General features: G+C 37.8%; 1 protein-coding gene across 2 annotated transcripts; it reads right to left on the bottom strand.

Moving 5' to 3' along the window:
• Positions 1–23,471: 23,471 nt before the first annotated feature.
• Positions 23,472–91,402, bottom strand: TyrRS (Tyrosyl-tRNA synthetase). 2 transcript variants are annotated; one of them, XM_083140546.1, is made up of 12 exons: positions 91,257–91,338; positions 62,162–62,457; positions 59,906–60,136; positions 51,458–51,633; positions 50,911–51,032; positions 43,121–43,261; positions 39,945–40,130; positions 38,092–38,313; positions 29,993–30,106; positions 27,747–27,897; positions 25,098–25,236; positions 23,472–23,602 (listed from the first exon to the last, which is right to left on the bottom strand). In XM_083140546.1, exons 2-12 carry the CDS (start codon positions 62,411–62,413, stop codon positions 23,492–23,494), a joined length of 1,845 nt encoding a protein of 614 aa, XP_082996672.1. In that variant the 5' UTR covers positions 62,414–62,457; positions 91,257–91,338; the 3' UTR covers positions 23,472–23,491. The 2 variants fall into 2 exon arrangements, with proteins under 2 accessions (XP_082996672.1, XP_082996673.1); XM_083140547.1 differs by lacking the exon at positions 62,162–62,457 and having other exon boundaries at positions 91,257–91,402.
• Between the last annotated feature and the right edge of the window lie 17,110 nt (positions 91,403–108,512).

Here is a 108,512-nt window from a genome sequence, read left to right as displayed (position 1 = left end):
CCTCAGACTGCCGCCCATGTTGCAGGACAGTTATCCTACATGTTGAAACTAAACCTTGAAATGTTATGACAATTTTCTTAAAAAAATGCCTTAAACCATATTCTTTATATGAAGGCTTCATGTATTAACATACAACTACAGAGTACCTGTTCAGAAAAAAATGTTCCTTAGAAACTTGCTCTCTTTATTTCAGCAAGGGCTGAAATGGTTGCTTGTTGAAGTTTCCTAGTGTTTGTGTTTGAATATCTCAGATGGGTCACATGGGAAAATCTAAAACTTGGTGTAAATAAAGTCACATAAGTACTTTTAGAATTTACTGCTTTACCCTCAGTAAATTGTCAAATAACACTAAAATCAAGCCTTTAGATTTATTCAAGCAATCTAATAATTAGTATTTTTGTGGATTACTTCGTCAATTATTTTATATCATCCTCGCAAATATGCATTCAACAAACAAACAACCTAACCTGTCTCAAATCATAATTGATATGTTTGACATTTTTAACAATAGATGTCAGGGGCTTTCAGTTTTGTTTTTATGCTTACTCTCAAACAAAGAGAGAGAGAGAGTGACGCTCAGTCAGATACGCGAGACAATATGGCCGAGTGTGTGCGGTGATTTCATTCCGTCCATCGCATCACATTGCATTGCAGCAAGTTTGTACATATATGTAATCTTTGTTTTAGTCAATATATCTTCGTTATTATCAGAGAGAGTCATTTGCAATCATCCGAGTCGTATCACCTTATGGAATACAATAAGGTCCTCCACTCGAGAGGCATGGGTTTGTGATAAAGCGACATGCAGTAAGTACTATCATTTTCCTTGGTGTGCATCGTACAAATTAGGCAGACCCATCTCGGCCCAACGTGCAAGCACATTTTGGTTCATCACTAGCCACACACAAAACATTCATTTTGATCCTTACCGGCACGGGTGTTTCAGCTACGTGATATTCTATTCAAGGTCAAGTGCTAGTGCAGTGCAGAAACAACAGTTTCTTACAGCAGCCTTATTGCCAACAATGCAGCTCCATTGTCGTTCGCAGCAAAGAAATGTAAACAGCTGGACAATTCTTTTCATTCATCAGTTTCTTCACGACAACAGCGCAGGAGGTCGGTAAGTATATTTTACTTGTCGGGCTCATTTCCTTGCATTTATTTCCTTTAACCTTTCATGTTAAAGTAATGCTGAGTAACAAATAAGTAATGTTATCAACAGTTAACTTGAAAATATGTTAACATGGTTACATTTCGTAACTGTTTAAACCTTTGTCTTCTGTGCTAAGGCGAATGAATTTTCAATTATACTGAAGAAAGTTCAACAAACTTGGTGTAAAAATTTGAAAAATAACTCACTTTTACCATAGATGTAAGTGATTTTTGGGTTGTGCAAGGTACAATGATTGAATGCTGGGAAATTAGTTTGTGAATACAAAATTTGCATGATTTTTTGCTCTAAACTACATCCCATAGTAGGGCTAAAACAGATCAAATTGCAGTTATTCACTGAAAGAAAGCTCTGCACTGTCCACAACCTGTGAAAAAGCAAAATGATTATGCATAATGTAGAGTGGAGCTATAAAGACACTAAAGGTAGGAATGAATGGGAAAATTGGAAAAAGAAATAAAAGGTATGGTGTATAAGTGTTGTGTGCTCAATTGCAGGGGCAATTATGATGAAAGGTAAGAGTAACGTTCACATTTCTTCAAGATGTTGCTGAAAATGAGAAATGTGTAGGGCAATTCCATGTGATAAAAATGAAAGTTAAGTAACAAAGGTTTCATAAATGAATAACAGAAATAGTTCATGATGTAAAGATTTCATGTGTCCGGAATAGGCATCTAATGCGAGTATACTCTTAGATTTGGTCAATTTTAATCTCTTGTCAACACGTTTTTTTAGAAATATCAAATAATTTATGTAAATCTGAATTGCAACGTTAAGATGCGTTGTTGCTTATGATTGCAAAATATTTTGTTTCAAGGTGCTACCAATCAATTGTTCACCATTACCAAAAGATTTGGTCAAGTTCTATTTGTTTGTCTTTCATAATCTTGTGTAGTAGTAGTTGTGTGTTTGTTTTTTTCTTGTGTGGTGGTTGTTATGTGTTTGTGTGTCTTGTGCAGTAGTTGTGCTGTGTAGTGTGTGAGTTTGTCTTGTGTAGTAGCTGTGGTGTCTAGTGTGTTTGTGTTTGTCTTGTGTAGTAGTTGTGGTGTGCTTGTATGTGGGTTTGTCTTGTGTATTAGGTGTGCTGTCTAGTGTGGTTGGGATTGTCTTGTGTAGTAGTTGTGCTGTGTAGTGTGTTTGTGTTTATCTTATGTAGTAGTTATGCTGTCTAATGTATTTCTGTTTGTCTTGTGTAGTATCGGTGATGTGTATGTATGTGTCTTGTGTTGTAGTTGTGCTGTCTAGTATGTTTGTGTAGTAGTTGTGCTGTCTAGTATGTGTGTTTATGTTTGTATTGTGTAGTAGTTGTGGTGTGTTTGTGTTTATATTGTGTTATAGTTGTGATGTGTTTGTGTGTGTCTTGTGTAGTAGTTGTGCTGTGTAATGTGTTTGTGTTCGTCTTGTGTAGTAATTGTGCTGTCTAATGTGTTTGTGTTTGTCTTGTGTAGTAGATCCTCCATTCATATTGGGGGTTAGGCGTAGAGCTGACAACTCTGCACTGTAAAAAAATGTCAAGAAACAGCAATATAAGGCCATGGATGTTCCCAAGGTAAAATATTCCGGAGGTAAAATAGTCCCCCGTTCGGATCTCCGGGTGGGGACTACTTTGGGAGGTCCCTGGACTAAGGATAAGATCTACGTTAGGAATAAGGATATTAAATTAGCCACCTGGAATGTTCTGAGCCTTTACCGGCCTGGGGCATTTCAGTGTACAGTTAATGAGATAGTTAAGTATAAATTAGATGTAGTAGCTGTCCAGGAAGTTAGGTGGCCAGGAGAAGGGAATTGTAAAACTAAAAATTATACTTTTTTCTATGGTGGTACTGAAAATCATAATTTTGGAACAGGCTTTTTCATAAATAATAGAATTATCTCGGCTCTTAAAACAGTAGAATTTATTAATGATAGGATATCATATGCAGTTTTACAGGGTAGGTGGTGTAAAATTATTTTAATAAACATACATGCACCAACGGAAGATAAAGATGATAATACTAAAGATGATTTTTATGCAGCGTTAGAACAGGTCTTTGATAAATTTTCTCAGTATGATATGAAAATTCTGTTAGGTGACTGTATTGCACAGATTGGCCAAGAAGAGACATTTAAACCCACGATTGGTAAAGAAAGTCTTCATGAATTAAGTAATGATAATGGTATAAGATTGATTACTTTTGCAACCTCAAAGAATTTAATTGTGAAAAGTACCACTTTTAAACATAAAGATATCCATAAATATACCTGGTCTTCTCCAGATGGTAAAACTCATAATCAGATAGATCATATTCTCATTGATAAGAGAAGGCATACTAGTATAATTGACGTTCGTACACATAGAGGTGCTGACTGTGCCAGCGACCATTATTTAGTAATTGCTAAATTAAGAGAAAGACTCTCAGTGATAAATCATAAGCAACAAAATCTAAAAGTTCTAAAATTTGATACAGGAAAGTTTACTGATGAAAGAATTAAGAAAGATTACCAAATTAAACTGTCAAATACATTTGATGTTTTGCAGGATTTAAATGATGATGAAAATATAAATGAAACAGACGTAAATAAGAATTGGGAGCACATACGTAATGCAATAGAATCAGCAGCTAAAGAAAGTATAGGATACCATAAACCGAGAGAAAGTAAGTCATGGTTTGATAACACTGGGCAACAAAAAAAAATATTTGGAAAATCGTCTAGGGTTTTTCAGCTGAATTAGACTAATTTTGATGCCCTGAGTCCGAAAATGACCTTGGTTTTGCTCAATCAGGTCAGGATTTTTTTCTACAGAAATTTCAAAAAAATCTGTTTTTCGTAAGAAAATCTAATTTCTGCTGATAAACCCCTGACAATTTTTTCCGTTTCCCTCAAGAAATAAAAGTCAACGTATCCAAATTAATTCATTATTTATTTACTACATTAAATTTGATAAGCATAATCATAATATAATAAGAATGAGCGTTACATGACACAAAAGTTCAGAGTTCAAGGCAGATATCGGCGTTTCTTCGATTTCCGTGTGTGAGCAGCTGCTGGGTTGTCTCTCTTCAGCGACCAGCAGTAGTCCGCCAGCATGACTGCGTCCCACCTCCCCTGGTACCTCTCCTCCATTTGGCGCATGTCCTGATGGAACCTTTCTCCCTGCTCGTCGCTCATCGCCCCAAGGTTTTCAGGAAACCAGTCCATGTGTGAGAACAGGAAGTGCATCTTTATACTCATCAAACACCCGAGTTTTTGGAAGGCCTCTATCATGCTGCTGATGAGTGTGGCGTGGTTTGGTGCCTTCGTGTTCCCCAGGAAGTTGTTCACCACCTGCACAAACGATTTCCAGGCGGCGCACTCAAGCGTGTTCATGGAGTTTTGGAACTCAGTGTCCTGTATGAGCTGCCGTATCTGTGGGCCATCAAAAATGCCGGCCTTGAGCTTCTCAATGGTCAGTCGAGGAAATGCTCGGCACATGTAGTTGAAGCACCTCCCATCCTTGTCCAGAGCGCGCGTGAACTGTTTCATTAACCCAAGCTTCATGTGTAGCGGTGGGATCAATATCTTCTCCCGGTCAACAAGAGGTTCCTTTATGATGTTTCTCGCCCCAGGTACTAACTTCTCTCGCGCCGGCCACTCTTTCTTTACATAGTGCTGGACTCTGTCTCGACTGTCCCACATACATATAAAGCATGGGTACTTCGTGAACCCGGACTGCTGACCTAGTAGAAAGTTCACCATCTTGAAGTCGACGCAGATCATCCATTGGTGCTGCTTATATTGGATTTTGTCAAGCACATACTTCACTGCTTCATATTTCTCTTTGAGAGTTGTGGAGTGCGCAAGAGGGATTGAGGCGAACTGGTTCCCGTTGTGGAGGAGCACACACTTCAAAGAGCGCTTGCAGCTGTCAATGAAGAGTCGCCAATCTGTCGGATCGTATGTAGGAGTGCCGAGTTTATGAAGAAGACCGGCGACATCTCGGCAGTACACGAGGTCTTCCTCCTGGCAGAAGTAGCCCATGTACTCCTCATGCCTTCTACGGAAGAAAGTGATACGCGCGTCCTCGCCAAGTAAATTTTTCTCTTTGAGTCTGGAGGCCAACAGCTCGGAGGAAGTCTTCGACAAGCTGAGATCCCGAACCAGATCATTCAGCTCACATTGTGAAAAGGGCTGCGGACCATCTTGTGTTTCATACTCCTGTTCTGTATCTCCTACGTCGTCTGAAGTGGTGGCCTCGTCGTCGGTGTGAGGAAGCTGTGGGAACGCTGGTACAGGTATTTCTTCGCAGTGAGCAACTGGACGGCGGGCAGATGGAAGGTCGGGGTACTGGAAGATGTGCCGATTCTTCCGGTTGATGCCAGTAGTATTGATGGCGCAGAAGTAACAATCCGATGCATGGTCAAGCGGCTCCCTCCAAACCATCGGAATCCCAAACTTCAGTGAAGTTTTGGCGCCCTTAGTCCACCGCCTGAGGTATTCCACGCACGTCTTGCACACCGTGTGCGGTGCCCAGGACTTATCTTGGTCACCTAGCTTGACTTTAAAGTACGCCTGGTATGCATGCTTCACGAATCTTGTGATGTTCTTCCTGTCCGCTGACAGCGTGTATTCTCCGCAGATGTAGCAGAAAACGTCAGGATTATTCCTGCATGAACGTCGCGCCGAAGCCATCTGAAAGTAATAAATAATATTATATTATTATAATATATATATATATATATAAATTAAGTGGTGTGAAAGTAATTAAAAAATATTATATTATAATATTATAAAATATATATATAAATTAAGTGGTGTGAAAGTAATTAAAAAATATAGGACACTTCGACCCCTGCTGTAGCTCAAAAGGTTGACCTGATTGAGCAAAACCAAGGTCATTTTCGGACTCGGGGCATCAAAATTAGTCTAATTCAGCTGAGAAACCCTGGACGATTTTTTGCCTGTTACCCAGTGTAATGAATGTCATAATCTAATAGAGATAAGAAATCAGGCTAGACTTAGGTGGTTAAATAACTCTGATGATACAAATCTAAACAATTATAATAGAATAAAGCGAGAAGTTAACCACACGTTTAGAAGTAAAAAAAGAGATTACTTGAAAAGCAAAATTAACGAAATTGAAACAAACAGCAAAAATAAAAATATCAGAGATTTATATAAAGGTGTAAATGAGTTTAGAAAGGGGTGGCAACCTAAAGTAAACTTGATAAAAGATAAAGACAGTGATTTTCTAGCTGACCCAAGCGATATTCTAAATAGATGGAAGAACTACTTTAATGACCTTTTAAATGTCCATGTAGGAGATAAATCAGAAGTAAATGAAGTCCACACAGCAGAACCTTTAGTTCCAGAACCTAACTTGACTGAAGTTAAGGATGCTATTAAAAGGCTAAAGAATAACAAAGCACCTGGCATTGATTTAATACCAGCTGAGTTAATTAAATATGGTGGAAATTCATTAATATGTCAAATTCATAAATTAATTTGTTTAATATGGAATAAAGAAGAAATCCCTCAACAGTGGAAAGAATCCATAATTGTTCCTGTGTTTAAAAAAGGTGATAAAATGAACTGCAATAATTACCGTGGAATTTCTCTACTCTCGACAACATATAAAATATTATCTAACATTCTTTTAACAAGACTAACCCCATATGCTAATGAAATTATAGGTGATTATCAATGTGGATTTAAACGTAACAGATCAACTACAGATCAAATTTTTCACATCAGACAGACAATTGAAAAAAAGTGGGAAAAAATCAAAATGTCCATCAGCTATTCATTGATTTCAAAAAAAGCACATGATTCGGTCAAAATAGATAAATTATATAATATATTAGTCGAGTTTGGAATACCTAAGAAGCTTGTTAGTATGATAAAAATATGCACCAGTGAAACAGAAAGTAAAATTCGTGTGGGTATTAATATGTCTGACAAATTTACAATTCATGATGGGTTAAAACAAGGAGATGCATTATCTCCATTGCTCTTTAATTTTGCCTTAGAATATGCTGTTAGGAAGGTAAAAGAAACTAAAGAAGGACTAAAATTAAATGGTGTGACTCAGTTGTTAGCATATGCAGATGATGTAGACTTACTGGGGGATGATGTGAATACAATTAAGAATAATGCTAAAATATTTTTCAAAACTGCTAAAGAGATAGGTTTGGAAGTTAACAAAGAGAAAACTAAATATATGCTTACAGGCAGAAACCAAGTGTTAGGTAATAATCAAAATCTAATTATTGATAACAACTCGTTTGAACACACTCGTTTCCAAATTCAAATACTTAGGAGTAATTCATGGTGGTTGCGGTAAACGCGGTTTAAAATTACTTACGTGAAATTTAAAAGATTTCGTAATTCCGCGTTGCACAATTTAATGGTTCAATCCTATTAATTTCGAAGATCCACTGTCTTCATTCACAAAAGGGTACGGCGTTTGAAGCGGAGATGGTACCGCGTCAGTACATTGTTTGTTCCCGGGCGGCGGTGGTTGCGATTTTTCCCGTTCGGCAGCACTGGCGCGCGCATCTTGGTTTTCGTCGTCTGCTTCCTGTTGTCCGGTGGCGTTGCCAGTTGGGGGTTGGGGGGCTGGGCCGTGTGCATTTGTAACTGATGAAATCTGCAACCTTCTACAAGCCTGCCTCACCCACAACTACTTCCAGTTCGAGGACAGTTTCTTCCACCAGACAGGGGGCCTAGCGATGGGCAACCCCCTTTCTGCACCCCTATCCAACATAGTGCTGCATGTGGCCGAGAAGTCAATTCTCACCCAACCAGAGTTTGCTCATATAAGATACAAAAGATATGCCGATGACACCATAGTCATTTACAAACAGGAAGAGGACCTAACCCTTCTCCTAACTGCCCTCAATAACATACATCCCAACATAAACTTCACCGTTGAAAGGGAACAAAATGGCCGCCTCAACTTTCTCGACCTCAGCATCCGACGACTCCAAGACAAGTTCGTCACATCCGTATACAGGAAACCAGGTTCGGGCACCCAGTATATCCATGCAAAATCCAACCACCCACCAAAACAGAAAGCTGGAGTATGGATGAACTTTTACAGAAGAGCCTTCACACACAGCTGCACAGAAGATGACCTGCAAGATGAAATAGCGTGCGTAACGGAAATAGGCCTAAACAACGGTTACACCGAGCGCCAACTATCCATGTGGTGCGCAAAAACAGAAACCCAGTTCAGACATCCAAAAAACAGAGATAACCCGAACCAAAATCCTAAACCCAAATGGATCGCCTTTCCATACCACCCCACCACATCTGGAAAATTTGCCAAGGCCCTCAAACCCTTCAACATCCGAGTAGCACACAAACCCATATCCCAAATCGGAAGGGCACTACCCAACTTCAAGAGATACTACCTACCCAAACTTGCATCCCCCGGTGTCTACAAGACCACATGCCAATGCCACAACACCTACATTGGCAGAACCATCCGCACCGTCCAAGAACGGATTAACGAACATGTAAAAGATTCCAAAAACGACACACCTAAATCAGGCCTCTCCCAACACCTCCACTCCACTAACCACACCATCTCCTCCATATCCATACTTCACCCAACCGGCTCTGTCATAGAAAACACCATCAAAGAAACCCATGCTATCATCCAGCAGAAACCAGCACTAAACCTGGACAATGGACAAGCACACCCAACTTGGCACCCTGTCCTCAGAAAGATCCCCGACCTGAAAAAGAAAAGATGCTATACACATACTCGACCCCCCTCCAGCCACGCGGGGAACAGGAACGGCACATTACCGAGCAACACGGCCCAGCCCCCCAACCCCCAACTGGCAACGCCACCGGACAACAGGAAGCAGACGACGCAAACCAAGATGCGCGTGCCAGTGCTGCCGAACGGGAAAAATCGCAACCACCGCCGCCCGGGAACAAACAATGTACTGACGCGGTACCATCTCCGCTTCAAACGCCGTACCCTTTTGTGAATGAAGACAGTGGATCTTCGAAATTAATAGGATTGAACCATTAAATTGTGCAACGCGGAATTACGAAATCTTTTAAATTTCACGTAAGTAACTTAGGAGTAATATTAAATTAAAATTATATTAAAGAGGAAATAAAAAGTAGGCTTAATTCAGGAAATGCATGTTACTTCTCTCTTCATAAACTTTTGTCTTCTCGTTTAATATCTAGGAAACTAAAAGTTAAAATATACATAACAGTAATTTTGCCTGTAGTATTATATGGATGTGAAACTTGGTCCCTTACATTGAAAGAGGAACATAAATTGAGAGTATTTGAAAATAAGATCCTTAGGAAAATCTTTGGACCTAAAAGGGATGAGGAGACAAGTGAGTGGAGAAGGTTACATAATTTAGAACTACATAATTTGTATTCATGTCCAGATATTATTAGAATAATTAAATCAAGAAGACTTAGATGGGCAGGCCATGTGGCACGAATAGGAGAGGAAAGAGGAGTTTACAGGATTCTTGTTGGGAAACCTGATGGTAAGAGACGTGTAGGAAGGCCAAGACGAAGATGGAGGGACAACATTGAGATGGACCTAAGGGAAATCGGTAGGGATGGAAAAGAGTATATAGAACTTGCTCAAGATAGGGAAAGATGGAAGGCCTGTGTTGCTGCAGCCATGAACCTTCGGGTTTAAGAAGGCTAGGGAGTTAGTTAGTTAGTTAGGAATATAGTGAAACAGATTTTGTCAGCATAGATGATTTCTTTTCGTTTTTAGAAAAATGATGTCATTCATCGCCGCGACTAACAAACAGAAGTATGATTATGTTAGAAGGAATAAACTCTGCACGAACTGCTTATCTCCAAATCACGTACTGTGTCTATGCAAGGCAGGCTTGTGTAAAAAATGTTTGCGCAAGCATAACACATTGTTGCATAATGATGCTCCATTAATAACATCATTTTCCAGCACAGAATCTACGGAAGCAGGCAAGAATGATAATTCCCAGGTAACGCAAAACGAGAGTCAAGATCAAACTCCACAAGCTTCTTATTGTGCACTCAAAGGGCAACATACATCATGTGTGTTACTTTCCACAGCAGTGGTAAAGGTCAAGAATCATGCAGGTCAATGGATATACTGTAGAGCCTTACTAGACAGTGGATCCCAGAGCCACTTTGCATCTGAAGAGTTGATTCAGCACGTCAAACTGAAGAAATATCCTCAGCATTTACCGATTCACAGCATAAACAATGTCGAGTCACAAGCAAATTTCAAGGTGGATATTCAGTTGCAATCCAGAATAAGTACATAGCGTTCCAACATTGAATGCTCAATATTGCCGCGGCTCACAACCAACTTACCTTCACATCGAGTCGACCGAGCATCAATCAAAATACCAAGACATGTAACATTGGCAGATCCAACATTTGATGTGCCAGCGAAGATAGATCTTTTAATAGGCACCCAGATCTTCTTTGAAATTCTCAAGCCTGATCGCATAACACGTTCAATTGATTTGCAGATTCTACAGAACACTGAATTCGGATGGATAGTCGCAGGACGCATTCCACAACATTGCAGTGGCAACAATTCATCGATATCATGCTTCCTTCGAACGGAAGAAAGTCTTCAACTACAGCTACAGCGATTTTGGGATCTGGAGGAGATATATAGCAGGCCTAGAACAAAGGAAGAAATCAGCTGTGAGTGTCACTATTGTGAAAACACGGTGAGAGACGAAACAGGTAAATTCATCGTTCGACTTCCAGTCAAAGAAAGCCGAGAAGTATTGGGCGATTCACTTCAACAGGCCACCAAGAGATTTCTCCAACTAGACAAAAAACTTGAGCATCAACTGGAACTAAGGATTCCTTACACAGAATTCATGAATGAATATGAAGAGCTAGGTCACATGGTACCTGTAGAACAATTACCGATGTCTCACGACCACAGGGTAGCCTACTATTTGCCACCTCACGCTGTAATCAAACCACAGAGTTCCACGACCAAGGTTTGTGTTGTTTTCGATGCATCAGCCAAAACCACAAGTGGCAAGAGTCTCAATGACATATTGATGGTCAGGCCCACCATATTATTCTCCATCCTGACAAGATTTCGCACACATCCTATAGCATTCACAGGAGATGTAGAGAAAATGTATAGAATGATTGAGGTGCAAAAAAATGACAACCCATTACAGTGAGTATTGTGAAGAAGCTCCAACAAACATCCAATTGAAGTTTTTGAGCTACGAACGCTTACATATGGTACAGCTTCGGCATCATTCTTAGCTGCTAGATGCTTACAGCGACTGGCAGACAACGAAATCAGGAAGCATCCTCACATCAGTAGTATCATCAAGGAAGACATGTTAGTTGATGACGTAGTGAGTGGAGCACAAGACGTAGCTGAAGCATTACTGATTCAGGCAGAATTAATTGACATTATGCAGCGTGGAGGATTTACTTTGCGTAAATGGTGTCTGAACAGCACGACAGTGCTAGAAGCAGTTCCACCAGCCATGCGTGAAATGAAGCTTCCAGTCGAATTTCGCGATTTAGAAGTGAAGACTTTAGGTTTATCTTGGGATCCTATTGCGGATAGATTACTGATCAACAGCAAAGCTTCTGAAGTAGCAAATAACGTCGAAATATCAAGCACTAAACGACAGGTAGCATCAGTCGTTGCATCAATTTTTGACCCTTTAGGTCTCATCACTCCAATTGTTATTACATACAAATCATTTCTTCAACAATTGTGGACACGCAATGTTCAGTGGGATGAAGAACTTCCACAAAACGTGAATCAGAAATGGTTGTGCAGACAACTCCCTGCAATTAAACACATTGAAGTCAATCGTTTTGTTCTAATTAATGGAACAGAAATATCCAGATACATGGATTTGCAGATGCATCTCAATATGCTTACGGTGCATGTTTGTATGTGCATTCAACTAACCACAAAGGTGAAACAGCAGTAAATCTACTTTGTGCTAAATCACTAGTAGCACCAATCAAGAAGGTGACATTACCTAGTCTTGAATTATGTGCAGCATTACTTCTAGCAAGATTAGTTGACAAGGTACTACTAGCTTTACGTCTGAAAGTAGACGAAATACATCTCTCATCAGACTCACAAATCGTATTAGCATGGTTAGTAGCACCATGCAACAGATGGAAAACCTTTGTAGCCAACCGGGTAGCAGAGATTCAAGACATTACGCAAAGCAGCGATTGGAAACATGTTCCTTCAGCACATAACCCGGCAGACATAATCTCAAGAGGTATTGAACCCACTTCAATACAACATAACCATTTATGGTGGCATGGGCCACATTGGTTAACAGATACAGAACAACATTGGCCAATTACGCAGCAGCCAAGGAAAGTAGAAATTCCGGAAGGAACAAGCGTAACAACAGTATCAGTTTGCCAGAATTCACTGGAGCAAACAATCGAAATGTTCTCCAAATTATCGAAATTAACTGGAGTTATAGCTTTCTGTCAGCGATTTATACATAACTGCAGAAAGTCCAACAACAAATTAAAGGGAAGTCTTTCAACAAAGGAAATGCAATCAGCATTGCATACATGCATCAAGACTGTTCAGCTATCAAGCTACAAGTCTGAAATTAGAGATCTTCAACGGCACCAACAAATTGCTGCCAACAGCACATTGAAGAGCCTGCATCCATTTTTGGACAGCAACAACCTGCTTTGCATTGGAGGAAGACTCAAGAATAGCAATTTGATTTATGAAACAAAACATCAAATTACTCTACCTTTGAAAGGTCACCTGACATAGCTCATAATAGAAGCGGAACATTTGAGACAGCTTCATGCAGGACCACAGTTATTGTTGTCATCACTCAGGCAACAATACTGGATTGTACGAGCAAGGTGTACAATCAAGCAAGTAATTCACAATTGCCTCGTATGTTACAAATTGAAGGCAACCACAGCCAAGCAACTCATGGGTCAACTTCCGTCACCTAGTCTCACACCGTCAAGACCATTTGTCAACTCTGGTGTAGACTATCGCGTACCTTTTCGATTGAAATCGCATTCGCCACGCAGCAAGGTTTATCGCAAATCATACATGGTTTTATTCATTTGTCTAGCCACCAAGGCTATACATTTAGAGCACATCTCCGATCTCACCACAGATGCATTTATCGCAGCCCTGTGAAGATTTACATCTCATAGAGGTAAATGTGCCAATCTGTACAGTGACAATGGCAAGAATTTCATCGGGGCAAGAAACGAACTGAGTATGTTAAATTTTCATCACAGGAATTCACACAAGATATTCATGACTACGCGAGTTCTGAATCCTTCCAGTGGCACTTCATTCCACCTAACTCACCACATTTCAGAGGAATATGGGAGAGTGGAATATGCTGCATTTAGTTAGAGTAGTAGGAAATTCCAACACTGAATTTTGAGGAATTTGCAACTTTGCTCACCCAAATAGAAGCATGCATAATTTCAAGGGCTTTGACTGTTTTATCCGACGATCCAGGAGATTTAAGTGCTCTCACTCCTGGACATTTTCTCATTGGTTCAGCCCTTACTTCCTTTCCCGAGCCAGACCTCACTGACCTCCAAGAAATCGTCTGCCCAGATGGCAGAGACTCCTGATAGATATAAATTATAATATGTCTCAAATCATAATTGATATGTTTGACATTTTTAACAATAGATGTCTGGGGCTTTCAGTTTTGTTTTTATGCTTAAACTCGAACACACAAACACACACACACCTACACACACTTACACGCTCAGTCAGTTCGCGAGACAATATGGCCGAGTGTGTGCGGTGATTTCATTCTGTCCATCATGTTGCTTTGCAGCAAGTTTGTACATGTATGTAATCTTTGTTTTAGTCAATATATCTTCGTTATTATTAGTGAGTGTCATTTGCAATCATCCGAGTCGAATCACCTTATGGAATACAATAAGGTCCTCCACTCGAGAGGCATGGGTTTGTGATAAAGCGACATGCAGTAAGTACTATCATTTTCCTTGGCATGCATCGTACAAATTAGGCAGACCCATCTTGGCCGAACAGGCAAGCACATTTTGGTTCATGAGTGGCCACACACAAACCATTCGCCTCCATTTGAATGGAAAAAATAGGTTTGTGGTAATTTGTTTCCTTAAAATTAAACAAAAATGGTGTGCAATATTAATACATTACCATCATGAGAGGTTTTTTTTCTCAAATCATGAATTGCACATTACATGTTTAAAGAGTGGATACAAGGTTTGAAGGAGAAAGACATTTTAAATGCAAGTGAGCGAGTGTACAGTTTTGCAGACTTGACAGAAAACTATTGCTTTTTCCAAGGTAATTTCACAGTAAATGCTAAATGTGTGAAAAAATAATAGCATGTGTTCTAACAGTTATAATTTAGATTGCAATATTTACCTCTTTCCAAAACTATTGTAATTCTTCACGTCAAACCTTTCTGTAAGCCAGTCATGTAGTTTAATAATGGAAACAGATGGTGGTTCAAAAAAAGAAAGAAAATTGAATTGACTTTATTGCTCACCAAGGCTCATGAAAGCTCAGCTAACCCCAAAAATATACAAATGAAAATAATGATAAAATTAAAGATTACAAAGAAATTAAAAGACAATACAATAGAGGAAAGCATATGAGAAGCCTGCTTACAGCGAGAAATTTGCGATAATCATACTTTCAATCACTTCGGCAAAAAATCACATGCGCAATGCTTACCTAGCATGTTTTCAATGTGGGATCCAATTTGTTTGCCCGGAAAATGGTGGCAGAGCATGATTTCGCGTGACTTGTGGGGCATGTTGTTGGCCGAATATCATCCATTAAGCTTGATCAAGGTAAAAGTAATATGCAAATAATTTCTGGCCATTTTCAATTTTTTCTGGTTATTCATATGCAAATTTATCTTGCTTCTGCTTGTTGATCAGTGATTCATGTGTAAATGTTTGATTTTCTTTCATTTTTGGGGAGTGCATTCCAGACCTTGGCTGTTGTGGAACTGAAAAAGAGGACTGATAAGTAGGGACGTGAAGTTTTAGTTTTATTTTCTCCTGAATTTGTGTTATTTTTCACAGTTAAGGGCAAAATTCAGTGTTATTACATGCATTTTTTTACTGTTTCTTCTATGCTTAAGATTTTTAAATTGCTTTAGTTCTGGAAAAATTGAGACAAATTTTAGCCTAAATGACAAATATAAATTTAAGGCGTACCTTTGTGAGAAATGATCTAATTTCTTGCATTTGTAAAACTATTTATCTCATCAGCCACTAAATATGAAATGTTCATTGACGGATATCACTAAAATCTTTGAACACAATCATATTTCCACTTTTCACTCTCGCAGAATAAAATTTTCAAAAATTGTTTTCTTAAATTACAGGTGGTGGACATTGAAACTGAAAACCTGGAATGCAGACACTAATCTTTATTAGTATGGTTTTCAGCCGCCAACCGAAAAAGGTCCTGCACAGTGGTGAAAGGGATTTGCAGACATTTCTCCTGAAGCACACCAATGAGTTCACGGCATGTTGTTGGTGTATTCTGGTGTTCATAACATGTATATTTTACTTGTGAATAGCTATTATCTATGCTAGAAATGTTCACATATTATCAACCCATAAAAAGCTAATTTTGTCATTAGAAAGTAAAAGCAATTAATAGAGGTATTGAAACAAAAAACAACTATACTTCTATGATTAAAAGCCGCTACTATGCCTAGGAGGCTCATTTTTATGCAGGGTATGATCAAGATTAGTTTAAGGTGAACTTGAGGACTGCAGCTCCAGGCCTTCACTGGGAAAGACTGCTTTGAAAAGTACCACATAATTAAAAAATTAGGTACTTCGGATGTTGTAAAAAAATAATAATAAAAAACCACACCATGTAACTTGGCGATAAGTTAACAGAAACTGTGTAGAGGCGATTGGAGCGAGGTCTTGTGTTGTAAGCTCCAGGCCTCCACATACGTATATAAATCCCGGCCTGGGTATGGTTAAAATCTCCAAATAAGCAAATAAAAACATCTTGGCGTTACTTCCTCCAGCACAATAAATTATTTCGACATTTTCATTATTATTATTATTAGAATAATTTAATCAAAAAGACTTAGATATGCAGGCCATGTGACACGAATGGCAGAGGAAAGAATAGTTTACAGGATTCTTGTTAGGAAACCTGATAGTAAGAGACCAGTGGGAAGGCCAAGACGAGGATGGAGGGATAACGTTGAGATGGACCTAAAATAAATCGGTAAGGATGGGAAAGATTAGATTGATCTTGCTCCGGATAGGGACAGATGGAAGGCTTGTGTTGCTGCAGCCATAAACCTTCGGGTTTATGTATTCTTCGCACTGTAGTATAGTTTTAATTAGCTCTGCAATGAAATTTCAGAAGTGTCCCTTTCTTTATTTCATTACGGTTTTTATATACCTGTCATCTTCAAATACCAATATGGTATGTGAAATATCAACTTTATATTCGTTCTACTAATAAGAAAGAATCACAATAATCACTACAATACCGTACAGAAGAAATTTTGATAAACCAGTTATGTATGGAAAAAGCTACAGAATTATTCAATTGCTAACGAGTGACTCATCATATTTAGAAATTTTCGTTCGACACATAAATTGTGCCACATGAATCAGCCGAAAATGTCGACAGAATCTGTATATGTAGCTGAAGTAAAGAAAAAAGTTATGTCACGAAGTATCCAGAAGACGTCTTTGTGAGTTTGTTTTTAAGCCCACTTTTATGCTCAAATAGGCTAATCGGGACTAACCCTACAGTTTAACGTGTAGTCCGAACCAGCGTGCAGTGTGCTTCCACCAGAGGAGGGGGGAGTCGAACTAAGGATCTCTTCATTATAATGCGACAGCGGTATGCCATTGGAGAAAAAATATACAGAAAGGACTCGCAACATTTTATGTCATTATGTCAACATGTCATTTTACCACCTCAGAAGATTCGTCCATTTTAAGAGGGTGTATTGCCTCAGACAAATATTTGAGACTTTTGGAAAACAACGTCATTGTTCACGGAAATATCTGCCTTGATCTACTAATGAACACTGTGCAATGTGTTTCATTAGTAGAAACTACCACCTAAACTTTCAAAGTGGTTATGTACTAATGAAACTACATTTTTGGAAGAGTAAGTTGTGGATGATTTGTCTTATTTTAAGTCATTTTTCTACTAATTTGGATAATGACGACGAAAAGGTTCAATGGTGATTAGATTAAAGTGACGAAGGGGCAAAACCAAACACACGCACACACACAAAAAAAAATCCCCCTAAATTATTTCTTCGACTGTGGTTCCAGGCACCAGGGACTCGTTGAGCTGCAAGAATAAAGTTTGCAGGGTATGCTGTACAGGACAGAGGTTGACATTATAGTGTGTTCAAAATGGTCATGCCAGACAACCCAAGTCATCTATGAAATATAGATGAATTATTCCTGGTTCGGTGATCAACTTCGATGAATTCCTTGTGTCCTAAATAATTTTGTTACCTCAAAAAAATATTCATGTAACCATACATGTATTGCTTCTCCCGCATGAGTAACATTGTTACAAATGAAACATCCTCTATCTATAGGAATTATACTAATTATACAAACTATTATTGCCTGCCTAACAATATCAACATTTATAAAATCTACATGACTTTCCTATGTATTATTTCCAGTATTTCTAGTTAAACATAAAAACAAAAATATAATAAACAATTCTTATATAAGGAAATATTATTGGGGGGGAATTTTCGTCATATTGTTCCTAATTATAATTTAATTTAATATAATTCATCTTATGTAATAATATGCACCTGTCTTTTTAATTTAAATTAAAGTTTTATTCTGGCTTAGTTCAGAAAACGAATATCAACTTAGCTAATAATCTCTTCAATTCTGAACAGATATTTCAATCTTAATTGTTTATTACTTATGAGTGATATTTTGTCAAAATAGCCTTTCATTAGCCTAGGAATACTTCCATGGACAATGAACAAAGAATTGGTTTTCAGTCTGTGTTTTAAATCATTCCTAATAAGACGTTAATTTTAATCCAAACATTCAGTAGCGGCGATTAGGGGGAGCGGGAGGTGGGGGACCAAAATAAAGTATATTGCCCTTGCCCCTCAAATGTTGGAACCCAATCGCCCCTACTGCAAACATTCAGATAGATTTGTCAGTTGTACAAACCTTATAAGCTAAGAAAAGTGACCCCCAAGGAGTAAGAAAATTCTTTCAGTCAAAAACTTATACGATGAAAATTTTATGCTCAGGAACATGCATTTAAATTACGAGAAACTTCACGATTGTCTACCATCGTACTTTCTATCACTGTCGCCGAATACTTAAAATCAACTACATGCTGTACTTTTTTTTCGAAGGGCAAAATATGATGCAACACAAGCTTAAAGCTAATTCACATTTATTTCATTACATTAACATGCATGAAAGAATGTGACTGAATGTATGGCTGCGCATGGATAAATACTTCGTTGAAATAATTGTGTCCATCATTTTTGGAACAAGTTGCGAGAATAGATTAGAAAAGAATAAAGAGGAAAACAAGGAAATGAAAGGGAAAAGAAGCAAGAAAAAAAATCGGGCGTGTAAGAGAGGGGGGGATACATATACTGTACATCTTACATGCACATATATATGGTCTTAAATTTATACTGCCCACCCTAATCTATCAATATGGAGCTTCTGCCCACCCAGTCGAAAATTTCTGGCGCCGCCCCTGTTGTCTACATCCATGATTTGTGCAGCTGGCACAGGTCAACATGCTTTTTGGTATTGGTGATAGTGGCCAAGGGTTTCGGTACAGCAACCCTGCAATTGATGTTGGCCCTATGAAGTTCTCAATGGATGATTTTGGTAGAAACAGGTTCAGTCAAGTGTGTATTCAATTCTGCAGTGACTTTTGCAGTGGTAGTTTTATGCTTTTTGGACACAATCCTCTCAATATCCTGACGTCTCTCGCAGACAGCTTCTGCTTCCCCTAAACAGTTACTCCTCCTGGATGTGGCTCATACTTCATTCTGGAATGCCATCATGAACCTTGATACTGTAGCTCTACAAATATTTGCATACTGTAGCTCTACAAATATTTGCAGTCTCCATTACTGATGCACCTGCGAGACGAGCACCAATAATTTGCACTTTTTGGAACTCTGATATGTCAGCCACTCTACTGCACGAAACCAAATATTCGACAAGCAGTCCAGCTACTACTGTGCCAATGTGACTGGCAGACATGCTCAAATGCCCACTACGTTGTGCATGAACAACAGGTGGCCCTCTAGCGACGTGTTCTATAATCACCAGTGCTTCAGTTTCATTATCCACCACCTGTACTTTTAAGTTTGCAATAACATCAATGGTATTCCACATATCGTAGTAAATGTTGACAGTATTCATTCACAACGCTTCCTACACAAAACACACTTCTAAATTACTTTCCCACTTCATGATAAATATTCCTGTCCACTGTACCATAACTTCTTCCTGCTGTTATCTTTCAGTTTCTTTGGACTTTTTTGTCTTTTGTTTACCTTGATTTACTTGCATGTCTTCAGTTTCGTCCACTGTTGATGCACATTTCCTTCACTGGCAGCCATTTTGCCTGGAGTTGTTCTCCTTTTGGTCAGTTGGGACTACACCTTGCCAACACAATTAGAGGTTTTAATGATCTGTTATATAGTCTGCTTCTTCCACTAAACGTTATGACCTTGCTCCCGAGGCATATTGCATTTTCTAAATACAGCAAAACTTCTCCTAATGGACACTTCTAAATTATAGACATTTTAAAATTCCCCAGCAGAAATACATTGGGTTTAATGGCAATATTACTTCTCAACAACGGAACACTGAAAACTTCCTCCCAAACGCAAATAAAACTTCTTAATAATGGACAGCCTAAAGAAAACGGTCGCAATTCCTGGAATTCGACACAACAATGGCCAGTATTTGAAACGAGCGTGCATTGTTTCATGTAACACCAAACATATTTCTTTTTTAAAGTGCAGAGAGTAGACAGTATTCTTTGTGGTTATCTTGAGAATGTGTGTCACTTCCGCTACGATGTTGCAGAAATGCAAACGACTGACTTTAAAGGAAAAAGTTGAAGTCATCAACATCTATGAAAAGACAATTGTGAAGAACTTAAGATTCACAAAAATATAGATGATTATTTTGGACAACCTGGGTCTGGCCAGGAATAGTTCGAGCCTATTGAAAATGAAAGAGCATTTTGAATGCAGTAATTTAACAAAGGTTCACACTACGTGTACTGTATTTTCTTTTTTGAAATTGTAATGTATGTAGGGATACTTTAGTAAATTTAAATTCACCGTATGTAGTACAGTAAGTATTTTGTTCCTTGAATGTAGGGAAAAAAATGTTCGTAAAGTACGTACTGTAATATGCTTATTCTATTGCACAACATCTACACTATTTTCTGAATAGTGGACACTTCTTATTAACGGACATTTATTTTTCCCCCAGGCCTGTCCGTTATTGAGAAGTTTTACTGTACGTGTATTTGGCTGATGCATAAGTTCACAGTATTTTTCCACTTTGGCAAAACTTTCTATTTGATACTTATTTGAGATGAACACAAGGCAGAAACTAATCAGTACTTCATGAGGCTTATTTTATGAGGCCTGTTTGCCAATAACTTATATCCCATGCAGGCATAGTACTGCACATGCTCACGGAGTCCTGGCATCTCTCGCACAGAAGCAGACACTATTTGGAGCCACGTTCCCATTGTGTGTGCTTTGTACTATGTGATTGCAATGATGATCAAGCAGCCTGCCAACTGTGAGATACGGTCAGTGATCCGGTTATTGGCAGCAGCAGAAATTCATCACCAGTTTTGTGAAGTGTATGGCTCCAATGCAAGAAGTGATAGCAAAGTACATAAATGGATCAGAATGTTCAGGGAAGAGCAGGAGAAGATGCATGATGAGCTGGCTCAGGTCGGCTATCTGTAATCAGTGACAATTTGGTGCATGCAATAGACATCAAAATCCATGAAAACAGACAATTCACTGTATCCATGCTGTCAGTGGAATTTCCGCAAGTGTCAAGGTCAGTGATGTACAAAATTGTGTCAATTCAGACTTCAGGAAATTGACTTTTGATGGGTTCCGAAGATGCTTTCAGAGGAACACAAAAAGAGCAGATTGGCCAATGCTCCGACATTTTTGACCCGATACCAGGAGGAAAGTGTACCACATCATCACGGGGGATGAGACATGGGAGTCCTACATGACTCCTGAATCCAAGCAGCAGTCCACGAGTGGCAACACACGTTATCTCCAGCTAAAGTGAAATTTAAACCGACAATCTCAATGTGCAAGATTATGGCAACCGTATTTTGGGACAGACGCGGTGTTTTGCTGGTGGGCTTTATTTCATGCTGCAAGGGACAATAAACTCAGCTTCATATTGTCTGACCTTGAAGAAACTGTGGTGTGCAATCAAGAATAAATGCCGCTGCCTGCTGTCAGCCAGGGTTTTGCTGCTTCATAACAATGAGAAGCCTCACATTGCTCATCAAACACAAGATCAGATGCATCGTTTGGCTGGGACCAATTGGCTCATTCTCCATACATCCTGGACCTTGCACCCAGTGACTAGCACCTCTTCCGGCAAGTGTTTTGGCAGCGACGAAATAGTGAAAATGGGAAATGGGAGTTGGGGAATGGTTTGCCTCGCAGGTGGCCGACTTTTATGGGGAGGGTCTACAAAAGCTCATCGTACATTATGACAAATGTTAAAATAACCACGGAAACTATGTGGAAAAATAGATCAAGTTATGGAGAACCTGATACAAAATAAATTTCACTAACAATTTGGCAGTGCAGTATTTTTCGGGGGGGCAAAACGAACCTTCCTTAAAATTAATATCCCTTGTATTCTTCCTCATTGCCTTTGACTGTCTGCCAATGTTGGGGGAGTTGTTTGATTTGATTTATTTTACTTTGCTTTTTGTGCTACTTTTGGCTAATTTGCGAAGATGGGGATGAGTGATGATATGATGAAATTGATGAATGGACACTCACAAATATCCATGCCCAGGCCAGGATTCGAACCCGGGACACCTGGCATTGGGGGAGTTGTTGAATTTATTCGCAGAGAGAGAAATCAGCCCTCTGCTTCCTCCTCTCCATCAACGTCTACCAGCCACAGTAATCATGTGGAAGCTTTTGAACCCAAACTACGCTTGATGATATAATCAGTTTAAAAATGGGAACTTCACACGCTTACCTGTTTTGTCACAAGTGGACTTTCAAAAAATTGAGAAGTATGCTGAAGCTGTCTCAGCATTAAGATCTGAATTCACCACAAGATTTCAAGACCTCAGGTCACAAGATGTTTAAGATATTATCAACCCATTTCAGTGTAGGTGTCAAAGATGTTCCAGGTAACATGCAAATGGAACTTATTGTATTGCATTGTAATACTGAATTAAGGTAGAAGTTTAACAATATGGACATGATGGAGTTTTACTCCAAATATGTGAGAGCATCAGAATTCTCTTTTCTGTATAATCATGCACTGCTCATGGCATCTCTATTCGGTACTACTATGTAGGCCAGCAAAGAAGCTCTTTTTCCAGAATGAAAAAATGTGAAATCGAATTTGAGAAATCGACTGACCGATACACATCTTGAAAACTGTCTGAGTAGCATCATGCAACTTCAAGCAAATATTGACATGCTAGTGAAGAAGAAACAATCATGGACCTCTCTGTGAAGGGGTAAATGACAATTCTTGTGCATGAATGGTTAGAATGCTTTTTTTATAAAGAAAATAACAGTTTTGTTTCATTATGCTTATTTGCTGTGTTGAAGTGAATTTAGAACTTGTCAGTGTTCCTTGCAATAGTTAAACTACCCATGTTGGTGTGTTGTTTTTATATGTAAAGAGAGTAGTAAATGAATGTATCTTGAACAACAGAAACCATGTGATTATTTGTAAAGCTACCACTGCCTTTGTAAACATGCCTGGAACAGTGCGGCCCGTCAGTCCCTTACAGAATGTGAAAATGGCCTACCATAGTAAAAACGTTGAGGTCCACTGACATACAGCATTTGTTGCAGTTCATATTTTTATTTGGCATCACTACTGATAATGTTACAGTAAGATTTTTTCCCATCATTCCTTCTCCTTCATACACATAACCTAACTGTCCAATTTATGGGATGCTCAAGCTACACAATATGCAACAGTCTTCAAGTTTCCATAACTTTTAATTTTAGTAAATGGGGGTGGAATAAAGAAAGAATGAGTAAACAAAACAGCAATATCAAATGTAGAAAATAATCATCATTTAATAGGAGCATTTTTTAATGATTTACAAACAATCTTCCCTTGCTTTGTCATAAGTGGATTCCCCTGCCACTGAGCTTCTCCACTTGCAGATGTCTTCAAGTCAACCTACAATGAAAGACAGCAATAATTTGTATGTTATGAATGCAACTGTACCTGCAGAAAGAATGATCAAGATGATAGTTAGAAATGATTTTTATTTCAAATAATGGTCATTTGTTACAAACTGTGCTACTTATAAGGTGGCTGCGGTGGCTCAGTTGGTAACGCGTCTGACTACCATGCTCAAGGTCCCGGGTTCGATCCCCGGCCGGTTCAAATCCAGGAACTTTTCTAACATTGGAAGCGGCCCCGGCGCCCACCCAGCGTCGAATAACATGGGCACCTGGGGGAAACCCTGGGGGGTAAAGGCGGTCAGGGGCGTGATGCTGATCACATCACCCCCACTCATGACCGGATCAAGAAAGTGTGGGGCGTTACCCCCTATACGCCTTTATGGCATGGTGCTAAGCACAGGGGAGCACTTTACCTTTTACTTTTTTTACCTTTATCTGTGCTACTTATAAATACAGTCGAACCTTGATTTTATGTTCCCAGATTTTACATTTTCCTGCATTTTAAGTTTTTTCACCTTGGCCCACTGAAAAATGTAAAATCGAGGTTCAACTGTATACATATAGTGAATAATAATTTAATTTGTTTCAATCTCTTTTCTTAATAGAAATTCAGTATATAAGTGAACTTATCCAAGAACTTTCCAATTATCCTAATATGTATTCTCACAGTAACCAACAGTTCTTGTAACCATAAAAAATATACATATAAACATTTGGATAGTTATTAATTACGCTTTCATCACATTTAACTTTTAATTCACAATAATATGACTTGTAATGATGCATACTTCTGTGAAATACTTGATTATAACTGTTTGATACAAGGGAAATAATTTAAAGAAACAAGAATGTGGCAAAAGGGTTACTAATAAATATTTCATGTTTATTTACATATAAATTTCAATTATGTTGCCACAAGGTGATGTAAGTTATATATAAATCATTCTATTAACTAACTGATGATACAAAAATCTTATTGCAAATGAATATAAATTTTATAAACAAGTATCAGGAGCCACGTTGGTCTAGTTGGTAGGGCATCTGACTGCCATGCGGAGCCCTGGGTTCAATTCCCAGGGTGGTCGAAATTCTTCTAGCCTTGTCCCTGCATAAATCGGCTCTGGGTCTGGGTGTCACCCAGCCTCAAATCAATGGGTACCTGGGGGAGGGGGGGTAATCACATCACCTCCAAAGTGGCCGAGATCAAGTATGTACCTGTACATCCCCTAATTGTGCCTTCATGGCACGGTGCTATATGCAAGGGGAACTTTTACCTTTTATTTTTAATAAACAAATATTAATTTTGTACTGTGGAGACATCTGGATAGATGTTAACTTTCAGTTAAAGAATTCCTATTAAAACATTTAAGTTTGAAGGGAAAATCGAACTATCATGATTTGAACAAGGAATGATGATAAAGAAAACTCGTAAATCCTAATAAAAAATGTAGTTTTTCCTTAAGTATGCATGCAAGAATACTCCTTACCTGCAATTTTTCCCAGATTTTCTTCTTTGGGTTCAAAACATCATCTGGTGTTCCTGTTTCGTAACCTTCTACATGTACTCTGTCTCCTGGAGTACTTCCTTCTGGAGGGATTAGTGGTTCCACTGCCCTTGGCGAGTCACTGGAGAAAGAAGAAGAGGTCATGAAAGCTTTTTGCAAGGTGAACCAAGTTTCTTTTGGTTGAGCAGTGAACAAAATGATGATAAATTAAGTAGCACATACAGGCAGTGGACAGATTTATGGAAATACACTGCCAAGGGAAGGGCAATTCGTTCTTGAGTTGGCAGCACTGAACCCTCATGCATTGCGATGTACATTTGTTATCACCATGTTTTGCATGTACTGATTGAATCAGTGCAGTACGAACTTGTGTGTGCAACGATTCCAAGGTAAAGCTATAAAATGGGAGATCTGTGAGATTTCCAAAAAGGGCAGATTATTGGAGTGCATTTATCTGGTGCATCAGTGATGAAGACTGCCACTTTATTTGGTGTAGCAAGGGGGGCAGCGTCGAAAGTTATGGTGGCATACATAAATTGTGGCAAGACAACATCAGTGAAGAGAAATAGTGATAGTAAGGATTAGGGATGTGCCAAAGTCGATTATAGATGTATGAAAATTGGCCGAAATTGACACATCGTTATTGGAATCGGCAAAAATCTGATATTTAAACCGGTACAGATTATACTAGTTTTTACCTTCTAATAAGTTTTATATTCTAGTTTTGTAAGATTTATTGTACATTTGGTTATGATTCTTAATTATTGTAGGGTTTTTGTAATAAAATTATTGCAAACTCATTCAGAGGATCAACCTAACTATAAATTGGAAATAAAACAGTACATTGCTGAACCAGGATCTGCTGTTGTATTGGAAATTCAAAAAGCAATATTCAAACCTGAAACAAGTCCTGAGAAAATACTTGGGCATGCCTGCTGCATCAGTATTCAGTGTTGCTGAACAGATTTGAGATAAGAGAAGAAGTAGGTTACTTCCTGAAGTGCTTCCCAATCTCATGTTTCTGAAGTTGAATCTGGCAGAACAGGAATTCATTTTGCATTTCAAAGAACTGCTTGTATACTAATGTTTATTCTCTTGAGAATCCATGTTCTTCTTAAAGGTTCACGTAACATTTTGTAGATGCAAATGTACATTCACATCTCTTGAGAATATATATGTATATACATATGATATGCAATAGAAATGTACATAGCAAATTTATTTTTGTCATCCTGAAAATAACATCCCATTTCTGTTTAATAATCTTATGTATCGGAATCAGCATCGGTTCCAAAAATTATCGGTGAGTACATCGGCATCGGTAAATTTTCAGCTTTGTCACATCCCTAGTAAGGATGGTGGCAGTGGCCACCGAAACTAGTAAACAATAACAAAAACCAGTTTTGTACAGAAGTAAATACATCAGCTCTCTGTATATTTACTACTGTCTCTCTTGTTTGCAAAAATATGAATATGTTTGGAAGCTCGTCATTCATTCATTTGCAGATGGAAGGAAACTGGAGCAAGCTTTCTGAAAATCTAATATACAAAAGGTGGTCAGAAAAACAGAAAAAGGTGGTCAGAAAAACAGACTACTTGGAATCTAACAATGGTGGGTCTCTGTGTTGCATAATTACTGTAATTGAGTATTACTACCCCAAAGTGAAAAATTCCTTATACATAGGTGGATCAGCAACAGGGAGAGTAAGAAAACAAACAAAAACCAAGTCAATTTCGGGTTCAAAAGCGGTAAATAAAATAAAATTTCACTTGGCACCCTGTCCTCAGAAAGATCCCCGACCTGAAAAAGAAAAGATGCTGTGCACATACCCGACCCCCCTCCAGCCACGCGGGGAACAGGAACGGCACATTACTGAGCAGCACGGCCCAGCCCCCCAACCCCCAACTGGCAACGCCACCGGACAACAGGAAGCAGACGACGCAAACCAAGATGTGCGCGCCAGTGCCGCCGAACGGGAGAAATCGCAACCACCGCCGCCCGGGAACAAACAATGCAGTGACGCGGTACCATCTCCGCTTCAAACGCCGTACCCTTTTGTGAATGAAGACAGTGGATCTTCGAAATTAATAGGATTGAACCATTAAATTGTGCAACGCGGAAGTGCGAAGTCTTCTAAATTTCACGTAAGTAATATTTCTAACAAGTTTTACCCTAATTTGTATTTAGTCCACCTTTATGTTCAGATGGGCTAATCAGGACTGAACATGCAGGTTACAGTGGGTTTGAATGACTATGCAAGGTGCCTCCACCAACCAGGATTCCTTGATTAAAAAGTAAATATTATCACTAGTCAATGGGGAGGACCCTTTACCACTGTAAATAAAGGTATCCAGGTTTGAGATACTTGCCCAATGTCGATGTTCAATTTATGTTCCATGTGAATAATTGAATGTATCTCTTCTCTTCGAATCAGTCATTGTTTCTTCAAGACAGATTGTCATGTCCACCATCCATGCAAGAAAGTCAGAGCAGTTGTAAACAAAGCCATTACAAATGACATTGGTCATAAAATTAATCAAATTATGTAAGTGTATTCATGGGTGAAGTACTTTCTATTCAAATGAGTAAATACAAAAGCATGATCTTAAGTATCACTACAATCCACTTACACAGATCCACACAGAACCATCCCTGCAGACTCTATCCCTCTCATTTTAGCAGGCTTCAAATTGCACAACACAACCACCATTCGATTCTGCATTTCATCAATGGATACAAAATTCACGAGACCACTCACAATAGTACGTGGTGAAGGCTCACCTGAAAAATTACAAAATAATGGAGTTAGAACTGACAATTCATCAACATGCACGTGATATGCTGTTAACAACTCCGACATTAAGATTAACTTCATTGAAACTAATGTTATTTTGAGCTTTAATAATTTTCTTAATAAAAAAAAAAACATATTTTAGGGCAGAGCTGATATACAGGCAATATTGGCTAATATGAGATATGGTGGTGAGTTGCAAATAAGGCATAGCTAAATAAGAAATCCCGGATTGAGAAGGCAGTGTTCTATGGAAGGACAATCCTCATAAAAAGCCCAGAAAAGTTCACTGACAGCATTGAAACATGACAAGGAAGTGCTGCAAACAAATAAGCACTTCCCCTGCTGTCTTGGAGGGGAGGGATTCCCACAGGCTAAGGTAAGGATATCCTTACAGATAACCAAAGGGATGGGAGGAACTATGTAGGCATAGTGCAACCAATCCTCCTGGGGGAAAATAACTTCAAAATGAAAGTTCAGCCCCTCCCTCCCAGAATGTGGGTTGGGCATAGGATTAACATAAATCAGAAATCAATAGAGAAATGCCAGCAATGAATAGGGTACATAACTGGATACTAACTACTTGGAATGTAAGAAGTACAAGACAGTGTAGACTGAGCTTTTGTTGTTTTGGTCAGTCAGTCATAAGTAATAAACACCTGCTTGATAGATTACAACTGATGTTATTGTTCTCCTTGTCAAATATACATATACTCTAAGTAATCAAAAGTATTCAGACACACCGCGAAACGTGTGTTTATCATAGAGGGCAAACACAGTACTGCCATCTACCATGTGGAACACATGATCAGCAATCTAAGTAGTCTGCACACAGCACGAGACAGCAGTATGGGACGGTCTGAGGAACTCACGGACTTTCAACGTGGTCAGATGCTACTTGTGTAAGAAGTCTGTGAGCGAGATTTCCACCCTCCTAAACATCCCTATGTCCACTGTTTCTGATGTTATAGATAAGTGGAAACATGAAGGGATATGTACAACCCAAAAGCATGCAGGCCAACCTCCCATGTTGACCTCCAGAAACCATTGAGTGTTGAAGAGGGTCGTACAGCATAATCGTCAATCATCCATCACCACCATCGCACAGGAATTTCGAACCACATTAGGATCTACTGCAAGCACCATGACTGTTCAGCGCGAGGTGCATGACTGTTTGGTGCGGCATTTGGCAAATACCGAACGCCGCCTCGCGTGGTGCAAGGAATGTTGAAACTTGACCATAGAACAGTAGAACAAACTGTTGTGTGCAGTGATGAATCACGGTGCACAATGTGGCGATCCAATAGTAGGGTGAGGGTGTGACGAATGCCTGGTGAACGACATCTACCAACCTGTATAGTGCCGACAGTGAAATTCGGGAGTGGTGGGGTTACAGTGTGCTCCTGAAGGGGGGCCCCTTGTTGCTTTACGTGGCAATGTCATGGCACAAGCTTATCTTGACATTCTAACCATTATCAAGCTGCCTACTGTTGAAGACCAGTTCGAAGATGACCATTGTCTCTTTCAACACGACAGTGCACCTGTCCATACTCCAGGGCTGCTTGTGGGGGTGGTTTGACGACAAGGTCCCATTAATGGACTGGCCTGTGCAGAGTTCTGATTTGAAGCACATAGAACATCTCTGGGATGTTTCGGAACGCCGACTTCGTGCTAGACCACACTGACCCACCTCGATACCTCTTCTCATTTCGGCGCTCCACGAGGAATGGGCTGCCAATCCCAAGGAATCTTCCGCTACCTGATTGAAAGTATGCCTGCAAGAGTGAAGGCTGTCATCAAGGGTAAGAGTGGGCCAACACCGTATACTGCCAGTGTTCCCGATGGAGGGTGGCCGAAACTTGTACTTCGATTTCAGGTGGGTGTCCAGATACTTCTGATCACATAGAGTATATTTGAGCCAAAAATAAATAAATAAAGAGATTTACTTGAACTCTTGCAAGAGATGGTTAGTCATCTAATGACTCAACCATTTGAAATTTGTCAAATAATCGATTACAGAGCATTTAAAAATGCCTTGGCAAAAGATAACACAAAAAGAAAAAATGGTAAATAAATTGCAAATACCTATATCAATCTTCTCAACATACAAAGCGTCAGCATCAGGATGTCTTGTCACTTCTACAATCTTTCCCACTCTAATATCCAGCCGTTGAGGACCAATATCATCTGCAGCTGCTTCTGTAAACAACAACAAAATGAGCTTTATGTCTATACCAGGTGTGGCATAAGTATTCTACGATTGTTAGAAGAAACCACTAGCTTTATTTTGTACACTACTGTTTAGATAAAGTACCACATACTTCCAACCTTATAAAATGTGCCACTTTATGTGAACAGTGTACATAGGTACAGACATAAGTTAATGTGCACTATTAGTATTTAAATGGAACCGTTAACCCTAGAAAGCTAACACGTCGTCTGGCAGACTACGCATGAGGGGCCTTTTTCATGTTTCTCCCCTTCCACTAAAATCTTCCGCTCCCCATCCCGTCTACCTTCATTTCGATCGGAGAGACTGACAGGTAAGTATCGGTGTCGTTTTACAAGCATTCCTTCAGTGTGTTTTCAACAGTTTTTAATTCTGAGTCGTCTGGTGGACGAAATCTTAGTGTCTACTAGAGTACTGCATTGAACCACTTTCGTTCACTCAAACTCGATCGAATCTCACAAGCTCAAGCATGATTCATTCGAATATATAGAATATCAAATATCTTTTCAATGTGACAATAATCGTACAAATGTGTACAATTAGTGCTGGTAGTTTCAGCCCATAATCATCTATTCGTTTTCATATATTGCTATGTATTGCTAAGATAGACTGAATTACATTTTAACATGGATATGATGACTATGTTCACTTGAGTTTCAATTTCCCTGCATTTTTCACTTCACGAAGCATATTTGAAGGCACACTGCCACACACAAATTATGGTTGTACGTGAACAACTGGGCTTCGAGCATCTACCAATCGTTTGCCTGTTCGAGTGTTATTCACTCGAGTGAAGAAACAGAATATTCCGTAAGCCATCTAGCGTCATCCGTGCCAACTTTTAGACGATCGAGCAAAAAAACCTCAATGCAGCACTCTAGTGTCTACATACACCAAAACTTCCACAACAACTTCGTAAGATTTTGCTATCATCCTGAATGTGGAAATGCAAAAAACTAATGCAGATGCGCAACAACAAGGAAGGAAAATCTATGCATTTTGACCCTCAAGCAAGAGTAGTATTACGGTAGACTACAAGTGCGATGATCCTCTGAACCAACCAGATTGCAAAACCCCAACACAACCACCCTGACTTCCACAATTACCAAATTGGCCACACCATATTGGATATGTCACTCCCGTCCAGCATCGCACGAAGTGCGGTTTGGAGGTCCACAGGTCTGAAGAAGAAGAAGAAGAAGAAGAAGAAGAAGAAGAAGAAGAAGAAGAAGAAGAAGAAGAAGAAGAAGAAGAAGAAGAAGAAGAAGAAGAAGAAGAAGAAGAAGAAGAAAAACGAAAAAACACTGTACTAGTTGCACTTCAATTTATCCCTTTCCCATTCCATTAAATCAGTCCTGTAACTTTACGATCGGCCCTTTTATCCCACAAACGATTCAAGTTTGATATGCATACGAAATTCCCACACCTGCAAGGAAATAAACATTAGTTCACAAAATATGAGACACTTGTGGTGAAATACCTTGAAATATTCATGCAAACATAAGAACATTTTTGTTTCAAAGACCAATATGTTTATTTATAAATGTTTCAAAATGAAATTTCACAATGTGTAGTATAAATGACTTTCGTTGATCCAAGTAAAAGTAACGTCTAAATTTGTTCCATTATTGTAAACGAGTGAAACTATACGTATTACTTTCTTGCACAAATAAAATTCGTACTAACACATATTAAATATAACATCGAATGTATTACAATATTGTACTAAAAATCCAGTATTTTATATCAAAGCTCAAGTGCCTTGTTTAATGAACAAACCTACTGTAATCACAGTTCAGGTACATGTGAGCGAACGGCTTATCATGTTTGTACATTTCAAATACATTAAATGATTTCAAAATGTATTTCTATTATTTCCTTTATATGTATATACAATCCCGATTCCTTTATAGTATGACAAATCTCTCATGAGATTGCGTATTTTAGCACTCCGTTGAACCGAACAAGTTCCAAACAGACGACTTCTTTCCTTATGTTTCTCCCCACATTTATACATATTGCACTTCACGATCATTTGATCCTACAAGCAGAGGAGTGAATTTCAATGAGTTTATTTTTCTGCGCCGCTACTTGAATATTAACGTGACATACATTCCAAACTGACAGCTGTAGCCAAAGCCATATGGTGTCGCTTCCTATATATTTGGTGGGAACCCATAAACAGCCAATATTTTTTTAATACTGGCCATCAACTGGCAAACAATTTATCACTAGCTGTCAACTCTTGAAGCTCGATTCTCAATGACACAACACAAGCATAGTCGCTTCCTTTATTTAAAGGTTGAAAAACGTCTTACCTTCCACTACAGGTTTCGTACATGGTAAACCAAAGGCTTCACGTTTGGCATGTATTTCGATACCAAAACTCACATATACTGTTCCCATTTCTCCAAATTAAAGGTGTTCTGGGTGTCGAATTTGTCGGGCTGATAACACTTTCAAAGCCAGATAGCTCCTGAGTTAAAAGGAATGTTTAAATGAGATCACGCTCCACATGCATTTCCTGCAATGCTTTGGCATCCATCTTTGCGAGTGTCTTCCTTCTGAACTCCCCCCTTACCGTCAGCAAACAGCACGTTCAAAATTTCCAAGCAACAATCATCACTCCCAACTGATTCTGATCAACAAAAAAAACGTTTGATAAGGATCTTTTTAGTAACCTGCGTATGTTTAGGATTCAGAATACTTATAAATTTTATAAACTGTGTGCTGAATTAGTTTCAGACAAATGTTATAACAAAAATAAACCATGAGGTTTCCATCCCACCTTTCCTTTAATCTCAAGAAATTAAAAACTTTGAATTCTTCACTTGTGGTGCTCATGGTCAATAGCAACACATCACTACTTATTTTCAGTTGTAGAAATATATGAGCATTGTTTAAGAAATAGGTAAACAACTATACACCCCAGTCCCCACATAGAAATCCCACTAGCTGAAAAGAAATTCACAATTAAGACATTTAAATACAACTGTTTCAAGCTACACTGTGAGTGACTTGTATATAGTGATTTATATTTGAGCACGGGTGTACTAGAACAAATGTATTTATTGAAAACAAACTTCTTTGAACCCTGAATTACACAATGATAATACGTTCATTATTTGAAATTGTTGTTAAGATCAACAGGAATGTGGCAGTGAACAAGCTATGTCATCTCAATGCTCGGATTAATTTTCATGACAGATGTACGCTGTTTTAAGAACTTTCATGGGGTCCTAAAATATCACATGAATGAACAGCATCGTGATCTTTTGTTACAAATTACCCTATTTATTAATGTTGAATACTGAACTCTGAATATCAACAAGCTCGAGTGTACCAAGAGTTTTCAATATTTACTTTAAATTATATACATTGATTCCAACAACACATCGCACAGTGATCCAGAATTCCAAAAAAAAGTCGGCAAAAATAGAAATTTCCACTTTTCAGTAACGGGATAAAGTATGAACAGTTCTATTAACAACTAAATAGAGCATGAAACTGCCAGAGAAATTTATTTCTAAATCGATTATTTATTCTTGTTTTCAGCCCTCAAGATGGTGGTTCATGAAAATGGAATTTTCGGACTATATTTTGTTTGTTGTATTAATATTTTTTCACCGGACAATAACATTGTACTAGGTAGACTCACAACTTCTCAGTAATGCACAGAAAAAGAATACACATTTGAATTAAAATAAAATATAAAGTTTTCATTTTTGACTTGAAAATAAAAAAAGTTCACTTGAGTGGATGATTTCCGCTATTTACTGCGACGATTTCTAAAGCAATGGACACCTTAAAGTATTGAGAAAAAGATATGGGAGAAAAGTTTAGATACTTTTTGCTATTTTTGACAAATATGGCTTATTTGTGAATGTGTGCTCCGCTGTTAATGGGTCAGCTGCAAACCCTGAATCAAGCGTGATCACGTGTGCGCGTGCTGTGGAATGGGAGGTCTCCGATTTTGCTATCAGCTGATGCTTAATACATGTAGCAGTAGTGCAGTAACAGAGATTTATCCAAACTCCATACTTCTCTCCAAAATTTCAACAACCACCTCCCTAAAATTTTCCCCAAAGAAACGTGCTGTGTAAATATTACCCAAAGCAAAATTGCTTCGTAAGTCCGAATTATAATTACTTTAAAGCATTGATTAACAATGAAATTTGCATAGGCAGAGTTTTTATGGCCCTGTGAGGGGAACTAATGAAGCCCCATAGCTGATTCAAGGTCATGACATTCAGAAAGATTCACTGGAAAGATACTTAGAAGGTTTGCCTCAGGCACTCATTGGTAAAGATGAAAATATTTTTAAAAATAGCTTGGGCCATTTTTACCCATTCACTTGTCCTTAATGGTGGTGGTGTGTCATAGAAATCCACAACATTTTTCATGAAATGTTTGATGAAGTTAGGAATGATAACATTAAGCATTTGTTTCATTCGTGTTAGATACTATAAATATTGACAATATCGCTGAAGATTATGTTAAGAACATTAGTGTTGATGTGTCACAGTTCTGCAGCGAAGTATTGTAAGTATATGAGAATTGTCGCGAATAGAAGATAAAGTTTTTAAAAATAATTTCAGTTGGCTTTAAAAAAAAGGGTATTTTTAGTTCCTTCTTCTTCTACTCTACGCAGTCTCAAAAGCAGATTGTCAATTTTGAAGAAAGTAGAGACAGAAATTAAGAGAGAGAAACTGGAGAACTTCGCCGGGAAAATGAATCTAACACATTTGCAACCCAAGCCCATTTAAAGGAGGAAAGATAAGGAAAGGCATTAGCACTAGTGAATAAATGTTATTTAATGCCTTAAAAGACATTAATTTAATTTGAAAGTGATTTCATAGGATGTCTGTTTTCCTGGCGTTAAAAAATTATTGTGCATCAATTCATTTTAATGATACTTTTCACAATTATTATTATTACCTTTATCATTATTTTATTGCTATTTAATCTATTTAATGTATTTCAGTCTTACAAGTTTATTGTTTAGTATTACTGTGGTCATAAGTATGCATTGAAATAGGTCAAAATTATACTTTTTGTATAAAAACCTAAATAATCAATTCCATGTGAATTCTGTGGACCCAAAGTGTAAATTCTTCCTTAAAAATGCTAATCTTACAAGTTTGTATTGATTTAGGGATCAAATAAAGAGCTCCTGATTTTTGCCGATTTTTTCGGCACTGTGGATCACTGTGCATCGGTTGGAACAAGCAAAGGTATATACGAGGGTTATTTTTTAAGTAAGGTCCATTTTGCAATAAAAACAAAGTAAGTAAATGTTTTTCAAAAAACATTTATTTTCTGAAATTACATACACTTTTCTCCATTTTTCTACATAATTTCCTTGCCAGTTTAAACATTTATCGTAACGAACTAGTAGTTTTTGGATACCCTCCTCATAGAACTCTGCCGCCTGTAATGATGATAGCCAGTTACTCGCGGTCGGATCGATTTCACTTCTTCATCAATGTCTAAATGCTTGCCGCCCAGGAAGGTCTTCACAAGGCGGAAAAGGTGGTAGTCGCTAGGCGCAAGGTCTAGACTGTATGGCAGATGATCGAATACCTCCCAGCCAAAAGATTCGATCAGATCTTGAGTTTGAGCCACAGTATGTGGCCTTGCATTGTCATGAATCAGTACGACACTGACTGACAGCATTCCACGCCGTTTGTTCTGAATTGCTCGACAAAGTTTTTTAGGGCCCCACAGTAGGAAGCTGAGTTAATTGTTGTTCCTTGCGGCAAAAGGTCCACTAACAAAACACCCTGCCTGTCCCAAAACACAGTTGCCACGATCTTGCACTTTGAAAGTGTCTCTTTTGCTTCCACTTTGACCAGCGATGATATGTGTCGCCACTCCATCGATTGTGGTTTTGACAACAATCAATTTCAAACGGTATTCACAAACAGACTTTGCACCTAGCGATGCTACCTCTTCCACCATCTGAAGACCTTCCTGGGTCGCTAGTGTTTACACACTGATGAAGAAGTGAAAACGACCGTGAGTAACTGGCCATCATCACAGGGAGCAGAGTTCTATGAGGAGGATATCCAAAAACTCCTAGTTTGTTACGATAAATGTTTAAACTGGCAAGGAAATTATGTAGAAAAATAGAGAAGTGTATGTAAATTCAGAAAATAAATGTTGTTTTGAAAAACATTTACTTACTTCGTTTTTATTGCAAAACAGACCTTACTTAAAAAATAACCCTCATATATGTAAGTACTCTAGCATATATTTGTACACAATGACTATCACTCGGTATAATATTGTTCAACTGTACATGCTATTAGTACTTTTCGGTGATCTTTAACCAGCAACCATATTTTTACATGGATTTTTCTTACAAATATATAATTCTTTTGCAGGTATGGCACATACTGAAATATTTCTGCACTCACGATTACAATTACATATGTGCTTGCAATGTTCTTTTACATATGCTTTTAACGAATGGTTGTCATAAATACAGTGGAAGTACACTGAATACTAGCCTTGCATTTAGGCTTTATGTGCATATAGATCATCAACATCCTATCTAAATATAGTCTTTGATACCAAACTTTGGTTAACGAAAATAAAAATAAAATGTAAAGTAAAAGTAAAGTGCTCCCCTGAACTTAGCACCATGCCATGAAGGCATATAGGGGGTGTGGGGGTAATGCCCCACACTTTCATCATCCGGTCGTGATTGGGGGTGATGTGATCAGCATCATGCCCCTGACTGCCTTTACCCCCCCCCCCCCCAGGGTTTTCCCCAGGTACCCATGTCATTCGATGCTGGGTGGGCGCTGGGGCTGCTTCAGTTAGATAAGTTCCCGGATTTGAACTGACCGGGGATCGAATCCGGTACCTTTAGCATGGTAGTCAGACGCGTTACCGACTGAGCCACTGCGGCCACATTAACGAAAATAATTTGTGTTAATATTCATTCAACAGATTTTCTCAAAAACTTGTTTTGTTCTTTCCTATTCTCTTCGTGCGGAAAACGAACGACTCATAATGCATTCTCCCATTCACTGCAGCTTTGTGCGAAAAGTTACATAACATAATAATATCACATTTGTGTTGTCAAAACTTACATTACACACACATATTCCACTTAGAGTACATTGTTCCTAACATATATGGTGTGTGAAGTTCGTAAGTTACTTCAAAACATCAGGACTCTTACTGCAAGATGCCAACTTCCGATAACTTCCTTTTAACAAAAGTACATACTTTGCAACTGGGCAATTCTTGACGATACACAAATTCAGACTATTTGAAATAAATGTATTCTTATTTCTTTGAAGAAATGCAAACACACAAATTGCTAGTAACGTCTTGTTTCCTATTCACTATAAAAAGGAAAATGCTTATCTCATCATGGCAGCAACATTCAGCGAGACAACAATACCTTGCAGCCTGTAATTCTGTAACACCAATTTTGAGATGCAGGCTTCCTCTCGTTGCTTTATCTCCTCCCTGAGTAGCTTATGTCAGGCTGAATATAGAATTCATGGCCAGATTACATAAACTGAGAAAATGTCACCGGCCTCGCTATCACGTCATATCACAAAACATCCACCAGCGAAGGTACTCAGTTCGGTAAACTCATCGAACATGATCATATAAAATAACACAGTTAATACCTGACAATTATTAAACTTACATACATAATTTGTACATGTTACAAAATAAACCAAAATACACTTTACATCTATTTACATTCTCTACTAAATAACACCATCTAGCGTGAACTTGATGAAGTATTGTAACAGAGTTCACAGTAAGTACACTGTTTTGTACACACATGACATCTGTCCACAAAAGGACGAACTAAATGAAAATATAATGACTCGTCATAGGTGTAAACTCACAAAGCCAGACCACCAGCCTCCACTAGCCGTGCGTCATAAAAAAGATCACATAAAAATATTGTACATGTACTCACTTTGCTTTCCCGCTGGTGGATATGCTTTTTCAATTAGCTTCTTTAGCTGTGGTGTGTCAAATGATTTCCTAATTGGCTCTAACAGCCTATTTAAGTAGTTTTCTACTGAAGCCTTTAAATCGCCTGGATGGACATCTTGTTTGGCAAATGCTTCTTCCAAGAGGCTGTAAGAACCAAAAGTAACATCACCACCATTTTCTGGACCTCTCCGTACTGCAAAACCTAGGAGAAAAAAAATCTCTAAGTTTCGAGAAATAAATTTCATTGCACACATATCTCATTTCATTTCATTCACAAATTGGCTGCATACATACATATTTACTACATCTCTTCTTTGTATAAAGAATGCACCCTAATTTGAAAAACAGAAACAAAACAAATCCCAAAATTATTCACTTGCATCAAAAATTGAAATTTTTAACAAGAGCTCAGAAGGTACTGATACCGGTGTCAGAAAGTATCAGTTTGAACACTCTTCCAGAATCTGGATGTTTCAATGTTACTGCAAAAATGTCAAGCAGCACTTTTAGTCTGAATATCCTGGGAATTAAGCAAAATGCATAGTTTCATTATTTTTGCAACAATATTGTGGAGAGAAATGAACTAGGTGATTAAATTTAAATGATCATCTCAAGCGAAATTATGAATATGTTAAAGCAATATTGTTATAGTTCCATTGGAATATTACAATTAATTAGGGATGGGACAGATTCATTGGTACTCTATCGGTACTGGTGTATCGGTTTATCGGTAAAATTACAGATCATTTTTCCAATCCGATATATATATATAAATATCTTTCAATGAACCATTCAAGTTCTTCAAGGACTATTTGTAATTTTATATCAGATCGGTAGTATATCAGTCATTGGTAAATTTTATATCGGTACTTTATCAGAATCAGCCAAAATTTCGTATCTGCCTATCCCTACAATTAATAAATATTCTGAACTACTTTGAACTGTTAAAATTTTCAAGTGTCGGCATCCATATTGGTGGGAACAGTAAGAACATCATAATGGGCTCAGCCCTAATCATCTTATGAGTTGTGATGGAAATCTTATTTACTATTTAAAATCATTACAGCACATAACTCATTGTCACAAGGGTGACATTTCACAAAACTTCATTCATATCGTCAGACCCACTGGGTTTGAGATCAGTTCCTGTAGCTACATACTGCAATGATTCAGTTCCAAGATAGTTGATTGTCTAGCACAGTTAAGTTTCAGTTCTTCTGCTAATAAAATAGAGCCATTTCAAAGAAGTAATTGGAATTTCAAAACCAGGAAACCTGACTTATAACATTTCACCCCACCCCTATTACAAACCTACAGTGTTAGTTTTGCAAAACAGTATGTCATTCAACTTTTATTTGGGTGTCTCCATACTTCTGGATCACCCTGTACAATGCTCTCTGTTTTTCTTAATTGAAAATGCAGTCAGACCATAAAATATAGGTTAAAAAAAAAGTAAAGTGCTCCCCTGTGCTCAGCACCACGCCACGAAGACGTATAGGGGGTATGGGGGTAACGGCCCCACACTTTCTTGATCCGGTCGTGAGTGGGGGTGATGTGATCAGCATCACACCCTGAACCACCTTTACCTGCCAGGGTTTCCCCCAGGTAGCCATGTTATTCGATGCTGGTTGGGCACCAGGGCTGCTTCCAATGTTAGAAAAATTCCCGGATTTGAACCGGCCGGGGATTGAACCAGGGACCTTTAGCATGGTAGTCAGACGCGTTACCGATAGAAATAGAATTTTGTGCGGTGTTCTTCCTTCCATTTTCAATTCCTTTCTTCCTTTCATGTATATATTATGAAATAATAACATAAAAGGACACATTACTAACCTTCACCATCCTTGAAGAGTGGAAACAAAACATGCTTAACAAAAGCCAGGACTCCATTGTCGTCTATATTTCCAGGTTCACAAAAAGCTTTCTTCAGCTTCTTTTTCACAGCTGCTGGATTATCTAGCAGGTCTATTTTGCTATCTTCTTCTGAAGCTGACATTTTCCCACCAGCTAATCCAGGGACTTGAAATAAAGAAATATAAGCCTAGTTATATTTTAACTTAGTTTTCCTTTATACATACACACATACTAAATAATATACTACATAAAAGCAATGTGATTATGTTTCCTTCCGACAAAAAGAATTATCAAAATTTAAAATTAATTTTGTTGTCACACTTATTCCTTGAGAAAAACAATTTTTAATAGATAAGAGACACATCCTCAACAATCATAGATGTGAGAAGCCAAAGAGGACCAAATTATGATTCAGACCATTTATTTGTAAAAATTAAACTAAGAGCTAGATTAAGCAATAACCTAACCAAACAGAACATACGAAGAACAAAATGAACTATACAAAATTTGACAGACAAGAAAATAAGATAAATTACCAAACAGCATAGATGACAAGAAATTTGAAGCAGTAACAAACTCTAAGTATCTTGGAATGACGATAAATGACCAAAATAATATGCATGATACAATCAGAGAAAGAATAAACGCAGGGAACAAAGCATATTATGCCAATATACAATTACTAAAAAGCAAGTTAATTAGCAGATATACAAAACTATTGATTTACAAAGCACTTATAAGACCGGTAATAACCTATAGTGCTGAGAAGAATAATCAGAAAAATATATGGACCAATCAAGAATGGAGATTTTTGGAGAAGCAGAAATAATGAAGAGATAAATTCAATCTTAAACCAAAAGGATATAGTAAAATATATTAAAGCAAGAAGAATTAGTTGGATGGGTCACATAGAACGTATGAATAAGGATAGAATGCCGCAAAGAATCATGTATGAGAAAATGTATTCCACAAGAGGAGTCAGATGGGATCGTGTCGTACAAGATCTACAAAGAATGGGGGTCCATGGATGGAGGGAGAAGATAATGGACCGAAATGCTTGGAGGCTGATAGTGCAGGAGGTCAAAGCTCACCCAGAGCTGTAGAGCCAGTTGGTAAGGTAAGGTACCGGTAGTGTGTAGGATGCTACACATTCCAGAAGACTGAGCATTTCAGCTGGAATAGTACAAGTAGACTGCAATAACACACAATCCACAAGTATCAATCAGGAAGCTGGGAGCAGGCTGTACCACAACTGATAGCATGGAAGATCTGCATTCATGTTAAAAAAATGCATATACCATGTCCAGATATTGCATGAGCTGGAAAATTAGGACATCGCCTAGCAATAAACTGTCTTTACGCGTGTAAATGTGCAAGTGTATATAATGCATACGCTGGTTTTTAGTGGGAAAAAGCAACAAACAATTATATAATGTGCACTATAATTCAGATTCAACAAATGGCTTTCTTACTTGTAGGACATAAAGCTGTTGCTATGCCGATCAAGAATGAATGACATCATGCCCATTCAATGAGTCACCTGTTGCTTTGTGCACAAAGAGGAGAATATTGTATGCATACAATGGGTCACCAAATAACGTCACCTCACCCTCCACTGTTTAGTATCCCAAAGATTTCACTTCTGTAACCACCTTGTTTATACTGTAGTCAAAGAAAGCAAAATCAAAATTACGTTATGGATTTGCAGCACTCAGGAAGTTATTTTTTATTATTTCTTGGCAGACAAATACCTCTAATTGTGTGTACTATGTGGAAGGTCACCCCCTTACACCCTGCGACACCACTTATTTTGTTGTCACAAAACGTTCCGTTACAAAGTGAAAAATCATGGAAAATGGCCATTTCACTTTTCTAGTATTCTTGTTTTTAAAGTTATTATTACTAAATAAATCCAACCTAGTAATTTGTATTTGCACCTTTTGATATGTATGTGTTATGCACACTGACAGTGAAAACATTAGGGCTGAGCCCATACCACTTGGAACCGATGCCGATACTCTTACAGATTCCAATACTTAAAAACTGCAATAATTAAAATTTGTTCAACATATTGATCAATATTGGTGTATCAATATTCTTCTTCAATTAAATATACCAAGAAATTTGCTTTACAATATTCAAGAATTGCATCACAATATTCATATATATTATGTAATCAAAAAATATAGTTTTTCGTGCAAAATTGGTGCAAAATAAAAACAAGTTTGAATTTTGCATAACTTCCAGGATAGACTCCACGAGTGTGTCACACTGCATTTTTGCGGACCCCGTGAAAGACCAAAATGCTGGAAAAGTATTGGCTGGTATCGGTAAATGAATTTCAACCGATACTGATACATCGGCATCGGCTCAGCCCTAGAAAACATGCATGATTTTAATGTTGACTGTCGGAATTATACCATGCATAATACTCACCACTTTTTTTGGAGACAAAAATTTTGGAAAAAAAGTGTGTATTATATACATGAGTAAATATGATATGTAGGCCTGCTGCAGACAGTGGAAGAGGGTGATGTGATGGAGAATGTGCTGTTTAGTGGATGAAGCCACCTGTGGAACTGCCACATGCAATCATCCAGTGGGAACAGAACACCCCCAAAGGTCAATGTTTGGATGGTCTCTACTAATTGCAAGGTGTAAGGACAATTCTTGTTTGTAGAACCCACAGTGACAGGTACTCTGTATCTTGATGTACTGTGTTAGTTCTTCAAATGCAATTGGAGCAGGATGGAATTTTTGACAAGGTGATTTTCCAACAAGATGGAGCATCCCTTTATTTCGCAAGGATTGTTTACGAGTACCTGAATTTCACATTTCCATGAAGGTGGATTGGTATGGGATCACCATGCATGTGGTCTCCACAATCTCTGGATCTCACATCCATGGACTTTGCACCCATGGGGATAAATCAACTCGGAGGGATGCAGGGCCAAGATTAACTTCACTGAGCAGATAAATAATCAAATATGGGATGCAGTGGCCACAATCACTCCTGCAGAATGGTCATGTCAGACTTCGCTGAGGTGGACTGTTTTGTCAGTATGTGCTAGGGATTTCATTCAGTGTTCTTATCAAAAATGGATTGAGACTTTACATATCATTCCAAAATAAATAGACAAATTCTTCAGTCTCACCCATTGGGTTCATCAAGTGAATCCTCTTCTGATACCCAAGCTGTGGCAAATACTTTTCTGAAAAAGTAAAAATTTTCCGTTGATCTACTCCTCCAAATTGAGCATCTACATGCAAATATTCTTCATCCAATGCTTGCAGACCTATAAAAGATAATATATTAATGTCACTATGCTTTATATACCGTTGAAACCGATAAAATAATTAAACTGCTCGCCATTAAAAATGCAACACCCAGAAGGAGTAATCGGAATCGGACGAAATGTGCACAGTGTGTAGAGGAGAGGTGCAGAAGGAAATGATTAGGTGTTCAAGGCCGTTATGCGTCATGTGCGCCTGCCACGCCATCTGGTAAGTGGTACCTGTAGCAGGTCAGATAGGTGCAGAAGAGCAGTGAAAGTGCATGGTCGTGAGTGTAGTGTGTTAAAATCGGTCAGCAATGCCACGTCGTCGAATACGGCAGCGATTCCAGCAGGTTTCCCAGTACGATCGCGGCCAAATTGTTGCATACCGTGAATGCGGATTATCCTACCGTGAGATCGGTGCCCATGTAGAATGGAATGCATCCACAGTGATCCGTGTATGGAAGCAGTGGGTCCAGGAAGGCACTGTGGAGCGACGTAGAGGTTCACAACATCCACGTCGGACGACGGAACGAGAGGACAGACGTCTGATACGCATGGCCCTTACAGACAGAACGACCACGTCAACGAGGATTGCGCATGAAGTACGGGATGTTTTACGTCTAGTGTCAATACGAACCGTGCTTCGTCGTTTGGCGAACCGGGGAATTTTTTCCCGGCGCCCACTGTTGCGGATTCCTCTGACGCTAGAGCATAGGCATTTGCATCTGAGATGGTGCCAAGACCGTCGTGCATGGATGGCGGAGTGAAATGCTGTAGTGTTCTCTGATGAATCCCGCTTCTGTATACAACATCATGATGGATGTACATGCATGTGGCGGCACCGTGACACTAGGCTTCATGACGCCTGCATCATGCATCATCACACAGGGCCTTCATTGGGTATCATGGTATGGGGTGCCATCGCCATAGGTGTTCGTTCGCGTCTCGTACGCATTCAAGGGACATTGAACAGCCAACGGTACATCACACAGGTTCTCACCCCTGTTGCTGTCCCATTAATCCATGCACCGCATAATGCCACTTTTCAACAGGATAACGCGTGCCCCCATGTTGCAAGGAATGTCCTCGCATTTATGGAAGCTAACTACGTGCCCCTGCTTCCTTGGCCAGCACGTTCGCCGGATATGTCGCCAATTGAACATGTCTGGTCCATGGTGGGTCGCCGGCTGGCCCAACTCAGGTTTCCGGCACGTAATGTTGAAGACCTCTGGCACCGTGTGGAAGCCGCTTGGGATGCCATACCACAACCAGACATCGATAGACTCATTCTGTCCATGCCTCGCCGTGTTGCAGCAGTTATTGCCGCCCGTGGAGGCTGTACACGCTACTAGCTCCTTGGGGTTATGCAACCATATTCTACGTGTCACATGTCACACCACCGAGCTCTAACTGTAATCATTTTCTTATCTTATTATGAACTACATATTTGCCAAGTTTCGTGTTTCTATCTCATTTCCTTCTGGGTGTTGCAATTTTAATGGCGAGCAGTGTACTAACAGTATAATCTATAAAAGATGTATGTATAGTTTAATTTCAAATATGGAACCCCAGAGTAATTCCTTGTCCCTACAAACATATTTGAAGGATATGAAATAAAGTCTACCATAAAAAATTCCCTTCAACTTGTTTGGATTAATCGTATGGTCCACAATATTCCAATATTATTAGACTATTCAAAAATGCATAGTTAGGGACTCTCACCAGGGCACTATCTTATGCAAAAATAAATAAATAAATAAATAAAATGAATCTTTGATATTGGTAAACTGAACATACATAATTGTCTTCTTGGATTGTGTGGGAAACTATCCATTTTATCTGGAATAAGTTCAATCATGCATATTTAACCCTGGAAAGGTAAATTACATCAATCTGACATGTTTTACCCAAACTAAAGATAAATGTCTGATGAAGGGGGCAAATGTTACACCAAAAAGTGTTTTTAATGCTTGTAACAAAAATAAACTACAAGAGGAATAATCGACATATTAGCCTGTAGAAATGTTTGTAGTACACAACCAGAGGGAATCAAGTGACAACAGATATACTTTCCTTGTTCATATACAGGGTGCCAGGTTAGAGGTATACAAAAAATACACACATATATTTTAGCATCTGTAAATTTTATGAACTTCTTGTCACAGTTTTGTACAAAGTAACTCAGAAATGTTTATGTACGCTGGTACGAGGGTCACTATTTATATTTTGAGCCTAACAATGAAAAAACAGGAATTTGGCATTGAAAACTGCTTTATTGTTTTTCGAAGTATTCTCCCTTATGGTCAATACACTTTTGCATTCATTCGAACCATTTGTCAAAGCAGTTTTTCCAATGTTCTTGAGACACCTCCATAATATGGTTTTTGAACGCATCAACAGCAGCTTCCGCCGACGAAAATCGTTGTCCACGCAATTTATTCTTGACATTCGGGAACAAGAAGAAGTCATTGGGTGCCAAATCAGGACTGTACGGCGGATGACCCATCAATTCGATTTTTTGACTGTTCATAAAGTCGGTTGTTAGACGAGATGTGTGACAGCTGGCATTGTCTTGATGAAGAATGATCCGACGGCGTTTGTTTGTTTTTCATATTTGACCGAAGACCTCTGGCAAACAAATTGTTGTGTACCATTCCGAGTTGACCGTTCTACGTTCCTCTAAAGGCACAGTTGCCACATGACCAGTTTTCCCGAAAAAACAGGCGACCATTTGTTTCCATGTGCTTCGAGCGCGAACAACTTTTGTTGGATTGGGTTCATCTTGAAACACCCATACAGTCGACTGCTGTTTACGTTCCGGCTCAGTTGCATATATCCAGGATTCGTCACCTGTTACAATCTTATATACGAGTCATTCTATATGAAATCAACACAGCCCACAACCTGACCATCTCCGATTTTCATGAAATTTGAGGAGTTGAAACTATGAATGGAACTTAGTAACTATGAAAATTTTTAGTTTCGTGCATCTTGTAATTGTTAAATTATTCAAGGTCAAAGTTAGCATAAATAGCCCTTTTTGAGCCCGCTTAGCTATACTAAATCTGCTGTAACTCCGCCCCTATTTCACCTAGGAAGCTCGAATAAAGCTTATTGTACAGGGAATTGAACAAACTTTCCAGTGATATATAACAATCCTACCTTTGGATAAAAATATAATTTTGTCACGTGACCTTGACCTTTGACCTTGAATATCTCAAAACATGTCACCACCAAAAATCGTGAAAAAAATATATTTGGTCCCTCATACCATACTCTAAAACATATCAAAAAATCATTCTGGGACTGCAATGGGATCAGAAGATACAAAATAATATGTGTAACTATGTGACTGATAAAAGCCCCATTATATGAACTATGACGAGTCAAATGTCCCTTAACACCCCCTACAAAATGTAAAGGAGTTATCCTGGGTATAATTGGTTATGGAAGAAATAGGTTAGGCACAGGGAGATCCCTAGCCGTGTGTGTCAAGCGCAGATCCGCATATTGTTAACCGCCATATTGAATTCAACGCAAAAATTTCACAGGAAAGGGGGTGATGTGATATATCAAATCAGGCTAGAATTTCACTAGAAATGAAGTGACGAACGTCACATATATATAACCAGCAAAAAGTTATTACTGCATGCTTGTAACCATTTTTTCCTTTTCGAGGTGTTAAAAACAAAGCATTGGAATGCTCCTAACGTGTTATGGAATGCTCCTAACGTGTTAGGAACTCATCGAGATCACGCTGACATCTCGGGAGAGAAAGAAGTATATGCAAAATTGCATATGATTTTATTCAGCGACATTGACCAAATAGTTGAATAGTGAAGAATATTGGGAAAAGTATCTCAAACAATTACGTGACTCTTCCTTTGGAATGAAAAATTCTTCAGTAACGAGGCTAATTTTTATGTTAACGGCGAAGTTAATAAAAATAATATGCAATACCTGTGATTTGCCCAGCCGAATTGTTGTTGCTGGTAAGCTAATTATGTGGTATAGTGTATGGAGAACTGGAAAGGTTGGTCCATATTGAACAACGGAACCTTAAATGGTGAGGGTTTCTTGGATTTGTTAAGTGAACAGCTTTTTCATCCTTGCTTACGGGATATGGCACTATTCCAGAGTTTTGAAACAGGACAGAGTGTGACTACACTATGTGGACACTGTGGCAATTTCTTCATGGTAAAGTTCTACGTAGATTGATGGGCAGACAGGGATCCATTAAAAGGCTTCCACATTCCCCAGATCTAACATCTTAGGAGGACTTTTACCTTCAGAAACATTTGAAGAGAATGGTGCATGCACTAAAAGTCCGTGATATTGAGAATCTGAGAGAAGGCATAGTTGCTGCTTGCGATGATGTTGCAACTGCTACATTGCCAAATGCTCTATGTGAGTGTGAGAGTCATCAACGAGTGTGCTCACAGGAACATTGACACCATTATACTGTGCATATATCGTAAGTGAAAGATATGCGTATAACTTTTCGCTGGCTAAAGATGCATTGGAAAAACCTTCGTCACTTCATTTCTTGTGAAATTCTAGCCTGATTTGATATATCACATCACCCCCTTTCCTCGAAATTTTTGCGTTTAATTCAATATGGCGGTTAACAATATGCGGATCTGCGCTTGACACACAAGGCTAGGGATCTCCCTGTGCCTAACCTATTTCTTCCATAACCAATTATACCCAGGATAACTCCTTTACGTTTTGTAGGGGGTGTTAAGGGACATTTGACTCGTCATAGTTCATATAATGGGACTTTTATCAGTCACATAGTTACACATATTATTTTGTATCTTCTGATCCCATTGCAGTCCCAGAATGATTTTTTGATATGTTTTAGAGTATGGTATGAGGGACCAAATATATTTTTTTCACGATTTTTGGTGATGACATGTTTTGAGATATTCAAGGTCAAAGGTCAAGGTCACGTGACAAAATTATATTTTTATCCAAAGGTAGGATTGTTATATATCACTGGAAAGCTTGTTCAATTCCCTGTACAATAAGCTTTATTCGAGCTTCCTAGGCGAAATAGGGGCGGAGTTACAGTAGATTTACTATAGCTAAGCGGGCTCAAAAAGGGCAATTTATGCTAACTAAGGCACAAAACTAAAAATTTTCATAGTTACTAAGTTCCATTCATAGTTTCAACTCCCCAAATTTCATGAAAATCGGAGATGGTCAGGTTGGAAATTGTACATATCTGTGTTGATTTGGCCTGGAATGACTCATACGTCTTTTGAAGCACCACGATTGTATTTATTGAGCATTTGTTTGCACCAATTGACGCGAGCGTCTTTTTGAGTTTTTGTCAAATTGTGTGGGATCCAACGAGAACATACCTTTCTCACAGCTAAATGATCATGTAATATTTTATATATGCTGGTGGAACTAATGCCTATGGTTGCCTCAATCTCACAGTATGTCACATGACGATCTTGCAGTATTAGGTTTTGCACAGCATCAATGTTTGGCGATGAAGCCCCATCCTTTGCCACTGTGAAACGCTGGTATAACGAATTTAATCGTGGACGCCATTCGCTCACCGATGAGATTCGCGAAGGTCGTCCAAAATCAGTTGTTATTCAAGAAAACATTGATGCTGTGCAAAACCTAATACTGCAAGATCATCATGTGACATACTGTGAGATTGAGGCAACCATAGGCATTAGTTCCACCAGCATATATAAAATATTACATGATCATTTAGCTGTGAGAAAGGTATGTTCTCGTTGGATCCCACACAATTTGACAAAAACTCAAAAAGACGCTCGCGTCAATTGGTGCAAACAAATGCTCAATAAATGCAATCGTGGTGCTTCAAAAGACGTATATAAGATTGTAACAGGTGACGAATCATGCATATATGCATATGAGCCGGAACGTAAACAGCAGTCGACTGTATGGGTGTTTCAAGATGAACCCAATCCAACAAAAGTTGTTCGGCTCGAAGCACATTGAAACAAATGGTCGCCTGTTTTTTCGGGAAAACTGGTCATGTGGCAACTGTGCCTTTAGAGGAATGTAAAACGGTCAACTCTGAATGGTACACAACAATTTGTTTGCCAGAGGTCTTCGGTCAAATACGGAAAACAAACAAACGCCGTCGGATCATTCTTCATCAAGACAATGCCAGCTGTCACACATCTCGTCTAACAACCGACTTTATGAACAGTCAAAAAATCGAATTGATGAGTCATCCGTCGTACAGTCCTGATTTGGCACCCAATTACTTCTTCTTGTTCCCGAATGTCAAGAATAAATTGCGTGGACGATTTTCGTCGGCGGAAGACGCCGTTGATACGTTCAAAAACCATATTATGGAGGTGTCTCAAGAAGATTGGAAAAACTGCTTTGACAAATGGTTCGAATGAATGCAAAAGTGTATTGACCATAAAGGAGAATACTTCGAATAACAATAAAACAGTTTTCAATGCCAAATTCCTGTTTTTTCATTGTTAGGCTCAAAATATAAATAGTGACCCTCATATAAGGAGTAGTATTCACATTATGAGAAGTTATTTTTGTATACCTCTAGCCCGGACATCCTGTATTATGTGTATGCACTGGCATTTACTATTAGCACCACTACATCCACCAACAACCAGGTCTTAAATATTTACAATATTCTCTTTCATGGTAGCAGCTGCAAAATTAGCCACGGCATTAGCCAGTCTACTGTTGCGTTGACAAGCCGAAGGCAGTGTAGCAGCATTGTTTTGTCTCGAATGTGTCTCAATAAAATAATCCCCATCTTGTTGTTGCAAAACAAAGGAATCATTATGCTAAGTTGGGTTTTGTTTACACACCTAATAAATTAATGTTAAATAAAGCAAATTTGAAAACTGAATACCATATTTACGCATGTATAATGGGCACCCTGATTTTTCACGTATGTCTCGTACATAATGTGCAGTATAATTCATGTTCAAGAAATGGCTTTTTTTAGTAATAGGTCGTAAAGCTGTTGATATGTGGATCAAGACAATCATCTATGTGGATCATCTTGTGTATACCTCTCCCTCTTCCTCCATTGTGTTCAGCATCCAAAAACTTTCACTTCCGAAGTTGAAGCAAGACTAAAATTATGTTGTGGATTTGCAGCGCTCAGGAAGTTATTTTCTATTATTTCTCGCCTGACAAATTACACTGATACACATCCTGTGTGGCGGGAGGTGCATACTCGAATTCTGTCAGTACAGCACTGTTTTTCTCAGTGTCACAAAAGGTTCCATTACAAAGTAAAAAATCAAGGGAAATGGGCATTTTCATTTTTTACTAAACCAATCCAACCTGGTAATTTATATTTGCATCTGTTGATATATACGTGTTATACATAGTAACAGTGAAAACATGCATGGTTTCATGGTGGCTGTCCAAATTATTCCATGCATAATACTACAGTTTTGGGGGCAAAAAGTTTGTAAAAAATGAGAAAATATGGTATTCAGTGTCAAATTGTGAGGGACATAAAACAGCACCAGGGTGGCACCCTAGTACAACCAGTTGTGTATGTATATTTCCTAACAAATTCGATAAATCCATTTATGAGAGATGTGCCTTATTACTCAATGTGAAAAGTTGCTGACCCATTAAAGGGGAACCACAAAAATCATATGGAGATAATTCTGCTTACTTCGTACCTGGATAGAGTAAACCAGACAGCAGAGGATGTTCCACTTGCTTCACAACTTCAGCCCCTGCCTTCCTAGCATCATGCTCGGTGATTACTGATGTTAGCCTATACACATCTAATGTATATTCCCTGTAAATCAAATGTTAACTTACAATGTACATAATGAAAGAGAACATGAAAGGGTTGTGCAAAAGGCTCTACAATTTATACTCACTTTGATCCAATTCATTAAACACCAATTATGCACTTTCCCTGCACACTGTTTTCATGTAACACACATATTTATGTGCACAGTACACACTTTTCTAACACTAAGTGTCACCTCACATCTGATGAAGAAGTTCAGCAGGCAACACATATCTGAATTAAATTGAACTGATTCTGATTTATTTTTTTCCAAGTGCATCCATCCACTCACTGGTGGCATATCAGCAGAAGTGCATCAATAAAGAGAACTACATCTATATTGAAAAATAACATCAACAAAGCAACTATGTCTAACTGAATCAGAGATTGTGTCGCAATGTGAAAATAAGCTATAGCATTTCACTTACCGTGACAATTGATATTCAGTGCCCTTTACAAACTTCAGCTTTTCAAGAGAAACTCCAATAGACTTTAGCATAGCTTTTATAGCATTTTCATAATATTCTACTCTTAATGCTAAGAGTTCCCAAGGTGCCTTCATATTGTCCAAATAAGCATGAAGATCTGCAAAAAGAATGGTCACCTGAAAGGAAAAAGTACAATTTTAAGGAGGTCAAACTCCATGATTCCAATCAAATATTGCAGGAAATAAATCATTAACATGTGTGTGTTTCACATAAGTTACAACTGTGTGACACACGACCTAAAAAATAAGTGTTTGTCTATTTATGCAGTAAAATTATATTGAAGGAATAATGTACTATTTGACCAGAATGTAAATGCTGGGTTGATGGTGGCGTTGCAATTAAAACTTTAAATCTGAAAAATTTTAAGATCAAATGTGTGATCAAACACACCATTCCCACTTCAAGTTTTTGGAAACTAAGGTATTCTCTTCTCTGAGAGTTGCATCCCAAAAATGTATTCCAGAAAGATATCCGGAAGCAGAAGGTAAAAAATTATAGCAGTCAGGAAAACCAATATCTGAAAGAAAATGAGCAAGAAGAAATACGTCACCAGTGATGAAACAATCGAAAAAAAACTTACGTATTAAGTACTAGGACAAATCAAAAAGTGAGTTACATCCTCCTGTATAAAACAAACAAGACACATTAGAAAGAACATAATTATTGGAGAAAAATGCATGAACGTTTAACTTTTTATGACATAGTCACCAAGGTATTCCAAGCACTTTTCGAATCGTGTGACCAGTTTTTTGATTTCTTGTGTAAAAATTCAGTCTAATTTCAATTGAGTTGACTTTTGTGCTCATCGGTTAACAATCATGGCACCCAGTGAGAGCACAGTTTACTATACACCCAACTGGTCATGAATCAGCATAGACACACTATTGTATGATATGTTCAGTTCACTTGCAATCTCCTTTAACTTTCACATGGTGGTTGGCAAGGATGATTGCATTCACATGCTCCGTTTTGTCGATAGTGTTCCAGTTGCAGGCTTCCCGACACACTGCTCGTCCTTCACATTCGTTCTTTTGAACATCTGGCAATTTCCTGATCAAAGGATGACATTCCATTCCCACCATACACCTCGACAATTTGGCGATGGATTTCACTCTGATTATGCCTTCGTGTCCACAAAAAACGGACGACTGTGTGCAACTCAATGTTGGGTGCCACCTCAGTACTACGCATCATACTGACACGGCGACTACTCTCACACAGTGCTGCCACCAAGCACGATTATTTTCTCACTTTTATTACAGGAACACGGCTCAGGTGTAACTTACTTTTTGATTCACCCACGTAACTACTCGGTTTCCAGTAGAAGCTGTAGGTCTGTAGTTCATGTTCTGAAGGATGTGAATGATGCATGTTCGAACCCAGTCAGGGAAGATTTTTAACATTAGTGTTTTCAAATCCAAATTCTGACAATGTTAACTCCCTTATTTACAAAAAAAAAAAAAAAAAAAAAAATGTAACTGCCGATTCTCGAATAAGTGGGATGCCGGAACTGCATACAACATGCATTTTCAATCCATGACTTCACTCACTAATTTCGAAAAACACCTTACAATTTATTATTCTTCCAAAATCCTTTTGCACTTACTGACCGAACAAGGAGCTGTCTGACCATACCTACTTTCAGTGCGACTAGAAATTTCATATCTATATTTTAAACTGAAGACATTTTCGAGTTTGTTGACACAAATTTCAATTGTCACCTTTTAATATTTTTAATTTAATCTGTATCCAAAAAATATTGTTCTGGAATCCTAGAATACGAATGAATCAGACGTTTATACTTTTACACATTATATGGATACTACAAATGTAAAGATGTGCTAAATGTCGTCCTAAGAACATTCGTTTTGCTATTCTTATACATAGCTCCAGATCTTACTACAAAATTATAAAGTTAAGATATAGACACATTAAATCTAATATGTTCTTAGCTATTACATTTTTTTGTTTTAAAAATTGAAATGTATGCCATATAAACTCTAATCATAACTCAATATTCTTTTCAACAACAGCCCGAAGTTTTGATATGGTTCCTAAGAATGTCTACCTTAACGTTCCACTGATTCATCATCACTAAATGTGTGATGCGCGTATATGCATATTGAACTGAATTCCATGCACAACAATATGTCCGTATCAACTCCCATGCCTATTTGCGTATATGTAATGTTCACATGCCTTTCTACATTTTGTAAAAAGTTTATTAAGTAGTTTCTCTGGTAATCATTACATTTTTATAAAAAATATCAGTCGTGCCCAAAAGTGAAATTAATTCCATTGTAGATAAACACTAGTTGGCACTGTACTGTAAAAGAAAATCTGCCCTTAATGAGAAGCGAACCTAAGACCATTGACATGTTAGCAAGTTGCCCACTTAGGCATCATTAGAAAATATATTATAAGACTTTATCTGTTATTCAACAAAGAATGTAACTTTAGGTATTAAAGATTTATATTTGCTGTAGGGACGTGGGGATTAGAAAAGTGTAATTTCTTTCAAAGTTACAATTCACACACATGCGGTTCCTTGCTCGCTCAGCAATTCGACCTTATCGCTGCCTCTACGATTTTACGTCATTCATACTTCAATCACATGGTTCCACAAACTAAACCTCTGTGAAGTGGAGACGAGGAATTTTGTAAGCAAGGGATGTGGCTGTTTAAAGGGGAGGGAGGGGAGATGATGACATTCTTTTAGTTTCTAAGGAACGTTTGTATGTAGTTAGGGACTGATGAGTGCAGTGATACAAAGTCGATATCTTCTTCGCTCTCTGCATGTATACAATGCCTAAAACAGTTTTTCAATGTATAATGGAACATAAATCATTTATCATTTTAATAGGAACTGAAAGAATATAAATCGCAAACTTCAAGAGCCATCACTTCATGAAATGACAGCCTGCCATGAGGTTACTAACAATTCCAACATTAACTTTTGCGTCTCTGTATAGCTTTAGAGACTACATTTAATAGCACAGCTACGTCAATAAACCCATGGTGCACTAAACATATAATTCAGTGACATCAATTCCCATGCAAGACACTAGATTTAAATAACATACTTAGCCTGTTATTTTATTTACATTAGTTGTAGACTTACATTAGTTGGCATTCTATCCTTTTAAAAAAATGGTGTAGAGAGATTCAAACTTAGGACCCTTTGTGTGGTAGGCAGGTATAATAGTGACTGGATCAAACCATCCTTCTTAATCAACCTTATCTATCCTCCTACTAATTTGTGTTGAAACCATTTCATCTACTATTCACAAAATATATCAAACATCATATTACAATTAAATTGGTATTCTTTTAGAAACTATGAAGCATTATGTTTTCTTGTTAACTCTACATACTGAAAACTAGGGAAGCTATATAGAATTCGGTCACAGACAGCATAACCCATGTCATGTGTAATTCAACAATTTACCTACAGAAGACTGGCAGCTGAGTATGTGTAATTCTACGGTTGTCAAGCCTCAAGTCTGTCCGAGACCACAATTCACAAACTCAACGTGAAGGTTGTCTCAGCAGTATGATGTCATCTTTGGTTCATTTTCAATGGTGTGTCCAGGAATTTGTGAAGGAGGTGGATTTTTATGGCTTTATCTATTTTCTAAACAGTCAACTCACATTTTACCTCACAGTTGGGCCACAGAGGGTTAAGATGTTCACCAATATCCATCGTTCTGTCCACCCTATTGACTCGTGTAGGAAGTAATTTAGTAGGAGCAGCTATATGGAAAAACACATCCCAAATAGTATCGATGAATAATTACATTTACCACAAGAATAGTTCTCACATCTTGCCTCTTAGAAATGCCGATAATACACTATTTCTACTAAATAAAAAAGGTCGGTTCTACAAGAGATTCGAACCTGTGAGCTTCAGACAACTGTGCCAGCTCTTTACCACATTCTCACTCGATTAAACCAACTTCAAATTTTGTCTCAAGAGTGGTCAGCAATCTTGCAAACTTGGTTAACCTACCTGCTGTTTCTCACTAGCATATTTTACAAGCTGGAATAGACTTGAGGTCTGAATCTCTAAACTATACTTCTGTAGTAACTTATTCTCCCATGTCTACTCTAATGTGGCATATCTCATATATAATAAATACGAAGTGGAATTGTTACATGTTGCAAATAAATTCTCATACCATTGTTGGTTCCTGATTTGGTCACAGCCACCAAGCATTTACTTTCTGGGCATATAGAACAACTCGAAGCAAAATTAACCATATTTGCCTGTGAATAAGATGCACCTTTTCCTTTAAAAACAGGGTGTGTTATGCACTGATACGAAGTGTTTGATTACCATCTTTTCTGAAAATTTGCTGTCTTCGGAGGTAGACAATTTCTTTCTTGCTTCCTTGCATTGTGAGAGCATTCCACTTACGCAGAGTTCATACAATGGATACACATGCACTGTCGATGACTATCACAGCTGTGTTTGTTTAAACTTTCGAACGATTTAAGCATGTTGGCAAGTTATGGTTCAAAAACATCTTTGGCATCGCTATAACATCTTGGCATGCAAACTATGTGTGATTGCGTATGCTAAAGAACACAGAACAGGGTTGAAAGTTAGTTGTTGAAAGTAGACCTACGTATTAGTTTGCATTTACAATACTGAGTCATTCCATGCCAAACGATCCAATGGTGGTTGCGTGACTATTTTAGAAAATTTTCACTTTTAGTACATAGGTTTGTACATGTTTTTAGATAACAAAACCAATGTTCAAAAAAAAATATTGTCTTTAGTTCTCCTGGGGCAGATGTTTTTCCATCATGGCGCATGGATTTTTTGCTCATTTAGCACTTTTCAGAAACCTTGTATCTCAAAAACCATTAGAGCTAGAGACCTGAAACAAAATTCATTTTGTAGCTAATGAAGTATATTTTCTCTGATATTCAAGTATGTTTTGCTTAAAATTGCATCGTAAGTACGAAAATTATGGTGGAAATTGGGGTAACAATAGTTTAAAAAGTGGATTCTTAAGCCCGATTTCTTCAGCCTGCAGGGTGTCTGTAAATAAAATATCAGTGCTTAGAAATGCAACCCTTTTTTACAGCATGGGCTCAAACAAGGCTGTTCATTGAATTTTGACAGTTTTCAGGGTTAAATACCTCAGATGGGTCCTCTTGAAAAATTCTGAAATTTGGCACAAAAGAAGCCCTGCATGAACCTAACTCACAGTAAAAATCTCAACTTTTAGATTCAACTTGTTTTACTGAATATGAGGTAATGTATGTCACCTAATTTCTGACATTGCAAAGTAAGGTTAAACTATATCCCATACTTAGAATAATGAAGTCTTTTCTTTTTCTTTTTTTAAATTTGGGTTAAATAAAGGCTCAGAAAATATAGTAACATAAGGTTTTAAAACTTGACTAACCAGGAATTGAAATTACAAGGTATGACAATTGAAAATCTGTGAAATCTCATTGCAAAAGGTTTGATTTATTAGGTACCCACGACCAGTTGGTATTGTCAGCTCCAAAACTGAGCTTTCCCCCAGATTTTTTTAAATGTAGCAGTACATGGTGCTTAAGATAGGCAGTGGCATGCCCAGAAATTTCGAAAGTGAGGGGGGGAGAGTTACATATACTTTTTTAGTATACAGTCCTGTTTTTGCCACATTATCCTGCCTTTGACGTAATTGTTTATGGATACTAGGCCAAAGGTATTGGGTTATGACCCCCACCAACTCCTCCTTGGGCACTCCACTGAGAGTAGGCTATTTATTTTGGAGGGTCAAAGCTGGTAGAATATATTATTTTTTGTTTCCTTTATTTTCCACGTTTTTTTTCTTTCTTCAAGAAAAGACATTCGTTGAAGTAGATATGAGTTCTGCTGATGTAAGGCAAGCCAGGAATTGATCAGTGCATGGACAATCTCTGCTGTCATTCTTCCTTTGCCTAATGTGCCAAGAGTAGTGACTTGTGAATGTTCGTTATCTGTGACTGGAAATGGAGTGTTCTGTAGAATTTTTAACTGGAGAGGACTGTCATAAATACACTTTTGGTAAGATTCCAAAAGACCTAATTAATCTTAACGAACTCAGTGAAAATGATAAAACACTTCTTAGGTCAAGACTACAGGTGGATGGCTGAGAGACAATATGCAAATACCACTGAAAATAGTTTTTTATATGGTAAAATATGTTGTGATCTTCAGAAGTACCACTTAACTTTATCTTTACGTAAGGGAATTTTTAAAATCAATTTGAATCATATGGTAAGGCAAAAAAGTATCAAGTAAGCCTTATACCAGTTAAATCAATATGCCTGACATGTTGGGAGTAAAATTTTCATATCTGGAGAAAGTGACTCACTTAAATGCCAGAATGGAAATGATGTCTTTGTGCCAACACAAGAAAAACTAAAGGAAATGCATGAAGTCTGTTCTGTTTTTGATGTATCTCCTGTTTCAAAACTGAGGAGGCTGATTTGCAGAAAAAACAATAAAGTGCTCTTGCTCTAAAAACTATTCACATCATACAAGGAGTGCAAAGGAAACTGGAAAGTTGCTTTTCACAAAGCATCAGAACTGAAGAAATGGATGGCAAGTGTGACAATCCTTTGCATGACCAGTACAATCATATCATGGAAATTATACAAAGAAAAATGTAAATTAGCGAAAACTAATGTTGAAAAGGTTAGAATCATCAGTTTGACTGCTACCACTTGGTCAAGAAAAAATATATGTGATGAACTGAAGGTTTCTGATAATTTGCTTGGGAACTTAGTGAAAGAACAAAGAATTCTGCCTGATTTAACAAAGAGAATGAATAGGAAACTGGAGCTGTAAACACCAACTGGTCGTCAGTACCTAATAAATCAAACCTTTTGCAATGAGATTTCACAGATTTTCAATTGTCATACCTTGTAATTTCAATTCCTGGTAAGTCAAGTGTTAAAACCTTATGTTACTATATTTTCTGAGACTTTATTTAACCCAAATTTGAAAAAGAAAAGACTTCATTATTCTAAGTATGGGATATAGTTTAACCTTACTTTGCAATGTCAGAAATTAGGTGACATACGTTACCTCATATTCACCAAAACAAGTTGAATCTAAAAGTTGAGATTTTTACTGTGAGTTAGGTTCATGCAGGGCTTCTTTTGTGCCAAATTTCAGAATTTTTCAAGAGGACCCATCTGAGATATTTAACCCTGAAAACTGTCAAAATTCAATGAACAGCCATGTTTGACCCCATGCTGTAAAAAAGGGTTGCGTTTCTAAGCACTGATATTTTATTTACAGACACCCTGCAGGCAGGTATACACATGACCAAAAAAAAATCAAGCCGTAGACTAAACCCCTTCACTGAAGAAATCAGGCTTAAGAATCCACTTTTTAAACTATTGTTACCCCAATTTCCACCATAATTTTCGTACTTACGATGCAATTTTAAGCAAAACATACTTGAATATCAGAGAAAGTATACTTCATTAGCTACAAAATGAATTTTGTTTCAGGTCTCTAGCTCTAATGGTTTTTGAGCTACAAGGTTTCTGAAAAGTGCTAAATGAGCAAAAAATCCATGCGCCATGATGGAAAAATATCTGCCCCAGGAGAACTAAAGACAATAATTTTTTTTGAACATTGGTTTTGTTATCTAGAAATATTGATTGATTTAGTTTATTTTACTTCGCGTTTTGTGCCTCTTGGCTAATTTGCGAAGATGGGGATGAGTGATGAAAGGATGAAATTGATGAATAGACATTCACAAACAACCAAGCCCGACCGGGATTCGAACCCGGGACCCTTGGCGTCTCATCTAGAAATATGTACAAACCTATGTACTAAAAATGATTTTTTTCTAAAATGGTCATACAACGAATTATTTTAAAATTGGTTCATTTGGCATGGAATGACCCTACTGTAAATTAATTATAATATTCAGTGATAAAGCTTTTTCCTAAAAAATGTGTACAAAAAGGGGATGCATCTTATACATCGGTAAATACCCCCTTTTGCTTCAGTAGTTAAAATATTCGAACAACGGGTTTTGTCTTAATTATCCAACTACTCTGTCGAAATTTACAAAAAAAATATTTTAGGTCATTTTTTACCATTTACATCATTTTTTAAAATAATTTTAAGGTCATTTTTGAGATTTTTTTTGGTCATTAACTTCTGAGCCTCAATGATTATGAATGATGAGACAAACACAATGATACGTACATACCCAGAGTTCAAACTTGCAACCTCTGCCTTCATAGCATGTAAGGATTACCACTACGCCACCGAGACCAGATGTGTTCAGATTTCAAAATTATTTTTTTAAAATGACTTACCCATGTAATACCCGGTAGCTATTTCCATCAACATAATTTCTAATTACACATACTAAAACTAACCTCACACCCAGCTTTCAGGAAGTCAGCAATTTTGGACATTGGAACGAAGTAGGCGATATGAGGTTTTCCTGTTGTTGCTGTACCCCAATATATCTTCACATCTCTCTGCTTCAGAATTTCATTAAGTTTATCTTCCCCTAATACTTCCTGCAAGTTTCGTGTTATTAACGTCTTTTTCTCCTCCCATGATGGTAATGGGCCATTTTTTTCACCACTCATTCCTGATCTTGACTGGAACAAAGAAGATTTCAATTAGCATTGACTTTTATTAGAAATTGGACATATTAATCAGTAATGTACCGGCATCAGTCAATATAGGGATATGGATAAAATACCAATAACCAATTTAATAATTCTAAAATCTGTACATTAATCATTCTGCAACTTGTTACAGTTCAATACTTTAAATGGTACCCTGATTTTATAAAATACATTTCTAAAATGCAGCTTTTGTTACATTGTTACAAATCAAATCAGATTAAAAATGCATTAATTAAGGAGGTGAACGAATCATTCATAATTTTCATGGCATGTTTGCACTTTTGAAGTCCACTTTTATGCTCAGATAAGAGTGAGACTAGTGCTATAGTTTAAATTGTGTCATGAATCACTGCGCACTGTACAAAATACACTTCATAATTTCTTACCTTATCACCCTGAAATATTTGTACATCTCAAATTCATTAATATTGTGACACAGCAATTAAATACTGACTGGAAGTAGCCAACTTAGAGATACGTTCTCTTACCAGATGAAAAACACAGTTGGGAAATATTCACGTTCTTGTATATTCCACAACGTAATGAAATATAAATCAGCATTATAACATACAACCAAACAGGAAATGTAAATCTAATGAATAATGTAAGTAATTGAAACAAGCAAACATTCTGACCTTTGTGACATTTGCCTCTCTTCACAATTTGAAAGCCAATTCCTTCAATTGAGAAGTTAACCAGCCCAGTGTTTCAGGACTCAACAGGACAGTTGACAATGGATCATGCATGATCATAGTATTATATCCTCTAGCATTATTCCTTTAATTTTTTTTTGTTTATTTTTCCATTCCAGTTCAGGTTTATAGTTCATAAATTCATTAACTGAGAAAAATCTTTCATGACATTTTTTTTTCATACCATTAGCAATTTGCAAATTTGAACATTTCACTTTTTCATAGCAAAATATTGTTTGAAATCGCAACCACTCACATAAAAATAATATAGATTACAAATTATCAAATGATGAAAATTAAATCATGTCAAACATAGAAAGTATAATATTAGGTGCTATGAAGCAATAACACAAACCAGATTGCATAATCAACAGAGCAAAAATGCATTAAAGTGATTTTTCTTGTACTAATTATACTGTGTAATGCTACAAGTGCATTCAACACTTATAATATAATTAATAGGTGCACCTGCACATGTGGTTATTTTACAACCTTTGGACTAACGGAGAGAAAACCATTATCTAAAATATTTACTTAAATCTTACAAAAGAGGCAGGAAAACAGCTCGAGTAAGTTACATAAAGAATTGGCACACAGAATGTACTACACAGAATTTTTCAGCGAAACATGCAGGCCCAACCAGGTCATGAACCCAGGTCTCTGGTATACTCTGCCATTGCTCTACCCCTGAGCTACCGAGCCTATGTATGCCAAACGTCATGTAATTTACATCTCTACGCTGGGAGGAATCAGCCAACGTCCAAATCTACAGTGTTTTAGTTTTAAAGGCAACAGATTCCATTACAGTTTCACTTGATGATTCTACACCAGCAACATCGAAAAATCAGGTGAAGTCAGACTGACTTGATGGCTCAATGGTAGAGCAATGGCACAGTATGCCAGAGAGCCGGGATCGAGTCCTGGTCGAGCCTGCATTTTTCCGCTGAAAAACTACGTAGCTTGAGAAGTTAAAAGTGCAAATGATTACACAGAAAGAGCCAGCCCCATCAATTTCACATTGGTAAACCATTGTAAATGAGAAAAGGGTAATCAGTCATCTCCTACAACATAATCTGCATGAAACTACAAAATCAATGTTTCACAATTTTTCTAAAACCAGTTAACACATCAATGTTCTGTTGTAATTACACACACACTAAGTTCAGCATCTACCACAGTAGACATATTGCAGTACACAGCATGCTTAAACAACAAAACACAAAGCAGGCATTTAAATTCAGTAATTAAGAATGGAAGGAGTAGACACAAAAAGATCAAGCTAGGAGCTGGAAACAAGCCCAACCTTGAAATCTTCTAGTTGAAAACTCAGTGGCTTCTGTTTTGCTGGAAAATTGAATCTCTCGCTTCCATAACTCGCAATATGTCTATACCATCGAAAGGCATGGGGGAAAGTTTCTGGTGGTATACTGCAGAGTGTGTTAAAAATGTCAGTATCCGCTTGTGTTGGATGGAATCCTTCAATGTAACTTCTATCTTCCAAATATTCATTTAGAACTTCCAGTGCAGTGTTCACTGAACACTGACTGTTACTCATGCTAACTGTTTTCAATTATCAACATACTTTTACCAACTATATTCCTGCAAGGAAATAGAAAGAGATGACTGTGAAATACATTACTTATACTTTCTCAAAATGCAAAATTTTAAGATATACTACAGAAACAAAATTATGTAGTACAATGTTGTAAAACATTTCATCCCTTGACAAGAGAAGGTCATGCTTTATACATAAGCATAGATAATAGAAGCCACCTCAGGTCCAATATGCAAGTTTCCTATAAAACCTTCACATTATGTCTCTACAGTGAAAGGTCAACTGAAAGTAAGAATGGTAAACCTGAGCACCATCCCTTCCAAAAACTCTTAGAATCATTAATGCATATCTTCAGTTGTGTTGTATAAAAAAACAATGAACAAAGAAAAAGTAAGCCATGGTTTGATAATGAATGGGTAACCTAATAGAAATAAGAAATCAGGCTAGACTCAGGTGGTTAAATAACTCGGATGATACAGGTAGTAGATAGTAAATATGCCTTCCAGCACAACTCTGATTTCTTGACCAAACGACCACCAAAACCTGAAAAACTCACTTTCTCTCCACGTTCCGCGCCTCATTTATTGCGCTGACGATGTTTCACAGCGTAGAAAAGCAGTGATGAGTGAAATTCACTCTCTCATCCTCTCATCCTTTGAAGGATGAGTGCACCTTATCGTAATTTTCCAAGTCCGGGACCAATGTTTATATATCGTGACCTTTGTAAACCTCTCTCGGGGGAACGATGTGCCACACGCGCGCGCGTGCCTCTCATTATTTCCGTATTGTGACGCAAACAAACAAATAATAATTGTTGTTTTTTTTAGGACCCCTGGCCCCTATAACCTCGCCAGGGGTGCGTGGTGCCCCAACAAAAAAAAAAAGTTCTAACGGCTGCGGTTAGATAACCACATACCTCTGTAGAGTTTCACGTGTTTTTTTTTTCTCAAAAATCCTATGGGACACCTCTGTTTATCAAAAATTCGAGATATTTGCAATTTAACGCTGTGGACTTGGAAAATTTTCGATTGATGAAAAAAATTGGTTCCATGACGACCTATGTTTATTTTGGTATGGGAGGACAGAGGACACCGAGACTCGACCGACGCACTAAACCCGACCTTTCTACGACTATTCGTTCAAAAGTTACGAGTGATCAAAGTTTTGGAGAGTGGGTGGGCTAACTTCTTACCCCTTGACCCCAGGACCACCAAAACTTGGTACACGTATTCTACACCTCCAAAATTGACAGGGGGCATCTAACGATGCCGTATGGGGGTGTTTTTCGATATATTTTTTCGATAACTCTTACCATTTTCGAGATATTTGCAATTTAAGATTTTTTTAACGCTGGACTTAGAAAATTTTTGATTGGTTCCATGACGACCTATGTTTATTTTGGTATGGGAGGACAGAGGACACCGAGACTCGACCGACGCACTAAACCCGATCTTTCTACGACTATTTGTTCAAAAGTTACGAGTGATCAAAATTTTGGAGGGTGGGCTAACTTCTTACCTCTTGACCTCAGGACCACCAAAACTTGGTACACGTATTCTCCACCTCCAAAATCGACAGGGGGGGTAGCTTTGCTACCGGGATGGGGGTGTTTTTCGATATATTTTTTCGATAACTCCTACCATTTTCGAGATATTTGCAATTTAAGATTTTTTAACGCTGTGGACTTAGAAAATTTTCGATTGATGAAAAAAATTGGTTCCATGACAACCTATGTTCATTTTGGTATGGGAGGACAGAGGACACCGAGACTCGACCGACACACTAAACCCGACCTCTCTACGCGTACTCTACGTCACCAGTGCCTGCCAGATGGTGCAGTGGTAGCATCATTGCCTTGTAAACAAGGGGTCCCGGGTTCGATACCCGGTGGAAGCACATAGAGGTTCGGATCCCACTTTAAACTGTAGGTCCAGTTCCAATTAGCCTTACTGTGCATAAAGTGGACTTAAAACACCAAATCAATCCAATCTACGTCACCAAAAAAAAAAAATCGACAAGGGGAGAGTTTTCGATAACTCTCACTGTTTCCAAGGTACTTTTAGGTTTTTGATAGACGACAACGACGGAGTCATCAATGAGTAAACATCTGAACTCGGTGAACAAGTCAACTTTTTTCAGTACGTCAATATTTTTTTTTTCTTATTTCTTAGTGAATGGGTTATAGGTGACTTGCAACGACGAAGGTCTTCTAGCAACACGTACTTAGCTTATGCCGGCGTAATTCGCTAAAAATATGTCTTTAACTATTGTCATTTAGGAACCGCCTCAGTCCTGTTGTTAATTTGGAAAAGGTAATTGATCCAAAAATAACAAGGGGGGGGGGGCAATTAAAGGTTCCAAATGACAATAGTTAGAGTTTCTCCATGTCATGTCCTCTTCCTCTATAGAAGGTCATATAAGTGTGCTATTTGGTTGGCTAAGGGGGATTTCCTGATTAGTAAATTGAGGTTATAAATACGTACGTATAAAGGTTTTGCTAATATGGAATGCTAAAGCTCAGTACTTGGCTCTCTCAGGGATTCGAATTCTATTACGTTAAACAGCATAGAAATTTCACAGCAAGAATTCTCATATTTACTGACGATATTCTTAACAACCTGTGTTGTGATTCCACTATAAACTGTATACAAAATATGCAGTCCCTAGAATGAGATGGATGAGGCTTATGAACCTCGACCTATACAGTTGTACAATCTGGCAATGAATGGATGTTTTCTTTTTATTAAGCATGGCAGAGTGTTTTCGCTTATTTTAATATCAGGCAACAATGTTAGAAAGTGTCCCCAAGAATACAATTTAAAATTACTAATGTGATATGAACCTTTTTACTTGTGTACATTTTGAATATGAAAGTGAAGTACTTTGAATAATTGAGGGGAACAATCACAAATAAGCTTGCGACGGTATTGGGAGGTGTCACGAGTTCAAACTTCAGACGATTTCTGTTAATCTGCTAAGGCGATATCAGTACGAAAATTTGTAAAAAAAAGAAGAGGCAAATTTTGGCTAATGGCAACGATGAGGATGAATAATGATAATTATGATGAAATTGATGTGTGTGGCACTTAGAAAACAAAACTTTCAAAGTGTATTGCACCAACAGCTACCCCCTCCCCAAATACAAGGCAGTTAACAGAGGTGTATATATTTGTTGGTTTACGAGTCTGAGGGCTTAAGTTAGTATGTTCACTATAGCTATACATATTAAAAAAAAAGAAATGACCTGAGCAATAAAATATAACAATACCGATTCTGGCTTTTTTGTCGGATGACGTAGTGGTAACGTTTGTTGCAATCACACCTCTGATGGTGTATAAAACTTAAATGTTTTGCATAACATGAAATATTGTTAATGGGAATGTGTTGTTTCTAATGTTAAATATAGAAAGCAGATAACAAGAAAAAAGAAGAAAAGAAATAATGTTGCAGGTAGATACGGAGCCTCAGCCCAAACACATATATGATCAGACAGGATGTCAACGATGCATTCATAACTAACATGTGATTATTCAAAAATTGAAATAGTACAGTGGGAAACAACCAACTAACTAACTCTCTAGGCTTTTTTTTAAAACCCGAAGAGAGCAAATACAAGCACAAGCGTAAATAATTAAATAAGTTACAAGGGGTTCGAATCTTTTGATCTAGGTATGGATGCAGACAGGTACTAAGTTTTGTGTGTGATAATGGAAAATCCCCCTTCAATATAATAACATAGTGGTAATGTTTGGTCTTGCCTTGTTCCTATCGATAACATAGTGGTTACACGAAAGAAAGAAATAAAAAAAATTAAAACACTGCGTCCCCCTATTAAGAAATACTTCTCGAAATTTATTCAACTTCTTTTTTCTCTTCCTATCTTCGTAACTAAAAAAAAAAATGTTTTGTCAAACGTTTGGATGACTATGAAAATATTGAAACATATGATGTAATAATAAAATGTTGTTGCATTGTAATCAAATGAATTCGTTGAATATGTAGAATATGGTAGGATATATCTTAAAATGTTAGAAGCTATTTGTTATGGTATTTTTTTCTCTTTCTCTCTCTCTCTCTCTACTCTTTCTTAAATTTTCATCATCATAGTTAAAATTAATCCAAGAGAAAATATATATTTTGTGTTGACATGGGAAACATGCAATAAAAATGCATGATCAATAGTTAAGGTCAAGAGCTGAATAAACAGTGAGGGTGATACACGCAAGCTTCCAGCTGTGTGATTAGTACAAAATTGAGAGATGGAAGGCTTTTGTTGCTAAATCTTCAAGTTTAAGAAGGCAAAATAATTAGTTGGTTAATACGAAGCTAATTAGGAACTGGCATCCTCGAAGCTTCATGCTGCAAGCCTCGCTTTTTACAAGTGTATTTCCGACATGATCCTCATGCTTTTTTTTGTTACAGATAACATCAAATGCCGTGACATGCGATTTTCCGGCTCTTCTATTCACAACACAAATACTTATGTTTCTTTTTTATATCGCAACGATGAAGATAATTAGTACTATATGGGGGTTCGGTGAATCTCAGACTTCCAAGAAAAATAAAAACTCCTGTAGGATTTTTCCGTGTAGCAGTGAGACACACTAACTAACTAACTAACTCCCTAGCCTTCTTAAACCCGAAGGTTCGTGGCTGCAGCAACACAGGCCTTCCATCTGTCCCTATCTTGAGCAAGTTCTATATACTCTTTTCTATCCCTACCGATTTCCTTTAGGTCCATCTCAACGTTGTCTCTCCATCTTTGTTTTGGTCTTCCTACAGGTCTCTTAAGTAGGCTTAATTCAGGAAATGCATGTCTTCTCGTTTAATATCTAAGAAAATAAAAGTTAAAATATACAAAACAGTAATTTTGCCTGTAGTATTATATGGGTGTGTTCTTTTTTCAATTGTAAGAGACCAAGTTTCACACCCATATAATACTACAGGCAAAATTACTGTTTTGTATATTTTAACTTTTATTTTCTTAGATATTAAACGAGAAGACATGCATTTCCTGAATTAAGCCTACTTAAGAGACCTGTAGGAAGACCAAAACAAAGATGGAGAGACAACGTTGAGATGGACCTAAAGGAAATCGGTAGGGATAGAAAAGAGTATATAGAACTTGCTCAAGATAGGGACAGATGGAAGGCCTGTGTTGCTGCAGCCACGAACCTTCGGGTTTAAGAAGGCTAGGGAGTTAGTTAGTTAGTTAGTGTGTCTCACTGCTACACGGAAAATCCTACAGGAGTTTTTATTTTTCTTGGAAGTCTGAGATTCACCGAACCCCCATATAGTACTAATTATCTTCATCGTTGCGATATAAAAAAGAAACATAAGTATTTGTGTTGTGAATAGAAGAGCCGGAAAATCGCATGTCACGGCATTTGATGTTATCTGTAACAAAAAAAAGCATGAGGATCATGTCGGAAATACACTTGTAAAAAGCGAGGCTTGCAGCATGAAGCTTCGAGGATGCCAGTTCCTAATTAGCTTCGTATTAACCAACTAATTATTTTGCCTTCTTAAACTTGAAGATTTAGCAACAAAAGCCTTCCATCTCTCAATTTTGTACTAATCACACAGCTGGAAGCTTGCGTGTATCACCCTCACTGTTTATTCAGCTCTTGACCTTAACTATTGATCATGCATTTTTATTGCATGTTTCCCATGTCAACACAAAATATATATTTTCTCTTGGATTAATTTTAACTATGATGATGAAAATTTAAGAAAGAGTAGAGAGAGAGAGAGAGAAAGAGAAAAAAATACCATAACAAATAGCTTCTAACATTTTAAGATATATCCTACCATATTCTACATATTCAACGAATTCATTTGATTACAATGCAACAACATTTTATTATTACATCATATGTTTCAATATTTTCATAGTCATCCAAACGTTTGACAAAACATTTTTTTTTTAGTTACGAAGATAGGAAGAGAAAAAAGAAGTTGAATAAATTTCGAGAAGTATTTCTTAATAGGGGGACGCAGTGTTTTAATTTTTTTTTATTTCTTTCTTTCGTGTAACCACTATGTTATCGATAGGAACAAGGCAAGACCAAACATTACCACTATGTTATTATATTGAAGGGGGATTTTCCATTATCACACACAAAACTTAGTACCTGTCTGCATCCATACCTAGATCAAAAGATTCGAACCCCTTGTAACTTATTTAATTATTTACGCTTGTGCTTGTATTTGCTCTCTTCGGGTTTTAAAAAAAAGCCTAGAGAGTTAGTTAGTTGGTTGTTTCCCACTGTACTATTTCAATTTTTGAATAATCACATGTTAGTTATGAATGCATCGTTGACATCCTGTCTGATCATATATGTGTTTGGGCTGAGGCTCCGTATCTACCTGCAACATTATTTCTTTTCTTCTTTTTTCTTGTTATCTGCTTTCTATATTTAACATTAGAAACAACACATTCCCATTAACAATATTTCATGTTATGCAAAACATTTAAGTTTTATACACCATCAGAGGTGTGATTGCAACAAACGTTACCACTACGTCATCCGACAAAAAAGCCAGAATCGGTATTGTTATATTTTATTGCTCAGGTCATTTCTTTTTTTTTAATATGTATAGCTATAGTGAACATACTAACTTAAGCCCTCAGACTCGTAAACCAACAAATATATACACCTCTGTTAACTGCCTTGTATTTGGGGAGGGGGTAGCTGTTGGTGCAATACACTTTGAAAGTTTTGTTTTCTAAGTGCCACACACATCAATTTCATCATAATTATCATTATTCATCCTCATCGTTGCCATTAGCCAAAATTTGCCTCTTCTTTTTTTTACAAATTTTCGTACTGATATCGCCTTAGCAGATTAACAGAAATCGTCTGAAGTTTGAACTCGTGACACCTCCCAATACCGTCGCAAGCTTATTTGTGATTGTTCCCCTCAATTATTCAAAGTACTTCACTTTCATATTCAAAATATACACAAGTAAAAAGGTTCATATCACATTAGTAATTTTAAATTGTATTCTTGGGGACACTTTCTAACATTGTTGCCTGATATTAAAATAAGCGAAAACACTCTGCCATGCTTAATAAAAAGAAAACATCCATTCATTGCCAGATTGTACAACTGTATAGGTCGAGGTTCATAAGCCTCATCCATCTCATTCTAGGGACTGCATATTTTGTATACAGTTTATAGTGGAATCACAACACAGGTTGTTAAGAATATCGTCAGTAAATATGAGAATTCTTGCTGTGAAATTTCTATGCTGTTTAACGTAATAGAATTCGAATCCCTGAGAGAGCCAAGTACTGAGCTTTAGCATTCCATATTAGCAAAACCTTTATACGTACGTATTTATAACCTCAATTTACTAATCAGGAAATCCCCCTTAGCCAACCAAATAGCACACTTATATGACCTTCTATAGAGGAAGAGGACATGACATGGAGAAACTCTAACTATTGTCATTTGGAACCTTTAATTGCCCCCCCCCCCCCCTTGTTATTTTTGGATCAATTACCTTTTCCAAATTAACAACAGGACTGAGGCGGTTCCTAAATGACAATAGTTAAAGACATATTTTTAGCGAATTACGCCGGCACAAGCTAAGTACGTGTTGCTAGAAGACCTTCGTCGTTGCAAGTCACCTATAACCCATTCACTAAGAAATAAGAAAAAAAAATATTGACGTACTGAAAAAAGTTGACTTGTTCACCGAGTTCAGATGTTTACTCATTGATGACTCCGTCGTTGTCGTCTATCAAAAACCTAAAAGTACCTTGGAAACAGTGAGAGTTATCGAAAACTCTCCCCTTGTCGATTTTTTTTTTGGTGACGTAGATTGGATTGATTTGGTGTTTTAAGTCCACTTTATGCACAGTAAGGCTAATTGGGACTGGACCTACAGTTTAAAGTGGGATCCGAACCTCTATGTGCTTCCACCGGGTATCGAACCCGGGACCCCTTGTTTACAAGGCAACGACGCTACCACTGCGCCATCTGGCAGGCACTGGTGACGTAGAGTACGCATAGAGAGGTCGGGTTTAGTGTGTCGGTCGAGTCTCGGTGTCCTCTGTCCTCCCATACCAAAATGAACATAGGTTGTCATGGAACCAATTTTTTTCATCAATCGAAAATTTTCTAAGTCCACAGCGTTAAAAAATCTTAAATTGCAAATATCTCGAAAATGGTAGGAGTTATCGAAAAAATATATCGAAAAACACCCCCATCCCAGGGAGTCGTAACGTAACGAAATGGAACGGTATTTTCAATTACGGTTTCCGTTACGTTACAACCAGAAACGGAATAACTTTTTTCGTGAACAGAAACGTTACCTCAGGTATATGAACATTACGTTACAGGTGTGCATAACGGTACCGAACCATAACTGATCTCTAAAGGAGTAGGTCTTCACGTGACACTTTAACGTTACATCCATTGCCGGCAACCAGTAACGTTACAGGGTAAGAAAGAGGTTCGTCACGTATTGACTAGTAACTTTAGTGTGTGTGGAAAGTGATAGTAACGTTACAATTAACCAGTAACTTAATTGAGGTCACGGCTGTAAAAACGTTACACTCCTTTTTTCAAAGCAACAACGTTATTTATAGCTGGTATCATACAGACGTTCCGATGTGCAATACCGTGTCCGATGCCGTGTTCCGGAGAGAATAACATAGGTCTCTCGTATAATTGTGCTCGTTACTTTTGTAACGTTACAGTTCTTTTCCTCCACAAAAGTCTGTTTCGAAAAAGTGATACACATATCCGTTACGAATAGCAAATACCGTTATGGAAGGCGTTTTCGAAGAAGCTTCATAATTATGATCGGCAGCATACTAACATTACAGTGCTATGACCCCTCGAAAGTCACTAAGTTATAATACGTATTTTCGTTTTGGATGTCAGTGAAAAAATTAAATTGTAAAACAAAACGTTCGAAAACATCAGTAAACAAGATTCGGCGTGACTAAAGTTCTGGTTATTGGAATTTACTTATTAACTATGTATTTATCACAAATATATTTATTTTCTGCATACTTAATCGCTTTATGTGAATTTGTTCTAATTTGATTATTTATGCTAGATGAATTTTAACATGTACGTTCACTTTATACGATAGCAAAGCAAACGTTTGTTGAGGGAAAACGTTTATATCTATCTATATCTCTCTCTCTCTGTTTACATGTATTACATATTTTTTTTAAAAAAATACAGTTGTTTGGCGATGAGAATGATTCGTGCTTAGACTAAGTTGCTGAAGGACGAAACATAAAGGACCAACCATGGTCGAGCCAAAAAATCAACCGTGCCACGCGTTCGTCCACCTAAGCGAGAGGCAAGCTTTCTCCTATCGGAAGACGAAAAATAATTGCTTGCTGCGCGACCTTGAGAAGGCGAACAGAACCGATAGCAGCAGCACCACGCAAAATCGGAAAATCTGAATCCTGAAACTTTGTACACGTGACCTTCGATCACGAAGCATCCGAGTAGACAACGCCTTGGGGCTATATGAAAGGCACTTTTGGCAAGTAGAAAATACGTAGAAACGAAATGTTAGACGTAATTGTTGTACGAAACAAACGACACCGCGTTTGTGCAACTGGTCTGTAGCCAGACAGGGCCATTGGACTCTCAAGAAGGCAAGAATTGTATGGGAAGTGATTCTCAAAACTAAGCGAATAAAAGGACAGTATATTTATCATTTACAAGGGCCCTCATCCGCTTACAATTTTGAAAATTACTTTCAGTAATTCTTGTCTTCTTGGACAGGAGGTGCATTAAACTTTTTGGTGTAGAAACAGACAGAACGCCCGCCTACCTACCACGTTTGAAAGAAGGGCATAGACAGACAAGAAAGTAATTTTCAAGAACGCAAGAACGGCAGTCGACATGGACATTGAGCAACGTGTGACTAAGAAATACAATCGGAACAAAGGACAAGATTATTCAAGAAACAGTAATTTTATAAAACTTCCTATCATTAACTCAGTTCATCCTTTTATCCTCTTTTGTTTGTTATACTTTTGTATTATTCATGTTTTATATCGCTTTTCTGCCACTTGTAGATAATCGCGACGATGAAGATGAATGATGATAATATTAAATCTATGAAGAGATGCTTACCAAAAAAAAAACCAGCCATGCCCAGATGTCTACTCGAACTTGAAATGTTTGGTACCGAGTGTATGAGTGGATCACTAAACGACTTCGGCCTTCGAGGCTACGGTTTCAGTTGCAACATGCAGTATAATTACGTTTCTACTACTCTGAATTGACCAAAGCATGTGGTATGTATCCTTCATTTTACTTAAAAAGCCCCCTTGATACATGAGATACTACAAATAATTTCAGGCATACCCTCGAACTCTGATTGCCTGGTATTTTTTTTTAACTAAGTAATGAAGTGACGTTTATATTCATATTAGGCCTACGACTATCTCGAACTAAAAACTCTTGTGAAATACTGTGTATATGTTATCCTTGTGAAGTGAGGAACTTCATATTTTGCTAACAAAATATGTATGAAAAATTATATTTGTAGCTACTACTTGAAGAATTCAAATTATTATTATGATGGAATTTCAACTTACGTATACTCTGCATATAATGTGTTATCGGAGAGGAGTTTTTGTCTCGCAGTCAATATATTTTTAGTTGAGGAACTCGAGAGTAAGTTGGAAATATATAATGACCCACGTTGTGGTGTGCTGTTCGATTAATCAGAATTGGAGTGAGAGAAATCTGTAGTTAACTTCATTCAACACGTCAATTTGTAACTGTGAATGCAAGTTTTCTTTGATTTAGCAGGAAATCAGTCTGCTATTGTTGTAAGTAATAAATGGAAATATATATATTTTCTGCTCGAGTAGGAATCCGCAGCCGTTATCCAATCAATCAGTTTCTGTGTGTGAAACTTCTGTCTAGGAAAGCTACATACAATTTGCTTTTAATAACAGCAGCTTCAAAATAACCTATCCATTCTTGTCTTGCAAGTAATGTTTGATTTGATTTGTTATATTTAACTTTGGTTTTCTGCCACTTTTGGCTAATCGCGAAGACGAGGATGGGTGATGCAATGACAAAATTGATGAAAGGACATCACGAAGAAAATAATGAAAACAATACACAGGCTGGGATCTGAACTCGGGACCTGTGGTGTCGCATTGTTCATGAAATAAAAACATAACATGTATAGTGGCTCAAATTAGTAATCGAATATGTAGCATTTTGCTGCATTTCTTCCCAATATTTCGAAATTAACAACATGTACATAAATATAAACGATAGTGAAATATTTATAGGCATTTATTAAAGCTATATTCCCTGTTACATTTTTTTCTTTTTTAATTTTGGGTGCGTCAGCACTTAGGCTATTTTGCAACCGCCACGTTATACGGGGTCCAGCCCCTTACCATAACAAATAACGTAACTGTAATATCGAATAACTGAAATATTAAAATATTCTGACTTAGGTTAAAAGCTGAGGCTCTAAAGGGGCACTCAGCACACATGACAAAAAACAGAACACACAGAATTATACTGGCCATAGGGTCAGTCGCCAGAGCCTCGTTAGTCTGCAAAGAGCAGTCCAGGGTGTACTACGTGGAATGAAGTTGACGATTGGGTGTACTACGTGGAAGGTCACCCCTTACACCCCTGTTACGGTTTCAAATCTGAGAATAGTTATTTATGTTTTGGTGTGAAAGAAGAGATCACTTTAATATTCAGACAAATCGTGAAAGCCTTCTGTTTCTGTTAAGCTACGTTTCCATTCAGACAAGTTCCAGACTCATGACGTGCAACATGTGCCGGCGCATGTTGCGCGTCATTTAGTGTACTCGTACTGCTTCCAATTCAAAACTACTTCTTCAAAATACGTCCGCAACAACACTGGAGTGCAGGATCGCAGTGTAGCGTTGTGCAGTGCTTTAGAGTAGTCAGTGTTCCTTCTCTTGTATTGTAATAATTTGGTGGTGATTTAACTTGGGTAAAGATGAACAATAAAGCTATGGCGGGTTTGTTGGTTATGGCAGGCGCGTATCATGAATTTCTAAAAAAAGAGGCGAAAACAACCTAGATGGTGGATTAGAAGTTTTCTAGCAAAAAATTAACTCGTTGATGAGAGACTTACGTCTTCAAAGTGGATACGAAAACTTTGTAAGAATGACTGCAAGTGATTTTGCATTGTTATTAAATCTTGTTGGACCACAGATTGTAGTCGCGTCGTCTGTTTCTACTCTAGTTCGTATGCCCCAGGAACTTGCTGCAGGCTGTTTCCATTGTCCGCCGCGCACGTTGTGCGTCTTAATCGTTTGGGGCAATTTTGTCCCCGGCACTTGCGCCGCGGCATGTTGCAGACAGTTTCCATTTCAACAAATGCTTGGCACATGCAGCGTCGCATGCCGCGTGTCATGTTGCGCGGTAAAATTTGTGGTAATAGAAACGAGACTTTACATAGTTCTTTTATCGGTCAACTACAGTGCGGGGAAGAAACAATTCATGCTATTTCCTAACTACGTCTGTTACCAGTAGCTCCATTGCCCTTGACTGAAGTACGAGAAAAATGGGTAACAAAAACAAAAATACAACATTTGACGAACTGCAGCTATTTATTTTTACCTAACCAAAGGGTGCAGGTACAGGGAAATTAAAAATGTTAAGTACATGTAAGAGTACCGTGGGTGACGCAATAAAACAAAATGAAAAGGAAAATGAGGTAGATTCCGTATCTCAGAAAATTCAACCAAGAGAAATAGGAGAACGAAATGAACGAGCTTCAGTATGAAAAATAAAGACCCTTTCCTCACCCCCATCCCCTTCCCAAACCAAGGGCTCCGAAAGCAGCAGTGCAACTTGGAGCAGGCACTGGGACTGCTGTACGTTCAGTAGCGTTTGGTCCGAAAGCGAAATTCCTAGAAAAATGCCACAGTTCGTCCGCGACGGTTTAATGAGTTGCATTTCGCCCGAGCCTGGCTGATGATGAGTCATACCTTGACTAACTGGTGGCAGCGGTGGAATTAGTGACTAGGATACCTCAGTTAACAACTTTTAAAACTACATTGCATAGACAGCGGAGTGTAGCGCAGGAGTGCAGACTCAGTCAAATCGTCGAGAGAGGGGTCCCGGGTTCGATACCCGGTGGAGGCACAAGTGGTTCGGATCCCACTTTAAATTGTAGGTCCAGTCCCGATTAGCCTTACTGTGCATAAAGGGGACTTAAAACAACAAATAAAATCGTTGAGAGGAAGTGAACTTGGATCCAGAAATTTTAGTCATGGCAGTCAACACTACTACTTCTAAGCAGCTCCCATAAGTGACTGAGGTTAGAATGAAAGTTTGTCTTGTTTTAAGTTCACTTGTATGCACAGATAGGCTAATTGGGAGTGGGCCTACAGTTCAAAGTGGAATTCGAATCACAGGAATCGAACCCGGCTAGAATGCAAGTGTTTTCTCATACTCACATGGGAAGTTGTTTATGTTATTGTTTCACATAATTTGTAGGTAGTCACACGTGGTCTGAGAAACAGAAAAGTCACACATAGCCTACGCATAATTCTCTCGAGGCAGTTTGTTGCAAGAACTTTGCTTGCAGGCCACGGACAATAACTTTCATGGGTAAAAAAGTGTCCCATCATAAGGTAGAGAGCATCCTGCTTAGAGCAATGTATGCGCTCCAAACGTTGGACGCTGACGCCGATATAACCTGGCTCGCAAGCCGAGAACACTGTTCGAATCTCCACAGGCATATAACAAAAATGCATCATACCCAAATGACACATCTGGCGTAATACCTAACGTGCCAAATTTTGGAAAATAGGGGCTGATAGCGTGTGTGAGAACCAGAGCGACTTAACTCTAATTTATCAAATTAATAGGAGAGGAAATAATGTATTCTTAGGAATATGACTCTTAAACGTGACTCCGCCTTACAGATAAGAATTAGAAGTGGAAAATGTCGATTTTCTCCAAATACTCTTCAGAGGATTTTTTTTTAACGAAACTGAAAACAGAATTTTTGTAGTTACGTTCCTCTGATTCCCGTAGGACGATAGGTGAAATACATTTCATGAGCGATGTTTCAAAGAAGTTGTGTTAAGATGTCAAACATGTAGCCGACAGCCATGTTGTATGAAGAAAGCATATAGGATAAGCTCCAATCACACTTAATCTAGGCTCACAACAAAGATAGCGGCTGAGTGACCTAGCGTAATGAAAGGCAAAGAAAACAGTCAATCATTGGAAAAAACAATTAGTTTCATGTTTAAGATCATTCTATCAATTAATGCAGTTGCTTATAAAAATAAAAAATGGTCCAAAATGCTTCAAAGTAATTGAAAATATGAGGCATTGCGGATACGAAGGGCGAACTCAACAAAGTACATTGTGATGGAAATGCGTTTCAAGTTGCCAGGCACAGTGCAAACTCCATAAAATCTTTGAAAATCACGCATGAAACATTCCGATCTACAGTTACCAAGTTTTTGTGGAGCTCGAATTGTGCCTGACAACTTGAAACGCATTTCCCTCACAATGCACTTTGTTGAGTTCGCCCTTCGTATCCGCAGTGCTTCATATCGTCTCTGGAAAAACCCAGAAAATTAATACGCCCATTCAAATTTAAAACCTTTATTTGCATACTAAATAGAAAGAATTTTCACCAGATACTTGAAATTAGTTTGAGAAAATCTAAAATAAGAGGAATTCCTATCCCTGTTCTCGTGTTGATATTTCCTGGCAAATACTCTGTAAGAGGCTGTCGCGGTATATTGCCGCTCTATACATTGAAGAATCAATGCTTTATAGTCCGAAGTCGATACTAAAGGTTCATGGACGTCTGCAGGATTTTTTCCAAAGAGGGGCAAGCAAGGTAGTTTTTCCGGGGGGAGGGAGGCAAACAAGGTGCATAACAGTGTTGTCTCCTCAAAAAACATTGCTTTAATTTGAAGTTATCATATTCATCTTATTTGAAAATAAGATCCTTAGGAAAATATTTGGACCTAAAAGGGATGAGGAGATAATTAGAATAAATAAATCAAGAAGACTTAGGTGGGCAGGCCATGTGGCACGGATGGGAGAGGAAAGAGGAGTTTATAGGATTCTTGTTGGGAAACCTGATGGTAAGAGACCTTTAGGAAGGTTAAGACGAAGATGGAGGGACAACGTTGAGATAGACCTAAAGGAAATCGGTAGGGATGGAAAAGAGTATATAGATCTTGCTCAGGATAGGGACAGATGGAAGGCCTGTGTTCTGCAGCCATGAACCTTCGGGTTTAAGAAGGCTAGAGAGTTAGTTAGTTAGCTAGTTATGTTCATGCAATAATTAACATATATTATTGCAGCTGAAATGGAATTGTGTGAGATATATATATAATTTTTGGTTGACTTTCATTTTCCAGGTGGGTCGTGCACCCCCCTCCCCCTTGCCTCTCTTTCGGACTTCCATGCAAAGGTTCTATTTTTATTTCGCGTCTACCACTTTCGGTTAATCGCGATGATAAAGGATGTGATAGGTGATGGAAGTGGTATAAAGACAATGACCCAACCCATCCATATTTTCTAGTCCAGGCTCTAATCCGACATCTCCCGGGTTCGAAACTTCGAATCCCGGTCGGGCTTGGTTGTTTGTGAATGTCCATTCATCAATTTCATCATTTCATCACTCATCCCCATCTTCGCAAATTAGCCTAGAGGCACAAAACGCGAAGTAAAATAAACTAAATCAATCAATCTAATCCGACATTAGACTTCGCAGTTTATTACGCTAACCAATTTGCCACGGGATCGGCTTCTTCGTGTTTGTCTGCTTATGAAATGATTAATTAGTTATTCAAACTATATAGGTAGGAAAGCTATATAAAATAACGAAACAGAAAAATAAATCCACTTAACGTCTTGTAGTACTATCATTAACCTACAATTTCATGCTCACAAATCCACACAGAAAACTTCTTGTGGCATTAGTTTTACAGAATGGCCTTGGGGAATAAACATCGCCCATTTCCTGCTTCAGCTCGAAACAATTCAGGTGCCTTATCGAAGCTGCTCTTGAGCACGCAGGGTTTCTAACCTACTTCGCCGTAATTCAGTTGTTGTATCTTGATTAATATGCTGTATTGTAGAGTCAACCGCAGATTAAATAGGAGAAAAAAGATTTTCCCGACGGAAAATAAGTTAAATAGTAATGCTGCAAACACCGAGGCATTCTTGATAAGACGCTTGAGGAGCGTCGAGCAAACTTTCCTGAAAAAGCACAACCCCAGTATCGAAGGTCATGCTACACGTGGATTGGCAACTTTCGGGAGCATGCTGTCTGTCTACACAATTCTACCCAAATACCTGTTTGAAAATGAATCTCCTGTCCGCATTTTATTTTTCAAATGTACTTCTGACATTGTAATCATTTTGCAATTATTTTTATTTGTTCTTATTTTGCTTCGCTTTTATGTGACTTTTATAATTAATCGAAACTATGAAGATGGATGATAATTAGATTAAATTAATGAAGAGACACCTAAAAAAGATATTTACAGACCAGGACTCGAACCCGGAACCTAAAGCGGATAGGTTGTGGGGAAAACCGTCAATAACTCCCGCCACGAACTTACTTATAATTTTTGTAATTTCTCACGAGTATATTTTGTTCTGTTCATGCATAATACCTGCTTTCGGAAACTTAATTTATAAGTGACACACTTATAGGGACAAGCCACGTATTGTTTGAATGGAGGGACACATCTCGTTCATATACTACTAGATACAATCATGGACTATACTTGAAATGGCCTCCCCGATGGCGCAGTGGTAGCGTCATCGCCTTGTAATGAAGGGGTCCCGGGTTAGATACCCGGTGGAGGCACAAGTGATTGGGATTTCACTTTAAACTGTAGGTCCAGTCCTGATTAGCCTAACTGTGCATAAAGTGGACTCAAATCAATCAATCATATATGATGGAAGTTAAGAAAAAGATAAAAATTTTAGAAGAGATACTGTGAACAAGTCGAATTGGAGAGAGATTGTATTTTGTCTTTTGTCTTTGTTAAATGTATTTCATGTAGTTTATATAACATGAAGTTATAAGTTAAATAAATGTTGTTTTGTTCGTTAACGTTTGGCCTAATTGAAGATTATTACAATATACTTGAAATGTGACGTGCTAAACACTACTTTCGGAGATCAGTTGGACATGGCAATTTTGATATACAAGTTGGATTTTTCTCTACTTAGATTCATTATGTCCAAATTTTATCCTAATAGATAATCTCCCAACAACGCAAAATGTTTTAATTGACTCGAATTCACAATGACTCATATACAGTGTGTTTATAAATGAACGGTGGGGTTTCAAAAATTAATAATACATCTATATATTACCTTACACGGGCAAAACGTACACCGTAAGCAGCAGCAACTGTCCAAGTTTATATAACTTTATTTATATTTGTATAAAGATAGAAATCAAGAGGGGGCAATTGCTCCTCTGTGCCTCCTTGCAGGTGCTCTTGACCGTCTGGAAGAAATAGTGCACGACAGACGTGAAAACTAAATCCATCTTCAGTACCCTTTTGTCTTGCTACTCTTAGATTCTGTAACCTTTCTTTCTATAGTTCAATGTTTGCCCCCTAACCCCCTAGAATTGATTTCCGTACAAGTTTGAGAGCTAATCTCCCCTGCACCCTGTGGTTGCGCCACTGCACCTTCTTCCGCCGTTGTTGCTTTGTGAACTTTCATCTGCTTGAAAATACTTAATTTTCTTCAAGAGCATAATATCGTTTAATAACCGGTGATAAGATTCCTCAACCCTAAATTTCTGGATTAAAGTATAATAATATAGGAGCATGGAAATCTGAAAGGGGGCGAGGATGGCCACATCTCCCCTTTAGAAAACGAATGTCAGCTAAAAGTATATATTTCACGCGTATAATTTGATCCCAGTCATAGTAATGTACATTAATTATTATAATGGGAATGCAGGAATGCGATAATTTCGAATTCAAGTGGTGTTTCTTGAGGGGGCAACACTATTATCTGGTTAATATGCCCCATGGAAAAATACCTTGCTTGTCCCTGCGTCGAAAATATCGGCAGACGTCAATGATTAGGGGGTGGGGCATGTGCCCCCCCCCTTTGCACCCCGTGCGCACGTCTATGACTACTCATTTCTACACTAGTTGGAAGCTGTATTCAATTTCGAGCCAAAAATGTAATTTTCAAATCAGGATTGTTAAACGTCCACGAACCCATAAATTATAATGGGTTCTATTGGGTTCCGCAACAACACCGGAACCTTCTTTATCGCACAGTTTTAATTCGGTCCAAGTTGCGTATTCTTTCATTTCAATATGGAACTTAGACAGTCTTTAAATTGATCCGGAAAGAAGGTCCCTGTGCCGTATTTCAATTGATCCGGAGAAAAGGTTCCTGGAACGAATTGAAATATTTTAAACATAAAAAGGCTCTTTACGGTCCAGATCCATTTATGCTTGCTAATATTCCCTGCTGAACCGGAATTGAATTGATTTAAAATTCCTGACCCTTTATCAACCCTGGTTGAAATTCATTTTTTTACAAACAACCATATTTTTAACGGCTATTACACATTAATCCCATACGATATACTGAAAGGTAAGAGACTTGGGCTATTCCTTTTTCTTCCTTGATGTTAAATAGATTATATTCGTCACGCGCCTATAACGTTACTACCTAACATTTGTGAATTGTTCTTTCCTTGTAACGTTAACATCTAACATACTGAATTTATTTACGTTCCTTATGCAGATGGTATGTACCCAACTGCATTTTGTTCCGTTCCGCTACAGTGGTTTACATTTTGTTACATTCCTATGTAACGTTAATTGACCATATTGCCTTTCACTTCATTCCGTTACGGAGGATTGCATTCATTACGTTCCTATGTACCGTTATTTACTACCATGTTGCATTTCGTTACGTTTTTTTGTAACGCTAGTATATACCACAATGCATTTCGTTACTACGTTCCTTGTATCCTTGTAACGGTAGTATATACCATATTGCATATTACGTTATGTTCCAATGTGCTCATTTCGTTCCGTTCCTTTATAACGTTAATATCTACCATAATACATTTTGTTACGTTCCTTGTAACGTCACTCTATAAGATATTGCATTTCGTTACGTTACATGGGTACCAGCAGTTGAACCATACTCTTCCTCCTACAAAATGGAACGTACCGTGTAACGCAAATTGGGTACGTTACGACTCCCTGCCCCATCCCGGTAGCGAAGCTACCCCCCCTGTCGATTTTGGAGGTGGAGAATACGTGTACCAAGTTTTGGTGGTCCTGAGGTCAAGAGGTAAGAAGTTAGCCCACCCTCCAAAATTTTGATCACTCGTAACTTTTGAACAAATAGTCGTAGAAAGATCGGGTTTAGTGCGTCGGTCGAGTCTCGGTGTCCTCTGTCCTCCCATACCAAAATAAACATAGGTCGTCATGGAACCAAATTTGACCCCTCTGTCGAAAAATTTTCCAAGTCCAGCGTTAAATTGCAAATGTCTCGAAAAACAGTGAGAGAGAGAGATAGTGCAAAAATCCTCCCCGTTGACCCTTTTGTCGATATTGGTGATGCAGAGTACGTGTACAAAGTTTTTAGAGGTCCTGGGTCAAGGGTGGGCCAATTGCCAAAATCATCGAAAGGATGATCATAGAGAGCTGGGATTTCTTGTGTTAGCATCGTCTAGGTGTCCTCTGTCCTCCCATACCAAAATAAACATAGGTCGTCATGGAACCAATCAAAAATTTTCTAAGTCCAGCGTTAAAAAAATCTTAAATTGCAAATATCTCGAAAATGGTAAGAGTTATCGAAAAAATATATCGAAAAACACCCCCATACGGCATCGTTAGATGCCCCCTGTCGATTTTGGAAGTGTAGAATACGTGTACCAAGTTTTGGTGGTCCTGGGGTCAAGGGGTAAGAAGTTAGCCCACCCACTCTCCAAAACTTTGATCACTCGTAACTTTTGAACGAATAGTCGTAGAAAGGTCGGGTTTAGTGCGTCGGTCGAGTCTCGGTGTCCTCTGTCCTCCCATACCAAAATAAACATAGGTCGTCATGGAACCAATTTTTTTCATCAATCGAAAATTTTCCAAGTCCACAGCGTTAAATTGCAAATATCTCGAATTTTTGATAAACAGAGGTGTCCCATAGGATTTTTGAGAAAAAAAAAAACACGTGAAACTCTACAGAGGTATGTGGTTATCTAACCGCAGCCGTTAGAACTTTTTTTTTTTGTTGGGGCACCACGCACCCCTGGCGAGGTTATAGGGGCCAGGGGTCCTAAAAAAAACAACAATTATTATTTGTTTGTTTGCGTCACAATACGGAAATAATGAGAGGCACGCGCGCGCGTGTGGCACATCGTTCCCCCGAGAGAGGTTTACAAAGGTCACGATATATAAACATTGGTCCCGGACTTGGAAAATTACGATAAGGTGCACTCATCCTTCAAAGGATGAGAGGATGAGAGAGTGAATTTCACTCATCACTGCTTTTCTACGCTGTGAAACATCGTCAGCGCAATAAATGAGGCGCGGAACGTGGAGAGAAAGTGAGTTTTTCAGGTTTTGGTGGTCGTTTGGTCAAGAAATCAGAGTTGTGCTGGAAGGCATATTTACTATCTACTTCTAACCAATTAGAATAAAGTGAGAAGTTAACCGCACGTTCAGAAAAATAAAAGAGATTACTTGAAAAGTAAAATTAACGAAATTGAAACAAACAGCAAAGATAAGAATATCAGAGATTTATATAAAGTTGTAAATGAATTTAGAAACGATATTATTATTTTTTTAAAAAAAGTGGCAATTTTTTGGCTCTCAAGAGATATTCTAAATAGATGGAAGAACTACTTAATGACCTTTTAAATGTTCATGTAGGAGATAAATCATAAAATAAATGAAGTACACACAGCAGAACCTAACTTGACTGAAGTTAAAGATGTTATTAAAAGGCTAAAGAATAACAAAGCACCTGGCATTGATTTAATACCAGTTGAGTTAATTAAATATGGTGGAAATTCGTTAATATGTCAAATTCATAAATTAATTTGTTTAATATGGAATAAAGAAGAAATACCTCAACAGTGTTGCTGTCTTTAAAAAAGGTGATAAAATGAACTGCAATAATTACCGTGCGATTTCTCTACTCTGAACAACATATAAAATATTATGTAACATTCTTTTAACAAGACTAACCCCATATGCTAATGAAATTATAGGTGATTATAAATGTGGATTTAAACGTAACAGATCAAATTTTTTACATCAGACAGACACTTGAGAAAATGTGGGAATATAATCAAAATGTCCATCAGCTATTCATTGATTTTAAAAGAGTGTATGATTCAGTCAAAATAAATAAATTATATAAAATACAGACGGTTGTTTCATCCTTATGGTAGCATTGTCAAATTGCCACCAGAGGTGCTGTATTTGCGGCAGAGTTGTGATCCACATAACATCCAAAGGACAGACAGTTAATCGAACAAACGAGGGAAAGAAGAGTCGTGTCCACCCCTTTCGGGAGGGCTACATCGTAGACCTTTCCGACATAGGCTACAGAATTAAAAAGCAGTGCCAGATGAAAGGTTTCACAGTGTCTGATAAGGGAATCCATGCAGCAATCCATCACAATGCAAACCCACCTTCAACCCATGCATTGCCAGGTGAAAAGCGGCAAAAGAGACAACCGGCTCCACAATGCAGCCAGTACATCATTGCTAAGGTACGCCAGTGCATCATCAAGGAGAATCCACCCACACAATGGGACATAGCCAGACATGTACAATGGTCAACAGCAACTGTAAACCGAATCATATGCCAGAATTTGGGGCTCAAAAGACCACATAAGCGGCAGGTTCACATTCTCGCAGTGAAGCACATTGCACAACGGCGGGTGGCATGCAAACCGCTGTATGAAGGCTAATTGGCCGACAACAAATGGCATTATGTTATCACCTTAGATGAGGCATGGGTGTATTTGACGGGATCCAAGCAGATACACACAATTTACTACTGCTCTATCGATGGGAAGGATCATGCAAAGTGGCTCCGCTCCTGCAAAGAAAGTTTCCCGAAAGGGTTTATGGTAGTGGCAGGTTTCTGTGCAAATGGTAAGCTTCCTATACACCGTGTGTCATCGAATGTGAAGGTGAAGGCAGCCTACTGCATCGAGCACATATTAGATCCCATCTACCACCAACATACCCCTGCTTTGTATGGCAATGACATCGACAAAGTGCACATCCACCATGACAAGGCCAGCAGCCATACTACGAGAAGACCAGTGGCCTACATGTCCCGTATGGAACAGGAGACAGGTGTGACGGCTATCCCATTTAGAGACACACCTGTCAAGTCTTCTGTGTTTTTGGCCTCCTGAAACGGAACATCAAAAAACATAGCACAACTATGATTGGTCATCTTTGGAAAGTGTGCAAAACTTGATCAGGCTGTGCTCAATAGATGTCTCATACAATGGCAGCTCCGTTGTCGTATATTGTTCATGAACAGGGTTCTCACATAGAACATGCTGGCTGGTGGAAAAGGGGTTTTACAGCCTACTAAAATAGGGATGAATTTCACTACCATAAGGATGAAACAACCTTCTGTATTAGTAGAGTTTGGAATATCTAAGAAGCTTGTTAATATGATAAAAGTATGCACCAGTGAAACAGAAAGTAAAATTCGTGTGGATATTAATATGTCTGACAAATTTACAATTCATGATGGGTTAAAACAAGGAGACGCATTATCTCCATTGCTCTTTAATTTTGTCTTAGAATACGCTGTTAGGAAAGTAAAAGAAACTAACGAAGGACTAAAATTAAACGGTGTGACTCAGCTGTTAGCCATTTCTCATCCTACTGGGTTGCTTGCCTATGCAGTAAAATGTTATTTATGTCTGGTTAGGAGCTCTGTAGCCATGCAAGTCATACATCTTCATAATTACCACAATATCAGCTTTGTGCATGAAACTTACCACAGCATTATGTACTTGCACTATACTTTGACAATAAAATTATCAAAATATAGTGCATGATTTAGGAGGAGCGTGAGTTAGGTTGGATGGGCAGAGGGATAAGTCATCTCTTTAATGATGATAACTGCTGTAAATTTAGAATCATTTAGGTAAAATTATTTCTGCGTCTAAAAAACGTGTCAACAAAATTGAACAATTTGTTTCAAGATGGTGGATGAAAAACTTATTTTCCACATGTTGCGGTCAGACTCTATGCTATGCTCTACAATGTAGTACAAATTATAAAATAATATTTAATTGCTTAGGAGAGAAGTGGTGGTAAAAGGTGAAATCACACACGTTCTATTTTGATAATCACCATAAATGCTAAGCTTTTGAGTTGCAATTTTTATAGTTGCAAGATAACTTGAAGCATTGATCTCATATTGTATTTGAGAAATGTTGGTAATCATGTTTAAAGATGATAGGCGACAGACTGGTTTAACATGTCTTGCAAAAACTTTAAATTATGCTCATATTTGACTAGGTTATATTTTCGTAGATTAAGAAACACAAGTCTCAGCAATGTTATGGCATCACTTGAGTTTTAAGTTTTTAGTAAAAACTCTGTAATGTAGTGTGTGTTTTAGGAAGGTTAGGTAAGTCACCAAGCTTGAAACCACAATAACTGCAGCAAATTTAGAGGTTTTTAGCTTAAATTAAACAAATCTAGATACACCTCGGGAATTATTTTATTTTTCATTTGCATTTGTTCAAAATATTTCAAGATTGTAGATAAAAAAATTGATTTTTCCAAATTCTGATGACACTTTCAAATCTCTGCCTAAACTACATTTTTGGAGATTAAGAAAATAGACTCTTTAGAATTTTAGGGCTTCGCTTAAGCTACAATTTGACAATAAATGTTTTGAAATATAGTGCAAGTGGACCAAATTGGAGGTCACCAATGATTTGACGATGGAAATTGCCATTCGCATAGCAGCCAGATATTTTGGAAGATGTATAAGGTATTCCGTTTGGATGAAATCAGCCAGACAATTAAATACAGCAAACTTATAAATTGGCATGGTTGATACATGGAGAAGGTATTTTTGCTTGAAACATCCAGAAAAATATTGGGAAAACACAACTGTGAACAAACTGTATTGTAGCAGATTTAAAACACTGTGTCACATAGTATTTTTGGATTATTTAATGGTCTATGGCATATGAAATACACAAGACAAAAAAAAAAATGTGTTTGTGGCTGTAGCATAATTCATTCCAACATAGGCACAACACTGCATTCACAAAATAATTTGTTTCATAAACTGAAGTTCAGAATGGTTTTGATTGATTTGCTTTATTTTACTTCGCTTTTTGTGCCACTTTTGGTAATATGATGAAATTGATGAATGGACACTGACAAACATCCATGCTCTGGCTGGGATTTGAACCCAGGACCCCTAGCATCGTAGCGTGATGTGATAACCACTCCACCATGGGTGCTGGTGAAGTTCAGAATGGAATATTCACTAATCATATTAACTAAAAACGTGTTTAATCTTGAAAACATATACTGTAACATGCCTAAATTTGAGTATCATTATGTAGGAAGAAGGTGGCAAACCTAATTAATAAAATTAAGTCTGTAAAAGTTAGTAATTGCTTTTTTTTTCTGGGAAGAAAGGTTCCGGTGCTATTCAAGTTGATATATTACCGTGTTGTTTGTTAGTGTGTTCATCATAACTAATACTCAAAATTGTTATGATCATAAACGATGATGCATCCAAGCACACACACATGCATATGCATTTCTCTTGTTGGTTTCACTGATTGATTGATTTGCTTTATTTTGTTCCTCTTTTCTGCCACATTTGGCTAATCACAAAGATGAGAACTGGTGATGATATGATGAAACTGATGAAGGGACACAAAGAATACCCATGCCCAGGCCGGGATTCTAACTCAGGACTTCTGGGATCGTAGGCATTTCTCTTGTTAAATAAAATGTTATTAGTCCTCACCTATAATAAGATGCCGTTGTTGACTACCAGAGAAAAGAAGAAAAAAAAACCACTGGTCATAACACATTTTGTAACCCCCACCCCTCGGTAGAGTGATTCTTGGATACACCAAAGTATGTGCCTCCTCAGGGAATGCAACCTTGAAAACTGATCACAAAACAACATCATTAACTATTACATCCTGCGGGAAGAATAGAATCAAACTGTTGGACGAGTATTTTAGAACAGATTATGTTAACAGAATTGTTAAATATTTTTTGATTCAGTCAACTATTCCCTGTCACAGTTATTTCTGGAGCAAGGGTGGGCATAGCATCAGAGAAGGGGGAGGAAATAGAGTGGGCAGAGCGAAGCAGTACATGCTGCTGTGAATGCTGGTAACTGCAGTCACTTGCCCCCCCCCCCCCCTTTTCCAGGAATTTCCATTTCTCTCTCCAGTGTTCATTGGTGGAGGCATCGCACATTACTAGTTGTGCAGAAACTTGTTTTCATTCGCCTCCTCCAGAGATAGTTGGGACAGGGTATAAAGCAATACAAAATTGAATGTTACAATGCATTACTACTAGGAAAAAATATTTTATTTTAATATATATATTTTTAAACATAACCTGACAAAACTTTTTCGAAAAAAAGCTGGGCAAAATGCCAACCTTGATTTTAAAAACAGATTCGTGATTAGAAGGCCAAATTTAGTTAGTATACTAAAAAGTAACGAAATTGTAGATATTCTCTGTATTCTTCATTCTAGCCCAAGTTTGGGAATTTTATATTTAAGAAATCATTTCTTTTTAAATTTAAACAGGTATAATTACAGAATACCGGGAGTTTCTCAGATTGCTTTCAAATTTGGTATACTCACTAATTTTGACCTCAAAATCACAAATCTGCAGTTAAAAATTGGCGGTCACATCAAAAAAATGCGAAATACCGTGCATACATTACCGCTATGATTGTCCATACTAATGGTCGCCATGTTCGATGATGTCAACAAGTGAAGTTCACTATCCGTTCCATGGAGCGTTGCTTTACATGTGACAATAAGGAGTCTTCAGTAAATGTGGAAAACATACTTGCCGCACGAACCATCCACGTAAGGTTAGGTTAGGCGAGCATAGTTCAAATTCAGGGTATTCATAAACATAGTTTTTGAATGCTAATCATTGCAAAAAATTGTTGTTTCCTTCATAAATCGCCAGTGTTTACTTCATTCACGGACCCCCATATTTCTACTTATTTCACATTTTCTAGATGTGACCGCCAATTTTTAACTGCAGATTCATGATTAGCATGCCAAAATTAGTGAGTATGACGAATTTAAATGCAATCGGAGATACTCCCGGTATTCTGTAATTGCTCCCTTAAATGTGTCAATTTTACATTATTTGCTAACAAGTTCTAGTAATGTGCATTATTTACTGTGAAAGGTTTGTGTCCTACATTTTGGGAGAGCAAACTTCTATTTTAATGTAAGTCATACTTTTTCCTGATTGTGACCTGGTAATCCTATCCACCTTACACATCTGACCTTGTATCCAGCTCCTTCTTTCTTCAGATGGGTCCGGTCATCTCAAGTCGTTCCGTTCGTTATATCGGAGACACATTTAAATCGGATATTTTGTGTATCACATGATTCATACTTACCAATTGTGTATTGTGGAACATAGTTCAAGATGCCATTATGCTTTTTATACAAAACCAAACGCAATTTTTCACACACAGTGATTTTTTTTATTCCTTTCTTTGGAACACACAATATGGCAGGCACATCTTGACTCACGTTGTGAGTATGCAGTGTTTCAACCTTCTTCACCGAAAAATACCTACTATTGTGTACGTGACCGGTGGAAATTATACATTATGCACAGGTAGCTGATGGATAGCCCCACGAACCATTCACAGATAGCCCCACGAACCATTCACGGATAGCTCCATAAACCATTATGCACGGTAGCTACACGATAGCCCCATGAACCATTCCCATAAGGTTAGGTTAGGTATTAATTTATCTAAAACTGTTATTAAGTTAGCTGCTATCGTCTGGATTGCCGTGTCGATGCTACGCATCCCTATCACTTTTTCCATCTGGAACAATTGGTGCTACCAATGCACTTACTAGTCTGAAGTTTAGTGGTGCTGGTGATATTACAGTTCCTACTAGGCAAGCATAGTAAAAAAAAGAAAAAAAGGAGTTTGAAACACTGACAGTGGGTTACGTCATGGAAAGTGTGGAGAATGCAGTTCACATATGGGAAGCATGGCAATTGTGCGTCGGTGGGATATTTCTCTTGAAAAATATATGATTTGCCGGTCAAATATAGATTCCACGAACGTTGGAAAGCTTGGACAAACTCATTTCCATAAGTAGTTTCTTCTGTAAAAATTAAGAAATGTGTCTCCGATATAACGAACTGTTACCAATTTCACTTTAAGACCCTATGTTTAAAATGACTAATATATCAGGTAACAGTATGGTATAGGGAAAACATATAGGTAACACTTTACTATACCGGAGACGGATTTCTTCAAATTTACAGGAGAAAGTACTTACGCAAATCATTTTCTGTAGTGTCAACAACTGTTGATGTTCGGGAATGTAGTTTTGATCCATTTTAATGCGAAAGCATGTGGTTTTCTACGAAAATCTATTTCCGATGCGCTATTGCTGCTGCCGCCATGATGTTGTCCGTATATGCTAAATTGAATGAAAGGAGTGCTAATGGAACCTAACCTAACCTAACCTAGTAGGCATACCTCGTCCCCGTGATGGTTCGTGGGGCTATCGTGAATTTTTGGGCTAACATCAATGGTTTTTGGGGCTACCCTCCGATGGTTTGTGGGAAATAAGGAACAACAGTAAGTTATTTTCGTTATAAATTCATTATTTCACCTCAAGAAATGTTCCGCAATGCAGAAGAATACGTTAGCAATGTAAAAAATTGCGAAATAAATCATTGATAGGTGTCTCCGGTATAGTAAAGTAGTACCAACATATATATCTTCAAATTTACAGGAGAAACTACTTACAAAACAGTTTCTGTAGACTTTTGAAAGCTCGTGGAAGTGTTTTCTCCCTTCCTTCAACTTATTCGGCCGGTAAATCATGCATTTTTTGACATTAATGTCTCTCCGATGCACAAAAGCTCTTGCCTCCACTACGTTCGACTATGTGAACCAAATGTTCCGTGCGTAACCCCTGGTCAGTGTTTCCAAACTTGCCATTATTTTGCCACAACATGACAATTTTAACTATGTTTGCCTAACCTCACAGAACCTAACCTTGGATGCATGGTTCGTGGGGCTATTTATGAATGGTTTGTGGGGCTATCCATGCATGGTTCGTGGGGCTATTTATGAATGGTTCATGGGGCTATTAGAATGGTTTGTGGGTGTGGGGCTACACGTGCATGGTTCGTGGGGTTTTCGAACCCGGAAAAAATACAAAATGAGTACACGAAAGTAGGTATTTTTCGGTGAAGAAAGTTGCAACACTGCCAAACCACTGATCATCGACAACGCTAATCAAGATTTCTCGGCCATATTGTGTGTGTGAGGAACCAACAATATTTACTCGATATGTGAAAAATTGCAGCGAAATCCCACCTTAAAAAATGTTTCATAATAGGTAAGTACGAATGTAAATCTGCCATATGTTCAGAAGGCTATACCCAAAGTACCATTCCTATAACTTGCAGCAGTGACACGTGGGAAAAGCTTTTGTAGAGCAAAACATTATTAGTATTATGGTACTGTTATAGTTTTTACATGAGAAATAGTTGTCAAGAACTGGTTCCATTATAATAATATATAAAAAAATAATAAAATGTACCTACCTGTTACCTAAATCTTCTGCTCGCAATTTTGGCAGGGAGTACCACAGGCTACTGCTCAGTTCTCACGGAAAATATTTATTCTTTATACAGCGTTTCATTTCCATCAAGCAAATGACATTTCTATTTCCACTGCAAACTATTCACTTACACCATATAAAGATAACCCCTGCAAGTTCTCGCGTTTCCATTCAATTCTAGGAAGAAACAAGACGTCCAAAGTTGCGATACAGCGGGATTGCCATTGCGCTCAAAACACGATCCGCCATGTTTTAATTGGGGGGGGTCTTCCTTATCGCACGACGCTAGCCAGACGGATGAGAAACATAGATGGCAGTGCGACCAATGTCGGTGCTAATTTTCTTATGAAAGTAATGCGGCTTTGTTAGTTTTTGGAATATATAAGGTTACCAGACTGCTATAAGGAAAATGTAGGACATGATGACCCAAAATGTAGGACATTGAGTCAAAATGTAGGACACAAAACATTCGCAATAAATAATAAATATTTCTATAGAACACCTTAGAAAGTAATTAAAAATTGACACTTTTCAGTTTTAAAAAAAAATATATTTCTTAATGAATTCTTTAATGTAAAATTTTCAAACTTGTAATCATACTAAGCAATGAACCTCTTACTAGATGTTTTAACTGGTAATTCTCAGAGGAGCTAATTTTTCTCAAAATTTCAGGATTTAGTCAAAATATACAAGGTAACCAAAAAAGTTCTTGCCGTTCTAGAGCAGTGATAAACAAAGAGGAATACAGTGGTACCTTTAGGTTTCGAAGTAATCTCCATCAGCATCCAACACCTTTTGCCAACGTTCCTGCAGCTGCACAATACCCGGGTGATAAAACTCGGCGGGTTTGGATGCAAAGAAGTCCGTGAGTGCGTTCCGCAGGTCTCCCTCATTTTCGAAGGATCTCCCACGCAGGTGGTTATCGAGGGAATGAAACAGGTGGTAATCTGTTGGTGCAAGGTCCGGTGAATATGGTGGATGTTACAGTGTCTCCCAGCCAAGTTGCTGAAGGGTCTCCCGGGTCCTCTTTGCCACATGTGGCATGTGGCTTGGCATTGTCGTGCAGGAACAGCATTGCGATTTACCAATGCCGGCTCCTTCTGCCGCAATGCACGGTGCACCCTTTGCAACTGCTGAGAGTAGAAGTCAGCAGTGATGGTCTGACCAGGTAGAAGGAGCTCGTAATGCTCCACTTGCCGACAATTCCATCATACAGAGGGCATAACCTTTCGTGGGTGCAGAGGTGGTCTTGAGGTGTGAGGAATAGGGTCACGTGGCGACAACCAATGTCTGGTACGCTTGGGAGTGTCATAGAGGACCTACTTTTCGTCACCAGTGAGTAAGCGATCACATTCTGAGTGTGTTCAGGTGCCGAGTGAGCAAGGACAAACAGGCTGTCACTCGTTGTTCCTTGTTGGCTGCCGACAATGTGTGGGGTACCCACTTGCTTAACTTGTATGACTTCCCTATCCCATGCAGGTGCAGTCTGACTGTTCCAGCGGAAACATGGAACCTTTCTGCAAGTTCTTAACACGTTAGATCATTGTCCTCCTCGATGGCTGCTTTCAGGGCCTCGTCATCCAACACATGTGGTCATCCACTGCGAGGTTCATCCGAAAGGCTCACACCTCCCGAACGGAATTTCTGGAACCAATGCCTGGCAGTGCGTTCGTTCACGGCATTCTCCCCAAATGTCTGGAAAATGCGGCGACTTGATGCGGCAGCTGACAGGCCCACTTTAAAGCCATACAACAAACACACGCGAACAAGTTGCTTCGATACATCAATTTCTCTTCGACACTGGACGAGCTATGACTGCTGTGTATGCGCAACGTGCCTGTATTACTGACAGTCGATGGTCAGACTAACACCCGATCGCTTGGCAGGCATGTGCGTCATTTCGTTTCCTCTCTGTGAGCTCATGATTAATGGGAAGTCAAAAACGGCAAGAACTTTTTTGGCTACCTGTACAGTCAAACTCTTTTAAACTCCATATAGGATCAGTACCAAACTTTTTACAGACTTTATGAAAAAAAAATATTTATCTCGTGAGTCCTCAACATTTGCATTATGACCTGTAATGCCAAACAAATATTCAGGAATTACCGTAATTTGAAATGATTTCATCTTGGGGGTTGTTTTTATTTCAATAACAGGATTTCTACCAAAATAACAAATCTTGACTTTTTCAGGACTTTTCGTGATCTTTTTTTTTTTCAGTTTTTCTTAACCTTTATTTATTCGACCCCTACTTAGGTAAAGTTGGAAATTAGCAATTAAGACTGTATATCATGGAAAGGCCTTTTCCGAATTCGCCTTCCTTCTGCCGATAGAGCGCGCACAGCGTTTACACCACCAGATGTTTTGTCCAGGCCCGCTTCGCGAGGCTCCTCAAGAACACGCCTCCTCCGGTACACGGGCAGTTAGTGATTGACAGGTCGTAAAACCCTTGTCATTTCTTTCCGCAGACATGTCCTAGGTTTTGCTGTTCGGGTCTTCATTGCCAAAAGCTGATCTTACCATTTCGTGTCAAAATTCCAGACGATAATATAGAGTCCTGCAGAAACAATATGTGGCTTGTAACATACATAATTGTGGAAGCTTCTCTTCAACGAATAAGGAGTCACAGTAGTCTACTATTTGACCTCCGGGGCGAGGTAGTTAGCACAGCGCGCTACGACAGCAGGGGTCCCGGGTTCGAATCCCGAGTAAGACATGGATGTTTATGTTCTGAATGTGAATGTTAAAAAATATATAACTGAGTAAATACTGATATATGAGAAAAGCAGAGAAAATATGACATCAGACTGCCACGTAATAAACCCAGGTTCGATTCTCAGTGTGAATGATTTCAAGCAGAAAATTTTCCAACATTATCCTTGCATAAAACCAACTCTGTGAATGTATTTGATCTATTTTTATAAAACTTTCACTGATACACAATATATGCACTAATTTAATCAAACTTGCATATTTTAATTAATATTAGGTCTAAAGCAAAATATGGCCATTTAATACCATGTGGTCCAAAAAGATAATAATTGAGAAAATGGTCAACTTTTTCTATTTATATAGCCTATATTTTTGTTGTTGTAACCCCTATGCAAGGGTAGTATTTTCCTTTACATGACTTCGTTTAAAAATTGCGGCCCTGTTTAACTTACGATTTGCGGCATTTTTAGCCTTTGTAGACAGTTGCGGTAATTATGATAACTCATCTAAGAAAAATTATAGCTTGGGTAAAAAACATTGTTTTCAGCACATTTCAAGCTACATTGTATGTTTCGCGTATTTTTTCAACATATTGATTTTGACCAAAATTCAAAGTTTAGGATATTTTTGTTAGGGAAGTTATGTAATATCAGAGTATTTCGGCTGAATTACTGTTATAGCTCTTTGATCGTTTCTTGATTCTCTATTTCAAATTTTTGAGCCCAGATGTCTCCGATCGGGGAGCTAAAAAAATTGATATTTACAGCGTAAAGATTACTCTATGACAGGTACAAAAAATTCCAGATTGATATTTCATGGATAACAAATCTACAACAGGGGAGGGATTGGTCAAAAACAGGCATTTTACATTATTATTTACAAAGAAATGTTTGCTTTTTAATAATCATGTAATTAGAATTATTGTGTTTATTAATTACATCATGCGAATGGCGTAATAAGTCCGTTAGTAGTGTTACGAATTAAATTTTCCTTCTTCTTTATCTCATTAGTTATGAAGAACTTCATCCCGGCTCGACAAATGTCACAAGGTCTTTCAAACTAAAAAATAGACTGCTTTATGCCAAATTTAAGTCAGATTACGTGTCAGTAAGCAGTTTTTTTTGCCTGTTTAGACCACTACTTCAACTGCGACATTTGTCCGAACGGGAAGTTTACCGATTCTGGCCTATGTTAACTTATTCTTTATAGAATTACAACAAAATTGGTTGCTTTGTTATTTTATTGTAATTTTGAAAAATCCAATTATATATAAAAAGATGTTTTGTTACTATAATTAACTACTTGTATTTGAAAGAAATTGGTAAAGCCACCAACCTGCATTATGCAATGTGTTTTGAAGGCATATTGGTGGGTGGGTGGTGGGTGGCTCTTTACATATTCACAGTCTCGGTTATTTATAGAGGCGATGCAAATCGTCTCTATGCTCCCACGTAGTTATATAGTAGAGTCATTGTACATAGATGCACCTCATGCAGTGGGAGAGCCCACTTTCCTCACCCTCTCCTCCGGGAATCGAACGTCCGGGCAGTCAAGCTCTCCTATCGACTGTCTTTATCCTCCACAAAATAATTTCCGAAATAAATTATGACCGATTTTGAATCAGGTGCAACACAAACAACATTGGAGATATTAAATTTGTTGAATCGGTAGAGAAAACCCGATTTGCAGGTTGTTAACTTATATTGGCTCCCGAGCGTTCGTGTATATAAATACAACCCCCCCCCCATTTTTTTATAATTCTCTAGGCATTGAATTAATAATGGAGGTTAGTATATTAAATCTTTTACCCGAAATTCATTATAAAATTTTAAAATTAATTCTTAATGATTTATTGATTTGGTGTTTTAAGTCCACTTTATGCACAGTAAGGCTAATCGGGACTGAGCCAGGCATGGAACCCGAGATCCCTTGATTACAAGGCGGCGACGCTACCACTGCGCCATCGAGGATGCTCAGTTTTTAATGGGGAAGTAATTCAAATTATTAATATTACAAAAGCCTCCCCGCTATTTATTCCATCCTGTTTAATGATTACGAAAGATTGTTGTTTCAATTTAGCATGTAGAAGGATTCGAACAGGTGTACCAGCCAGATTAAATCGGCGTTATCTTCCAACGTTTCGAGCACATACATAGCAACAACATCTCCTACCTGAAGACGAGAGCAATGTATACGATGGAAGCTAACGTCGATTGACGTCGCCAGGAAAGCTACAACTCTTATGTAGAAGGGTGGAAATACAAACGAGTTGGATGAGATAATTGAGGAAATTAATGAATGATAAGTCTGATGAGATGGAGGCCAAAAAAAATATATACATAAGAAGATAAAGTGTCTACTGGCAAGAGCTAAATATAATAAGATATTAGATGGAAAATACAAAAATTGATTTAGTAATAATTAGAGGTTATTGTAAGCGTAAAAAATTGATGAATGAAAAATATGTTTTGATATGTTTAATAAGTTATGATTAGGGTGCAATTTATAGGCAATTTTTTCTATCTATCAATCAATCAATCAATCATATGTTTTGTCACTGCTGTTTACCTACTAACTATTCATACTGTGCTTCAAAAGCTGCTTACTTTTAGGGATATTTGATATCGAAGCAACACGCGACAAGCGACACGTGTCTCTTGGCAACTGGCTCTCAGTAATAAACGCAATCAACCACTCAGCTTGTGTTGTCTGTTGCTTGTGTTGTCTGTTGCTTGTGTTGTCTGTTGCTTGTGTGTCCCTAGGACTGAGTTCTTTTTCATACCGTCCATCGTGTCGCCCTGGCCTGTTGTTCGCGCATGCACAGTGAATATTTTGCTTTAGACGGTGTGAAATATCTGTGTCGCTTGAGGATTTCACCAATTGAACGCAGGCTTGTGTGAGACGTTGCTGTTGATTGGATTGTTCTCTAGAGGTATGTGTCGCTTGTCACTTCGGTCTGCAGCTACAGTGAGAAACGTTGCTGTTGACTGGCTCGTTCCCAAGCGACAAGGAACATTCACATCAAGCAACAAGAGCCTATTCAGTTTAAAGCAAAGCATGCACGAACAACAAACCGAGTCGACATGATACACGATATTGAGAGAAAGTCCCAGTCCGAGCGACATGCGACACGAGTAGCTTCTTTCAGTCATGAACAAGCTATGAAGATGTAATTGAATTCATTGTCACTCGCCCTCTTAGGGAGAATTCACACCGAAGCGACAAGCAACATATGTCGCTTGGGAACGAGCCAATCAGCAGCAACGTTTCACCGTAGCGGCATGACAGGCCGCACATGCCTACGCTCGATTGGTGAAATTCTCAAGCGACACGTGTCGCCGGTCACTTGTCGTTCCGGTGTGTTTTCTCCCTCCATCACGATTAATGTATTCACATAATATCCAAAGTAAAATATTCATGAAACTAGAATTAAAAAAATTGCAAGATGTATTATTATAACATAACATTACATATAGTATAATTGAATGTGCAGTGAATTATATTTAAAATTTAAATATCTACCTTCAGCATAGTTGTCTTACCTCTTTATGAAATACATCGGTGTTCTCTAAATGTAAATGTATTGCCCAAGCGTGTTCTTTGTATAGACACAAATTGTATTTTTAAAATGCGTTGAAGTTAATGTGACTATAATTGAAATTATATTCAGAGATCGAGACGAAAACGAGAGAGCGTTTACATAACTCGGGACAAGAACAAGATTTAGAGTTTGAAAGAGTACCCGACTGTCTCACTTCCTTTCGCTGTAATTTCTGTAGGGCCTCCCAAGGCACGTATCTAGAAATACACCGAACCAATTGTGTCAGGAATAATAATAATAATATGATGTTTAAGTTAAAATTATATTATTATCACATAAATAGGTAAAAAGATCGGATAACAGCAAGTATTCATTATCTAGCTTACCTGTAGTTAAGATCGGCATAATTTGCATAAAAAACAAGTGCCCTGGCAAAGAAATTCATTTCAAATTGATGAAGAATTGAATATTTATTGAATAAAAGAGAATGTTAGATCCGGTTAGCGAAAAGTAAAGTTCCTGATTAATATTTTATGCATATTGTTATAAATAGTAGCGTGCAAGCATAAATCTTTGGTAATTGGTACTGTCCTTCTAAGCCCCCTACTTCCAATCTTTCTTCCAATAAGTTCAAAGAGTGGACCTCCTCGATGGCGCAGTGGTATCGTCGTTGCCTTGTAATCAAGGAATCCCGGGTTGGATACCCGGTGGATGCAAGTAGTGGTTCGAATCTCACTTTAAGCTGTAAGTCCAGTCCCGATTAGCCTTTCTGTGCAAAAAGTGGACTTAGAAACAACAAATCAATCAATAAGTTCAGAGGAAATTATAACCATCGATTATGTAATAAATGCTACACAAATATATTTTCATTATTTAATTTTTTCACTTGGTAAGTCTTTCTTGGGGAGGGGTCCGGACCCCTCCCCAAATAAGTCCTTGAGTTTCCTCGATGAAATTAGTAGTAATTATCTCGCCTTGTATTCAAGGGGTCTCAGGTTCGATCCCCGGTAGAACTACACAGTGGTCTGGATCCCACTGTATCCTGTAGCCCCAGCCCCGATTACCCTATTTGAGCATGTAATTGACTTAAAACAAATTTAATTTTACTATAATTTATGTAAGATTCAATTGGGACAGTCTCTGTATAAATGTATTTATTCTTTTGGAAAATAGAAATAAGACAAATGAAACACAATGAAAAAACAGCCGGGTGAAGGAAATCAACTCTGGATTTTCCGAAATGGTCGGAGCACGGTCAAAAGCTGCCCCCAAGGGAAAAGATAATGCCAAGGGTAGAAGAAGAAGTAATCCAAGCCATGCCCACAGTAGTAAAACCTGGTCAGAGTCATCTATCGGCAGACGGCTGAACTTGTAGGACTTGAACATAACCCCGCCAGCCGATGGCCAGCCCCGCTACGGCCCGAATAAAGCCATTCTCAAAGGTGTTTGAAAATGCATATCAATGTTTGCAATGGCGTATTGTCACAATGGGCCTCTCAATTTGAAAAATAAAAAAATCAGTTTACTCAGGAAGGATGCAAGAAAGCCTTGCAAGGTTAAATTTTTACAGTAACTTAGAATCGGGCTCTATACGCCGATCCAAAAACTGAGATATTTGACAGCTAATATCTATTACAATATGGAAGTGATAAAAAAAAATTCGATAATCACTGTTAAGATTCATCCTTTCTGATCAATTCACCACAAAGCTCATTCAAATGCCTCAAATAGTTTTCGAGTAAAAGTGTTCTGAATGAAGGTCTGTTTTTCCGCTGCCCATGATATGGCCTCTTAAGAAAATAAATATCTATTTAATGAAAAAACCCTACCAAAAGTCCATAGTGTTGCCCACGAGACGAGACTTTGGCCTGTCTCGTCTCGAGGAGTCTCGTGGAAATGCTGTCTCGTCTCGAAAATATTCGTTTGTCTTATGACACATGGTCAATCTCGTCTCGTCTCGAATTTTTAAAAGCCTATCCCGTCTCGTCCCGTGGGCAACACTAAAAGTCCAGTTAAGATGAAAACTGAAGTCGTATTTAACCAGAGAATTAGACCTGCTTTATCTATTAATGCCCTCGGACTGCACTTACCAGACTAGAGAGACTCTGGCATCTCGACTCACAGTCTGTATAATCTTATGTGGGGCTTGTGTTGTTGTTCCTATATGTTTGTCTCTTCATCCATCTTATCTTACCACCATTCATCCTCATCTTTGCGATTAGCCAAAGGGGCAGAAAAGTGAAGTAAAATAAACTAAATCAACTAATCAGTCATTGTGATAGCAAAAATACTTGCCCACAAGTATAATTTATTGACTTTTTATTGACTTCTTCGCCTACTTGTCGATTTCTTTACTTTTTCTTGACTTCTATGACTTTGTTGACTGGCAGACAACTTAAATAACTTTGTTCTCTATACCCCTGCTTTGCAATCAAAATAATGAATAAGAATGGGAAACATCTTGTTCTATCCCAAGGTAAGAAATTACCCTCAGGCATTGAACAGTGACATCATCAATATGTGGCCTCAAAACTTCGCTCATTAACTGCTTCCGTTTTTGTTCTAGCAGAACAAACTTTTCTTTTCTTTCAATGACTGAATCAAAATAAATTTCACTATTGAGTTTGGGAGCGCAGTCCATTCACTTGTAACTTGCATGATTTATCTTTGTTCAACTGAAACACGTATTTTTTAATTAATATTATGTGACGCTCAAAATGTAGGACATTAATAACATTTTTCAAATTCCTCCCGGACGCGGGACATAAGGCTAAAATGTAGGACATGTCCGGGAAAAACCGGACGTCTGGTAACCCTAGGAATATATTATGTAGATTTGTTTGTCTTGAAAGGCGGTACGTGAATTGATGGAAACAGTTATATTTGTGGAGTGATTTGCAGTCACGAAATGACATTAATTTGTAAAGAAAAGTAAAATAAAATTAATAAATAAATAGCATGCGTAACACAAGAAGAAACATGGCAAAGTGATTCCGGACGCGTATTTACAAACCCTGTAGTGCTGTAGAACCTGCAGCCATATTTGGCTCCTGATTGGCTGTCTTCCAGAATTTAATGCAGTGTTCCTTCAAATTAACGCTAGATGGCAGGGTTCAGGTTGACATTGTAGATTTCAGACATCCATCCTAACATGATGGGAAAGTACCGTGCGTTCATTTCGATCTTCAGCCGAGAGATCGGGAGAAGCGTGGCGGGCGGCGCTGACGGAGATGCCGACATTTGCGGCCTGTAATGCCCGCTTATTTTTATGGACATATGCAGACATTTATATAAATATTGCAAAAAACGAGCACTAACCTGTGTTATAACACGCAAAAGTTATTCTGTAATTCATACAAGTTCTGCTCTTATATACACAAATAAATACGCTTTAGAAACGATGTTAAGAGCCACAGATAATAAAACATTTTAATCATAGTTTTGACCAGTAACGTCCTGCTTAAGTTTATATCCTTGAAAGAGTTTTGTGTCGATGGGGATCGTTTGGAGGTTTCGAATGTACAACACTGTATCAAGATTACGCCTCAGACGGAACCGTTAAAAGTCAATGGTTTTGGTGAGCTTCCTTGCAATCCGAAATATCCGAGCTCGAGTTTTTTGTTCCTTCGCGACTAGATGAAGACAGAGCTGTGAATATAGTGGCGAGCAGATGTAAACCAAGAGCGTGTTAATTTCGTACTGTGCGCAAGAGTGTTATTCTTGGTTACTTGCAGTTACTTGTTTGTGTTATTGTAGTGTGTATGTGTGTTGTGTCAGTGAGACGATTGGAATGCCAGCCGCAAGGTTCTCTTTAGAACAAAGAATTCTTATGTATGACACTTACGTGAAAACAGACTTGTGTCGAGACGTGTGTAGGTAATTTGTACAGAAATTCCCAGGCGTTTCACCTCCTCATAGAGATACGGTTTTACATCTTGTCCTTAAATTACGAGAAACTGGATCGTTAAATTTTAAAAAACCTAAGCAAAAACGACGGATTCTAACCGAAGCAAAACTCGATGAAATTGGTGCAGCGTTAGAACGTTCTCCAAACAAACCTCTACGCAGTGTTTCACAGGAGATGGGCGTGTCAAAATCATCAGCACATACAGCCACTAACTAACTAAAACTAACTAACTCTCTAGCCTTCTTAAACCCGAAGGTTCATGGCTGCAGCAACACAGGCCTTCAATCTTTCCCTATCTTGAGCAAGTTCTATATACTCTTTTCCATCCCTACCGATTTCCCTTAGGTCCGTCCATCTCAACGTTGTCCCTCCATCTTCGTCTTGGCCTTCCTACAGGTCTCTTACCATCAGGTTTCCCAACAAGAATCCTGTAAACTCCTCTTTCCTCTCCCATTCGTGCCACATGGCCTGCCCACCTAAGTCTTCTTGATTTAATCATTCTAATAATATCTGGACATGAATACAAATTATGTAGTTCTAAATTATGTAACCTTCTCCACTCATCTGTCTCCTCATCCCTTTTAGGTCCAAAGATTTTCCTAAAGATCTTATTTTCAAATACCCTCAATTTATGTTCCTCTTTCAATGTAAGGGACCAAGTTTCACATCCATATAATACTACAGGCAAAATTACTGTTTTGTATATTTTAACTTTTAGTTTCTTAGATATTAAACGAGAAGACAAAAGTTTATGAAGAGAGAAGTAACATGCATTTCCTGAATTAAGCCTACTTTTTATTTCCTCTTTAATATATTTTTCATTTGTTAATATTACTCCTAAGTATTTGAATTTGGAAACTGGTTCAAACGAGTTGTTATCAATAATTAGATTTTGATTATTACCTAACACTTGGTTTCGGCCTGTAAGCATATATTTAGTTTTCTCTTTGTTAACTTCCAAACCTATCTCTTTAGCAGTTTTGAAAAATATTTTAGCATTATTCTTAATTGTATTCACATCATCCCCCAGTAAGTCTACATCATCTGCATATGCTAACAACTGAGTCACACCATTTAATTTTAGTCCTTCTTTAGTTTCTTTTACCTTCCTAACAGCATATTCTAAGGCAAAATTAAAGAGCAATGGAGATAATGCATCTCCTTGTTTTAACCCATCATGAATTGTAAATTTGTCAGACATATTAATACCCACACGAATTTTACTTTCTGTTTCACTGGTGCATATTTTTATCATACTAACAAACTTCTTAGGTATTCCAAACTCTACTAATATATTATATAATTTATCTCTTTTGACCGAATCATATGCTTTTTTGAAATCAATGAATAGTTGATGGACATTTTGATTATATTCCCACTTTTTTTCAAGTGTCTGTCTGATGTGAAAAATTTGATCTGTAGTTGATCTGTTACGTTTAAATCCACATTGATAATCACCTATAATTTCATTAGCATATGGGGTTAGTCTTGTTAAAAGAATGTTAGATAATATTTTATATGTTGTTGAGAGTAGAGAAATTCCACGGTAATTATTGCAGTTCATTTTATCACCTTTTTTAAACACAGGAACAATTATGGATTCTTTCCACTGTTGAGGGATTTCTTCTTTATTCCATATTAAACAAATTAATTTATGAATTTGACATATTAATGAATTTCCACCATATTTAATTAACTCAGCTGGTATTAAATCAATGCCAGGTGCTTTGTTATTTTTTAGCCTTTTAATGGCATCTTTAACTTCAGTCAAGTTAGGTTCTGGAACTAAAGGTTCTGCTGTGTGGACTTCATTTACTTCTGATTTATCTCCTACATGGACATTTAAAAGGTCATTAAAGTAGTTCTTCCATCTATTTAGAATATCGCTTGGGTCAGCTAGAAATTCACCGTCTTTATCTTTTATCAGGTTTACTTTAGGTTGCCACCCCTTTCTAAACTCATTTACACCTTTATATAAAACTCTGATATTTTTATTTTTGCTGTTTGTTTCAATTTCGTTAATTTTGTTTTTCAAGTAATCTCTTTTTTTTACTTCTAAACGTGCGGTTAACTTCTCGCTTTATTCTATTATAATTGTTTAGATTTGTATCATCAGAGTTATTTAACCACCTAAGTCTATCCTGATTTCTTATTTCTATTAGATTATGACATTCATTATCAAACCATGGCTTACTTTTTCTCGGTTTATGGTATCCTATACTTTCCTTAGCTGCTGATTCTATTGCATTACGTATGTGCTCCCAGTTCTTATTTACGTCTGTCTCATTTATATTTTCATCATCATTTAAATCCTGCAAAACATCAAATCTATTTGACAGTTTAATTTGGTAATCTTTCTTAATTCTTTCATCAGTAAACTTTCCTGTATCAAATTTTAGAACTTTTAGATTTTGTTGCTTATGATTTATCACTGAGAGTCTTTCTCTTAATTTAGCAATTACTAAATAATGGTCACTGGCACAGTCAGCACCTCTGTGTGTACGAACGTCAATTATACTAGTATGCCTTCTCTTATCAATGAGAATATGATCTATCTGATTATGAGTTTTACCATCTGGAGAAGACCAGGTATATTTATGGATATCTTTATGTTTAAAAGTGGTACTTTTCACAATTAAATTCTTTGAGGTTGCAAAAGTAATCAATCTTATACCATTATCATTACTTAATTCATGAAGACTTTCTTTACCAATAGTGGGTTTAAATGTCTCTTCTTTGCCAATCTGTGCATTACAGTCACCTAACAGAATTTTCATATCATACTTAGAAAATTTATCAAAGACCTGTTCTAACTCTGTATAAAAATCATCTTTAGTATTATCATCTTTATCTTCCGTTGGTGCATGTATGTTTATTAAAATAATTTTACACCACCTACCCTGTAAAACTGCATATGATATCCTATCATTAATAAATTCTACTGTTTTAAGAGCCGAGATAATTCTATTATTTATGAAAAAGCCTGTTCCAAAATTATGATTTTCAGTACCACCATAGACAAAAGTATAATTTTTAGTTTTACAGTTCCCTTCTCCTGGCCACCTAACTTCCTGGACAGCTACTACATCTAATTTATACGTAACTATCTCATTAACTGTACACTGAAATGCCCCAGGCCGGTAAAGGCTCAGAACATTCCAGGTGCCTAATTTAATATCCTTATTCCTAACGTAGATCTTATTGTTAGTCCAGGGACCTCCCAAAGTAGTCCCCACCCGGAGATCCGAACGGGGGACTATTTTACCTCCGGAATATTTTACCTTGGGAACATCCATGGCCTTATATTGCTGTTTCTTGACATTTTTTTTTTACAGTGCAGAGTTGTCAGCTCTACGCCTAACCCCCAATATGAATGGAGGAGCTACTACACAAGACAAACATAAACACATTAGACAGCACAATTACTACACAAGACGAACACAAACACATTAGACAGCACAACTACTACACAAGACACACACAAACACATCACAACTATAACACAATATAACCACAAACACACTACAACTACTACACAATGTAAACATAAACAAACTACACACCACAACTACTACCCCTAGATAAACACAATTAGACAGCCCAACTACTACGCAAGACAAAACAAACATACTAGACAGCACAACTACTACACAAACATACTAGACAGCACAACTACACCACAAGACACATCGTTACATACCACCGATACTACACAAGACAAATAGAAACACATTAGACAGCATAACTTCTACACAAGATAAACACAAACACACTAGACAGCACAACTACTACACAAGACAATCCAAACCACACTAGACAGCACACATACTACACAAGACAAACCCACATACAAGCACATCACAACTACTACACAAGACAAACATAAACACACTAGACACCACAGCTACTAAACAAGACAAACCCAAACACACTACACACTACACAAATTCTCAAATTACACTAAGCTACTAAAATTAAAACCGTACTCTTATAACACAGGTTAGTGCTCGTTTTGCAATATTTATATAAATGTCTGAATATGTTTATGATAATAAGCGGGCATTACAGGCCGCAAATGTCGGCATCTCCGTCAGCGCCGTCCGCCACGCTTCTCCCGATCTCTCGGCTGAAGATCGAAATGAACGCACGGTACTTTAAACTGAGATTGATTTTTGAGCACATTTTTAAATTGATTACACAAAAATGGTATTATTATCACATGTCAAGTTATGAAATTTCTCCTATACTGCGGTAGGTAATCACTTCACAATACATTACAAGTGCTTTCAGAAATATTCAACGTTATTGTTTTTCGAAGGCTTATTGATTTTTATAGACAAGAAAGGATTCAATTTTATTTTTAACTTTTTCCATATTTTTCCATACAAATATATATTTCTTACCATAATTTTGCCAATTTGATTACAAACTTCATTACTAGTTAATCACAAGTCTATTTTTTTCTGTAAACGACCAGGCAAGAAAGGAAGGGCACGCAACATAAACACTTCCGGTGCTCACAGCCAATAAGAGAGCATTATATACCTCTGGTTCTGCAGCACTCTAGGGTTTGTAAATACGCATTCCGGACAGGGGTTTATCCAGGATTTTTCCCTTGGGGGGTGTTGGAAACTTTTGGGGGGGGTGTAAGTTTGGGAATGTTAATGCACATTTTGGACCGTTTTAAAATGTTTGCCCTAATTCAATTTGTTCATAGATGTTTCCAGAGATTAACCACACACCCCCCTTTCCTTCACGTAACATTTCAGAAGAAAAAAATGTCAAATGCTGGAAAAGATGGAAAATATATTTTTGTGACAATGTTAACATTTCAGTCTACAGTTCAGTAATTGATTTTATCAATCGTTAGACAAACACAAGAGATGACATTGAAAAACACAAAATTTAAACATATTATTACCAGGGATCATTTAATGCAATTCTTAAGCTAGTTATAAAGAGATTAGGAACACTTGCGCAATATTTTTTTACTGTATTTGTATGGTTCTTATCGTAGGTGTAACTCACATATTATTGTGGAGGATTCCCAATTCATCGATGAAATATCGTTGAGAATGCATTGAATGGGTGCTTGCGCTCTTGCCTGTCTGAAGTAGTAGTAATAAGTACATGTATCTGCAGATATAATTTGACTCTTAAATAAATGACGATACTGCGAGCGAAGCGAGGAAGAAAATTTTTAGAACTATTTATTTGCAAACTTATAATGCATATTATTAATTAAACATAGCAACAATACTTTCATTTCACAGCATCCCACATTGTGTACTCTTTACAATCTTGCTTTGCTCGTTCGGTGTCCTCTTTACCTCAGCATATGCCCCCTGGCCCCTCCTGTTCTAGCTACAGTTAGGAAATATGCATATATATAATTTTAATAGTTCTATGTTGCGAGTGAGTTCCAAATGCCGCTGGTGTTTTCAAATCTCTGTTTAAACAATGATTCACAAACTGAAATAAAATAATGAAACTCTAGAGCATGGCCATGAAGACTTTAAAATATAGTGGGAAGTTGAGATGCATGTTTGATAGACACCTGCCCACATGGCGCCTTGTAATCAAGGGGTCCCGGGTTCGATACTCGGAAAAGGCTCAGAATGGTTCGGATCCCACTTTAAACTGTAAGTCCAGTCCCGATTAGCCTTACTGTGCATAAAGTGGACTTAAAACACCAACTCAATCAATCTATCAATTGATAGACACCTGGTATTGCTTTTGAATGAAATCGATCAAGTAATTTCATATTGAAGTCTTTTTACCGTTACAAAACATTGGAAAATATGCTTGCTGCTGTTGAGAGTTTATCTTTCAAATACTGAACGAGAGACTCTAGGGAATTGTGCCTCTTTGCCTTAAAAGAAAACTAGATAACATGTGCAAATAAACGCATGGCATGTTAGCTGCAAAGGAAAGGCAAGGAATTTTCACTTCTAATTTGAGGTAATGCTTTATTTTAAATTATTTTAAAATTGAATAGCATTTATTTCACTTTCCAACATAAAGAGCACAATGAAACAAGCGAAATTTTTCTCTCTCCACGTTTTCCAGCAGGCAGTGGCATGCACCGTCGTGTCCCCACTGGTGCGCCTATGGTCAGATATAAATTTGGGACTTAATGTAAATAAAATTTCTTTTTATGTTCAATTCCTTATACTTCCTTTGCTTCCTGTGAAAAGTTGGGGAAAAAAATGTCATTATGTCGGGGAACAGACTAGATAAAAAGAGGAAGACAATTTTTACTAAATCTATATCTTTGCAAACTGACAATAACTTTAATAGGGTGCCAGTAATTTCACAGGGCATTACGACGTTAACGCTTTTCTATTTATATCTGTTTTGCTTGTTTGGCAGCCCATTTGTCCTTTGCACACAGGCAAACCCCGCGCGACCTCTCCCCCTTTTACAACTCTCTTTCTAATTTCTTATAAAATATAATTTATTTTACAAAGGTAAGAACTCTTAAGGCCACAAAAATTGTCACACACATCAATTATAGACGTGAATGAATCACTTAGGTTCTACGTGAATGAATCACTTAGGTTCTTCATGAAATTCTTGCCGTTTTATATCGAATACTCTGTCAGTAAATTTTATATTGGTAATTTATGAATGGTTGGTTGATTTGGTGTTTTAAGTCCACTTTATGCACAGTAAGGCTAATCGGAACTGAACCTACAGTTTAAAGCAGTGGCGTGCGGTGCTAAATCAGGCAGGGAAACAGGTGACATGCACTTGCCCCCCCCCCCCCCCCCAAACCTTCCATGCCTGTCGTAATATAATGCAGTAGACAAAGTAAAATTCAACCCTAGTAGAGGTTGAATGCGCTAAGGACACTTTTCTTCGTGGGTGGTCCTTTATTTGCATATAATTAAGAACTAATTTGCATAATTTGAATAAATTTGCATATCATTAGAATAATTTATATTTATGTATCTGCATATCATTAAGAACTAATTTGCATAATTTGAATAAATTTGCATATTATCAATAATTAATTTGCATAATTTGAATAAATTTGCATATTATTAGAATACTTTACATTTATGTATTTGCTTATT

Source organism: Lepisma saccharinum, chromosome 18 (genome assembly GCF_977018435.1).
Source record: "Lepisma saccharinum chromosome 18, izLepSacc3.1, whole genome shotgun sequence".
In the NCBI taxonomy this organism is placed as follows: Eukaryota; Metazoa; Arthropoda; class Insecta; order Zygentoma; family Lepismatidae; genus Lepisma; species Lepisma saccharinum.
Note: the sequence above shows the minus strand (reverse complement) of the source record. Positions and strands in the feature narration are given on the sequence as shown.

Excerpts from the sequence above, each read along its gene's own strand:
- TyrRS (XM_083140546.1), bottom strand. The coding sequence starts at position 62,413 with ATGAGTAACAGTCAGTGTTCAGTGAACACTGCACTGGAAGTTCTAAAT. Across the intron at positions 40,131-43,120 it reads TCACTTGATGAACCCAATGG|TCCCTGGATTAGCTGGTGGG; the intron begins GTGAGACTGAAG and ends CTTTATTTCAAG. Across the intron at positions 38,314-39,944 it reads ACTCTTCAAGGATGGTGAAG|GTTTTGCAGTACGGAGAGGT; the intron begins GTTAGTAATGTG and ends TTTTTCTCCTAG.